This window comes from Chionomys nivalis, chromosome 8, assembly GCF_950005125.1.
Source record: "Chionomys nivalis chromosome 8, mChiNiv1.1, whole genome shotgun sequence".
NCBI lineage: Eukaryota > Metazoa > Chordata > Mammalia > Rodentia > Cricetidae > Chionomys > Chionomys nivalis.
Window position 1 is genome coordinate 53,737,437 of NC_080093.1, and position 108,834 is coordinate 53,846,270.

The 108,834-nt window shown below is 46.8% G+C and overlaps 3 protein-coding genes across 7 annotated transcripts in view; all 3 read left to right on the forward strand.

Moving 5' to 3' along the window:
• LOC130880381 (tumor necrosis factor receptor superfamily member 23-like) overlaps positions 1–6,833 on the forward strand; it is an 18,509-nt gene extending 11,676 nt beyond the window's left edge. Inside the window, exons 6-7 of one of the 2 annotated variants that reach the window (XM_057779378.1) lie at positions 1,409–1,530; positions 5,957–6,018. In XM_057779378.1, the coding sequence (XP_057635361.1) occupies positions 1,409–1,491 (83 nt within the window). In that variant the 3' untranslated portion in view covers positions 1,492–1,530; positions 5,957–6,018. Of the gene's footprint in view, positions 1–1,408; positions 1,531–5,956 lie in introns of both variants that reach the window. The other variant, XM_057779380.1, reaches the window with a different exon arrangement.
• A 16,936-nt stretch (positions 6,834–23,769) lies between these two features.
• On the forward strand, positions 23,770–36,548 carry LOC130879875 (tumor necrosis factor receptor superfamily member 26-like). Its single transcript, XM_057778705.1, has 6 exons — positions 23,770–23,967; positions 28,600–28,687; positions 29,946–30,074; positions 30,530–30,641; positions 33,276–33,352; positions 36,406–36,548. Exons 1-6 carry the CDS (start codon positions 23,770–23,772, stop codon positions 36,546–36,548), a joined length of 747 nt encoding a protein of 248 aa, XP_057634688.1.
• An 18,595-nt stretch (positions 36,549–55,143) lies between these two features.
• Cars1 (cysteinyl-tRNA synthetase 1) lies at positions 55,144–106,370 on the forward strand. Of its 4 annotated transcripts, XM_057779558.1 has the most exons (24): positions 55,152–55,238; positions 56,445–56,570; positions 64,329–64,577; positions 68,342–68,433; positions 69,733–69,821; positions 70,435–70,531; positions 71,116–71,214; positions 72,455–72,604; positions 85,368–85,508; positions 86,356–86,444; positions 87,844–87,965; positions 91,068–91,180; positions 91,753–91,881; positions 92,476–92,605; positions 92,689–92,792; positions 93,132–93,229; positions 93,471–93,660; positions 94,216–94,284; positions 97,382–97,463; positions 100,779–100,859; positions 102,087–102,154; positions 104,209–104,268; positions 104,694–104,777; positions 105,699–106,366. In XM_057779558.1, exons 2-24 carry the CDS (start codon positions 56,537–56,539, stop codon positions 105,831–105,833), a joined length of 2,505 nt encoding a protein of 834 aa, XP_057635541.1. In that variant the 5' UTR covers positions 55,152–55,238; positions 56,445–56,536; the 3' UTR covers positions 105,834–106,366. The 4 variants fall into 4 exon arrangements, with proteins under 4 accessions (XP_057635544.1, XP_057635541.1, XP_057635543.1 ...); XM_057779560.1 differs by lacking the exon at positions 64,329–64,577; XM_057779559.1 differs by lacking the exon at positions 56,445–56,570 and having other exon boundaries at positions 55,154–55,238; positions 105,699–106,370.
• Positions 106,371–108,834: the final 2,464 nt, after the last annotated feature.

A 108,834-nucleotide genomic window follows, 5' to 3' on the forward strand; every position in this document is an offset into this window, starting at 1 on the left:
GACCCTTGGGCCGAACATCCAGTAGGGAAAAGGCAGCCTCTTCCACAAATAATGCTGGCCAATACATGTGGGGAAGAATGAAGTTGGACCTTATTTAACAATATATGCAAAAATTAGGACTTGGCTGAAGCTCAGTAATAAAGCATTTTCCTAGCATGCATGAAGCCCTAAATTCGACCCCCAGAACTCAAAAAAAAAAAAAAAAAAAAAAAACCAGTAAAATTCAACTGGGATACACTGGCCCTGGCCTATAGTTCCAGCAGTGTATACCTGTGAGTGTCAACAGCCCAAGGGTGGGAAGGAACCCAGGGTCTGCGGGTAGACAAATGAACTAACAAATACAGTCTGTGTAGTCAGTGGAATAGCATGCAGTCTTGAAAAGCACAGACGCTCTGACACAGCCGTATAATAAGCCATGGAGACAGTGTGTTAAGTGAAATAAGCCTGGCTCTCGGGGCAAGTGTGGTTGTACTCCCAGGCAGTCCTGGAGCAACAAGCTGACAATGTGAAATAGAGAACACGGAGAACCACAGTCGGGGACAAGGCTGGACAGTTAGTGTCCACTGGGGACAGAGGTCAGTGAGGGAAGATGAGAAAGTTCTAGAGACTGGTGTGGAGATGGCCGCACAGTCACGTAAAGACACCTCGGATTGATCAGCTGTGTTCTGAAAGTTTCGTGTGATGTGTGTTTTACCAAACTGTAGAATAAGTCAACAAACCCTTGGGAATGAGAATGTCTCCTTCCTGTTAGAACACAAGGCCAGTCCCTTCTGCTCTTGGGAGTGCTAGGCAGCATGGTGGCCTCCCTTCCTCCCTCTGTGAGTCTGCTTTACAACACTGTGATAAAATGCTGACCTAAAGCAACTTAGTGAGGAAAGGACTCATTTTATTTGCTTACAACTTACAATTCACTATGAAAGGACGTGGGTGGGAACTGAAGCAGAGGCCGTGAAGAAATGCTTCATGGCTTGCTCCACGTGGCTTGCTCCACGTGGCTTGCTCCTCGAGGCTTGCTCCTTGAGGCTTGCTCCTCATGGCTTGCTCCCTGAGGCTTGCTCAGTTTGCTTTCTTAGACTGTGCAGAAGTGGTACTTACTACCCAGGGTGAGCCTCCTCTTTTGATTAGCAATCAAGAAAATGCCCCACAGACTTGCCTATAGGCAATATGATATAGGCATTTTCTCAACCAACGTTCCCTCTCCCTAAGTCACCCTAACTTATGTCAAGTTGACGAAAAGATGACCCAGTTCTGTCTATGTTTGTCCTGTTCATCAGGCCCCTCCCATCCAGGAAGAAGACTGTTGGCTTCTCCATTTGTTCTTTATCATAGACTGCCAAAAAAAAAAAAAAAAAAAAAAAAAAAGTCTGCTCTTGTCGAAAAAATTTCTTGTTTGTTTTTTCACTTTTAGATCAAAGAAATCGGCTATTCCTACTAACTGTTCTTCCAGCCTTAGCTGTTCTTGCTGTTTTCTGCTATTACCTGCGTAGGTGACATCTGTAAGCAGCAACCTGGTGGAGTCTCTTCTTAGGAGTAAGTGACGGGTTAACTGAAGGCAAATCCTGTGTGTCTGGGTCCATAAGAAGCTCAGGACAAATGGCTAACCATGGTGCCTCTGCGCATACCAAAGAGCATGCTGGCCTCCAGGCCCACTCAGTTCCTGTGGCTCTTCTCAGCCCGCTCCCTACTCTAAACTTCTCAGCTCATGGGCTCCCCCTTCCCAGCTTCTCATTTCTATAGAACCCTGTCATTCAGCCATGTGCCTTCTCAGTTAGCCCTCTGTTGGCATTCTCTTGCCCCCTCTTTCTTGGTCCTTTCTTCTCTTTCTCTCTTTCTCCTTCCTCCCCGCCCCTTCTTCTCATGGCCCGGTTCAGTCTGCTGGCCATGTTTAATCTTCTACTTTCTGTCTTTGCTCTGGACTCTTCCAGATGCCTCTAGCTGTACTCTCCCTCATGCCTACAAAAAACCAACCACCACTGTAATTGGAGTAGACATGTCCTCACTTTATACATCTGTGCCTGAAACTCAGGAGGAGCACATATGAGCCCTTCCAAGGGGCTTGGCCTTTCCTAACTGAACCGAGCTGCTAACTTGATTTCCCTAAGGTATGTAACTATGGTATTGTTTCTGCTGGCCTCTGCCAGCCCCCATGGTTGACCTCAATTTTATAGTTCACCTCTTCAGCTGTTTCTTTCTTACCCTTACTCTATTTGTCTCCCCTTGCCTACTCAGTAAGCTTCTTCTCAGTCTCTGGCTCCTGGGGCCTGCTGTGCCCTCTTGGGTACCCACCACATGGGCATCTCAGTGCTGAGAGAGTTGCCCCTCTTCCTCTGTTGAAACCCTGCCTTTTCCCAAAAGCCTCTCCAGTTTGCCTCTTCAGCTGTTTTCTTCCCTAACTGCCCCACCCGCTCATCTCTCTCCTCCTCTACTGGCTAAGCATCTCCTGGAGCTGCCTGCTTTTTCTACTATTACTGTAGAAGTCACACCTGTGTGCCAGGAAGCTTCCTCTCACCCTCCAGGGGGCCCCATCACATGGAAAGGGATGCCTTTCCTCCATGGTTTAGGACATATCTCTCTGACAGGTCTCTCAGTCCCCTTGAGGATGCCCTGGATTGAAATTCTTGTCACCAGGACACTTACCCTCCTCTCTTCTGCCCTGGTCCCTTCTATCTCTCAGCTCCCTCCTGCGAGTCCTGCAGCTTCCGTATGCCCCCTTGGCCTCAAGGATATTGGAATCCTCCTTCAGTTGGAGTTTCTGTTTATACCCTTTCCTGGCCTCCCCTTCAGAACTGCTTGCTCTGCCTCCTCTTTACATCCTCCTGGGCCTCCACAATAATGGAATCTTCCTTGCATGGAGTTCCTCCTCGTTTGGACCCTGTCTCTGTGTCTCAGCTCCCTCTTGGAACCTTCCCTCTGGTGGAGTTCATCTCCAACCCTTTCTCTTTTCCTCCTTGGACTCAGAAATTTCACTGAAGCCCCGGTGTCCTAGTGCAAATGTCCTGGCCTCCGTACAGGCCAATGGCCCAGACGGCACACCAGACTTCTAAATTCTCTCAGGTGCTAACCACGCCTGCCACAGCACAAATGATCCCCAGCTCTCTTAAATTAAACCTCAGCTTCTTCTGCTCCACACTTCTCAAACTCTTCTTTCTCAAAGCTTTTTCTACTTTTCACCTTTGAAAATCTTTTCTCTATGGTTTCTTTGCTCTCTGCTCTCAAAGAAAATCTCTTAAGACAATTGTGTGAATTCTATCTCAGGATTCGTAAATTCTTTAGGTATGGTTAAAAATTTGCAAAATCTGTATTAAAAAGTTAACAAAAGGCCGATAGTTTAAAAATCTATGTATAGGTAATCTTAATTTGCTACATATTAATCACATATAATATATGTGATTCAACTCTCCTTCAGAAAATAGATCTGCTGTAGTATACTGTATCTGAACATGTAACTTGAATTCAACTCTTGTTTAAGAAAATAGCAACTATGGCAGAGTGGTGGTGGCACACGCTTTTAACCCCAGCACTTGGGAGGTGGAGGCAGGCAGATCCCTGTGAGTTCGAGACCAGCCTGGTCTACATAGCCAGGGCTATACAGAGAAACCCTGTCTTGAAAAAAGAAATCAGCAATGTGGCTTGTCTCCACCTTTGGCTGATGACCTCTTCGGAATGGAAGCAATAATGGCTGGTAGCTATCTTTACTGAAGCTAAAGAGTACATGCAATGATTAAGGTAACCATGTGGTATAAACCAACTAAGGCAACAATCAAAGAACTTCTGAGTCCCACTGAGCCCTCTGCTTACCACGTATCTGCTTCTTAAACTAAGGAGATAACAGCAGGTCTCCAAGTTATTTTGGATTAGGATAGATTTTGCCTGATGATAAATTCCTTAGTCTATAGAGGTATATTCAGGTTAACAGAAACCGACTTAAAGATGTCTAACTACTTATGTCTTTGCTAACTGCTCAACACCAGGTTCCTCGAAAACTTTAGATAACGACGTATGCTTGATGAATAAGGAATATTTGATAAATAAGGTTTATAAATTTCTAACTTATAATGGTCTATTCAGATTAACAAAAGCTGACTTAGAGAGTTATATCTAATTACCTGTGTATTTTCTGACTGATTACACTCTAGACTTAGAGAAATAGAGAACAGCTTATGTTTGATTTAAAAAAAAAAGGAGGGTTTTAAATTCCTAAGATCTATTCAGGCTAACAGAAACTGACCTGAAGATATATATCTAGCCTCTTTGTCTTTGTGACTGTATTTATGGTTTAAACTTTTATTTGGATGCTAAAGGATCTTCAATTCAAATTTTTAAGGCCCAGACTTAACAGGGATAAAATTGTAAAATCCTAGTCTTGTATAAGATACTAACTTATAAATTGTTAAAAATTATTAAGACATGTAAATTAATGCTCAGTCACCAGCGATCAAATTACTTAATGTGCTCAGAACTATGCTCATAAGTACACGTGTAATTAATTCACGGGGACAAGCTTTATTTAGCCTCCTGTGTATGTTTTCCAGGCTAAGCCTAAAGCAAGTAACTAAAAACAAAGTTTGGTTAAAGATCTATTAGTATTGACCCTAAGGTCTCCAAAGAAGAAGATGGGGCACAGATGACTACACTTGGGTCTGGTGACACTAACCCCTGGGCAAAGAACTGGCCCACGCCTCACACACCATCAAGGCCCTGCCCAAACTGTGGCCACTGTTAGATTGACAGCCCTTCTGTGACTCCCCAAGATACATCAGTTTTCCCAAGTTCCTCCTCCACTGAAAAATCTCTCAGACATTCTAGGTTTAGCAGGTGAATTAATGCTGTCCTGTGTGCCACAGGGGAATGCTAACTCTCCAGGTAGTGGGTGAGTCTCTGTCATTTTAACTGCTACAGAAGCCTTTTGGGTTATACTTCATGCTGTAATGTATCCTCGGCTCTCTGATGATGTTGATGGCTAATTTTAGCTTTATCAGTTTGACAGCAGCAAGCACCCCCTCCTCCCACAAAGCTGCAATTGCCTGGTCAGTCTATTTCATATATAAAAAAACAAACTTACAGAGAATTTACCTTGCTGGCTGACTTCCCTATAAAAGAAATAAACTCACAAAACAGGTTTCAATGTAACTTTTTACTATTCCTTTATTTAAAGGAACTTGTTTTACAATGACTACTCTCACTAATCACTGGTGTCTCATGGTAAATTATGGATGGAAAGAGAAAATCTTTGATGTTTATGTAACTTAAGGTATGTAAACATAAATTGTAAAAGTCTGAGGATGTAAAAGCTCAAGTAAGTTATGAGGGTCTAAGAAAGTGATTTATGACATACAAATGCAAGATATAAAGGTCCGAGGGGGTGATTTAAGGTGTGTGAGGAATTAGAAATGTTTCAGATTTATTTTCTTCTTCCTATGCTATTGTTGTAAAAATAGACTTCAAAACTTCAGATATTCAACATTACTAAGTGAAGTTCTGATAAACTATTAATCTAGCGCTGGTAAAGCATTGACTGCTACAATCATGGTCACAAGATTTAAAGGCAGGGGTCTGTGAATTTTCCACAGTGTAAATTTCAGTATAATTTATAAACAGTGGTAATGATAATATATGTAAAACTTTTATCTCTTTTTGTAAACTTGAAAAATTCATGTCAGCTTCAGGGAGTCCTGACTTGACTCTGCCTGTCATTGGTCAAACAGGTTCCAGATAGATACTCATGTCAACCAGCAGGCTAAGCTTCCTACCTTCTTCTGCCTGTTCTGGAGAGTGGGTTCTCTCTCTCTCTCTCTCTCTCTCTCTCTCTCTCTCTCTCTCTCTCTCTCTCTCTCCTCCCCCTCGTCTTGTGACTAGGGTCACAGACCTGGATGTTTCAAGTGTACACCCAAGGTAAATATTTTCCCCTAGTTCCTTAACTTTAACTTCTGACACTAGCCTCTATCTATCCAAATAGATTTCCAAAGAAGACTGCAAAATGCTCCTAATCAAAACCGGCTAGCCCTGGACTGATGTAAACTAGATGCTTCTGACAGACCTTCCGACCAGCCTGAGCGCCTGACTTGAACCAGCACTTCCAGACTACTCCAAAGCAGACTACTTCCTAGCCCCAGGCAGTCGCACAGAACCTGGGCAGGAGTGAAACAGATGTTTGCCAGCCTGCACTCCTTTCCCTGGCCTTTGACCAGCATTCCAGCCTTCCTGAGCCCTGACAACAACACCCTAATTTCCACTAACACTCAGTTGCAGAGAGATTACATCACCCTTTATCATTAACAAAAAAGCTGGGATGTTGGATCTAAAAGGAACTCAGGACAAATAGCTAACCATGGTGCTTATGAACATACCAAAGAAGATGCTGGCCTTCAGGATCACTCAGTACCTCACTTCTCAACTCTTCTCACCCCATCCCCTACCCTAAACTTCTCCAACTCAGGGACTTTCCTTCCTCCAGCGTCTCATTCCTCCATAACTCTGCCATTTTGGCCATGTGCCTTCTTTTTTTATTATTTATTTTATTATTATGTATATAGTGTTCTGCCTGCATTGTGTCCACAGGCCAGAAGAGGGCACCAGATCTCATTACAGATGGTTGTGAGCCACCATGTGGTTGCTGGGAATTGAACTCAGGACCTCTGGAAGAACAGCCAGTGCTCTTAACCTCTGAGCCATCTCTTCAGCCCGGCCATGTGCCTTCTTGATCCTCTCTCTCTTGGTGCTATCTTAGCCCTCATTTTCTTGCTCCCTTTCTCGTTATGGTCTGGTTTGGTCCACTGGTCATTAGTCTACTTTCCCTCCCTGCTCTGGACTCTTCCCATGCCTGTCTGCACTGTCCCTCGTATCTATAATAAAGAACTTCCTCTCAACCATACCTTGGAGCAGTCATGTCTTTACTTTCTAGACTGGGAAACTTGGTGTCCTGTTAACCACCCAGGAAAATGCCTTATATTACATAGTGTTGGTCTCAGGACCTTGCCATCTACAGCAGCAGCAGGGCAAGATGCTGGCTTCCTCTGTGGTCCACCAATCCAGATTGTCCATGAGTTGGTTGGGATCTATTTCTTGAGGGGCTGCTAGGTTGATGAATAAAACATTTCTCCCTTTGTGTCTAAATAAAAAGAAAAATAACTCTATCATAGTAAAAATATGTACAATAAGAACAATTATCGAGTAAAGATTGCATTTACAATATCCAGTCATAATTGGCAGATTTAAAGAAAATATTCTATTATTTATCCTATCTTAATGAGTCCAAAGCTTTTTACCTAATTAACTTTCTATCATGACTAAGGAAAAATACAACTATAACTACTTGATCTTCCAACTCCATCAAAGAATCCAGAAAGATATAATATTACCTGAGTAAACAAGAAGTGCAGTGCAAACCACTATAGACAGAAGTTTCTGTCCTGCCCAGTCCCACAGCCATTCAAAACATAAAACATACAGAGGCTTATATTAATTATAAACTGGTTGGCCTATTAGCTCAGACTTATTACTAACTAGCTCTTACAACTTAAATAAATCCACAATTAATATCTGTGTTCAGCCATGTTGCTTGATGCCTTACTTAGTGAGGCATTCTCATCTTGCTTCCTCTGTATCTAACTGATGACTATAGACTGAGTCTTTCTTCATCCCAGAATTCTCCTAGACTGATCACACCTACCTATACTTCCACCTGGCTACTGGCCAATAAGCATTTTATTAAACCAATACAAGTGACAAGTCTTTACAGGGTACAGAAGCATTATCCCATAGAGCTTCCCCTTTTGAAGCATGGTTAATAAAATCTCAGAGTGAGAAATTGGGGTTCAACCTGAAGATCTGGAAAGGAAAGCAGCCAGCCACTGGCTCTTACCTCAACCTCAGTCTGAAAATGGTGATCCAGCCTCCAGGAATCTCAGAATGGGACTGTCAGAGAGCTGTTTCCTCCCATTTTATAATCCTCCCTAGGGCTGGAATTAAAGGTGTGCACCACTGGGATTAAAGGCCTGCACCACCTGGTTTCTATGGCAACTAGCATGGTTACTGGGATTAAAGGTGTGCGTTACCATAGCCTGGTCTGTAAGGCTGACCAATGGAACTGTTTTACTCTCTGATCTTCAGACAAGCTTTATTTACTAAATTAGAATTGAAATGCCACTACAGAATCTACTCTCCTTTGTTTAGCTTTTTTCTTGACCATTATCCTCAACAACTTGTAACCAACACTCTAAACAAAGACAAACATCCATAATTCATATTGTGGGAATGTGGGTGTAGTTTTCTAGGCTACTTCCTGCTGGTTGGGGGTGCTGATAATCTTATGGGGACCCAAAGAAAATTTAGGATTATGGTCAAGTCCTGACTAGAGTATTCTTTGAGTCTGAATCATCTCAGCCTGCAGTCTTGAGGTTGTTCTGGGTGTAGAACTCAGAGGAAACTACAACAGAGGTGCTCTGAAATGTTGAATCATCTGGACCATCTGCTCCTGTCAGAGATTTTTTTTTTCAGGAGAGTATCCCTTTATCAAACCTGATTTTTTTTCTAACTCAGAATGAATCCACAGCCTCTCATTTCCTGTGGAAACAAAAGCAAAACATTTTCTCTAAAGTAACATATCTTTTGACTTAAATTTTGAATTCAAGGCATTTTCAAAATATATAGGTTGGACAAATCCAGCAGCATTTATAGTCAAATGTCTTTTAGCAGATGTTGCTCCTTCCTCAGCAAACAATTCAAAGATAACACAATAACATTAATACAGTATCCAGATTGTGTATTTTCCACACAGGTTTTAAAAACCTGTTTCTTTTATTTTTATTTTTAGTTTTTGGGTTTTTTTGAGACAGGATGTCTCTGCGTTTGTTTGTGTTTTTTTTGTTGTTGTTGTTTGTTTCTTTTTGTTTTTGGTTGTTTTTTTTTTTGGCATCCTGGATCTCACTCATGCTGACCTTGAATTCAGAGAGATCCACCTGCCTCTGCCTTCTAAATGCTGGGATTAAAGGTGTGCACCACCATGCCTGACTATATTTCTTTTTTAAGGACTTTCTCTATCCTTTTTCTTTACTTTCCCAAATCTATGTATAGGAGACAACTGGTGTTCTCTTCTGACATGCAGGCAGAACACTGTATGCATAATAATAAAATAAATAAATAAATATTTAAAAGAAAAAAAGAAAACATACCGAACATGACTACAAGTTTAGTTGTTATAGATGACTAACTACTAACTTGCATTTCTTAGTTATCCTAAATGGTTTGTAGTAATGGTTTTTAAGGACTTGAACTTTACATTACATTTTAAAATGACCTATGTAAGTACAATCCCTTAAACAACAGTAGAAACTTATATATAGTATAACAAAAATATCCTTAAATTGATATCAATATACAAAATCCATACCAATGTAAAATGTCCGAGATTAGTATTTGTTCGAAAGTAGACTCAGCAATCTACCCTTTTATTTCACCATTTGTATACTTTATCCCTCATTTGCTCTTCAGAAAGAGATTCCTGAATTTAATCTCCTTTATTCAGCTTTTTTCCTGACCATTACCAATAACAGCTTGTAACCAATCCCCTTGAAGGATAACAACCATCTAAAACCCACTGAATGACTATGGTGGCTTGAAAGAAAATGGCGCCCAAAGGGCGTGACACTACTAGAAGATGAGGCCTTGTTGAAGCAGGTGTGGATGTTGTTGGAGGAAGTGTGTCACTGTGTGGGAGGACTTAAAGGTCTCCTTTCTCAAGCTTCAGTTAGTGTGACAGTCTAATACAGCATCTCTGGTCAGGTGGGTGGTACCCAACAGGTTGAGCAATCTGGACACAAGGAATTCTCATCCAAGGTTAATTGCAATCCTTTTAGGAACTCAAGAGTTTGGAGTGGGGGCAATCTAATGACAGTCCAGCATGTCATGGGAGGTGGCTGTCCATAGACTATTTTGTGTGAAGTGAACTTTTCTCAGTAGGGATTACATCAGACCCTGAAGAGGACGTAAAGCAAGAGGTCAACTCAGTTACCCCTGATTTCAAGAGTATATTTTCTTTAATCTATTTTAAGGTTCTATTTAGCTCTGAGGACGATACAAACAATGAAGTTCCCAATTTATTTTAAGAGCCTTAGAGAGCAATTGCGATTGCTTGGCAATGAAGGCAAGGCCAATTTCAGACCCCAGAGATATGGGGATGTTGGTCAGATCTGGGAATAATTTCTATTATTAATTTCTTAGCTACCACTTGGGCCATTTCTACTTGGGATGGAAAGGCCTCTAACCAGCCTGTGACTGTATCAACAAAGACGAGCAAATATTTGTAGCCATGCAGTCCTGACTTGACTTCAGTCAAGTCCAATCCCCAAAATCCAACAGGTACTGTACCTTGACTCTGCTGACCTAGGAGAAGCATGTCCTTCTTTGCATTTCCTTGGGCACAGATCAGGCAGTGGCTTGACATGCTCTAAAGTTTTTCTCGGTGTCCAGATAACCAGGCATGAGGAGAGCTGAGTTCTGAGATCTTCGGTGACAAGCACATGGCAGGATGCAGGGTAATTAGCCAGTTTTGGCCCAGTATCTTTGGCATGCAGATTCTTCCATGAGGCAAAATTCACCATCTGTTGTGGATCTTCTGAGTCCCCAAGTCAGAATATGACTTGATCTCTTCTGGATTTTACCTAGGAACATCTTCACCGGGGAAGAGGAGGGGCTCAGGGACAGCAGATATCTCCAGAACAGTCTGGAACTTGGATTCTCCAAGAGCAGCCTCTTGGATAACTTGATCTTTGATTGTTACCGTGAGTGTGGAAGTTTTTGTCTTTTTGGTGTCCTGGCTGGTGGATTATGACCAGCTCATCAGTAGGCAGATTGTCTCCAGCAACTGGCCAATTTCATCTTCATTTTTAATAGTCTATCCCTCTGAAGGGAAAAACCCATTTATCTATCTGTCTATGAACATGAGCCATGGCAAATGCATATTGGCTGTCTCTGTAGATGTTCTCCATTTTTCCTTCAGGGAGAATAGTGAGAAAACTCTGGACCAAAACAAGACCGAAAACCAGCCAGGCAAACTTTAAACTCTGCACCTCCATTTTTGATGTCAAAATGCTCTTCAGATCTCCAACTCCTACAAGCTTGGTTGACTGCTACACACTTCTTTCTCTTGGGCTGGTTCCACTCCCTGTTAGTAGCTCTCCCCAGCAGGTATCCCATGACTCTGGCATTTCTAACATCTCAAAACCTCAAGGTCTTCCAGGCAATCCAGGCTTCATCTTCATAGCTTCACACAATGGCCTCTTTAGGCCTCCATTCAGGGAAACCCCTGACTCACGCCTGGCCTCAGCAGCTTTTCTTAGTAACAAAGGAATATTCCATAAACCCTTTCTTCTGTTATTGATTCTAAAGTCAGAACAATGGGGCTGAAGCTGCCAAGTGCTGCTGCTCACTGGGGCTTGAACATGGTCCCCTCATTCAGTTACATCTTCAGCAGCTTTCTGTTTTCAATGGTTTCCTTCACTGCCTAGGCTTGGCTGTTCTGGAACTTGCTCTATAGACCAGGCTGGCCTCAAACTCAGTGATTCACCATCTTCTGCCTTCTGAGAATTAAAGCCATGCACCACCACACCCAGCTCTAAGCTTCCTTTAATTCATTTTCACAAGTCAGAAACTTAGCTGGTTGGAATCTTGACCCCATGAGGTCACAACTACCTTTATTCCATTATGTTATCTGTTTATTTCCTTGAACACAGGGCTCAGTTCCATTCAACTTCCTGGCTATTTTTCACCTCAAACTGCACATTTCATATTTTTCTTTGCTCCCTTTAATTATAAATCATTATAAGCATGAACACTAGTAACAACTTGGCAGAATCTTTACTAGGCCATTTTGAGATTTCCTCTGCCAATAGAATTAATCCAAATTTCTTCACTTTAGCTTCAAGCAGATTTTTCAGATAAAGGCAAAAGGTAGCCACATTCTTTACCAAAATATCACAAGAACAAACTCTGGGTCACATATTAAAATTCTTCTCCTCTGAAACCTCTTGATACCCACAGTTCATCAAATCACATTCAGTAACACAGTCTTCCATGTCTCTACTGCATGACCCATTAAACAGCATTTAAATCATTCAACAGCTTTTCTAATCCACAGTCCCAAGGTCCATTTTCCTTCAAACAAAAGTGTTAAATTGGGAGCATAGACCCCAGCCCCTTGCATCTCAGTGGGACCTCCAAGATGTTAGGAATATTTCCTAACGTGAGCTCTCCGCCAACGCAAAATCCCAATCAAGTCAAATCAAAACAAGCCAAATTAAGAAATATCCAGGTTTAATGGGAGTTCTGCACTCTATGGTGGCCCCAGGGGCCGCAAATGGGACCACCAGGAGGAAGGAAAAGAGACCACGTGTTTCTCTTTTGGGAGTTCATTTAAATACTCTGTGGGAGTGGTCCTGAGGCCCCCCCCAGGGAGGGGTCAAGACCTGGCATCCTGGGATTTGGAGTCCAGACCAATACAAACTCTCAGGCCTAGAGGCTGGGATAGATGCAAGGGGCTGCAGTCTACGCTCCCAACTTAACAAAAAGCATGATCAGGCCCATTATGGCAATATCCAAGTCCCTACTACAGACTTCTTAGAGTTTCTGCTGCTGTGAAGAGACACCACAACCATGGCAACTCTTATAAAGGAAAACATTTATATGAGGTGACTTACGGTTCAGAGGCTTAGTTCATTATCATCAAGGCAGGACGTGTTGGCATGCAGATAGTCATGGTGCTGGAGAAAGAGCTGAGAGTCCTACATCTTGTTCGGCAGACAACAGGAAGTGAACTGGACTAGACGTAGTTTGAACACAGGAAATTTCAATGCTTGCCTCCAGTGTGACACACTTCTTCCAACACCTACTTCAACAAGGCTATGCACCTGCTAATAGAGTCAGTCCCTGTGAGCTTATGGGAGACAATTACATTCAAACTACCCCAGATGAACACTAGACATCCACTGCCTGCTGGCGTCTCTCGGCAGGGCTCTCACAACATGTGGAGCTGTTGCAGTTAGTCTGTCCCAGTGTGAGCTTCTCAGCTTCTTTCACAAGAATTGTGGTGGCTGTAACAGCTCTTAAACAGAAGAGCCATCCAGAGGATACAGGATCCAGTCTCTTTGAGATGTAAGCTATGGGCCTTTTCCAGGGACCAAGAGTCTGAGACAGGACTTCCTTGGCAATGCCCTTTATTTCATGGATGTAAAGAGGAAAGGGCTTGGGCTGGAGAGATGGCTCAGTGGTTAAGAACTCTGCCTGCTCTTCCAGAGGTCCTGAGTTCAATTCCCAGCAACCACATGGTGGTTCACAACCATCTGTATTGAGGTCTGGTGCCCTCTTCTGGCCTACAGGCATACACGCAGGCAGAGCACTGTATACATAATAAAATAATTTTTTTAAAAAAAAGAGGAAAGGGCTTGGAGCTATTAGGAAGAGTGAAAGTAGGGCCTGTACCAGGGCCTCTTTTAAGTTCTAAAAGGCCTACTCGTGTTCCTCAGTCCATTCCAAAGGACTGTTGCCCCCAGCTGTGGCAGAGTACAAGAGTGTAGCAATTTCAGCAAACCCAGGTGTCCAAAGACAGCAATATCCAACAGCTCCCAGAAATTCCCTAACTTGTTTCTTGATGGTTGGAGTTGAATTTGCATTATGGCCACTGTGTGGGCTTGGCACCATAGTCTTTTCCTGTTCTCTTAGATCATATCCCAAGTAGATGATCCAAAGCTAGAAAATTTGGGCTTTCTTTTTAGAAATTCTATAACCTAACTCAGCTCTGGTGGCTCTCAAACAGTCCTCCTCATCTTTAGCAGCTAATAATAAATCATCTACATATTCAGACGTGAACATAGGCTGACGACAATTTGGATGTGGAGACGAGTGCATCTTTTAAGCTCAAAACAGTGTAAACTTTATGCTCGGGTGGTAATTAACTGAGCAAACTGTAGGGATTTGCAACAGTTGTGTAAGTGGATTCTATCCTCTTGTTTACTTTCCTCAAGTCTTGAGTTTTCTATAGTCTTGAGTTCCAGGCTTTTGGACAGGAAACAAGGAGGTATTCCAGGCTAACTGGCAAGGAATACTTGTGCCCCCTTCAAGGAGGCACCTGATGTGAATCTTAACCACTTCCTAGCTTCTGAACTAATGGTGTAGGGCTTGACTGGAATGGGCCTTACCCCAGATGTTAAACGCACTATGACAGGTGGCACATGTTTTGCCAAGCCAGGAGGATTGTTCTCTGCCCAAACTGTAGGAATTTCCTGAATTAACTCTTTCCATTTCCCTTCCAGGGATTGGGTTGGAATTTGGAGGAACAGGAATTCCTCACTTATTGGGCAGGTAAGGGTTAAAGTCTTAGCAGGGCTTCCCAGTTGCAACCTAGGAATGTACCCAAAGAACGATATTGTTGCCTGGAGCTTGTTCTGGATGTTTTGCCCCAGGAAAGAATAATGATGTTCAGAAATAGCAGTAATGAGTCGCATTTCCTTAATTAACACTCCAGTCAATGGTCCATTGTATTCTTTGATAACCCCTGTTGCACCTGTACTTTCCGAGGTCACAGGGTCTCCTGTTATACTGAATAAGCAGCCCCTGTGTGATGTAGGATTCCTCTCTGTATGCTGTGAATATGCTTTATTATCATTGGTTAATAAAGAAGCTGCTTTGGCCTATGGCAGGGCAGAATATAGCAAGGTGGAAAATCCAAGCAGAGATAGAGGAGGAAAGAAGGCAGAGTCAGGGAGATGCAGTGTAGCTGCCAACAGTAAAGGACACCAGAACCTTACCAGCAGGCCACAGCCTCGTGGAAATACACAGATTAATAGAAATGGGTTAATTTAAGATGTAAGAGCTAGCTAGGAATATGTCTGAGCCATTGACCAAACAGTGTTATAATTACTATAGTTTCTGTGTGATTATTTGTGTCTGGGTAGCCCGGAAATTAAAGCACAGTCTTTGTTTACACCTATGTTCACCAGAAAATTTACAGGTTGGTCCCTGTCTTAGTTAGGGTTTCTATTGCTACAAAGAGACCATGACCCACAACATCTCTTATAAGGGAAAGCATTTAACTGAGGTAGCAGTTTACAGTTTCAGAGATTTGGTCCATTTTCATCATGGTGGGGAGCATGGCAGCGTGCAGGCAGACATAGTGCTGGAAAAGGAACTGTTACATGTTGACTTACAGGCAACAGGAGTGGTCTCTCTCTCTGGGCATGACTTAAGCATATGAGACCTCAAAGCTTGCCTCTACAGTGAAGCAATAAGGAAATGCAAAAAAGTCTCAAAAAATTTCATGTGGTTACCATGCGACTAGGGAGGTTAAATTCTCAAAACTAAGTCAAGATCATGTGTTGGAGCATGCCAGTCTCCAGGAAACAGATGTAAAAACAGTCGCTCAGTTCTTAAAGGAAATGGAAACTTATTATTATTATTATTATTATTTTGGTTTTTTGAGACAGGGTTTCTTTGTGGTTTTGGAGCCTGTCCTGCAACTAGCTCTTGTAGACCAGGCTGGTCTCGAACTCACAGAGATCCGCCTGCCTCTGCCTCCCAAGTGCTGGGATTAAAGGCGTGCGCCACCACGCCCGGCTGGAAACTTATTTTTAACAATACAGTATGATGGCTCCTGTCATCAAAATTAAGTTAGGGAGCTGGGCGGTGGTGGCACACGCCTTTATCCCAGCACTTGGGAGGCAGAGGCAGGCGGATCTCTGTGAGTTCGAGAACAGCCTGGTCTACAAGAGCTAGTTCCAGGACAGGCTCCAAAACCACAGAGAAACCCTGTCTCGAAAAACCAAAAATAATAATAATAATAATAATAATAATAATAATAATAATAATAATAATAAGTTAGGCAGGTTACTCATTATCTGTCTTTGGGCAAGTGGGGCTTACAGGTTAGAGGCATTTTTGTCTTATATGCCTCTTAAGCACAGGAATTTCAAATTAAAACATAACTGTAGCCCTCACATTTGAACACCTGATAGGATTGTATTTTGACCAAAGTCATCTACGTTTGGGGATATGGAGACAGATTTGCTGGAGCTGGAGAGATGGTCCCTTGAGCTCTGTCCCGAGCTCTTTGACCAATCATCTGCTTGAAAAGCAGCTTGTCTGGGATGGCTGAGGACTAGCCATTTGGCTCCATACATGGCGTGCTCCTGTGAGGCTTTCTGGAAGTTGCTGATGACGCTGGTTGAGTTCAATTCCGGTAACTTCTTGTGACTTTGGACCACATTACTTCCTGACCTGTGTTAGTAGTCTCATGGGGCAGCCTGATCAGTTTACTGCGTTTCTGATAAACCGATCTTCTTCTTCTTCTTCTTCTTCTTCTTCTTCTTCTTCTTCTTCTTCTTCTTCTTCTTCTTCTTCTTCTTCTTCTTCTTCTTCTTCTTCTTCTGAGTCAGGGTCTATGTAGACCTTGCCGACCTTGAATTCTTTGCTATTTTCCTGCCTCTGAGGGCTGGGAGTAAAGGTGTGCACCACCAAACTCAGCTCCTTTTCTGTTCTCCTCACCCCCTCTCTCTGTGTGTCTCTCTCTGTCTCTCTGTCTCTGTCACACACACACACACACACACACTGGATCTTACCTTCTTACACTCTTTTTATCATCTTTTCCACAATGATCTGTCAGCCCTGGGAGGTGGGGTATGGAATATTCTGAAGCCTCTTATCAACTGCAGGTCTCTGTATTAATGAATCACCATCTATGTCTTAGGGTTTCTATTGCTGCAATGAAACAGCATGACCAAAAAGTAAGTTGGGGAGGAAAGGGTTTATTGGGCTCACACTTCAGCATTGCTGCTCATCAGGGAAGGAAGTCAGGACAGGAGCTCAAACGGAGCAGGATGCCAAAGGCAGGAGCTGTTGCAGAGGCCATGGAGGGCATTGCTTACTGACTTGCTTCCATTGTTTTTCTGGGCTTGATTTCTTCTATAACCTGGACACCTGCCCAAGACTGGTACTATCCACAATGGGCTGGGCCCTTTCCCCATTGATCACTAATTGAGAAAATGCCATACTGCTGGATCTCATAGAGGCATTTCTCAACCGAAGCTCCTTCTTCTCTGATGACTCTAGCTTGTGTCAAGTTGACACACAAAACCAGCAAGTATGCTCTCCTTCATAAAGAATTTTCTTTTGTGATGCTCTTGGTGTTTTGTTTTGTTTTGTTTTGAGACAGAATTTCTCTGTGTAGCTCTGGCTGTCCTGGAACTTGCTCTCTAGACCAGGCTGGCCTTGAACTCACAGAGATACACCTGACTCTGCTTCCCAAGTGCTGGGATTCAAAGCATGCACCACTAATGCCTGACTTCAGTTTCTTTATTTTAAAATCATTCTGACCATGTCTGAGCGTCCAGCTCCAAAGCACAAATTCCATCCATAACATCGTGCAATCAAGTCAGTCCTGCCACCATCCGCCTTCAGAACTCTCTATCTTCGTAAATTGAAACTGTATCCCCATGAGCCACTCGCTTAGTCACAGTTCCTTCCAGTCTTGGTACTCCATCCTGTTTCCTGCCCCAGTAGACCTGAGACTATTGGGTCCCCAGCCGGAGACTTAGGCAGTGTTTGTCTTTTGATATCAACCAGCTCTTTGCAGCCCGGGGCTCTGGAGGGGCATCCAACATATGGGAGGCTCTCCTTCCTCTTTACGGTGTCTGGGTAGACTGTCAGTCAGTGCATGCATCCCTTAGGCTGCCTCTGCTTCCAAACACCTTGGCTCTAAAGTGCCTTTTGCTGGTCGTTGGTACTGTGGAGTGGTGAGTGGAGGTTTTGAGGAACTTTTCTGTAAATTTCAAATCAACGACATCTCAAGGGAGCAAGGAAGTCGAGGAACCTGGGTGTGGCCCTCACCGGAAGAACTCAGGCAAGGAGTGGTTTTAAATGCCTTCTAACTGGCTAGGGCTGCGCCTGGGCTGCAACTGTTAAGCCTCACGTTCAGTATCCCAGCCTGCCCTGTCCTGCCTCTGTCTCTGATGGCCAGACTGGAACGTTTGCTGCTGCTGCAGGGGCTGCTTCTGTGGGTGAGTGGAGGCACAGCAGGGGGGTGGGGACCCCAGCTGGGTTCTGGCAGGCTGTCATTCCCAGAGCCGTATGTGTGACTGGGCCTAGAGGTAATAATGGGTCTCCTTTTCCAGCTCTTGGCCTGCATGGTGGAGGTAGAAGATTAGATGAGAGGATCCAACACCTAATGAGACAAAGTTAATTTATATCCTTAGCTTTCTTTGCTACCGTGTTTATTTTTTGCTATCTAACTTTTGTTTTTCTTTCTTTTTCTTCTACTTTGTTTTCTTTTTTCTTTTCTTTTCTTTCTTTCTTTCTTTTTTTTTTTTTAGACAGGGTCTCACTATATATCTTTGGCTATCCCAGGGCTCACTATGTAGACCAGACCAGCCTTGAGTTCATAGAGATCCGTACACCTCTGCTTCCTGAGTGCTGAGACTAAAATCATGAGTCAATATATCTAACTTTTTTTCACAAAACTGGTTTTATTATTTCCTGAGACTCCTTTGTCCTTTCTCACTTTATAAAGGCTTATTTTTTATTTTAGTTATGTGTGTATTGTGAGTCTGTGTACATGTGTAGGGGGCCAGGGCAGGCTATGTGCATGTTGTGAGTCTGTGTACATGTGTAGGAGCCAGTACAGGCTATGTGCATGTTGTGAGTCTATGTACATGTGTAGGAGCCAGTACAGGCTGGTGAGCATCGGATCCCCTAGACCTAGAGTTACTGATTATTGTGAGCCACTGTGTGGGTGTTGTCTTCTGCAAGAACAAGCACTCTTAGCTGCAGAAACAGGCTAAGAGCTGTTTTGATCTGCCAAGATTAGGTAGTCAAGATAACCTGAATGTCTGCATGAACAAGTCACAGAAGCAGAAGAGAGTTAGTCCTCACATAGCAAGAGGATGGTCACTGTACATTTCTAGGTGGGGGAACACCGAATCAGGGTTTGCTGGGACACGGTCCGAGAATGGAGTGCTGTGAGAATTCTGAGTGCTTATGAGAAAACTCCAAGAAAACAAGACAAGAGTCTTGTGACCTCAGTTTCTTCCAAAGCATGATATTGTTCTCGGAAGGTGTTTCCGTTGCCCTCCCAGGTGTAGAAGGTATCAGTGAGTCCACTTCGGATTACCCATTACAACTGGCTATTGTCATTTGTTTAGTTGCCTCCTCAGCAAAACGTGTTTTTGCCACATGCGTCTTGTCCTTGTGATGGTACACTTTACTCATGTGACTCCTCTTAACCAGCAGAATATAAATTATTTGATGCTCTAAATAAAGTTGGCGATTGTGTGAGACTTTAGTCTACCTGATTTATCAGCTCCATTCTCCCAGGTCCCACCAACTCTAGAGCACAGGGTTACCAAGAGATTCTCTTCCAGAAACTGGAGTCAGACAAATGACTAGTAGGTATCAAGATGGATGGAGTACCAAATGGAGGTTTTTGTGGTTTTCGGGTTTTTTTTTTTCAGCCATCATATCAGAATGTGAAGGATAACCCTCCCCTTCCTCTCCTGGTGGCTTCCTTTGCTTTCAGAACGGCAGCTGCAATGAGTCACTGTGGGAAGAGCAGCCTGAATTGTGTTGTTTACTAAACCTAGCGGAAAGGAAACCTAGCAGAAAGACGGTGCTGTTCTTTTTCAAGCTTTGATTTTCCCTTGTCAGGCTGTCCAGGAAGCTTCTACTGTTGGGTTTACAAGAAAGTGCCAGCATGTTCAGTATTTTTTTCTGGGTTCTAAGGGTCCAGGTCCTTACGCTTGTTAGACAAGTGTTTTACCAACTGAGCCATCTCCCGGTTTCATCATTTGGTGCTTTAAACTGGTCGTGACTGCCCAGCCTGTAATCTCAACATTTGGGGAAGTAGGGACAAGAGAGTCACTATTTCAAAGTCATCCTCAGTCGTATAGTGAGAGCCCAGCCTGGTTTGTGTGAGACCATGTCTAACAACAGCAGCAGCAGCAAATCAAAAGAGGAGAGCCATAAATCTCTTGCCATGCAGTCTTGAGGACTAAAGTTCTGCTCTCTATAAACAATGTAAATTGTAGGCCACCTGTAACCCCACTCCTCAGGAAGCCGAGAGAGGCAGGGCTTCCCTAGGGCAAGCTCTGGATTCAGTGAGCAACCTAGCCACAGTAAGCTGAGTGGAAAGAGATCGAGGGAGACACCCAATACCAAACCCTGGCCTCCCCATACACATGCATGCAAAGGCAAGGACCCACACGTGTGCCCACACCTGCATGCGTACCACACACATACACACACAAGATAAATAAAGGAGAACACTGAATGCAAATGAGGACATGACCACCCCTAGGTGTGGTTGAGGAGAAGGTTTTTATTGTAGATATGAGGGAGAGAACAGACAGAAGCATCTGGGAAAGTCCCAGACAGGGAGAGAGGATAGTAGATGGGACATGGCCAGTAGACTGTGCCAGGCATGAGAGGAGAGAAGGAGAGGGAGGGTGAGAGAGGAAGAGAAGTGAGAGAGGGCAAGAGGACTAAGAGAGGAGCCAAGGACCAAGAGTCCAAGAGAGCTCATGGCCGAAATGACAGATTCTTATTGTTATGATCTGCAGCGAGTTAGACCACAGCAGGTTGGTTCAAACCATAGCAGGTGATGGAATAGCCATGCAGACAGAGTTTGGATATTGAGTTTATTAAGAGGAGAGGAGGGGGACAGAGAGAGGGAGGGAGGGAAGGTGGGGGAGGGAGAAAAGGAAGAAGGAGAGGGGCAGAGACCTACCTCTTCAGAAGAATGATGAGGAAGAGAGAAGAGAGGAGAGAGAGAGAGAGAGAGAGAGAGAGAGAGAGAGAGAGCACGCGCATGCAAGTTCAGGAGTGGGCGGAGTTTGTCTCTTAAAGGAACCTTTGTACCTGCTTATAGTCAGGGAACTGCTTGCCATTTGCAGAGGGGTGCCAGGTCCCCAGTGTCAGGGCCAAGGTGTGCCTGGATACTAATACTTATAGAAAAGAGAAGCTGGGGAAAGGGAAGGGAAGCTGGGGGGTTGGAGAGGTTTAGGGTAGATGGTGGGGGTGGGGTGGGGAGAGAAATGCTGAGAGCAGCCAGGACTCTGTAACAGGTACCTGTGATACTGCAAGAGCCTGGCAGCCAGCAGCTAGAGGTGTACCTTGGTATATTTATGTTAAAAAGACACCATGGTTAGCCATTTGTCCTGAGTTTCCTTGGGGCCTCATTTGGTAGCCCTTGAACTAAGGCTCCTCCTGCCTCTACCCTCCAAGAGCTGGGAACGCAGGCATGAGCCACTGCATCAATGCTACACAGGCCTGAGGATGGAAACCGGGGCCTCATACATGTTAGGCAAGTGTTCTGCCAACTCAACTACATCTTCAGCCCCTCAATCTTATTTTATTTTGAGAAATTTGGCAGTGCTAGGAACCATGCGCAAAGCCTTGCCCACAGTAGGCAGGCAGTCTTAAACTCAGCTACGTGACCCCTCCCCCATTTCAATCTCCAAAGGCATCAATGCCCTTTGAACAACAAAATGAAGAAAGTCTGAGGTGGAAGAACACACCTGTAGCCCAGCTATTTAGGAGGCCAAGGCAAAAGACTTGGTCCAGGAGTTTGAGTCGAGCCTGGTGTGGGGGTATGAATAAAAATGCCACCCACAGTGTCATATGCTTGAATGCTAGTCATTAGGGTGGGACACTACTAGCGTGGGATTAGGACGTGTGACCTTTTTGGAGGAACTGTATCACTGGGGGTGGGCTTTGGGGTTTTAAAAGCTTGAGTCAGGTCAAGTAGCTCTGTCTTCCTGCTGCCTGCATCTGGACAGAACTCTCAAGCTACTTCCCCAGCATCATGTCTGCTTGCATACCACCATGCTTCCCGCCATGATGACAGTGGACTAAACCTCTGAAACTGTAAGCCAGCCCCAATTAAATGTTTTCCTTTTTTTAATTGACTTTTATTCTCTGCTCCCCTTCCTGCCTCTCCCCTCCCCCACTCAACCCTCCCCCAAGTTCTCCATGCTCCCAATTTACTCAGGAGATCTTGTTTTTTTCTACCTCCCATGTAGATTAGATCTATGTAAGTCTTAGTGTCCTCATTGTTGTCTAAATTCTCTGGGATTGTGGTTTGTAGGCTGGTTTTCTTTTTCTTTATCTTTTTTTTTTTTTTTTTCGAGACAGGGTTTCTCTGTAGCTTTGGAGCCTGTCCTGGAACTCACTCTGTAGAACAGGCTGGCCTCAAACTCACAGAGATCTGCCCGCCTCTGCCTCCCGAGTGCTGAGATTAAAGACGTGTGCCACCGCTGCCCGACTGTAGGCTGGTTTTCTTTGCTTTATGTTTAAAAACCACCTATGAGTGAGTACATGTGATAATTGTCTTTCTGTGTCTGGGTTACCTCACTCAAATAATGTTTTCTAGCTCCATCCATTTTCCTGCAAAATTCAAGATGTCATTATTTTTTCTGCTGTGTAGTACTCCATTGAGTAAATGTACCACATTTTCCTTATCCATTCTTCAGTCGAGGGCCATTTAGGTTGTTTCCAAGTTCTGGCTATGACAAACAAAGCTGCTATGAACATAGTTGAGCACATGTCCTTGTGGCATGATTGAGCATTCTTTGGATATATATCTAAAAGTGGTATTACTGGATCTTAAGGAAGGTTGTTTTCCAATTTTCTGAGAAATCACCATACTGACATCCAAAGGAGTTGTACCAGCTTGCATTCCCACCAGCAAGGCAGAAGTGTTCCCTTTTCCCCACAACCTCATAAGTTGTCATCAGTGTTTTTGATCTTGGTCGTTCTTTCAGGTATAAGATGAAATCTCAGAGTTGTTTTGATTTGCATTTCTCTGATGACTAAGAATGTTGAACATTTCCTTAAGTGTCTTTCAGCCATTTTAGATTCCTCTGTTGAGAGTTCTCTGTTTAGGTCTGTACTCCATTTTTTTATTGGATTATGTGATCTTTTGGTGACCAATTTCTTGAGTTCTTTGTATATTTTGGAGATCAGACCTCTGTCTGATGTGGGGTTAGTGAAGATCTTTTCCCCTTCTGTAGGCTGTCGTTTTGTCTTGTTGACCATGTCCTTTGCTTTACAGAAGCTTTTCAGTTTCAGAAGGTCCCATTTATTAATTGTTTCTCTCAGTGTCTGTGCTGCTGGGGTTATGTTTAGGAAGTGGTCTCCTGTGCCAATGCGTTCAAGTGTATTTCCCACTTTCTCTTCTATAAGGTTCAGTGTGACTGGCTTTATGTTGAGGTCTTTGATCCATTTGGACTTGAGTTTTGTGCATGGAGATAGATATGGGTCTATTTTCATTCTTCTACATATTGATATCCAGTTATGCCAGCACCACTTGTTAAATATGCTTTCTTTTTCCATTTGATATTTTTTTGCTTCCTTGTCAAAAATCAGGTGTTCAAAGATGTGTGGATTGATATCTGGGTCTTCTATTCTGTTCCATTGGTCCTCCTGTCTGTTCTTGTGCCAGTACCTGATGTAGAAGCATCTTCTATCTATCTGTTGCTTTCATTGGTTAATTAATAAAGAAAACTGCTTGACCTGATAGGTCAGAATATAGGTAGGTGGGGAAGACAGAACAGAATTCTGGGAGGAAGAAAGTAGAGCCAGGCAGTCACCATGAAGCTCCAGCCCAAGATGGACATAGGTTAGATTCTTCCCAGTAAGCCACCACCTCTTGGTGCTACACACATTAATAGAAATGGGTTAATCAAGATGTGAAAGTTAGCCAGTGCTTTCTGTGCCGATATCACACCCGCCAACATGGTAAACGTTCCTAAGACCCGCCGGACATTCTGCAAGAAATGTGGCAAGCACCAACCCCACAAAGTGACACAGTACAAGAAGGACCAAGATTCTTTGTATGCCCAGGGAAAGCGGTGTTATGACAGGAAACAGAGTGGCTATGGTGGGCAGACTAAGCCTATTTTCCGCAAAAAGGCGAAAACTACAAAGAGGATTGTGCTGAGACTGGAATGTGTGGAGCCCAACTGCAGATCTAAGAGGATGCTGGCTATTAAGAGATGCAAGCATTTTGAACTGGGAGGTGATAAGAGCTAATGGGCCAGGCAGTGTTTAAATGAATACAATTTGTGTGTTGTTATTTCAGGTGTAAAGCTAGCTGTGTGAAAGCCGGTGGGACGAAAAGCAGGCCTGCTCTCCACATCACTACTAATACCAGGTTGTTTTCAATACTGTAGCTCTGTAGTCGATTGAAGTCAGGGATTGTGATGCCTCCAGAAGTTCTTTTATTGTACAGGATTGTTTTGGCTATCCTGGGTTTTTTGCTTTTCCATATGAAGTTGAGTACCATTGTTTCAAGGTCTGTGAAAAATTTTGCTGGCCATTGCGTTGAATCTGTAGATTGCTTTTGGTAAGATTGCCAAATGTTTTCCTTTTTAAGAGTTGCTTATGGTGTCTCTCCACAGCAATAGAACATTGATTAAGCCACTTGGGCAACTTACCAAGATCCTGTCTCAAAAGCAAAAACAACTAAATACATGTCTGATGTACAGGCTTGTAACCATAGCTACTCAGGAGAAGGCAGGAGGTCTGCAAGTTCAAGTCTTGCCTGGGTTACAGAATGAGTTCAAGGCCAGTCTGGACATTTAATGAGATTCTATCTCTAAATAAAAAATACAAAAATAACCAGGCATGTAACTCAGTGGTAGACTGTTTACCTAGCATATATGAGGTCCTGGGTTTAATTTCAAGTACTGATGAAAAAAAGCTGGGACTATGGCTCTGCTGGTAGAGTGCCTGTTCAGTAAGCATACATTCCCCATAAACAAGGGATGGTAGCTTGTTGTAAGGAGGCCACTTGTTGGTTCCTGGCTGCCCATACTCCTGAAATAACCACACAGAAACTATTATTTAAATCACTGCTTGGCCCATTAGCTCTAGCTTCTTATTTGCTAACCCTTATATCTTAATTTAACCCATCGCCATTAATCTGTACATCACCACGAGGTCTGGCCTACCAGCAAAGTTTCAGCGTGTCTATCCTGGCAGTGGCTCCATGACTTCTCTTCGACTCTGCCTCCTTCTCCCAGCATTCAGTTTAGTTTTCCCCACCTAACTAGGTTCTGCCTTGCTATAGGTCCAAAGCAGTCCTTTATTAACCAATGGTATTCACAGCATACAGAAGGGAATCCCATATCAGTATCTCACAGATGCAAGCTTAGAACCCTGGCAGTGGAGACAGGAGGATCAGAAGCTCAAAATTATCTTTAACATGTGCTGGAGTGATGACTCAGCAGTTAAGAGCAATTTCTGCTCTTACAGAGTACCTGAGTTTAATGCTTAGCACCCATGTCAGGTAGCTCATAATCACCTGTGCCTCTGGTTTCAGAGGATCTAATGGCCTCTTTTGGCCTCCTTGGGCACTGCATTCACATCACACACTCACACATGCACGTGCACACACACACACATACACACAACCATTTTAACTAACTTAAAGATAAAAGAGTTTGTTTTGCCTCACAGTTTAAAATCACGGTCCAGGGGGGAGGGGGCAATATTTGGGAGGAGGGGAGGGAAATGGGAAACGGGGAGCATGTGGAAATTTTAATTAAAAAAGAATAAAAATTAAAATTAAAAAAAATTTAAAAAAAATAAAATCACGGTCCATGGCAGGGAAGGCTTGGTGGCAGGAACGTGAGGCAGCTGATCACACTGATTCCACCATCAGGAAGCAGAGAGGGATGAACGCTGGTGTTCAGCCAGATTCCATCGTTTTTTTCCGTCTGGGACCCCAGGCTATGGGATGATGCCCCCCACATTCTGGGCCTTCTTCCCTCAACCATCTAATCTACAAACTCCCTCACAGCCATGCCCGGAGGTTTGTCTCCATGGTGAGTCTAGATTCTATCAGGTTGACATCAGTATTAACCAGCACAGATAGAAATGTGTAAAATAAGATGATAGGAATGGAACTGAGCCTCGTATCATCTACTGTAGACAAATAGGTTGTAAGTGTTTGTTGATTATCAGGTTAAATTAGAAAGAAAAAAATCTCAGGCATTGAGGAGATTGCTCAGTGGTTAGATCTCTTGTCATGCAAACATGGCAACCAGAGTTCAGATCCCCCCAAGCCCTGGTAAACGCCAGATGCCTTAGCAGTCTTACAGGGAGATGGCGGGCAGAGGAGACTCCTAGAGCTCATGGGCCAACAAGTCTGTTGTTTTCAGCAGTGAAGTGTAGGAGTGATCCTGTCTCAAACAAGGTAGAAGGCCATGACTGATGTGTGAGATTGTCCTCTGACTGTCACATGTACACTGTGGCGTGTGTGTACACACACTCATACTCAAGGGAAAGAGATCTAGCAGCGTGGTATTTTTAAGAAAAGGAAGCTGCTTGTGGTGGTTCTTGACTGTAATTATGGCACTTGCGAAGCTGAGAATGGAGAATGGCAGGTTTGGGATATCCTGGGGCCTGGAGAGATAGCACAATGGCTGATAGTATTCGCTGTTCTTTTTAAAGCTTATTAGATGACACGTACAGCAAAGTCGTAATTAGACACATCTGCACTGACTGTTCTTGCAGAGAACCCAGGCTCAGTTCCCAGCACCCAAATGGAAGCTCAAAACAGTCCTTAAGTACAATTTCAAAGGATCTTCTGGCCTCGGCAGGCACTGCTTACACATAGCACACATACATGTATGTAGGCAGATGCTCATATAGAAAGTGAAAAAATTTTAAATGTTGTTTTTGACATAAAGTCTTACTATGTAGTTCTGGGTACCCAAAACTCCCAAAAGTCTGCCTGCCTTCTGATTAAAGGCATGCATCACCAAGCCCTCATCATTTTTTAAAAAACAAACAAACAAATAAACAAATAAGTAAATAGGTGTGGTGGTTCATACCTTTAACCCCACTACTCAGGAGACAAAAGCAGGGGCATCTCTGAGAGTTTGAGGCCAGCCTGGTCTACAGAGCACATTCCAGGACAGCCAGGGCTTACAAAAAGAAACCCTGTCTTGGAAAAACCCCCCAATTTTTTTTTTTGAGGTCTGGAGACCTTCACAGGTACCAGGCATACATGTGGCACACACATTCAGTCAAAATATTCATATGCATAAAATAAACTTTAAGATTAAAAATATTTTATTTTTATGTGTGTGAGAGTGAGTTTATATGCATCGTATGTGTTCTTGGTGCCCACAGAGGTCAGAAGAGGGTGTTGGATCTCCTGTAACTCGAATATGGATGGTTGTGAGCCACCATGTAGGTGCTGGGAATGGAACCACAGTCCTCTGGAAGAGCAACCAGTGCTCTTAACTGCTGAGCCATCACTACGGCCAGAGAGACAGGTCTTTCAGTGAACCTAGAGCTAATCTATGCTTGGCTTCCAATGGGCTTCAGGGATCTGTCTGTCTCCATCCTCAGTACTGGAGTTAGACATGCTCTAAGAGCCCAGGTGAATGCTAGGGATCCGAACTCAGGTCCTCATGCTTTGATGCAGGTACTGACTGAGTCATCTCCTAGCCCCAGAGGCTTGTTCTTGCATGCCTCTGACCACACTTTCATAAACTGATCAGTAGATTATTTTATGTGTTTACTTAAAGGCATCTATGTAATCTATGTTGGCTAATAAAAATTCAAGCTGGGGCTGGAGAGATGGCTCAGTGGTTAAGAGCATTGCCTGCTCTTCCAAAGGTCCTGAGTTCAATTCCCAGCAACCACATGGTGGCTCACAACCATCTGTAAAGAGGTCTGGCGCCCTCTTCTGGACTTCAGGCATACACACAGACAGAATATTGTATAATAAATAAACAAATAAATAAATAAATATTTTTTAAAAAAATTCAAGCTCTTCAGATTGTAATTCACACCTGTAGCAGTTTCTCCAATGTGGGTGTTATCTGTCAAGTTATTCTGACATTCTAGTATTCTGGACAGGAAACAACTTCTCACTGCTATGCTTGGGGCCATTTTAAACAGCAAGTTAAGCAATGTGAATACTACAAGAGATAAAGAAACAAACGTGGGTGATGCAAGGCCTGAAAGATAGACACACCCGTGCAGGGAGAGGGGAAGCAAGAACGGAAAGAAGTTCCTTGCTTGCCCTCAGCTGGGAGTACTGGTCAGGTGACTTAACAGCCTCGTGTAGTGACACACTTTTTTATTTTTTTATTTTATTTTATTTTATTTTATTTTGATTTTTCGAAACAGGGTTTCTCTGTGTAACAGTCCTAGCTGTCCTGGAACTTACTTTGTAGACAAGGCTGGCCTTGATATTCATGTATACACACAGGCAAAGCACTCATACTCATAAGTGAATAAGAGAACCTTTAAAGTGTAGGTGTGGCCACTGAAAACAACACATGCTAGAATAAGCAATTCACTGACACCAAAGGTCACAGCCATACAGGCCACATACCAATGGCAGAGATACAAAGCCACCTGAATTTGGAAACTGAAGAACATATCTGGATCCCTGACTACTACCAACCAGACTTAGGGAGACTTGAGCAAAATTATAGTGTTTGCTCTGCAAAAGAGTCCATATGGGAGCCAAAGTCTCTACCTCTTCTGTGCTGAGAGTCACCAATGGATGGGTCTCTTTGTGTTTCCCCTTTCTGATTCTAGGCAACAGTTTGCAGTGTAAGCAGTCCAAGCCAGTGTGGGGAAGATGAATTCCAATCTGATACCTTCTGCTGCCAATTATGTCCCGCTGGTGAGTTCCAGGATGCTTTCTAGAATGGTCCACAAGGCTGGCCTTCTGATGGGAAAAGGTACTATAGGCCTTTAGCTAGGGCTGAACTGGAGACTGCCAGAGAGAGGTGGAATCTGACAGAAAACGGGAAGTGGGTGTCACCTTAGCAACCGGCTAACCTTGTCCTCCTATCCACCCCTCTCCTACCCAAGCAACTGCCCCTGACTTTGGAGGACAGAAACCAGAGACTGTGCCTATCCAGAGGTGGGCATGGCATGCTCTACAGAAGAGCAAGGAGATGCTGTGTCTGCCCCTGGACCCCACCCTCCTCCCACACAACTACCAGCATGCATCTGTCTTTCTCTGTCCTGCCAGCCGGCTCCCAAATAAACTGCAGAAAGACTTTTCATATTTGTTAATCGACATTCTATCATGTGGCTTTTACCTCTATCCCACTCTGTGTGTCCAACTCGTTCTGCCTCTGGCTGCCTTGTCCCACATCTCTGCCCTTCTACTTCCCAGCACCCTCTCTGTCCCAAAAATCCTGCCTAGCTATTGGCCGTTCAGCTTTTTATTAAACCAATCCAAGTGACAAATCTTCACGGTGTACAAAAAAATGATTCCACAGCATACATACCTACTCGCAAACACACCTACGCATGCACTTATATCCACACAGGTCTGTGGACACCCATTTGGGTCTGTATACACACCTGTACACACTTGCGGGTACATAACCATTGGGGGGGGGCATCCCTACAAGCATATTGCAGAAATAGTGAGATGGGACTGATCTAACGGACTGCTATGGGAGCCGGCGCATGCCCAGAGCTCACACTGCTAAGTGTGTAGATGTCTTTCCTGTGCTTCTGCCATAGGCTGAGAAGACAGTCACAGTGTAACTAATGTGGTGGGAACCTTGGCCAAGGAGCCCATCTTTAGACTTTGGAGTTCTGTGCAACCATCATGGCAGCAACCTGGCATGAGAGGGGGAGATGGATGCATAGGCCTCTTTGTAAGCCAGCTCTCTAGGACCGTGGAGTGGAGCAGAAGAACCTGCTTTCTCGGACACCCAGCAGGACATCAGTCTCAGTCAAGGACTAACGCAGGGCCTCCACACATTAAGTTTAGTATGAAGACTGTGGTTGGATATCCAACTAGAAAGTTCCAAGGAGGTTGGGGGCCCAGGAGTGGGTAGTATGAGGAGGTCTGGTCACCAAGGACTTCAGGGACCAGGGCTTTGCTAGGCCCCCAAACACCTCTTTCTCCTCTCACATAGGCACCTACATCCTTAAGCCATGCCAGAGGGACCATGGTAAGAGCGAATGCATCCCATGTGAAGCTGGATCCTTCATGAAGCACAATAACAGTGAGAGTAACTGCTTTCAATGCTCTCAGTGCCGGGATGGTAAGTGTGCAGCTGTGGCCGTGAGGGCAGCCTCTCCACTGATAGTCAAAGCAGGCAGACTGATAGGGAGAGGAGCCACAGGCCAGTAACGAAGAAGGAAAACTCTGGCTTCTTCACACTCTTTACCTGACATAAAGGCCCAATGGGCTTTTTTCTCCCTCCTCCCCTTCTTAGGGCTGGGAGCACTGTTCCATGGTAGAACCTTTTCTTGAAGGGAAGCTTTGGGGCTGGGTACTCCTCCCATTCCTCTGCTGTCCAGTTTGAAACTCTGTGGAAGGAAGAAAAGGGAGGCAGGTTGTTGTGTCTGTGCAGTCCTTGTGTTACTCGACAAGGTGAAGGCATTTATGTGCCTAGGATGAAGAGCCTGGGAGGACGACCTAACTGCGTGGTAGAGCGTTGTACACCGGGACAGACTCCCACCTGATGACTGACCTACAGCCACCCTGTTTCCACAGACCAAGAGGAGGTAGCCGAATGTTCCCAGACGGCTGATCGCGAGTGCCAGTGTAAGCAGGGAACCTACTGTAACTCTGAAAATTGTGTGGAGAAGTGCCTTCCGTGCAGCAGGTACCAGCTGGGGGAGGGACAATGAGGATCGATCCCCACTCCTGGCCTCTAGTCCCCTAGCCTCTGAGCCTTACTGTAGAGGGGCTCCTTAAGGTAGTGCCTGCCACACAGATGAACTCAAACAAAAGATGCTTCCTCCTGGAAGCTGCCTGGAGTCAGTGCTCATTCATTCATTTACTCACTCATTAACTCACTCAGCAAACAACCTTTGAGTCCCAACAGTGAGAGACACACAATGGAGATACATACATACCGTAAGACACACAATGGAGATACATACACACAATGGAGATACATACATACCGTAAGACACACAATGGAGATACATACATACCGTAAGACACACAATGGAGATACATACATACAATGGAGATACATACATACCGTAAGACCACTAATATGGACTGGAGATGAAGTTGTGTTGGTAGAGGGTTTGCCTACCATTTACAAGGCCCTGAGTTCCACCCCCAGAACTGCATAAACCAGGTGTGGTGGTGTAGCCTGTGATCCTGGCACTGGGAAAATAGAGGCAGGAGGATCAAGGTTAACTACATAGCAAGTTTAAGGTCAGTTTGGGATAGAGATATTGTCTGAAAAAACACTACTGGTGATGAGTGAGTTCATGACCCTGGGGACCACTGCACACTCAGTTGGAAAAATCAAAAGATTACTTTTGGGTAGAGGCTCAATCAGGGAGAGATGAAATCACAGAAAGTTCAGGGGGAAAGAACTCTAGGCAGAGAAAATGACAAAAGTGACTTACTGTTAATTTAGAATGGGGAAGGAGAGCTAGAGAGATGGCTCAGGGGTATGATGATCTGCTTTCCTAAGGAACTGAGTTCAGTTCACTGCACCCACCTCAGGGGTCCCATAATAGCCAGTAACTCCAGCTCTAGGGAATTGGATGCCCTCTGCTGGTCTCGTGGGCATCTGCTCTCACATACACATGCATGTACATCTAAACATAAAGTAAACTTTAGAAATGAATTCAGTGGAACCAAGAATGTAGCTCAGTGGGTAGAGTGCTTTTATAGCACACACAAAACCTTGGACTCAATCTCTAGCACCACATATACCAGGTATGATGTCTATAATCCCAGTGCTTGTGGAGGCAGGATGACCAGAAGTTTGAGGTCATCTTTGGTTACATAATGAGTTTGAGGCTAGCCTGGACTATGTGAAATTCTGCCTTTAAAAAAAATAGAAAAGAAAAAAGAAAAAAAGAAAAAAAATTTAAACAAAAAAGTAAAAAAAAAAAAATCTGGTGGCCACCTACCAATGACCATAAGCAGGGAATGAAAACAGAAAGCAATTCTTGTTTGGTTCTGGAGTCAAGAAGTCCAACATCAAAGGTGCTCACAGGTTCTCACTCCCTCTGAAGACTCTAGATCAATGCTTCTCAAACTTCCTAATTCTGTGACCCTTTAATAAAGTTCCTCATGTTGCAGTGATCCCTAACCATTAAATTATTTTGCTGCTACTTCATAACTGTAATTTTGCTACTGTTATGAATCAAAATGTAAATATCTGATAAGCAAGATGTCTAATATATAACTCATGTGAAAGGGATTGAGACCCCCAGGTTGAGAACCACTGCTCTGGGAGCCTTCTCTCTGGCCTCTTGTAGCTTCTGGTGGTGGCAGCGATTGCTGATGGACACGTCACTCTAGTTGCCACCTCCCTCTCCATGTAGACTTTGCATTTGTCTCTGTTTCCCTCTTGCAATCAAATGACCCTAATCACGTGGTTAAGACCCATCCTAACCCAGTGTGACTCCGATTTCACTTAGCATCATTTGCAAAGACCCTGTTCCAAGCAAGGTGAAGTTCCAAGGCTTCAGGCACACGTGAGCTTGGGAGAACATTTTTGGGAGGTATCTGTAGCAATAAGGCCTCTGGTATAATAGCTTAAATCTGTTATTTGTTTGTTTATTATGTGCGTAATGTTTGCCTGCATGTCTGATGCCCATGGAGGTCCATAGAGGATAGTGGATTCCCTGGAACTATAGTTGTAGGTGGTTGTGAGTCACTGTGTGGATGCTGGGACTAGAACCTACTTTCTCTAGAAGAGCAGCAAATGCTCTTAACCACCGAGCCATCTCTCCACACACACGCACACACCCCTTTGAAACTGGGTCTCTCTGGCTAGCCTGGAACTCACTATGTAGACCAGAACTCACAAGAACCTACCCTACATCTGCTTCCTACCACACCAGGCAACAACTGGCATCTGTGAGGCAGGTTACGTACCTGTAAACATAACTCAGAAAACACTGAACTATGTGAGTAAAGACTGCCTTCAACTCCAGTTTGATGCAGGCTCTTGATGGTCTGTACATGTTTGCCTCTTCCCTGCTCACACTGTCTTTGTCTCTAGGCAAACTTCTCTCTGTTTGGAGGGACAAGCAGGTCAGGTCTTCATAGCTGGACATTCTATCCAGGAGGGCAGAGGGCCCTTCCCTAAATATAACAGACACCCCTAAACTCTAATCTCTTCAGAGTGCTTTTGCCAGAATGACAAGACGTAGCAGGCCTTGATTGGATGGGGCTGGTCCTTCTTAGCCCTGTGGGTAGTGAGGAGAGTGTTCTGGGCTGCCTGGGTGGGAACTAACACACTCCTCCACTTTCCTTCCAGATGTCCGAATGGCAGAGTCATCAGGCAATGCAACGCCACAATGAACACACTGTGTGACACGTTGGATTCAGAGTCAGGTAAGGAGCTGTCTCCTAAACTCTCATTAAAAATGTTCACGGAGGGCTAGAGAGATGGCTCAGTGGTTAAGAGCATTGCCTGTTCTTCCAAAGGTCCTGAGTTCAGTTCCCAGCAACCACATAGTGGCTCACAACCATCTGTAATGAGGTCTGGCGCCCTCTTCTGTCCTGCAGGCATACAAGCAGACAGAATACTGTATACATAATAAATAAATAAATTAAAAAAAATGTTCACGGACTGGGTGGTGGTGGTGCACACCTTTAATCCCAGAACTCGGGAGACAGAGGCAGGCAGATCTCTGAGTTCAAGACCAGCCTGGTCTACAGAGCCAGTTCCAGGACAGCCAAGGCTACACAGAGAACCCCTGAATCAAATACCTCCTCCAAAAAAATGTTCACTGGTGTACAGGCTAGTTTTTTTATGTCAACTTAACACAGACTAGAGTCATAGGAAAAGAGAATCTTGATTGAGAAAATGATCTCCCACCAGATTGGTATAGAGCATTTTCTTAATTAGTGATTGATGTGGGAGGGCTCAGCCCACAGAGGATGATGCCCACACATTGCTTTTGGTTATGGTGTTTTACCAAAGCAATAGAAACCTAAGCTAAAACAGCTGAGAAGGTGACATTGGTATTTATAGTTACTATTAAACTCTACCACAGTAGGGAAAATAGCCAGAGATTAAGAACAAATGGCTGTGTTTGGCCATGTGCCAATAAAACTTTACAAAAACAAGCCATGGGCAGAATTTTGCTTGGGGGCTGCAGGTCAAGAATCCTGTCTTTGGGCTGGAGTGTGGGTCAACCATTTCAGGTTAGGCTCACAACCCAAAATGTAAGGATCTTGGCTTAGTCAGTGAACAGAATCCCAGAGTCAAGCTGCAGCGACCCCTCCTGGTGCTTCAGTCTCAAACCAAGGCCCTTGTGAGTCCGGGCCTTCTGTTTGTGTATCTGTCACCTGCTGTTTTCACGGCAGGTCCTGATGTCTGAGGGCTCAAACCCTCTTTTTCTTCCTTCTATAATGTAGTCTGAACACCTCTGAGAGCTGTGATGTGTTGCTTTACCTTTCAAACTCAGCTTGTCCACTTCCACAGAAAGTTTTTTGTGTATTTATGCATATGTGTAGTGTGTTTATGTATGTGTAAATGTGTTCGCATGTGTGCATCTGTGTGTGAAGGTCAGAAGCCGACATTGTCTTCTTCTATTGCTCTCCCTTTTATAAGATTTATATTTAACATATGTATGTACACACAATGTAATGTGCAGGTATATAGATTAATGCTGTGTGAGCAGGTGCCCGCTGAAGCTGAAAGAGGATGTTGGGTCCTCTGGAGCTGGAATTAGAAAGGGTTGTGTTGGGTTCTCGGGAAGAGTAGCTTGTGCCGTCAGCCACTGAGCCAACTCTCCAGCCCCTCCACTTTATGTCTCTCACTGAACTTGGAGCTTACCAATTTGGCCAGATTGGCTTAGACAATGAGCTCCAAGGATCCGCCTGTCTCTGCCCTCCCACTCCAGTGCTGAGGTGTGGATGTGCACTGTGTGTGTACCGCAGACACAAACCCAGATGCTCACGTGTGTCCTGAACCTTACCAACCAAGCCACCTCCCCAACTCCTAAAGAAACTACAAGCAGAAGGGGGTTGGAGATATGGGTCTGGGATTCAGAGCACTTGCTCTTGCAGGGAACCTGGGTTCAATCCCAGCACCTACGTGGTGGCTCACAACCATTAGATGCCCTCTTGCGACTTCTTTGTGCACTAGGCACACACATGGTGCACGTATATACATAAAGGCAACACACACACATAAAAAAATCCTGCAAGGAGGAGCTGACATGAAGTCTCAGAAGATAAAAGCACTTGCCATTGGGTCTGGCAACCTGGGTCCAATCCCTAGAATCCGAATGGAGAGAACAAACCGAAAAAAGTTATCCTCTGACCTCCACACACATGACATTAAACTGTTTATTTGTTTTAAAAATGGGGCTAGGGAGCTCAGTGGGTAAAAGCTTCCATCTCTGGGGCTCACTGGTTGTCAGTCTAGCTGCAGGTTGAGTCAGAGAGACCCTGTCTCAAGGTGTAAGGAAGGCAGAGAGTAACAGAGCAGGACATGTGATGTCCTCCTCTGACCTCTGCATGTATGTGTGTGTATGCACATGAGTGCAACATGCACACACACACACATGTAGACACACACACACAAGCATATAAACATAAATAATAATAAAATGCAACTTAATAATAATAAAATAAAAAATCTAAGTGTTACAGCACAGGTATGTAACTTCATCACATATGCTATTGAGGCAAGAGGATCGCTGTGAATTGAAGGCGAGTCTGGGCTACATGGCAAGATCCTGTATCAAAAAATGAATAAGTAGGAGCTGGAGAGACGACTCATTGGCTAAGAGTACTTGCTGCTGCTGCAGAAGACCAAGGTTCCATTCCCAGCCTCGACATGGGAGCCCACAACCATCTGTAACTCCATTCTAAGGGATCTGGTGCCCTCTTCTGGCCTCCACAGGCACTGCATGCACACAGTGCACAGACCTACCTGTAGACAAATACCTATATATAAAAATAGTTAAACATTTAAAATAAGGTAAATAAATAATGAGTAACAATTTTAGAAGAATGCTTAATAAAAAAAACAATAAATAAGTAATAAATAGAGAGATTTTATCTGAGACTAAGAAAGCCTTTAGATTGAGATATGTGAGAGAGACTGGCTTCCTTAACCTTCAGTCATTCATGAAGTTGCTGACAGAGCCTGGGGTCCACAGTTCCCTCTAGCCTGTTCCTTCCCCCATGTTTCTGCATCCTGGATCTCCCTGGGCTGTGATTTCACAAAGTACAAGGCCAAGACTCCTGAATGGTCTGAGTAGTCTATGGGGAGTAGAGCTGTTCTGGTGAGGTCACCCTTTGCTCCTTCCAAGGAGCTTAGCAAGATCCATGGCCTCTGAGCCTGGACAGAAAGCAGCTTCTGTGGTTTGTCACTCTACTAAAGATGGTTGTGCTCAGCTCTGCCTCAGCAGCCTTCCGTCTCATTCCAGGAATGCCAAGCTGTCATTGTCTCTGCCTGTCTGGAGCTGAGAAAGCTGTGATTATCACAGCTGCTGTCATGGTGATCATAGGTGCTGTCATCAAGATCATAGATCTTTTCATCACCGCCAGATTTTATAAAAGAGGTGAGTGAATGCCAGGCAGTGGTGGCGCACGCCTTTAATCTCAGCATTTAGGAAGCAGAGGCAGGTGAATCTGTGAGTCTGAGGCCAGCCTGGGCTACAGAGCAAGTGCCAGGACAGGCTCCAAAAGGTACAGAGAAACCCTGTCTCAAAAAAGCAAAAACAAAAACAAAAAAAGAAGAGAAAGAAGCCAGGCGGTGGTGGCGCACGCCTTTAATCCCAGCACTTGGGAGGCAGAGGCAGGCGGATCTCTGTGAGTTCAAGACCAGCCTGGTCTACAAGAGCTAGTTCCAAGACAGGCTCCAAAACCACAGAGAAACCCTGTCTCAGAAAAAAAAAAAGAGAGAGAGAAAGAAAAAGAAAAAAGAAAGAAAAAGAGGTAGTGAAAGCAGTCTGTATATCCATGAGAAATAGTCATGTGCAGCTGTGTTTGTGTGTGTGTGCATGCATGCGTGAATTCACACACCACATATGTATAGGTAGGTGTCCAGAAACCAAAGCATGAGATGCCCTGGAGCTGGAATTACAGGTGGTTATGAGCTGCCTGACATAGGTATTAGAAACCAAACTGGGGCCGGGCGATGGTGGCACACGCCTTTAATCCCAGCACTCGGGAGGCAGAGGCAGGCGGATCTCTGTGAGTTCGAGACCAGCCTGGTCTACAGAGCTAGTTCCAGGACAGGCTCCGAAGCCACAGAGAAGCACTGTCTCGAAAAAAAAGAAACCAAACTGGGGTCTTCTGCGAGAGCGGTATTCATTCTTAACCTCTGAGTCATCTGTTCAGTCTCAGAAGAGGCAGTGTGCTTGACAAGGGTCTAATTTTCTCACTGCAGATAGCCCCAAATAGTGTCAAAAGTAGCATCTCAGGTTAAGGGGTCATGTTGACAGGGAGCACCTTCCAGGGTGTCCCAGCCTGGAACAGGAGACAGAGGGATAGGCTAAAGGGGCTTCTGAAATCCCCTCCCAAGCCAGAGGTTCAGAGGTGTTGCCAGGTTCTGGAAACACCAGTATAAATTTGATATGCATTCAAAACATTTCTTCTTCCATTCCCTTCTTCTTCCACTGCACCAGGGTGTCTACCTTTACCACATGCTTCAGAAGAGGTGATTCAGCTCTGTAAGTAGTGTGATGGGAATTCTTTGGGGTTTTTTTGAGGGGGTGTCAGAATCTCTTATAGCCCAGGCTGCCCTCTTCTGGCCTGCAGGTATGCATGCAGACAGAACACTGTATATGTAATAAATAGATCATTTTTTTTTTTTTTTTTTTTTTTTTTTTGGTTTTTTCGAGACAGGGTTTCTCTGTGGTTTTGGAGCCTGTCCTGGAACTAGCTCTTGTAGACCAGGCTGGTCTCGAACTCACATAGATCCGCCTGCCTCTGCCTCCCGAGTGCTGGGATTAAAGGCGTGCGCCACCACCGCCCGGCAAATAGATCATTTTTTAAAAAAAGTATGTGCATGAGTTTTTCTCCCTGCACATATATATATATTAACACACACTAACACACACACACATATATATATGCATTACATACATGCACGCATACAAATACATATATATGCAGTGTCTGTGGAGGCCAGAAGAGGGTGCTAGATCCCTTGGAACTGGAGTTACTGAGGCTCCCTGGAAGACCAGCCAGTGAGTGTTTCTTTCTTTTTTTTTTTAAGATTTATTTATTTATTATGTACACAGTGTTCAGCCTCCATGCCTGCAGGCCAGAAGAGGGCACCAGATCTCATTACAGATGGTTGTGAGCCACCATGTGGTTGCTGGGAATTGAACTCAGGACCTCTGGAAGAACAGCCAGTGCTCTTAACCTCTGAGCCATCTCTCCAGCCCCCCCCCCCCCCCAGTGAGTGTTTCTTAACACTGAGCCTGACCAAGAGTTCCTGACCCTCTTTCCTCCACCTTCAACACCAGTTTCCCAGACTCTGTGGGTGCTATGCCTGCATTCCCTTACTAAAAATTCATGACGGTGACCCATTGCTGAGTGCTTAGCTCTTGTTAGAGTAGCAAAGCAGAAAGTCAGGGAGGTGTGGGCATCCTGCATCCTGGGGTTTAGATGGTGTTTGTGTCCTCTTTATCTAAGCTGAAGTCTGAGCTGGAAAGAAACTGAAGTTCTTGTGGTTTTGACACTAAGTAGAAACTGAGGCACAGAAAATCAAAGGGAGCCGGGCGGTGGTGGCGCACGCCTTTAATCCCAGCACTTGGGAGGCAGAGGCAGGCGGATCTCTGTGAGTTCGAGACCAGCCTGGTCTACAAGAGCTAGTTCCAGGACAGGCTCCAAAACCACAGAGAAACCCTGTCTCGAAAAACCAAAAAAAAAAAAAAAAAAAAAAAGAAAATCAAAGGGAGATGTCTTGTTTTTATAAAAGACTGCCTGAATCCTAAGAGGGACACATAGATTGGCCTGGGAAGGGGAAATAGATGAGATCTCCTGGGTAAACTGGGGGTGGGGTAGAGAGGAGGAGAATGGGGGGATGGGAACATGAGGGAAGCAAATGGTCTGTCCAGTTGGGGCAGGGATGGAGAGGGAGAGCAATGAAAGACATATCTTGACAGAGGGGGCCATTGTGGAATTAGGGGGACCTGGTACTGGGAGAACTCCCAAGAATCCACAAGGATGACCCCATCTAAGACTCCTAGCAATAGTGGAGAGGGGACCTGAACTGGTCTTCTGTAATCAGATTGATGACTACCCTAATTGTAATCATAGAACCTTCATCCAGTAACTGATGGAAGCAGATACAGCGGTCCACAGCCAAGCACTGGGCCAAGCTCCAGAAGTCCAGCTGAAGAGAGGGAGGAGGGGACTTTATGAGCAAGCGGGGAGGGGTCAAGATCATGCCAGGGAAACCCTCAGAGACAGCTGACCTGAGCTCATGGGAGCTCATGGACTCTGGACCGACAGCTAGGGAGCCTGATGGAACCGTGCTAGGCCCTCTGCATGTGGGTGACAGTTGTGTAGCTTGGTCTGTTTGTGGGGACCCTAGCAGTGGGACCAGTATCTGTCCCTGACACATGAGGTGGCTTTTTGGAACCTATTCCCTACGGTGGGATGCTTCGCTCAGCCTCGATGCAGGGAGGAGGAGGAGCTTGTCCTGCCTTAGCTTGATATGCCAGGCTTTGTTGACTCCCATGAGAGGCCTTACCCTTTTTGAGAAGTGGAGGGGGGTGGGTAGAAAGGAGGTGAGGTATGAATGGGAAGAAAGGAGGGAAGAGAAGTTATGGTTGGTTTGTAAAATAAATTTTTAAAACACAACCAACTAATAACCAAAACCTCCAAACAAAACCTAGATCATATATAAACTTTCCCTTAGAACCTTTCAGTTTTCAAATGTCAAAAATGCTAAATTTTGACACACATGGTGGTGGCACACATCTTTGGTCCCTGCACCGGGAAGGCAGATCTCTGTGGCCTGGTACAGATCAAGTTCCAGGATGTCTAAGGCTGGCTACACAGAGAAATCCTGCCTCAAAAAACCAAAAAAAAAAAAAAAAAAAAAAAAAAAAAAAAAAAAAAAAAACAAGCAAACAAATGAAAGAATCTTAAGTTCCCTCCTCCCTTCAGAAGCAAGCAGGAAATGTTCAGAGCAGCCCTGGAACTTTACTGTTGCCCACCACTGGACTTCAAGCCTAAACCTCACCTGGTACTTGACACTCACAGGAAGAAAGCGAAAAAAGAAAAGAAAAAGAAAGGAAGGAAGGAAAATAAAAGGAACCGAGACACTGGGCTAAAGTCATTTATTTAAAATAAATTATACTAGCCAAGAATGATTTTGAACAATGTCACTCTGAACTGGAAAATAGAAAAAACTACAAGCTTTAAACCATGATTACATCCCTATAAGGAAAGCCTATGTAATCAGGGACATGCAGGCTGGAATTCAGATTACAGAGTGAAGTTACATCTCAAAACACATTCTTTCTCTTCAGCCAGCATGCTGAGGATTTTTTTTTTATACTGAAAGAACAAATATATTTATAATACCAGTTAGATATTGTATTTCTGATTTTAAAAGGACTTTAAAATTATGCCTATACTATTCTCTACAAGTATGCCCTGTCTAAAAGTCTCTTTAGTATTTAAGACAATGCATGCTCTTTTATTCAGAAAGAAAAAAAATCAAGAATTTCCAAACGTAAAGACTACTACAGGGGAAAAAAAAATGTAGTAATAGTCAAATGTCTGGGACAGGCCCAGCAAGCCTCTAGTTTAATTGTTTGTTTGTTTGTTTGTTTGATAGAAAGGAGGTCTATGCATGGTATTTACTCTGGGGAGTTGGAGGGGGGTTTGACTTGTGGGAAAGTCTGACAGGCCTTTTTTATTTATTCTCAGATAATGTCAAATCTACTCATCAGTAAGAATGACATGGAAACAGATTTTCTTTTATTACTTTTTTCACTTATGATTCAGGTATAAAATATTTTTTTAATTTTTATCTTACCACTTTCAGTACTTTTTTAACATTTTTTAATTGATATTTATTGAGCTCTACATTTTTCTCTGCTCCCCTCCCCTCTTCAACCTTCTCCCAAGGTCCCCATGCTACCAATTTACTCAGGAGATCTTGTCTTTTTCTACTTTCTACTTCCCATGTAGATTAGATCTATGTAAGTCTCTCTTAGTGTCCTCATTGTTGTCAAAGTTCTTCCTCTGGGATTGTGGTTTATAGGCTGGCTTTCTTTGTTTTATGTTTAAAAACCTCCTATGAGTGAGTACATGTGATAATTGTCTTTCTGTGCCTGGGTTACCGCACTCAAAATAATGTTTTTTAGCTCCATCCATTTTCCTGCAAAATTCAAGATGTCGTTATTTTTTCTGCATTGAGTAAATGTACCACATTTTCCTTATCCATTCTTCAGTCGAGGGCCATTTAGGTTGTTTCCAGGTTCTGGCTATGACAAAGCTGCTATGAACATAGTTGAGCACATGTCCTTGTGGCATGATTGAGCATCCTTTGAATATATACCCAAAAGTGGTATTACTGGGTCTTGAGGAAGGTTGTTTCCAAATTTTCTGAGTAATCGCCATACTGACATCCAAAGGAGTTGTACCAGCTTGCATTCCCACCAGCAATGCAGAAGTGTTCCCTTTTCCCCACAACCTCATAAGTTGTCATCAGTGTTTTTGATCTTGGTCGTTCTTTCAGGTATAAGATGGAATCTCGGAGTTGTTTTGATTTGCATTTCTCTGATGACTAAGGATGTTGAACATTTCTTTAGGTGTCTTTCAGTCATTTTAGATTCCTCTGTTGAGAGTTCTCTGTTTAGGTCTGTACTCCATTTTTTTTAATTGGATTATGTGATCTTTTGATGTCCAATTTCTTGAGTTTTTTGTATATTTTGGAGATCAGACCTCTGTCTGATGTGGGGTTAGTGAAGATCTTTTCCCATTCTGTAGGCTGTCGTTTTGTCTTGTTGATCATGTCCTTTGCTTTACAGAAGCTTTTCAGTTTCAGGAGGTCCCATTGATTAATTGTTTCTCTCAGTGTCTGTGCTGCTAGGGTTATATTTAGGAAGTGGTCTCCTGTGCCAATGTGTTCAAGTGTACTTCCCACTTTCTCTTCTACGACGTTCAGTGTGGCTGACTTTATGCTGAGGTGTTTGATCCATTTGAACTTGAGTTTTGTGCATGGAGATAGATATGGGTCTATTTTCATTCTTCTACATGTTGATATCCAGTTATGCCAGCACCACTTGTTAAATATGCTTTCTTTTTTCCATTTGATATTTTTTGCTTCCTTGTCAAAAATCAGGTGTTTGAAGATGTGTGGATTGATATCCAGGTCGTCTATTCGGTTCCATTGGTCCTCCTGTCTGTTCTTATGCCAATACCAGGCTGTTTTCAGTACTGTAGCTCTGTAGTAGAGTTTGAAGTCAGGGATTGTGATGCCTCCAGAAGTTCTTTTATTGTACAGGATAAAATTTTACTCAGTTTATCAAATACATATATGTTATTATACTGGCTGCAAATATATGCATTTAGTATACTAGACAATATATAATTCAATCAATAAACTTAAGTCCCCAAATGTAACAAATTCACCCGTTTTCTATCTATATCACATAGCTACTTCATTTCTGTATTATGCATACCACATTCCATTTTAATTATAACATTCATCTACAAAAAATTAAAAAAATTCAAAACTAAAAATAAATAAATTTTTAAAACTTAATAAGAAAAAGAGTGCCTGGGCTGTTGTAACAGACGACTACAAAGTGGGGGTCAACCCACCAGGAAGGTACTGCCTTGCCATTCTAGCGGTGAGAAGTCCAAGCCTAGGTGTGTCGCAAGCTAGGTCTCTCAGTGGCTCAGAGAGTCCCTCCTTTCTTTCCAGCTTCTAGGAATCGCCAGTCCTTGGCTTAAGCTAGTCTGTCACCATCTTCAGATGGCCTGCTCCCTGCCTGACCAGTCCTTCAAGTCTGTTCTCACCCATACGAACTTATTCAACTGAGGGAATAGTTGGAGGCAAGAGGTCATGGGCTTATCTTTTAGAAGCCATTAGTCACCCCATAGCAGGCTTGTCCTAGGAACTGGTCAGGCCCTGAATTCACATGGTATAGGTCTCCCTGGATGGCCTCCCAGATGTGTGGTATCCCTTCTTCTCAGCCTGCCTTAGGTGGGACTTGCAAGGTATTGCCTTGAATGCTGGAGACCTCAGCAGGGTAAGGAAGGATGGGGCCAGTCTACACAAACTATTCATCCTGAGCCTCTGGCCTCCCTAGATGATACTAGAAGATCCTTCAAGAAAGAAGACTGGAGCCACGGTGGTCTTGGCTGCTCTCCATCCTGAGTAATAGATGGATAGTAGGTTAGTGACAGTCTTGATTGGCCCTGCCCAACCTGAGTCTCCTGACCACTGGGGATTACTTGGGGACATAAGAAGCCTCTTATATCCTGAAATGCAGAATCCCAGAAATGCAGCAGCTTTCCTCCAGAATATTCCAGAAATATAAATAGAATCTCTGTGAGTTTGAGGCCAGCCTGGTCTATAAGAGCTAGTTCCAGGACAGGCTCCAAAACTACAGAGAAACCCTGTCTCGAAAAACCAAAAAATAAAAAAGAAAGAAAACCTAACTAACATCACTACAAGTTTGACTATTATAAATGACTACCTATTAATCTATATTTCTTAATTATACATTAATTAAATGAGGTACACAAATACAATACCTTAAACAAGAAAAGATACATACACACAGTGTAACAAAATCGACCTGAAATTTGTAGCAATAGACTAAGATCCATACTAATGCAAAGTATTCATCTCTAAATCATATTCCCCTTTAAATGAAAACAAACATAAACAACCATGGAGACTTCTTGGAGGTCTTGTTCCATAAAACCACATTAGCTTGGAAGGAATTGACAGGTTCTTGTCTTCTGTGGAAACAAAAGCAGAACCTCTTTTTTTAAAGTAACGTATCCTCAGACTCAAATTTTGAAGTCAAGATAGCTTTAAAATACATGTGTTGGTTTAACTTAGCAACCCCCAGAATCAAATGTCTCTCTGCAGTCAAAAAAATTTAAAGAAAACACAATAATATGCTTAATTCAGATTCTCTATGTATATTCCATCTTTACATGGTTTATTTTTCTTCACTCCTTTAATCTATGGCTGTACTCTTTTATATTACTTTTATTGTCTCTTTAAAGACTTTGTTTTATTTTTAAAACTATTTTTATAGCTGTCTATACTCTTTTTCTTCTCTCTCCCAAGCCTACACACATTTATCGAACACTGTGACCCATTCAGAGGTCTTTGTCATCTGAATCTGTCTTTATTGCATATCTGTAATCATTTTCTCACCAGGAGAGCTTTTTTTTTTTCTTAAAAGCTAAGCAGACATGACTAGGACCAACTTCGTAGCCCTGCCTGTTTGTTCCACCCAGTCCAACATGGCAGAGGCATATTTACTGCCTCTGTGAGTCATGCATACCATCCCAGCTCCAGGGATGCAGCAGGACTATGTCTCCATTAAGCAATTTGTAACATGCTGCTCACAGACCCCATTTAAGTACAGGACCTCCCAAAAGAGAGAGTTCTTTCTCCCAGCACAAATCAGGAAGCCGGATCTTAAAGCTGTTCAATGTTGTGCTGCTAACACTGAGTCAGGAAGACTTCTCTTAAAGGACCTGTGCCTCTGCTTGCTGCCAACAAACAGAGTCTACCTGAAAAAATGCAGCTACCAAGAAACTGTGCTTAACTCTGTTCTTTTGTGTCTAGAATTCCTTCCCAAGCTCTCTCAGCTTTTATGTGGATGCAGTTGCCTCTCATTGGCACATACTTGTAAGCAGAGGCTGCTCATTCATTTCCTGGCCACCCAGACCCGAGTAATCACACAGAAACTATATTAATTACACCTTCATGATATAAGAGCTAGCTAGAAATATTTCTGAGTCATTGGCCATTTCTGTTCATCTGTGTATTACCACAAGACAGTGGCTTACTGGGAATGTTCCAGGTCCTTTTCCTTCAGCAGCTACACGGCATCTTCCTGATTCCACCTGTTTTCTCTCCATATATCTGTTCAAATTACCCACCTGGCTTTACTCTGCTAAGCCATTGGCCAAAAGAGCTTTATTCATTAACCAATAAAAGCAACACATAGACAGAAGGACAGCCCACATTATTAATTTATTTTATGTTTTTTTTCCAGCCTCCAATACACTACAAAGTTCTAATGAGTAAACAAATGGCATTTCTGAAGCTCACTGGATTTAAGGTCATTGATGTTCCTGAGCATGGACATAGAGGAAACAATGAACATGACAAGCTTGGAAGTATTTTGTGAAATATTCTTTTACACTGTGTGAATATATGTCACTGTGATTTGTTTACTAAAGAAGCTGACTGGCCAATAGCTGGACAGGTAGAGGTTAGGCAGGAGAGTCAAACTAAGAATGCTGGGAAGAAGGGTGGAGTTGTGAGTTGTGAGGAGACACAGAGAGAAACAAGAATGGGCATGCAGTACTGAGAGAAGGTACTAAGCCACATGGCAAAGCATAGATAAGAAATATGAGTTAATTTATAATGTAAGAGTTAGTTGGTAATAACCCGGAACTATTAGCCAAACATTTATAATTAATATGTTTCTGTGTGGTTGCTTGGGAGCAGCTGGAAGGGCAGAAATTTCTGCCTATTAAGTGCTGTTTCTAAACTTGAGTCTGGCCTCCCAAAGACTAATAATTATATATGTGTTTGCAAGCTGTGACAATTTAGCTGTTAAAAATGTGTATTTGCTAGGCCCTCAAGCTAAAGTCAAGTGTCTTTTGGTGCAGGACTGAGACATTCCATATAGCACAGCTGAATTTGGAGCCTGCACCCATCCCACTGTGAACTCTAAATATGTGATATGCCCTTCTCTTGTGTGAAGTTTAGCAGTTTGTGTTGCCAGAGGGCTTCCCTCCTTGAAGACCACTGTGGCCTTAAAGACATGAATGTTTGTGTTCTGAACTTATCAATTAGACCCAGTTTGGGATCATGGTACTCAGAATGTCTTCCTAGGAGCCAAGGTTAGGAGGATCCAAATGTCCTTTGAGCCACCACACCCCTGCATTCTACATCAGGCTGTGACCAGATAAGGTGCTTTGTTACCCATAGAGGCTCACAACAAAGACCCCTTGCAGGCCTGCCTGAGCAACCAAGGACTTTGCCACACTGGGGACAGTGTCTGTGCTTTTAGGCTATCCAACCCCCAGGCATTTACCTAAGAACTAGCCTTAGACTTGATTCCTCTCAAGCTACAGGGAGCTCGTGTGAATGAGAATTCCTCAAGAAAAGCTATGTCTATATAGGTTAATTAACTGTTTAAAATTTTAGCCAGGTGGTAGTTATAATGATTGTTGTGTCTCTTTAAGAGACAAGCCACACCTACTCCCTCCCCCATCCACTGAGGCAGGCTGATCTTCAGCTTCCAGCCTGAGCTCGCTCCCTGAATCCTGACTGGTGGGAAAACGTAACTTGGCACCGATGTTTGTGGCTTTTCTGCTTAAATACTTGATGAAATGAACATTTGGGGGTGCAATCAGTTTCCGAGTTTGTACTGTTGTTCCTGGCTGGTCAGCGTTTGCTGCCCAATTCAATAAAGATCTTGCTTTGTGTGGACTCTTGTGCCTGCCTGAGTTGATCCGAAAGCCTTGGATCCCACAAGGCTGCTAAGTCCTGTCCAACTGGATTTCCTCCTTGCCTCATGCCGATCATTATTCTGCCAGTCCTGATGTTTGCAGACCCCCACAACATCCTGACAACACACAAAGCCTTTGCAACCATTCACTTGCTAGAACTCTCTGCTCCACCAATCCGAGGCCTAGGAGCCACTGTGCTGGGACAGACACAACATCTCCACTAAGGTGTCTAATGAATGGCTTGATTTTTAGCTTTTTGTTCTATTCTACAAAGCTCCATGAAACCAGGAAATTGGGGTACCTAAAACTATGCTTTTGGGGTCACAGACAGTCAGATTTGGCACCAGAATAAACTATTTTTCATTCCCTTTGACAGCTGTGTTTTTGCATCCACCTCAGGACTAGGGATGGTGACAGTCACCAAGACCTCCTTATGTGCTTTGGGCTTTTTGAAATATTAATGCTAACAACATGGTACTTCTGCCCATAGTTGTACAATGTGACAGTATATGCTTTGATCATTTCACTTCTCTTAATATAATGGTTAATTCTTTTTTGCTGTTGTTTTTTATTTTTTATTTTATTTTTTTCAAGACAGGGTTTCTCTATAGCTTTGGAGCCTATCCTGGAACTAGATCTTGTAGACCAGGCTGGCCTCGAATTCACAGAGATCCTCCTGCCTCTGCCTCTGCCTCCTGAGTGCTGGGATTAAAGGCGTGTGCCACCACCACCCGACGTGATGATTAATTCTTTAAATGAAACATATTTTTCTTGACATGTGTGGAAGTGTTTTAGTTAGGTTTCCATTGCTGTGTTGAACACCAAGACCAAGGCAGCTTGCGGGGGGGGGGGGGGGGGGTCGGTGTTTGTCTTACACCTTGTAATCCACCATGAAATAAAATCAAGTCAGGAGCTCAAACAGGAAACTGGAGGCAGGAACTGAAGCAGAGGCCATGGAGGAAGGCTGCTTACTGACTTGCTTCTCATGACTTGTTCAGCTGGTTTTCTTACATATCCCAGAATCACCTGCCTAGGGTGACACCGGCCACAGTGGGCTGGGCCTTCCCATATCAGTCATTTTTCAACAAAATGCAGCCAGACATGGTGGCACACACCATTAATTTCTACATGGGGATGTAGAAAGCAGAGGCAGGCAGATCTCCATGAATTCCTGGCCATTCTGGTTTAAGCGTAAGCTCCAGGACAGCCTAAACAGAGAGAGCCTGTCTCAAAAAGAAATGCCCCCAGGCTTGCCCTACAGGCCAGTCTTACGGAGGCGGGGTTTTTTTTTCCTCAGTTGTGGTTTGTGCGTGTTCTGTTTTATGCGTGCTAGGGAAGAATTAGGTCACACCAGGAGACTTTGGCTTAGCAGAGCAGCTGGGGAGCTGAGCTAACTGCCCGTTGTGCTGCGAACGCAAAAGGCTTTTTTTTTTATTGTTATACCTTAGCATGTCAATTTCTGAATACCAAAACCTCTTATCTGGAGGAACCAAATTTCCTCGAAGGAACCAAATGCCTGAGCAATTCTTAGTCATGAGACCTCTTGGTTTCCCAAGTCCTCTCATAATCAAGTTTTGTAAATGCCTTCAACTTTTCAGTTGTTACACTGCGAGCACCTGAGCAGAACCATAAGAACTTCACTGGGGCCGGGCGGTGGTGGCGCACGCCTTTAATCCCAGCACTTGGGAGGCAGAGGCAGGTGAATCTCTGTGAGTTCGAGACCAGCCTGCTCTACAAGAGCTAGTTCCAGGACAGGCTCCAAAGTCACAGAGAAACCCTGTCTCGAAAAACCAAAAAAAAAAAAAAAAAAAAAGAAGAAGAACTTCACTGGGAAAGCCCTCTCCTGCCGGAGCGGAGCTGTTACATTGGGGAAGACTTTCCTGAGTGCAGGGCTATGTTTACAGAGACCTATGCAATTCCCTGGATCCTGACTGGCAGAATGCTCTTCCACCGAGCTGTAGTACTCAGTATTCCCTAGCTCCCACCTGCCAGAATACTTTTCCATCGGAGCTGTAGCGTGTCATTCGTATTCCTTGGCTCCTGACTGCCGGGATCCCACACTATCCGAGCTGCAATGCTTATAGTCTTGGCAAGACAAATTTTACTTCTGTTCATAATGGCACACAGAGGCAGAAAATCAATGCTGGAGTCCAGCTCCGGATGAGGGCAGGGTCTGAAGTGGGTAGATGCAAGAGCAGCGACTGAGAAACGAGACACGAGACACTTCTGAGTGTCATTTTGAGAGAGATGGTCAGAGAGGAAGCACATCTCGGGATGGCTTGTCCTACTCTGACAGCCTGCGTCACTCACAAGATTTATTTATAAACAAGATCATTTCCTCATATACTTTAATCATTGATTACAAAGTCTTTTCACGGTATATACTTTTTTTCACATTTCTAAAGTGATTACATAAACATATCAAAGTAAAAGAAACAAAAGAGCACACAGCCAATTTCATGAGACTTAAAATCTAGCATTATGATAAAATCAGTTCTTTTAACTCAGTATCTTTTTCCTTAAAATTGGTGTCATAAAGTCTTGTGTTACAAAAATGTAGACAGGATATAAGTTAATGGATTAAGTTAATGGATCAGAAGTTAGTTCCTAGTACTTGCTATATCAAGCTTTTCCTGAATTATTCTATTGATCTACTATAACAAATATCTGATCTATGGAAATCTAATTCCTCAGTTCCTTGTTTGCATTCCTTCTTTTATATCTAACATAAGACCACCATTCTTTCCCTTGACCTCTGAAATCCATGCTCTTCTCTTGATTCTTTCTACAGTCAGAGAAGTTCTGGTCTGACAAGTCTGCTCAGGGAGCCAGGCAGTTCGCTGAGCCAGAGTGTTTCTCTTTGTATCTCTGTTATAAACCCTGTTTCAGTATGGTTCCTATCTTTATCACAATCCTGCAAAGAGGGCTGGAGAGATGGCTCAGTGGTTAAGAGCATTGCCTGCTTTTACAAAGGTCCTGAGTTCAATTCCCAGCAACCACATGGTGGCTCACAACCATTTGTAATGAGGTCTGGTGCCCCTTTTGGCCTGCAGTCATACACGCCGACAGAATATTATATATACATAATAAATAATTTAAAAAAATCCTGCCGGGCGATGGTGGCGCACGCCTTTAATCCCAGCACTCGGGAGGCAGAGGCAGGCGGATCTCTGTGAGTCCGAGACTAGCCTGGCCTATAGAGCTAGTTCCAGGACAGGCTCCAAAGCCACAGAGAAACCCCGTCTCGAAAAAAAAAAAAAACAAAACAACAAAAAAAAATTCTGCAAAGAGTAAAAGAACATCAAGATTCCTAAAGCTGTTTAATTTGCTTGTCATTAATTTTTAATCAAGAATCTTTTCCTTGTTCATGCTAGTTCCGTATTTCTAAGGCAAAACATAATAATATAATGATTCAGTTACAGTTTGTCAGCTTCTAAAATTTCCCTAAGGTTTTCTTCTTTAATGATTTTTTTCCAAATCCTATGTTTCATGCTTCCTAATACCATATAAGATCTATAGAAGAATACTATAACTTCTATAGAAGACTCAATTTCTTGCATAGCTAATTGTGGGGGCCCAAAGAAGGGGATCAGTTTCACCTTGACTAAAGGTCAGAAAGTTTAAGCCTATTCTTGTTTCTTGAAGGTTATGGACAGCAGATTTGACTTAAGGTATAGCTACTAACAAAGATATCTTTTTTTTTAAAATTATTTATTTATTATGTATACAACATTCTGCCTCCATGTATGCCCACACGCCAGAGGAGGGCACCAGATCTCATTACAGATGGTTGTGAGCCACCATGTGGTTGCTGGGAATTGAACTCAGGACCTCTGGAAGAGCAGCCAGTGCTCTTAACCATTGAGCCATCTCTCCAGCCCCTAACAAAGATATCTTGACCTAGGGAAATGGCTATTGACCTTGGTATTTTGGGTATTAAAATGGTAATCACTTTGTTTGTTCCTTGTATCATGATAAAAAGTCTTTTGCTTTCTTCCCCTTTTTGGATTGAGGTGTTTAAAGATCATAAGAAATAAACACAGGTGCATTCAGTATTCAATGGATTGTCCTCCCAATACTTTTCTATATCTCTGTATTTCTTTTGTATCTCGGTTTATTCTGTCTAGCATTTCTATTCCATATACCTCTACCCTGGAATGTCAAAACCTTTGAGGCTGGACCCCAACAGATGGCTTCCCAATATGGGACACAACAGATGTCACTCCAATGTGTGGCGACAACAGCTAATTCTCCCAGGGAATCACCATGTGTTCTATTCTTAAAATCGGCTTCAATAAGAATTGTTACATGGTCCCAGTTCTAGCCTTCAGTGAGGAGCCCTTCACATCGAGGAATTCAAACACTAAACTTGTCAACCACATAAGCAAGAGTTGTGCAGAAGCCCATCCAGGGCAGTGAAAGGTCAGTCCAAGTCATCAGAGCCCTGTGATCTTTGTCAAGCAGCACCTTTGAGATGCTTGGCATTGCCACAGCAAGCACACAGGGGACAGGGAGTTTACTCAGTTTTTATCCTAACACAGGTTGTGACTGTGTGTTTTTTCCCATTGTCTGGGTTTTTTAAAGGTATAAAGTTGGGGCGATAGAGTTGGCTCAGTGGTCGAGAGGTTAAGAGCACTTGTTGCTCTTGTAGAGGACCTGGGTTCAGTTCCCAGCACCTCCATGGTGTTTCATAAACATCCCCTCCAGGGTATCTGATGCCCTTTTCTGACCTCTGTAGTACCAGGTGTTCATCTGGAAACTACCTCAGGTCCACTCCTCCCTCTCCAGACCCCACCCCCTCAGAAAGACCACCAAAAGTCTAGGCTCCTCTCCTGAACTTCAAGACCACACCTATAGGGTATTTAAGTCTCTGCCTCTGGACCTACCATGTGATTTCTCCTCCTCTCTGCCTTCTCCTTCTCTCCAGAAGCATTGCTTCTGGGGGGTGCTAGAAAGTCACCCAAGAGTGCCTGGCCTAATAAACCTGATAAATAAAGCTTGATCTGGCTTACTGTGTTGACAGAGAAACCTATTATCAGGGAAAAAAAAAAAAAAAAAAAAACCTATCACCAGGCATACATATGGCATATATACATTCAGGCAAAACACTCATACACAAAATAAATCTAAAAAGTTATTATTAAAAAGGTGCTAAAGGGCTGGAGAGATGGCTCAGAGGTTAAGAGCATTGCCTGCTCTTCCAAAGGTCCTGAGTTCAATTCCCAGCAACCACATGGTGGCTCACAACCATCTGTAATGAGATCTGGTGCCCTCTTCTGGCCTGCAGGCATACATGCAGACAGAATACTGTATGCATAATAAATAAATGTCTTTAAAGATTAAAAGAAGGTGCTAAGGAAATGAAGAAAATTGGTAAGAAATCACTACTCGATTCACTTACATCCCAAAAATGCAACTGGAACTGTGTGTGTGAGTGTGTAGAGGGCTGAGGACATTCGCATAAAGGTTTGTTAAAGGGCCAGGCGGTGGTGGCACACGCCTTTAATCCCAGCACTTGGAAGGCAGAGGCAGGCGGATCTCTGTGAATTCGAGACCAGCCTGGTCTACAAGAGCTACTTCCAGGACAGGCTCCAAAACCACAGAGAAACCCTATCTCGAAAAACAAAAAAAATAAAATAAAATAAAATAAAGGTTTGTTAAAGGTAGAGGAGATAAAAAGATTGGATTCCTTGTCCTAAACAAAAATTTTAGTTTTACACTTTTTCACAGAAAAGACTACTATTTAATGTTTTTTGCAGTGTTATTCACATGATATTCTTTGATCCAAAGTTGTATGGTTTAGTAATGTGTGCCTTGATAATTTTAGTAATTTTTTTCTGAGACAGGGTCTCATGTGGTCCCAAGTGGCATCGAATTCAGTTGAAACTGAGGAATTCCTAAGCTTCCTGCCTCTGTCTCTGGGATTACAGGTGTTCACCACCATTTTCCCTGACAAAAGTTGACCTCTTTTTGTTGTTGTTGGTAGTTGGGTTTTTTAAAATTCTTTTTTTAATAGTTTATTTTTATGTTATGAGTATACACTGATGTTTTTGCCTGAATGTATGTCTGTGTGAGGGTGTCATATCCCCTGGAAATGGAGGGGGTTTTTTTTGTAAGCTGCCATGTGGGAGCTGGGAATTGAACCCAAGATCTTTGGAAGAGCAGCCAATGTTCTTAACTGCTGAACCATTTCTCCAGTCCTCCTCCCCTTTTTAATTCTTAAAACAGGGTCCCACTCTTAGCTTATGCTAGCCTCAAACTATGTAGCCCAGGCTGCCCTCAAATTTGCGTCAATTCTCCTTCCTCGTTTTCCCAAGTGCTAGGATGTCAAGCACATGCCTGCTCTGGGCCTTACTTTTGAAAGTACTGGTGCCACAGGGCTGAAAACAAAGCCCAGCAGTTAAGAGCCTGGCTGTTCTTCCAGTTGACCTGGGTTTGGTTCCCAGTATTCTTGTGGCAGTTTATAACCCACTGATTCCCCCATTTCCAGTTATGAAGGGTCTGTTGCCCTCTTCTGGCCTCTTTGGGCACTGCACAGAAATGTATGCCAGAAAGACATCTATACACATAAAATAAAAATAAAGTCTCAAAAAAAATTAAACAGCTGGGCGGTGGTGGCGCACGCCTTTAATCCCAGCACTCGGGAGGTAGAGGCAGGCGGATCTCTGTGAGTTCGAGGCCAGCCTGGTCTACAAGAGCTAGTTCCAGGACAGGAACCAAAAGCTACGGAGAAACCCTGTCTCGAAAATCAAAAAAAAAAAAAAAAAAAAAAAAAAAAATCAGAAAATAAAGTACTGTTACTAAAGATATGATGCTTTTTCAAGAAAGTTGTAGACGTAGCAATATGTTTTGATCAGTTTAATACATATATACAGTTTATTTATTTATGTATCTATTTATTTATGTTGATACCTGTATTATATTTATACAGGTTGTTGCTATGTAGTCATGGCTGTCCCGAAATCCCTGAACTTCCTGCTCTCCCTCCTGAGTTGCTAGGATTAAGGGCATGGTTGCTAGACACATATGGGTTTTTCTTTTAGATTTATTTGTATATTTTTGTTTTGTTGGGCTTGCATATATGCTTTTTTGACCACATGCATGCAAAGTCACCCACGGAGGCCAGAAGAGGGTGTAGGATCCCCCGGATCTGGAGTTACAACCGGTTGTGAGCAGTCATGTGACTACTAGAACTCAAACTCGGGTCCTCCAGGAGAGCAGCCGTGCTCTTAACCACTGAACCGTCTCTCCAACCTCAAAACAGAGTTTTTTTTTTCTTTTTTAAATATTTTATTTTAGCTGGGTTGTGGTGGGGCACGCTTTTAATCCCAGCACTAGGGAGACAGAGGCAGGAAGATCTGTGAGTTCGAGGCCAGCCTGGTCTACAGAGCGAGTTCCAGGCAGCCAGACCATCCCACAGGGAAACCCTATCTTAAAAACAAAATCAAACAAACAAACAAACTAACAAACAACAACAACAAAAAGCCCAGAAATTTTATTTTTTAAATTTTGATATGCGGTCTCACTATGTAGCTGGCTACATTTTTTGGTTTTGTTGTTTGTATTTTAATTGACATATTCATTGTACAAAGTACTGGGGTTTAAATATACATAATTTATTTTTATTTTTTATGCATTGGTGTTTTGCTGCATATATGTCCGTGTAAGGGTGTTGGCGCTCCTTGAACGGGAGCTGCCATGTGGGTGGGTGCTGGGATTTGAACCACGGTCCTCTGGAAGAGCAGTCCTTACCGCTGAGCCATCTCTCCAGTCCATCTGGCTATGTTACTTTTTTTTTTCTGGCTATGTTTTTTTTTAAATTTTTTTTTAAATATTTTTTTTTTTATTTATTATGTATACAACATTCTGTCTATGCGTATGTCTGCAGGCCAGAAGAGGGCACCAGACCCCATTACAGATGGTTGTGAGCCTCCATGTGGTTGCCGGGAAATGAACTCAGGACCTTTGGAAGAGCAGGCAATGTTCTTAACCACTGAGCCATCTCTCCAGCCCTCTGGCTATGTTTTTAAAATAAGGGAGGCGACATCATATATACAGGAAAGGTTTTGGGAGAGTGTGTATCCGGGAAGGGCCTGTTTCCAGGCTTGTGGCCTTTTGGGGCGTCTCCTTCGGAGAGAATGACATCTTCCTCGCCCCGCCCCTCACTCGCTGGGTTCCTTGCCCCGCCCTTTCCCTTGCGCCTCCTTCCCCTCTACTCGCTTCACCCCGCCCCTCTTCTTATCTCCTCGCCCCTCCCAATCCGTCGCTTCGTCCAGTTCCTCGTTCGGCCACTCTCAGTCCTCTTCCTGCAATGGCCAGGGTCTGCGCTTTATTGCCCGCTTAGCCATTCGGTGTCCCCGAGAATCAAGCAGCTTGAGCCAAAGTATTCTCCCATCTTGCCTCACGCCAAGCGTAGCCGCGGTTGCCTAGCTACGGGACGTTCCCGGAAGACGACTGGTAGGGCAGGACTTCCGGCGCCGCTGTTGCATCAGATTCTGGAAATTGTCTGTGGCCGGCCGCAGACGCGGGTTGGAATTCCCAGAGATGGCAGGTTCCTCCGCGGAGCAGGGTGAGTGGCGCGGAATGACTGTGGGGTTAGCATGACCCGAGTAGGCAATGCCAAGCTGGGGCTTTCGGGACAGCAATGGCCCAAGGTAGCAGTGTCCTGACTAAGGATCTGAGGATAGCGTTGACCCAAATGGATTGTGGCAGGCCAGGGCTCTGGGAACAGTGATGGCCCAAGTGAGCGGTGGCAGGCTAGGAATCTGGATTTGGCATGAACTGGAGTGAGCAGTGGTAAGCCAGGGATCTGGGGCTGACTTGCGACTCAAGTGGGTAGTGGCCAATCCCGGACTCCGGGCTGACAAGTCCTTGGGTAAGACTCTGGGAGCAGTCATGACCCAAGTGGACAGTGCCAGACCAACGCTCTGGGTAGGGCCAAGCTCTCAATGGGCAGTGGCAGGCCACAGGACCTGGAGGGTGACTGCCATGACTCCATGAAGCTAGAGTATCTGCTTAGTGGGGACCTGGCTTCTGTTCTATAAGTCTATCCCTTCCTCAGCCTCAGTTTCTTGATTGGGTTAAAGTTAAGGTGTCCTTGAATACTTAGATGATTCTGTATCAAATAGCCTGTCTCCAGCCGGTGTCTGGCTGAGACCTCACCTCGCATCCTCCTGCCCTGGCTGGACTTTGGGGGTGAGGCAGAGTCCCAAAGATTGTTTTGGTCTTCTGCCTGAGCAGGTGGGCGGAAGGGCACCCGAGGTTAGGGAAGTAGGGCAGAGGAAGCAAGGGCTCCGTGTACACATACATGAAAGAGTTTGGGGCTTTATGAAGGCTTTAATCGCCAGTGTGGCCAGCAATCACCACAGGGACATACCTGTCCAGTCAGAGCATCACTGTCTGCTTTATTGCCTACTGGGAGGCTCCCTCAAGAGGCAGTCACTCTGTCACCCAAGGGGAGACCTGAACCTTAGCATATCTCTGAAGTGTCTTTTCTCATTGTCTTTTCAGAAAGAAAGTTCTAGAAAGAACAGAGGCTGTAGCTCAGATCCTGAAAGGTCAGAAGCGAGCCTTCCAAGGCAGAAATTAGATGTGGGCTCTGACCTCTCAGCTGCCTGCCACCAGGGTGTACCAAGATCTCTTTGGTGCTCTGTGGTGATCTTTTGTCCTGGGTTTTAGATGGGTGCTTCTGACCGCTTGAGTGGTGTGAGGCACCCAGGTGACATGGCTGCTTAGCCTGTGCCTAGTGACAGTGGTACCTTCCTTCGTATTCCAGCCTTCCACTCAACTGGCGTGTCTGGATTCCAGCAGTTTCCACCACCCAGAGCAGATCTTAGAAGTCCACCTAGACTCCTGTAACACAGCAGCATGGCCAGCAGCTCCACCCTGAGCTGCCCAACAGGTCTGAGATGACAACTATGCCCATCCATACTCACAACAATACAGGAAGTGGTTCCTGCCTCAGAGGGTGGTGTAGGCGTTGAATGAGTTCGTAGGAATGATTTGGAACGGTACCTGGTGTGTAAGAATCAGGCCTGTCAAAAATGAGGTTTTGTGACATTTGTTTGTTTGTTTGAGACAGGGTTTTATATAGCCAGGGTTGGCCTTGATTTTTGTTTGTTTGTTTGGTTGGTTTTTTTTTGGTTATTTTTGAGACAGGGTTTCTCTGTAGCTTTGGAGCCTATCCTGGAGCTAGCTCTTGTAGACCAGGCTGGCCTCAAACTTACAGAGATTCACCTGCCTCTGCATCCCAAGTGCTGGGATTAAAGGTGTGCGCCACCACCGTCTGTCCTGGCCTTGATTTTGATAAATGATCCTCCTGCCTCCATCTCTTGTGTAGGGATGACAGATATTGTGACACCACATCCAGCTTCCTCTTCGGCTTTTAAATAAAAATGTCTGTTTGCTGTGATCTGAGTGAGAATGGCCCCCATGGGCTCATGTATTTGAATGCTGGGGCAGATTTAAGAAGAAGTGTGTCCGTAGGGGTGGGTTTTGCAGTTTCAAAAAGCCTCTGCCATTCCCAGTTAGGCATCACTGCCTCTTGCTTGCGTCTCAAGATGTGGACTTTCAGCTACTGCTCTAGGGCCATGCCTGCCTGCTGCCATGCTCCCCATCATGATGGTTATGGAATCTAGCCCTCTGGAACCAAGAGCCCCAAATTAGAAACAAGAGACTAGAAATAAGATCTCCACATAGATCACACACAAGGGAGACTTGGCAGTGGTGGTGCACGCCTTTGATCCCAGCACTCGGGAGGCAGAGGCAGGCGGATCTCTGGAGTTCAAAACCAGCCTGGTCTACAGAGTGAGTTCCAAGACAGCTAGGACTGTTATGCAGAGAATCCATGTCTTGAAAAACCAGAGAGAGAGAGAGAGAGAGAGAGAGAGAGAGAGAGAGAGAGAGAAACACAAGAAAGATGCACACATCCTTAGGGAAGATGATCCAAAAGTCAGCCTCCTTGAAAGTCTAGGAATAGGAGGTGGTGGGTGTGATGGCATGTGCCTGTCATTCATAATTCTAATTTTCTGGAGGCAGAAGTAAGAGGATCTCTGCAAATTTAAGACCAGCATGGTCTACATAGTAAGTTCTAGGATAGTCAGGGATACATAGTGAAACCTTGTCTTAAACAAACAAAACAGGAAAAAGAAACTCAGAGAAGATGACCTCTTGGGACAAATCCAACAAAGCTGTGTGTGGGTGTACACCAGTAATTCTCACGCTCTGGGAGATGAGGCAGGGGGATAGCCAGTTTGAGACCAGCCTGGATTACATGAGATCCTGTCTCCAGACAACATAATACCACTCAGGAACTGGAAACAGGCACTCCAGAGATGGTCTTCAGTTGCGACTTGGGAGCATTTGAGCAACTGCTTTTTCCTTCATGTTTCCTCAGAGATGGCCCAAGCTCTAGGTAACACGGGGTACAGTGGGCAGGCTGATTTCAGGACCTCTGGTAGTTGGAGCTCATCTTGGAAACCTGATTTTTCCCCTAGTTTAACCAGATAGTCTTCATAATCACACCATAACATGTAGCCTGTCTCAGCATAAGTCCTGGCGCAGCTGTAATGGTGCCTGTGTTCCTTGGAATCCTTCCTGTGCAGATGAGCATCCTGATGACCAGAGCAGTGAAGCCATTGAATCTGCTGTTACCACAACCAGAGACAGGGCCAGGTATCCCTTGGTGCAGGGACTTCAGCTACTGCTGTAGCGACTCTTCTGGAGGTTCTCTTAGAGGGGTCAGGCTGGCTCCCATCGCCAAGTATGGGAAGGTAGGAGAGCAGAACAAAATGGACCCATTTGAAGGCTACAAATACTTGCTCAGCTGTGCCCTCATGTTCCCAGGCTGTCATTTATGGCAGTAACTTCTCATGACTGTTGAGCGTTTCCCAATGTCTTGATGTGTAGCTCCTGGCAGCCGAGGTGGATGGGAACCACAGAGGAAACATGTGAGATAGGAGAAACAAGAGCAGCTAGAGGAAGCTGAGGGGTGCTATTGCTGGGAGGGAGCAATCTGCAGCTATGGGTATTGTTGGAACATCTGTAAGGTGAGAGCTTTGAGGGGCCCTTAGCAATAGCGGCAGTAACAGGCAGAGAGGGTCAAGGGCAAGTGACAAAGTAGCCCCCTCCAGTTGAGGCTTACCCTCTGGGAGCTTAGGGAGCTGCTCCAAGCATGCTTTCTTCCACTGTACCTGGGAGAGCTCCCAGGGAGGAAAGGGGACAGAGACAGTGGAAATGCTGGAGGAGCCAGCCAGATGCTGCCACTGTCCTTCCACATGTTAGGACTGTGGATCCTTTGAAGTGATGTGGCTTCTTCACTATGCTGAGTACACAGACTTTTGCAATCTAGTGACTGTTTGGCAAAGACTCCATACTCTGTGTTAGTTATTGTCCACCTTTGGGACAGTCCCGCCATCAGAGAGGCTCTGCTCTTTGTGTGTTCAGGGAATAAGCTGCAGATCTGCCTGCCCTTCTGTAGAGGCAGAGTAATTTGGCATGGTGTGTGATGGGTGAAGTCCTGGTGAGGCCGAGTTTGCAGAGTGGGCCTGGGAGGAATTCTCTTGTCCAGCAATGAACAACTGGAGGATGATTTAACCAGCTCCCCCGAGAAAGTTGACCTGTTCCTCCAGGAGTATCTGCACAGCTCCCTTTCCCAGAAGGACCTCCTCACACTTCTCAGTTACCCTGCTCTCCTGACTGGGTTTTGTTCCCTCACAGTGGTCTGGGCTGCTCCGCACAGAGCCTTTGGGATCCTGTGGTCTGGCACATTCCTCCAGGGGGCCTCTGGAGTTCTTCAGTGATTACAATCATCATAATGCAGGAGTAATTACAGTAATGACAGCAAGCAGGGCAGCTGGCTTTTTGCCAAAGGTTTATAAAGCGTTCTGTAAGTGTAATTGCACTTAGCCTCCTAGGCTTTACAAGGTGGGTGGTGTTAAGTGTGGTTCAGTCTGAAGAGGGCAGGTGCTCAGCCTGCGGGTGAGGCCCATCTCCCTGAGCATACTGCGGCCTGTGCCTTCCACGGGCTGTTTCCCTACACTCTAAAGCATTGCAGTTGTCAGGGTGCTCTTCTCATTAGGGAGCTTGGTGGGGCCTAGAGTAGAAAAGAGAAGCCAAGACCACAAGGAGGGAGTAAATGTTTGGGGGTATTCCTGGGCCTGTCTTGGTGGTGCTCAGGGACTGCCAAGGCAGGGGCTACCTTCCTCCCTGTGTAGCCTCTTCATCTGGGAAGGGATGTCCTGTTAATTTCACACAAGTGGCATGGTGGCAGAGTCACAAGTGTGCAGTTGGAGGGCCCTCCTTGGAGAGCAACAGGCACACCTTGCTGCTTCACCTGTGGCTGAGGGCCTAGGACAAGGAGCTGTTCTTCAAAGCTCATAGCAGTGTCCTGAGAGCCACATGCTTGAAGAAGGGAGGGAAGCTGAAACTGGGCATGGGGGCTGGAAGAACTGGCCCTTGGGAGTCCCCAGCTCGCCCTAACACCTTTGCAGGGACAGGGTCTGTCTGTTGCTTGGCATTATGTGGTAGTTGGCAGGTCTGAGTGAAAAGTGCCTTTCTTTTTCTTGGATCCCTGTGTCTTTGGGTAGCAGTCTCCAGTGAAGCCATCCATGGAGGAGAAGGCTAGCCATCCCCAATGCTGGCTCTGTATTGGGGTCCTTCCTGAGAAAGGCACAGTGAGCCCCAAAGATACAACTAGAGTGCCAGCCCTCTGACAATCCTGCCCTCACAGCTTTGCCAAATGTCTGAAAAAGTCCAGCCTGAGTTCTGGATGCTGAAGAGACCGAAGGGAGCCAAGCAGCTGGAGAGCTGCAGGCAGTGAGGGGAGGAGGCGGTGCACAGGGAGAAAGGGTGAGAGGCTCTGACAGCAGACACTGACACAGTGAAGGAAGTGGGGGCTTGGCCATGCCTGAAAGTGCGTATACCTCCCAAAAGAACCTCAGGTACAATCCCTGGGGCCTGTGTGAGGCAAGATTTATGGGAGACAGAGATAGACTTTGTCCTTCTCTGCAGGGAAGGCCGTGCTGGGCTGCAGGCCTGGTTTGTAAGGAGACCTGCAAGGGGGGAGGGGGGCTGGGCCCACACTGTTGTGCAGGGAACTGTGGTGAGGGATCTAGGTCCAGGTGCTGGTTGGGTGGAATGCTCTTGTCTAAAGGGGACTGTGAAGCTTTGGGCTCCTGTGGCTGCATAGCGCCTTGGCTATTTTTGAGTCCCCTGGAAAGGTGGCTCTGTGCGTTTAAGAGGAAGCAAGGTCGGTGGGGACCCATCGGTGCTAATCAAGTCACTATTAGGGATGTCTGGAGAGCCAGTGTTTAGCAGTGTCCACCTTGAGAGTTGGAGGAGGCTTCTGTCCTGGGCCTGGCACAGCCACTCCTGCTGTAACTTCATGTTTCATTCTCTGGGCCTCTCCGTCCCATGAAGCTCCAGTCACTTGGGAAGAAACACATGCCCCTGCTTGCACTCGGCTGTCTGGTCCAGGAGCCGTGGGCTTGGTCTGGGCCAGTCATTGTGCACCAGGCATAGCAGGGGAAGAAGGAACTAGAGGAGGGAGGCGCAGGCTCTGCAAGGGTGTAGGATTGTTTGAGTTGTCATCTCCTGGCAGTAATGGCCCGGGTGGCTTTCTGGGGTTTGGCGGAGTGGGAGGTCATCAGCACGTGCTTGCCCACTCTAGTCTGTGAGAGTAGGAAGGTGTCTGTGGGGGATGAGCCTAGGCCTTTCCTGTAGTCCCTCAGCAAATGAAATCCTTGGGACAATCAGGCTTGGGTGCTGCCCGTTCTTGTGCTGGGGCCAGGCTCCATCTGGTGCTGCCTGTTGGCTCTGCCCCAGCATAGGAGGCTGAGTCTTGGGGGCAGTGCCTGATTCTAACCTCCATTCAGAGACATACATCTGGTAAGTGGTGAGTTGTCTTCCATGCTGACTTCTATCACAGGGACAGGACCTGTCAGCAGGGGGGGTTTGTTATTTAGAGGGAACAGGAGGGCTAATGGCTCAGGTGAAAAAAGATGAAGGGCTTGCAGTGTCTTAGGGTTCCTGTTCTGATGAACACCATGACCAACACCACCTAAAGGAAGAAAGGGTTTATGTCAGCTCACACTCTATCACTGAGGGCCTACAGGGCAGGAACTCAAAACAGGGTGGGGGCAGGAACTCAAAACAGGGTGGGAACCTGGAGGCAGTTGCTGTGTGGAGGCCGTGGAGGGGCTGCTTACTGACTTGCTTCGCTTGCTTTTTTTTCTCTTTTTATTAATTAAATTTTTTTCATTTATGTTACATCCTGATCACAGTTTTCCCTCCCTCCTCTCCCCCTGTTCCCCCCCACTCTGCCTCTGCATCCACTCCTCTGATCCTGTTCTGAAAGGGGCAAGCCTCCCAGGGTGTCAACAAAGCATGGCATATTAAGTTGAGGTAGGACTAAGCTCCTTGCTTCGTATTAAAGGCTGAACGAAGCAACCCAGAATGAGGAATAGGCTCCCCAAAGCCAGTCAAAGCTTTAGGGAAAGGCCCTGATCTCACTGCATGGAGTCCCACAGATAGACCAAGCTATACAATTTGTCACACATATGTAGAGAACCTCGGTCGGTCCCATGTGGACTTTTTAGCTGTCAGTACATGTTAGGCATTTTCTTTAGACGAGCCTCTCCCCTCTCTGCTGATGCAAATAATCCCAGTCAAACCAAATTAGATCGAATTAAAGATGCCCATGTTTAGTGGGGTGCTCCCTGGTAGCCCTGAGGAAGCATGGAGAGGGGAAGAGAGAGAGAAGGGGAGACCATGCGAAACCTGGAGACCACGTGTTCATTCTCTGGGGGGGGGGGCGGTTTAAATAGCCTGTGGGAGTGGTCCCGACCTTCCCTGGGGAGGGTTACTGTTTGGTGGACTTTCTTGAACCTCTCTGGGGAGGGGTCACTGTTTGGCTGGCTTTTTAGACTGAGGCAACTCCCAGGGGAGGGAGCTTATTCCAGGAGCTGGGGTGAAGCTCCCAGCCAAACAATCTGGACTTTTTGTATAAAGGGGCGTTAGGGAGCTGAGGTGATGCTTTCAACCAAACAGTACGGAGTCTGTGAGTTCCTGAGTCCAGGTTAGTTGTTTCTGTGGGTTGCCTTGTGGTGGCCCTGACCCCCCTGGCTCGTACAATCCTTTTCTCTCTTCAACAGGATTCCCAGAGCTTGGTCTGGTACTTGGCTGTGGATCTCTGCATCTGTTTCCATGAGTTACTGGATGAAGGCTCTCTGATTGCAATTAGGGTAGTTACCAAACTAATTACAGGAGATGGCCAGTTCAGGCACCCTCTCCATTACTCCTAGGGGTCTTAGCTGGGGTCATCCTTGTGGATTCCCTTGAGTTTCCCTGGCACCAGGTTTCTCCCTGATCCCAAAATGCCCATCCCCCACCAAGACGTCTCATTATTCTCCCTCCATCCTGCCAACCCACCCCACCCGATCCCTCATGTTCATCACCTCCTCCCATCCCCCCCCCCAGTTTACCCAGGAGATCCCTTGTATTTCCCCTTCCTAGGGAAATCCATGCATCCCTTCTTGGGACCTCCTGTTAGCCTCTCTGAGGCTGTGCTTATGTTGTTTTCTTACACACCCCAGGACTCCCTGCCCAGGAGTGGCACCACCACAGCGGGCTGGCTCTCAATCACTAAACAGAAAATGAACTACAAGCTTGTTCATAGGCTGGTCCAGTGGCAGATGTTCCCAACTGAGGTTCCCTTTCCCCAAATGACTAGCTTACACCAAGATGACATAAAACTAGCCAGGGTATGGGGTAAATGTTCAACCATGATAAGAGCTTAGATTTCTGTCCTCTGGTAACCCATGCAGAACCTTACCCTGGAGTCCTCCACACTCTGAATTGTGGGTGGCGGGAATCATGACTTGTACCCTTTGTAATGGGTGCCTCAGTGAAGGGGTCAGGTGTTTTCAGAGCAGCTCCTTCTAGCAGCCCTGAGCACTCTCGAGAGGGGTTGGACAACCTGGGGATGTGACATCTTGCCTCTAGAAGCCATGTTTGTTCCCGCATCTGCAGGCTTCTGCATGGTGATGTCATGTGCTGAGGGCTCTGCAGCTCCTACCCTCTCCATAGCAGAAAAGTAACCATTTCATTAATGAGTTTGTTTATTCTGTGCTGCTGGCAATCAAACCAAGAGCTTTATACTTGCTAAGAGATTCACCTGCCTCTGCTGGGATTAAAGGTGTACATCACCGTGTCCTACCCAAAGTTAGTCGTTTTAAAGTACGCAATCCCTGGCAGTTAGAGCACTCAGGACACTGCAGACCACCTCTGTATGCGTCTGAAACCTTCCCATGAGTTCCAGGAGGACATCTGACCTGCTCCACTGTCATCCTGCCTTCCTCCTGCCAGCCACGGGTCTGCATGGCCACCCTGTGGTCCTTCCTCTTCTGGATGTCTGACATTCAGGAAAGGGCTTTGACACACACTCTCTCTAGCTCCTCTTCTTGGGCGGCCTTCTATGCACATCCCTGGTGTTCCTTGACCTTTTCCTTTTTCTGTCCCATCTCCCCTGCTTGCTTGCCTGATGTTGCACCTTTCCTACCCACTTGCATGACATCATGTGCCCTTCTGCCTACTCCTGCCTGCCTGATGTCATGTATTGCCTGCCCTCTGGCCTGACGTCCTATGCCCTCTGTCTTTGCAGCTGCCGACTACAGGTCCATTCTGAGCATTAGTGACGAGGCAGCCAGGGTGCAGGCCCTGGACCAGCACCTCAGCACGCGTAGCTATGTCCAGGGGTACTCCCTGTCCCAGGCAGATGTGGACGTGTTCAGGCAGCTCTCAGCCCCTACTGATGACTCGAGGTTCTTCCACGTGGCTCGGTGGTTCAGACACATAGAAGCGCTCCTGGGTGGCCCCCAAGGCAGAGGCGAGCCCTGCAGGCTCCAAGCAAGTGAGTAACAGCAGTGAACCTCTGCTCCAAGGTCAAGGGCATGCGGTGCTACAGGACAGTGGGTATCCTGCTGGAGACTCACCTCCATATTTCAGTCAAAAGTGTTCCCGTGGGGCAGAAGCCTAGTAGGGTTATATTGCGTACCCGGAATGACAGGGCTCAGAGCCATCATCACTTCACCGGGGACCACTTCAGGGCCATACTGCATGCTGCTACAGGCCTGTCTGGGGTTCAGTTAATGCTTTGCTGGTAGTGTCTCTTGGTTCCTGTCTTTAGTCCCATAGGTTACATTTGTTTCTCTTCACGTGTGACATCACTACATATTAGAGCTGTATTCATTGACGATGAACTTTAAAAAGCAGACATGAGTCTCCTGTCTGTGGTTTAAGATGAAGTCAGCCATGCTTGTGGGTGCTGCTGGTGTCCCTGGGCACAGTTGTTAGGATGGGGAGGCTCTACTGGAGAGGCTCTCACTTGGGACCCAAATAGTTGGTCACCTTCATCTGGCCATTTGGCAATCCTCCTGTCCGTGGGTGCTCAGTTCTGAATTGCCTAAGGCTGTTGAGTCCCAGTTTCTTATGGCTATAATACATTTCTCCTCCTTTATGTGGAGAGGGCTGAGTGCTGACTTAATGGTAGTCCCTGCTGGTGGCCTCCTTGAGGCTTTGCAGACTTGGGGTGGGGACCTTGGAACATGTGGAGGGATCTCCTGGGGTCTTGACTTTTATGGATTATCCCAAGTAAACCCCCTGCTCCAGCCTAGGTGGGAGATGTGGCAGCACAGGCGGTCTTCCCTGGACATCTGTTGTCCTTATGTCCAACACTGTGTCCCAGGTGTCTTCTCCAAAAGGCCTATGGAGTCAGATTGTCTGAACACTATGCCCCAACTTCAGTGAGATCAAGGACCTGGTCCTGGTTTCAGCAACCACCCATGAAGGCTTCCTATATGGGCCTGGGGAGAACTGAACAGACACACCCCTGTCTGTGCCAGTGAACACAGCGGAACATTACTTCTCAGGGACCTCATGACCATGAGGGTCTCCCACTCCAGTCAACCACTATCTACTGAGGCTTCTCTAAGGGATGCTTTCGTATGGAGGATGGACCAAGGACAGCACTAACAGGATTACCCTGCTTCCTCCAGTACACAGCTGCCTATGAGGCCATCAGGACCATGGAAGCCTGTGAAAAATGTGTTAGGTCAGATGTCCCTTCAGAAGCTTAGCTGGGGGGGAAGGCAGGTTAGAGCTGGACTACCTGACTTTAGCAGGCCCAGGCTCCAGAGTCCAGTGTCCACACCATGCCTCTGGATCAATAGTAGCTCTGCTTCAGTGTGGCTCTGAGGACTGGAGCTCTCCCTGTCCTGATGTCTCTAACTTGCCTTCACCAGCCTCCCCTCCTCAAGACTGTGTCTTTAGCAGCAAAGGGTCCTCTCAGACATGAAAAATTCCTGTGTTCTTCTCAGCCTTCATGGTCCCCTTACGGAGGATCCAGCCCTCTTCGCACCAGCCTCCCGTCCTCCTTTCTCCCGTCACCTTGTCACCCTCTGTGGTTCAGCATGGTGATCCACTCCATCCCGGGGCTTTGAGCTTGCTTGGGAGCTTTTACCTGGAACTGGGGCTCAGCCTGTTTGGCCCCTTGCTTCCCCCAGCTCCTCTGGAGGCAGCAGGCATACTGTCACTGCAGAAAGGGCCTGCCGGAAACCAGGACAAAGTATTTAGGGAGGTTCAGGTTCTGAGTTCTCCCTCCCAGGCAGGTGGCCACAACTGGGGCCCAAGCCACCTGCGTTACCTCATGCTCCTGGGCCAGTCTGTTGCTTCCCAGCAGCTTCTCCATCTCTGGACCTCCAGCCTCTTGCATCCCAGTTTCAAAGTGTAGCTGTCTGTGCTGCAGAGCTACCTGTTGGTTCAGGGGCACTCTGAACATACTGAACATGCCACCACAGTGCCCAGCCTGGAGTGGTACTGTTCCAGGCTGACAGCACCTAGGAGGCTTTGGGGACACTGACATTGCTATGGTCGTTGGGTTGGGAGGTTTCAGGAAGAGCCTGAGAACTTCACTTGTGTGTGCCCTCTTGACCCAGGGAGCCTGTGTGCGGCAAGCTGTTGTGTATCTTGCTCTGTTGTGCCCCTTTTCAAACTGCAGTGTGTCCCTGCCAGGTGGCCTTGAAGCCTGTCGCTGGCTGTGAGACTGTGGTAGCCGTCAGGAGAGCTGAATGCTGAATGTGGCCCAACCTTACAGGTCTCACCTTCAGCCCTCAGAGTAGTAGCCCTTGGCAATGTCTTTTTCCCGTGAGACTGCAGCAGCACCTTCATTTTTGGTGTCATCTGTGGGTTTTATGAGGAAGGACAGTGACGCAGACCATCACATCACAGAGTGGGACTTTCCCATAAGGATGGGAAACTCTGAGGTGTGCTCAGAGTGAGCTGAGACTGCATTTGGTGTCTGACGAAGGTTTGGGTTTTCCTCCATCCCAGTCTGTGGCCACCTGTGACTGGATCCTGAACTCACCGGGAGGAAGGAGCTCCTGCTTGCAGCTGGCTGTGTCGCCTCCCTCATCTGCCCCCACATAGTGGACAATGTCTCCACCCCCTCCTCCTTAGCCTGTTTGTTACCAGTGTCCTCTGTTCTATCTAGTGTGATCTGGGCAAGGATTGGAGCCTAGAAATGGACTGTGCCCAGAACAAATTTCTCTGTGACTCTCGAAGTAGAATCAACAGGTTAGCAGACACAGGTATTGGCAGTTGCTCATAGGAGTCAGAGGTGACTGAAGGCAAGAGAAGTGTCCATGGTGAGGAAAGACTAGGACCAACCAGGCCAGCTCAAGACCTCCCTGTGCTCAGCAGAGGTGAGGGGGACTGATGGACTGGGCATTAAAAAGTGCTTTAGGGTCTGCCACAGGTGGCCCTGTGTGATCCATACACACAGACCCACAGAGGGGAGCAGCACAGGGCCTGGCTCTTGGCAGGGCTAAGGAGGAGGACGGGTGTGCCCCCACTGAGCGCAGGAGCAGGCTGTGGATGATCACATGGTTTCCCGGTGGGCTTCAGTCAGCTTTACTGGACTGAGATTGTAAGACTTGAAGCATTACCCTTGTGACACCTTAGAGTTCCCAGGCATGCAGATCAAGGCAGCCTTTCTCGGGACTAGAGGCAGCTGTCTTTGGGAAAGGGCCTACAGGTCTCAGACACATGCCAAGGAGGGACTGTGCCATATGGTGTCCAGAGGTGTTGTCTGAGAGAAAGGGGCGGCCGTGGAGCCTGTCAAGCCAGTGTGGACCAGCCTGGGTGGGGGTGGAGGTGCAACAGACTTGTTTCCAGAGGTTAGGGTCAGTCTGGCTATCAGCCAAGCCAGATTTGGTGATGCCAAGGACAGAGATAAGGAAGGGCTGGAGACCATTCTCACCCTGACCTTCGTTGCACCTGGTGACTTGGAGGTGGCCTGTGTGTCACAAATTGTCCAGACTCTTACCTTGCCCAGGCAAGTATCCCGAGGGCTGGCGGCAGCCACGTCTTGTTTGCTGGGATGCAGCGCTGTGCAGAAGGTGAACTGAAAATCACAAACCACGCCTTCAATCCCAGCATTAGGGAGGCTAAGGCCGGAGGATCCTAAGTTTAAGGACAGCCTGAACTACAAAGAAAGTTCCAGAAAGACCTGGGCTACAAAGTGAGAACTTGTCTCAAAAGTACAGTTCTGTTGTTCAACCCAGGTGTTGAGAGCTAGATGTGACCTGCTATGTGACCTGTCTGCTCTTCTGCCTCCAGGTAAAGGCCGGCGAGTGCAGCCTCAGTGGTCCCCTCCAGCAGGTACTGAGCCCTGCAAGCTTCGCCTGTACAATAGCCTCACCCGGAACAAGGTAAGAAGAATGAGATGCCCTTGCAGAGCAAACTATAGCCTGTTAACCACATGGCATGTTCCCTCATCTTGGTTTAGGGTCCTTCTGTTACTCCTGTGCTGTGGTATGCTCTGCACCTTCTGTTACTGCTGTGCCGTGACCTTTGCAGACCAGACAGAGCTATGCTCTGAAACTGGGGCACAAATACTTTGTATACAGTGCTTTGGGAAAGCCTGCCTGCTGGCCTCCTGGCATTGCCTAGTCGTGAGTGCTCAAGGTCACCATCACAGCCAAGCCAAGTGCTGGCAGCTTTCAGGAGGACTCCTGGCTATCAACATTTCCCCAAGCCAAGCAGAGTAGGCAACATGGCCAACCTGCCAGGTGGTGTTGGAGCTTGGAGCCCAACATGTGCCAGGATGCCAGTTCTAGCTCTTGACCTGATAGGCTCATCATGGTTTGCTCTGCTTAGCTCATGGCCGTGGTAGCACAGATTTCAAAGAGCTTTCCAGTTGTGGGCTTGGTTTTTGTTGTTGTTTGTTTGTTTTTAATTACATGTACATGGGAGGGTGGGGGGTGGGCATATGAATACAGTGTTCACAGAAGCTTTAGACCCTTGGAGCTGAAATTACAGCTGGTTGTGAGCCCCCCCTCCCTCCAGCATGGGTTCTGGGACTGAATTCGGGTCCTTTGAAGCAGTATGCACTCATCTCTCCAGTCCTCTGGCTGGGTTTTTGGTCAGTATACATGCTTAGCAAGCAGGAGATAGGTCTGGGACAGGTCCCATCTCCTTATGTAACTCACTGATGATGACACTCCCAGAGAAGTCTGAGAATATCGAGGTGCTCTGGCCTCTAAGCCAGATTCCTATGGGAGAGGAAGCTCACGGCCTTGTACACTGTCTGGAGAAGACAGCATCAGTGCCAAGCTCCTGAGGTGACTGGAACAGGTTGTCGTCAGGCTGGTACTTGTTGGCTGCAGCTCCTGTACCTTGCATCTCACGTCAGCAACTTTGCCCCTTCCCCACTCTGAGGAGGAGGAAGGTTCCAGGGAGGAGGGGGCGAGGATGCCTTCACCAGGCTCCCACCACACAGCTTACTAACTGTGCCATGACTTTATCAGTAAAACAGGAGACAGGAGGGTCTTGGTGGTTTAGCTCAGGCCTATCATCTAAGTATGTGGGAGGTGGAGGCAGGAGGATAGTGAATTCAGAGCCAGAGCCTGGTTCCCTAGGCAATCAGTTAGCAGGCTGTTTGTGGCTCCTTTCACTGTGTGTGGAGTTTCTTGAGTTTCTGGTGATGGCATTCCTTGTTTTTTAACAAGGATGTATTTATACCTCAAGATGGGAAGAAGGTGACGTGGTACTGCTGCGGGCCGACTGTGTATGATGCATCTCACATGGGACATGCCAGGTAGGTCTGGTGCCTGGGGATCTACACTGCTGGAGGATTAAAGACAGCAGAAGGGACATACATGGAGCTTGTGGTTGCCCTCCTGGAGTCCACCCACACTATCCCTACCCCAGTAGGCATGTGATGTGACCATGACATACAGACTTTAGGTGTAGTGAGTTGTGACCTCTTCTCTGCCACACACACACAAACACACGCACACACGCACACACGCACACACACACATACATTTGTGGGTGTGACATTTCAGAGTTGATGGCTGATGGGTAAAGGTCATGGGTCCTGCCCCAACAAGCTGAGTTTCCTTAGCCCAGGAGCCTGGGCTGGAAGTGCTGAGGATTGCAGTGTTTTCCGATTTTGGTCTGTTGGCATATGAACAAAAGGCCTAGGGGACGGAGCCCACCCTGAAACACGGCATCTTAACAATTTTGTTCATGAAACATTATTTCATAGCATGGAAGTTTCTTTTTGTGGTATCATGTGGGTGCTCAGAAAACTTGGGATTTGGGGATGTTTCTGGTTTTAGGGTGCTCAGCCTGTGCATGTTCTTCTGGAGTGTCCAGTTCATGGGCAGCGTGTGCCAACTGAGGAACTGTGCTTTCCTCTGCTGTAGGTCTTACATCTCCTTCGACATCCTGAGGAGAGTGCTGAGGGATTACTTCCAGTACGATGTCTTTTATTGCATGAACATCACAGACATTGATGATAAGGTAAAGAGGTGCCTAAGTTAGCACTCAGGTCTGAATAGGTGACTTGAGAGGAAGCAGGACTTTCAGATAAGAAAAATAGCTGCAGAACATCACGTAGGAGGCAGATTGTGAGTGTGGGGCCAATCTGGGTGGCTTTGGGAGTTGCAGGACTGCGTGGGCTACATGGATGGACAGATGGGCTGGAGGACAGACAGGCTCGGGTCCCTGCTGTGAGCTGATACCACAGGTGATGCAGATGGAGGATCTTGCACACAGGCATGCAGATGCTGCTAGACATTGCACATTCTGATCATTGGCTAGGAGTCCATCATCCCTGGCTTTTCACGGAGTAGGCCCACTCTGTATCTCACTAGCTGAGGAAGCTGGGGCCTCAGTGACCTGTCCTTAGACACTCAGAAGTTGACAGACCTCAGCCCCACTTTGCAGGTACAGGTGGAGGGTAGTAACGGTGTCCCACAGTGCCACACTGTTGGGACCTGTGTCTGTCCCCGTGGCCCTTCACCATACTCAGAGTTGCAGTGTGAGCCATGTTCTGCACATGGGAGGGAGTGGACTCTGTCATAATCAGTCTCTCACCTTGGCAGATCATCAAGCGGGCACGGCAGAACTACCTGTTTGAACAGTATCGTGAACAGAAACCCTCAGCTGCCCAACTCCTGAAGGATGTCCATGCTGCCCTGAAGGTAGGCCCTGGATTCCACCCTGCCTCCTTCTTGTGCCTCTCAGGCCCTGGGCAGGCCTCTATCTGGGATGGTGTTTAACATGGCAGTCATTTCCAAGACAGTACTCAGATCAGCTACATTAGGGTATCAAAGCTGGTGTCGCCCCTGCCAGGCCCATGAGACAGTCTCCAAGGCAGAGTCCTGCAGGATATGATGTGGAGTAGGTGATGCTCCTGACGCTTAGGGGAAATACCTGCTCTATCTCCATCCCTCTTGGTAGTACCTGACAGAACTGCTCTCTATCCTCAGTGTTTGGGGTCACAAGCGATCTGATGCCCACTTTTGACCACAAGGCAGACACTTGATCTGTAAGTTCTTGTCGCATCCACGGTGCTGTAACCCCCACTGAGGAAGTGTGTTCTCTCCAATTTCGCACCTTTATTCTGAGTGAGCCTCCTTTTAATGTGAAAATTCTCGTGTTACAGTGTCTTAGCTATTTCCATATTGCTGTGCTAAAACACCATGATGAGCAACTTGAGAAGCTGATTTTGGCTTACGGTTCCAGAGGGATGAGCCCATCATGACAGGGAGGCTTGGCAACAGTTAGCAGGCCTGTTAGCAGAAGCAGGAAACTGAGAGTTCACATCCTCAAACCCAAGAACAAAACAGAGAGCAAACTGGAATAGGAGAGTGTGGCTTCAAGCTCTCAGAGCCTTACACACACACACAGACACACAGACACACACACACCCGTGACATACTTTCTCCTGCAAGCATGCACCATCACCTTGGGTCCAAGTATTCAAATCCCAGAGCCTATGGGAAACAGTTCTCTTTTAAGCAATCATACTTATGGTAAGAATGGATCGTTCTGATTCCTGTCACACACCAACCTTAGCAACTACAATGACAAATGCTGGAATGCTCAGAGCATTGTCCCTGGGAAGGATTAGGCCCGAAGTTAGAGCATAGCTGTCTTTGAACTGTCAGAACTGAGAGCTGGGGGAGCTGGGGCACCTTTGACATGGGAGATAGCTAGCCACCAGCTGTTGGGGCTTGATGGATGTACATTTTGTACCCGTTTTGCATGGGGGACAACTTGCTCAATGTGTAGCCACATGTGAAGAAGAGTAGCAGATCTCCTGGGTTGGGAGCTAAAGTCTGGGCAATGGGGAACATAGTGCTCTGATGCATTGAGTCAGCTTTAGGAAGCAGTGTTCTGCGCCGTGCCTGACATATTTGGTGTATTCTATGGTTGTAGCCATTTTCAGTCAAGTTAAGCGAGACAACAGACCTCGACAAGAGGCACATGCTGGAGCGGATCCAGAACTCTGTGAAGCTTGCCACAGAACCACTGGAGCAGGCTATGCACTCCAGCCCCTCTGGAGAGGAAGTAGACAGCCATGTGCAGGTGAGCCCTTCTGGGTTTGTATAAAACGTCATATTCTGCACATGATTGATCCACATTCAGAGTCAATGTGACCCAGACCCATGGCTCCATTCTTATGTGCTCAGTCATTGTCCCATCCTACCTGGGAACCCCAGCCTCTGTAGTCCCATTCCCAGGCATGGAGCTCAGCACCAGGGAGACAAACCTGGCTCCCTTTACCCCATGCTTGCTCCTACCACTTCTACTTAGAATGCAGGGGAGCAGCCGTCTGTTTTCCCTTTCCATAATTATCCACTGGATCTTCCCTCGCATTTCTTGGTAGCAGAAAGCAGAGCCAGCAATTGAAGGTGAAGTGAGCAGAAGCTTGTAGTTGGCAGTGGAGCTGGGGCTTTCACACTTGCCAGCTGTCCTACCATAGCAGCTCTCTGGACACAGGGCCCTTCCCCTTTCTGCTAGCACCCCCTGCTGGCCACTCTGTAACTCAAGGAAACCAGATAGGAGGAACGTGGCTGCAGGTCGTCAAGCAGCACAAAGGTGTGTGCAGCAGAGACCTGGGCTTCTGTGTTACTGACTTGGGGCCCCCGCCTGAGCTGACCATCCTACCTCTTGCTCACTCTTTCTGTTCGGGTTTCTCTCTTCTGTGTTCCTACATGACAGAGTCTGGTGTTGATGATGAGTCCATGTTGATAACCTTGGGGGCCATGTGCTTTGCCTCAGGTTGTATTTTTGAGGTGGGCCCACATTGCCATTCCTCTGGGGCAAGTTTGTAGTGGCATTTCTTTTTTTTTTTTTTTTCATAAATAAAGCTTGCCTGAAGTTCAGAGAGTAAAACAGCCATACTGGCCAGCCTTATAGACCAGGCCCCAGTAACACACACCTTTAATCCCAGTAGCCACACTAGTTTGCCATAGAAACCAGGTGGTGCATGCCTTTAATCCCAGCCCTAGAAAGGATTATAACATGGGAAGAAGTGTTTCTCAGACACAGTCTCATTCTGAGATTCCTGGAGGCAGGATCGCCATTTTCAGACTGAGGCCGAGGTAAGAGCCAGTGACTGGCTGTTTGTTTTTCAGAACTTCAGGTTGAACCCCAGTATCAGTTTCTGAGATTTTCTTAATTGTGCTTCACAAGTTTCTCTCTCATGCTTTTGCGGCCTGCAGCCAGGTGACCAACAGTCCCACTAAAGTCCTTCCCCAGTTCTCCCACCAGTTCCCATCTTAAAAAGTCACATTCCAGCCCCCAGGAGGCCAAGGCAGGGGGATTGTAGCCAGTTCCAGGTCAGCCTGTGCTGTGTATGGAAACGTGTGTACGTACAAAGTTCCGATGATATATGTAACATAAAAACTGCCATCTTAGCCAGACAGTGGTAGTGGGTGCCTTTATTCCCAGCACTCAGGAGGCAGAGGCAAGTAGATCTCTGTGAGTTTTAGGCCAGTCTAGTCTACAAAGCAAGTTCCAGGACAGCCAGAACTGTTATACAGAGAAACTCTCTCTTTAAAAACAAACAGACGGGGGCTGGAGAGATGGCTCAGTGGTTAAGAGCATTGCCTGCTCTTCCAAAGATCCTGAGTTCAATTCCCAGCAACCACATTGTGGCTCACAACCATCTGTAATGAGGTCTGGTGCCCTCTTCTGGCCTGCAGACATACACACAGACAGAATATTGTATACATAATAAATAAATAAATATTTAAAAAATAAAAACCAGACAAGACCAAAAAAAAAAAAAAGCTGTCATCTTAACCCTGCAAGCACATGTATCTCAGTACCAGGATCAGCCATACTTGCGTGCCACCGTACCCACACCTTCTCAAACTAAAGCTACCTATGAAGGACTGGTTGCCCAGCCCCTTTCCTAGACCCTGGCACTGCATCCTGCCTTCTTTGTCTGATTGTTTAAGGATCTTGAGTAAGTGGAGTCATAATTCTTATTATTGCTGGCTTCTCTCAGCACAGTGTCTTCTGGCTTTGTCCATGTTACAGTGTAGGAGCTTCTGTTGTGCCATGGACCCTGGCTATGCACTCTCGTGTCTGTGCACATTTATGTTGCCCTGCTGTTTGCTGTTGTATTACTGAAAACATAGTGTGCAAGTGCCTATTCAAGACCCTGCTTTTAGAAGCAGTTTGCCTATGCCAGAAGTGGAATTTCAGGATCCTACTTTGATTCTTTGTTCAGCCTTCTGAGGAATGCCATCCTGATTACACAGCACATTTGTGCGTTCTCAGCAGTGCTTGTTGCCCTGTGCCTTTGGTAAAGCCATCCTCGTGGATGGGAGGCAATCCCTTTTGTGGCCTATGATTGCCTTTCCCGGCCGCCAGTGGTGTTGCCTGTCTGTGTGGGAGCTGTAATATGTTATCTCCGCAAGTGCCTCAGAGTTTCTTTAGGACATAGTCCAGCATAGGGAAGGGAATTGCTGAATATTAGACCATATATTTGGGTGACTCATGGGAGTCCCCAGCACTGACCATAACCATACACATCGCCAGGCTCTCTGAAGGGTCTGGGGACTCAGTGTGCAGTTGTATTGTTTCTGCGATTGGTCACAGTGATATAGTTAGGACATCATCATGCTGAGAATAGGCAGATGCTGCAGGATTCCACACACAGCTCTGAATCAGCCTGCACCTAGGCAGAGCATGTGCTGCCCTGGACAGATCAGCCGTGTAGGAACTGCATCTCCCAGGGAAGCTCACAGGAACCTCAGTGGTTAGGGCTGCGGCTTCTCCACTCAGCACACTCAACAGCTGAGACTCCAGGATAAAGCAAGGGCTCCATCCTCATGGTCTCCAGTGTTAGAGCAGAGCCCATGGGGGCTGCTGCAGCAGGGCTGGGTACCAGATGCTCAGCAGAGGGAACCTGGCCTTCCTCAGGGTGGCAGCCTTGTTCTTCTGCAGATGCTTGTGAGTTTGCCCGCGACCACACCCAGCATGTGCACCTTCACCTGTCTTACTGGTGTCCCCTTCTTTCCTTTGTCAAGTGAGTGTTTAGAGGTGACACCTGTGACTTGAACATCTCTCCCAGAGTCTCCTGAGACAGTTCTGCTGCCTTCTTGGATGAGGTGATTTGGGCTTCTATCATGTCCCTTCCCCTGCGGTTGGTGACTTTTTTCTGAATGGTTGGTTCATAAGCATTCTACTTCCTCCTCTGCCCACTAAAGCTTTTCACTTTTTTTTTTTTTTTTTTTTTTTTTTTTTTTGGTTTTTCGAGACAGGGTTTCTCTGTGGTTTTGGAGCCTATCCTGGAACTAGCTCTTGTAGACCAGGCTGGTCTCAAACTCACAGAGATCCGCCTGCCTCTGCCTCCCAAGTGCTGGGATTAAAGGCGTGCGCCACCACCACCCGGCTAAAGCTTTTCACTTAACTGCATTGCTGACACTCCTGTCTAACAGTCTTCCTGCCACTGCCTTTCAGTGAGCAGAGAGCCTTAGTTTTCATCCAGGTTTATCCCTGTTTGTTGTTTGAGTCTGTGGTCTCAATGTATATCCCAAGCTAGGCTAGAACTCTGTGGCCTGGACCTCACACTCTCCGTGCCTCAATTCCCGAGTGCTAGGATTGCAAGCCTGCTGTACTGTTGGCAGCCCTTTCTTATAGTTACATTTGATTTGTATTTTAATAATTAAAGCTTGTCTGAAGATCAGAGTACAAAACTAAGCCACTAGAGGCCAGGGAGTGGTGGCACACACCCTTAATCCTAGGACTCAGGAGACCTGGCAGACAGATCTCTGAAGTTCAAGGCTACCCTGGGCTAAACAAAACCAATCCAGAAACAGATCCAGATTGTGGTGACTCACATGTTTAGTCCCAGTGTTTGGGAGTTACACGGCTTTAATCCCAGCACTAGGGAGGTGGAGATAGGAATGATATGGCTGGACGGAGAGAGAAACATAAAGGGGAAGAGACAGGAACTCGCTCTAGTGTGGAGTCTGAGGTTTGGTGGAGACACAGTGCAGTCTAGGCAGTCTGAGGATCGCCCCTTTGGTCTGAGCATTGGTAGAGGCAAAAGGTCTCTCTAGTGGCTTACTGCTCTCTCTGCTTCTCTGATCTTCAGCTGTAACCCCTGTATCTGCCTCTGGGTTTTATTATTCATGATACACTTTCCATTTTGGGTAGTGACATTATTTTGTATGAAGAAATCTGCCCCACCATTCCTGTGTTTTCTTTCAAAGGTTGTAAAGTTTCAGAATTTCCCTGGAGGTCGTGCACATTGCTTTATGAGTGGCCAAGGGAGGATTCTGCCTTCCCCTAGGTAGGGGATAGGTAGGTGATGCTCTCCTGTCCTGGAGGCTATAGCACCAGGACATTTCTGCATGTCCTATGTGAACTCCGTCAGTTGTGCTGTCCAGCCCAGCTGAGGCACCTACTGCCAGTCTGAGAGGATGCAAATTTTGATGGTGTCCTATGGCATGTGAAACGGTCCAGACCAGCCTGTACTTGGTCTGGTGCTTCACTGGATCTGTCCGCGTCATTGACCCATGTCCATTCTTTGTTACCTCTTTCCTTCTTTTTTTTTTTTTTTTTTTAGAGTTTTTGTATTTGTATGTTTATGTGCATGTGCCTGGGTGAATTTATAAGCACCACGTGCCCATAGGAGTCTGTGAAGTCTGACGAGGGCCTTGGATTTCCTAGAACTGGAATTGCAGGGTGTTTAAGCTGCCATGTGAGTGCCGGGAATTGAACTCGGGTCCTCTGGAAGAGCAAGCCATCTTTCCATCCCAGCCTTCGTTCTCTACTCCGTTTTGTCTTATTCCTTAATAGGCGGAGCTCATTTTTTGTTTTAAGTGGAGTTTTTTGTTGCTTTGTTTTTTGTTTGTTTTGTTTTGGAGACAGAGTCTCACTATGTATCTCACACTTTCATGAAACACAGTGTGTAGACTAGGCTGGCCTCAAACTCAGATCTGCCTGTCTCTGCTTTCCAAGTGCTGTGATTAAAGGCACGCGCCACCACCACCCGGCCTGGACTGCACTTTTTACATTAGTTTAGTTGCTATTTGGGTGAGACTCATCACCCAGCCAAGTGTGTCTGTCCTGTGTCAGGTTGGGGACACTGTCTTATGCCAGAGAGGATTCTGTAGTCTGTGCTGTGCCTCCTGTTCCTCAGCTGTGTTGTTGGGAGTCTGTGTGTCTTTGCTAGTTCTCTTGACAGCCCATCCTAGTGATACAATGGTTTAGAGTCTCCTGGGAAGAAGGTCCTCCCATGCTGGATTGTTTACCTCTCCTTTTCTAACTAGACCCCTTGCCTTCCCTCTCTTCCTTCCGTGCTGGAGCTGAAACCACAGGTGCCTGCTGGGCACTTGGCTACCGAGCACCCACCTTTTCTCCTCCCTCTTTAGAAGTGGGGGATGAGTCTCCTTGTGTTACCCAGATTAGCCTTGAATGCTGTTTTGATGCCTGAGCCTTCAGTTTGGCTAGATTGTAGGTCTGTGCTACCAGACCTGTCTATTTGGTTCTTAAAAGTCTTCTTTTTACCATGCCTTTAGACCTACCAGGCAGAGGTCTGAGAGTTCAAGGCATGCCTGGTCTACAACCTGAGACTTTGTCTCAAACAAATCAACAAACAAAAAGTGTTTCTTAGAATAGACTCTGAGTCACATAGAAAGTGAGAAGTAAGACGGGTGGTGGTGGTGCACGCCTTTAATCCCAGCACTCGGGAGGCAGAGGCAGGCGGATCTCTGTGAGTTCGAGACCAGCCTAGTCTACAAGAGCTAGTTCCAGGACAGGCTCCAAAGCTACAGAGAAACCCTGTCTCGAAAAACCAAAAAAAAAAAAAAGTGAGTGGTATTAGGTATTTCCTGCTCCCTGCACAGCTGTCCCCATCAGCTGCACATCACCAGAGTCCTGTCTTTGCTACCATCTGGCAGCCTGCTGTAATAAGTGGTTGTTTGGCTTTGTGGTCAGCTTCCTGAACGTTGGGATTACAGATGTGACCACATGTGCTGTCTGTCCTCTGGGTTTGGACCGTCATCACAGACCTAAAGCTATGTGTACTCCACCTGCTCCTCTCTCCTCTGAGCTCCTGGTCACTGCTGCACTTTATGTGTCTCTGTAGACAAGCCTTCCTCAGGTGTGACTGAGTTGCAGTTGCATAGAATGTGCCTTTCCAGCCTGGCTTCACATTGAGAGTTCTCCCTCCTCTCCCCATACACACCACTTCAAATGCACACCACCTGCAATACACACCACCCCAATGCACACCACCTCCAGTACATACCACCTCCAGAGACACCTGCTGGACACCCTACAGTTCCCTCAGTTCTGACACTCAATGAAGAAGGCCGCAGCCTGTGAGGCTAAGGCCTCACAACTTCAGCTGCCAACTACAAGTCATAAGCTGTCACCGACCTTGTGACCAGTCAGCTGTGAATCTAGTGTCCCCACAGTCCTCCTCAGCTTCAGTCAGTTTGCCAGGACCAGTTTCAGATCTCCCAGAATCAACTGAGATACATTTACTGGCTTATTAGTACAGCATGCAGGGACAAGGGCCAGCCAAGGCCATCACTCCTGTGTGCACCAGCTTCAGCTACCCACATCTTCTCAACTTTGTCCTTTGACTTTTTTGTGGGTTTTGTTGTTGTTTGTTTGTTTGTTGTTTTTGTTTATTGAGATAGGGTCTTTTCACAGTCTAGTCTGGCTTTAGCCTCAGCTTCCTAAATTCTGGGATTCCACATGTGACCACCACAGCCCACTTTCTTCAGTTTCTTGTGAGCCTTCATGATGCAGGTATGCTTTAGTCTGTGGAAGGCCACTGATGATCATGCAGCCTCCTTCCAGTCCCTTTGTAACTTTGGCAGCTGGAATTCTCTCACAAGCAGACCCCATTTCCAGTCTGTCCCCTCAATGGAACAAAAGATGCTTCTTCACCCAGGGCATTCCAAACTATTTAGAGGCTTTGTGTAAGAAACCAGGGACGGGACTGGATGATTGCTCAGAGGTTGAAAACATTGACTGTTCTTCCAGAGTTCCTGAATTTAATTTCCAGCAACCACATGGTGGCTCACAACTGTCTAGGATGGGATTTGATGCCCTCTTCTGGCCTGCAAGCAAGCATGCAGACAGAACACTGTATACATAGTAAATAAAATAAATATTAAAAATATTTTTAAAAATTATATTTAAATAAAAAAGAAACCAGAGACAGGTGTTGTAATTAGTTCACAGTACCACTGCTTCTCTTAGAAACGTGTTCTAAGTCTCTTCCATGTCTTTGTGGCCCGAGAGCTCATGTCTTTTTAGTCCTGACTAATATTCCATATCCTGCTGTCTAGAGGCATCCATTTGTTTATCTAAAGGATGTTTTGCTTCCAGGTCCGGCAATTATGAATGAAGCTACTATAGACAGCTGTGTGGGGGCTTTGTGAGGACCTAGCTTTCCAGCTCTTTTGGGTAAATAACAATAAGTGCGCTTGCCAGATCATACAGCAAATGAATTCTTATTTTTTTTAAATATTTATTTATTTATTATGTATACATTATTCTGTCTGTGTGTATGCCTGCAGGCCAGAAGAGGGCACCAGACGTCATTACAGATGGTTGTGAGCCACCATGTGGTTGCTGGGAATTGAACTCAGGACCTTTGGAAGAGCAGGCAATGCTCTTAACCTCTGAGCCATCTCTCCAGCCCTGAATTCTTATTCTTAAGAAGTCTTCTAAACTGTTGGCACCATTCTGAACTGCTCTGGCCTTGAGCGAGTCCCCACGGCTGTGTCATTGGCAGAGTCCAGAAGACTCTACCACCATCATAGGTGGGGGGCTTTTGGTAACTGGGTTAGGTTTGTTTGTTTATTTATTGGTTTGTGTGCATGTTTGTGCAGAAGTCAGAAGAGGGAGTCAAATCCCTGGCTCTGCAGTGACAGGATCTGCAGGGACTGTTGTGAGCTGCCCATCATGAGTGCTGAGATTCAAATTTAGGTCACCATGGCTGAGCAAGTGATCTTAACCACTGAGCCAGCTTCCAGCCCCTGTGCTGTGTTTTATTTTATTTTGAAACAGGACCTTTCTGTTTGCCCTAGCTGTCCTGAACTTACTGTGTAGAGCAGACTGGCCTAGAACTCGCAGAGATACACCTGGCTCAACTGTGTTTTAAAAAATTTGTAGTTAATTGATGGCATGTTTTCTCAAGCACCTTTTCGTGACTGTTCTAGATGGAGCTCCTTTAAAGAATACCTTTCAAAATGTTCATCTCTCAGAACTGGACAGTTGTTAAAAGCCCTGGCTGCTCTTCTGGGTTCAGTTCCCCACACCACATGACAGCTCACAACTGTCTGTAATTCCAGTTCCAGGGCGTCAAACACCCTTACACGTACATACATGCAGGCAAAACACCAGGGCACTTTAAAAGAAAGATGTTGATCTCCAGTTGTTCATTGTTACTTGTAGCAGTTACGTTTCTGTTCCTGTGATAAAACATCATGAACAAAGGCAACTTCCGGAAGTAGTTTGGTGATAGTGGTGCAGGGTGATGACTTATGGTTCCAGAAGGAAAGTCCATAATGATGGGGAGGCATGGCATCGGGCAGCCAGAGCAGGAAGCTGAGAGAGCAAACTGGAAGTGGAATGAAGCTAATCTCATGCGCTCTCAGAGGGGTTTCTTTCTTTAAGACGTGAGGTTGGCTGTTTTATGTTAGTTTTGTGTTGCTGTCGCAGATTCCTGAGGGAACTGACTTATGAGGAGAGAAGTCCTATTGGTTCAGCTTCAGGAGTTTGGGTCCTTGAATGGCCCTGATGCTTTGGGTCTGGGGCAGGACCACAGAGCATGGCAGAAGGTGGAGGATGCTGCTAATTTTGTGGCTGTTGAACTTTTGTTGTTTTTGTTTTTGTTTGTTTGTTTGTTTGTTTTGAGACATGGTTTCTCTCTGTAGCCCTGGCTGTCCTGGAACTCACTCTTATAGACCAGGCTGGCCTCAAACTCAGAGATCTCCCTGCCTCTGCCTCCCAAGTGCTGAAATAAAAGTGAGCACCACCACCTAGCGTTTTGTGGCTATTGGAAAGCAGAGATGGGAAGGGACCACCCTAGTGATCTGACTTCCTTCTAAGCTCCATCTCCTCTACTTCATAGCCTATCAGTGCTGAGAGACAACCCTACCGTCTTTGATACACACTCCTCTCCTGAAGTAAGTGTCATAGGTTATTGTGTGTGACTGTACCAGAACACTTGAGTCTTGGTAAGCTGTAAAGTATAGAAATCTATTCCGTATAATTCCTGAGCCTGAAAAGTTCAGGGTCAAGGTATCATCCACTGTTGGGGACAGAATAGAAAGAGAGGGCATGTGTCAGGGAGGTCGCCTCTGGCACTTCCACAGTGAACATTAATGTGTTTATCAAAGGCCGATGACCTAAACACCTGTTGGCCTCACCTTCTCACACTATCAGCGCTGGCTGTGTCTGCAGCATGGCTTCTGGGGGACATGAAGCCCAGGGCAGTCAGCTAGGCAGGCCTTCTTTCTACTTGAAAAAGGTCCCTCCCACTTCCGTCATCCCACAGGCAACACAAGCTCATCTCTCTTCATATCAACTTTGAGAACTTGGTGGGACTCCCGGAAGTAAGCATGGTGACCGGCCCTCTGGAAGCTGTCCCTGCTGAACCACCCAGTCTCTTTAGTTATTTGTCACATTGCTGGCTTTGCTTTTCACACTGGCTCCATGGCTGTCAACTCATGTGTCCTATTGGCTGAACTCTGCTCTCCTGGCTGCTGTCACCACCTCCCATGCCCTCTAGAGTCTAGAGCTAAGAGGAGCCTGTGCTTTCCTCTCTGCTTCATACCTGCTGTGTGGTGGCGTAGCACTCTCTGTAATTCACGCGGGTCCTCACCGCTGGTACTGGAACTGAAATCCAGTCTTTATCACTTTCATAGTTATACATTTGGAGGTCATCTGATTATGGTTGGTTTTTGCTATGTGGTATTTTATCTGCTGTCATGGTGACTTAGTTTCTAGAAGTACCCAGGCCACTGGTACTGGATGCTGGATGGCCAACATGGGCTTGAAAGCCCACCTCTACTTTCTCTCAGCTTCATGCCCCCTTCCCAGGAGGCCAAATTCCTGAGCCTACCTCTGTCCCTCACTTAGTGGCCTGTTTCTGGGACAGCTGTTAAAATCTAGCCGCCTGCTTTCTGTCCGATCTCAGGCAGTCTACCCTAAAAATCAGTGTAGCCCAGGCTAACCTCTGTTTTCCTTCCCGAGTCTCCCAGGTGCTAGGATTACAGGTTGGGAGGTCTAGTGTCTCAGTTTCTTTTGGCCTCTATGTGGTTGCTGCATTGTGGGTTTCCAGGTAGTACAGGTCAGAACACAGAGCTCCCTCACAGCTCCCGGCCATACACTGTGGTCTCTTGTTAAAGCTTGTTAGGTGTCTCAGCCGTCCACCCTCTTGCACCTCAGTCTCTTGTCACTGAGGTCAGATTTGCTTTCATGACTTCCATCCTTTGCCCAGCACTTCCTGAACATCCATTGGTTCCATCACCCGTAGCTGTTAAATGCAGATTCCTGGGCTAGAGAGGGCTTAGCGGTTAAGAATAAGTTTGGTTCCCAGCAACCACGCGGTGGCTCATAACGACCTTTGATATGACTACAGCTTCTGGGGATATGATGTCCTCTTCTGGTCCCTGTTTATCCCTACACTCACATGGCAGACGCATATATGTTACTAAAAATAAATCTTTTTGTTAAAGCACAGGTTTCCTGCATCCCCTAGACCTCTGCTGGTGGGTGCTGACTGGGCTCTGTGGCCTGCCTTCCCACAGTTTCCAAGAATGCTCTCAGTGTAGGCTTCAGACCACATACTAGCTTTGGTACCACGACCTTTGAACAGACTAGATTTTGATGGCACCCACTTTCCTGGAGATGGGATGCACATGGAGCCAGCTTAACCCTGGACAAGACTGTTCGCATTAGTCACACCTAGATGGGGTGTGACTAGCCTCTGAGTTGTCTCTGCTTTGGCAGCTTTGAGAAGCACGGTTTGGGAGGTCTAGTGGGAGGCCCAGCTGTTGACTGTTTGGAATGGTGTCCTTTTCAGTGTGGTCTTAGAGGTGGTTTGCAGCATATGCTACTTGGGTACACTTTTCCTTGAGCCCCTGGGGCTGCCCTGCTGGCTGCCGACTCCCTACATCAGTGGGAACTGAGGACGGGATGCTGTCCTATAAATTATTTTCCTGTTTCTTCTGTCTAGCTCCTTCTTAAGACACTCTTGTGGCTTTCTGCTGTTTCATAAGATGACCAGGTGTGATGCACTGCCAGCCTGTAGCTGTCCCCTGAGTTCTGAGAAGTCCTTGGGTGTTTCCCCAGGTTCCTACTGTTTCCATTCCTCCCTCTAGGATTCCTGTCAGAGTCCCAGCTCTGTTCCGCCCTTCTGTTTCACCCCATTTTGGGTGACTTCAAGTTGTAGTTGAACTTTCTTTTGGGCCCCCAGCTCAGAAATAACAACATGGAAACTTATTATTAATTATAAAAGCTTAAATTAACCTGTTGTTATTAATCTGCATTCCACCACGTGGCTCGGTTGCCTCTCCTCTGTGCCATGTGTCTGACCTATGCAGTACCGCACTGGTGTCTCCACCTCTCTTCTCAGAGTCCTCTCTCTCCCCAAAAGTCTCGCCTAACCTCATTGTGCTTAACTATTGGCCATTCTGCTCTTTATTAAATCAATCAGAGGGCACCTTGGCAAAGACGCATCTTCACAGTGTAAATAAATATTCTGCAACATCAAGTCCTCCTCACCTCTGGTCTCCAGCCCTGTCCTGTCCTCTGGAATGTTCAGTGGTCAGTAGATTTCGTCTCAAAGTTCCTCTGTTCACACCTGCCTGGACTGTTTCCATGTTATCTTGTAGCTTGCTGTTGCTTGTTATCTGAGGGTTATAGTTTTCTAGATATGACATTTGTAGATGCTCGCTGCTTATCTAGAAACTCTCCTCCCTCCCTCTTTCTCTACCTTCCTTCCTCCTTCTCCCTCTTTCTTTCCTTCCTTCCTTCCTTCCTTCCTTCCTTCCTTCCTTCCTTCCTTCCTTCCTTTCTTTCTTTCTTTCTTTCTTTCTTTCTGTGTTGTTGTTGTTGAGACAGGGTCTCTATACGGTCCTGGCTATCCTAAAACTCACTATATAGACTAGGCTGGCCTCAACTTTACAGAGCTCCTCCTGCCTCTGCCTCCCGGGTGCTAGGGTTAAAGGTGTGCCACCACATCTGGCTTCCTCATTTGTTTGTTTATGAGGCAAGATCTTGCTGTCTAGTTCAGGCTGGCCTTAAATTCATAAAGTGCTCCTGCCTCAGCCTCCCTAGTGCTTTAAGTAAAGGCATGAGCCACTGAACCCAGCTTCTTTTTGCCTTTTCTGTACCCCCTGCCCCTTCATGTGTGGAAGAGTGTGAGCACCCTGAAGAGATCTGCCTTGCTACTTCCAGGAGTGCTGACAGCAGGGCCAACCTGTGTGGCTCCTTGAATCCTTTCCTGCCAGTGTCCTCTGTCCTCCCTGGTGCCCTTGCTCTGTCTGGTCATCTGCTCTTTGTTCGCTGCCCTGTGCCCTTTGCCTCTTGCTTCTGTGATAGAGTGCAGACTGCCAGTGGCCTCACAACCCTACACTGCTGAACGTTCAAGACATCCATCCTAGGAGGATCAGGACAGTCATTTTCTCGGCCAGCACGAGTACAGTTGGAACATCTTTCACACCAACAGTGGGAGATGGCAACTCATGGATCCTGCTCTGCAAGGCTGGCTTTGACCTCAGGGCGCTGATCGGTCCTGCCATATTGCCATGTGTGCTTGCATGAAACCTAGCCCATGTGTGGATATCCTTTCTCTTAGGTATTGCTGGAGGAAGCAAAGGACTTGCTTTCTGACTGGCTGGATTCTACAGGTGGCAGTGAGGTGACTGACAATTCTATTTTCTCCAAACTGCCCAAGTTCTGGGAAGAAGAGTTCCACAAAGACATGGAAGCCCTGAATGTGAGTGTCTTGGATTGCCTGGTCCTTGCTTTCTCAGGCCAAGCCCTGCTTTCCAAGTTCTGATTTTGGTAAAGCCACAAAGCCTGTGATCCACAGTGTCTTCATTTTGCAAGCTCGGTGAGTGGCTAAGTAAACATTGAACTTGAATGAGGGGTGAGGAGATGCTTCTCCTTGTTGAGTGGTCTCGTGTGTATTCCCATGCCTGGCACTTAGGGCTTCCTAGAAAAGAAGTCAGAAACCTGGAGTGGAAGCCAGCTGTGGTAACACACTCCTGTGTTCCCAGCACTCAGGAGGCAGATGCAGGAAGATCTCAAGTTCATGGCTAGTCTGAACTATGTTGTGTGATCCTGCCTCAAAAAATAAAAAGCCTTTAATCCCAGCACTTGGAAGGCAGAGGCAGATAGATTTCTGTGAAAGACCTGGTCTCCAAAAAGAAAAAAAGATAAGCAAGCAAATGGGGGATCAAGTGGGATGAAGGACTCTGAGAAGGCAGGACAAGTCCATGTCACAGTTTTCATGACTACCCAGAGGCCAATGCTTAGGTATCCTAAGCCTCCTCCGCCTGCTGGTCCAGACAGGGAAGGACAGGTCTTTCTGTCTTCCCTGTGTTTCCTTTCCTGCTGAAACATTTTTCTAGCCCTTACCTTTTATTTTGAAACAGAGTTTCGATGAGCTTTCCTTGTGGGTCTTGAACTTGTGATCCTCCTGCCATGGTCCCTCCAAGTAGTCGGAATGCTGTGTCTGTGCTGTTGATTCTGGCAGTCATGTGGTTTCCAGGGAGTGTACTCAGTGGAGGCTGAGGTCTTCAGACTGGTTGGGAGAAAGCGCTGAGACTCTGTCCCCACAGGTTCTCCCTCCTGATGTCCTGACCCGGGTCAGCGAGTATGTGCCAGAAATAGTGAACTTCGTCCAAAAGATTGTGGACAATGGTTATGGGTAAGCATGAGAAACCTCCCCTGCCAGGCCAGTCAGCTCCACGGGGAGAGAGAGTCTAGATGCGGGGCCACACCTCCCTCCTCAGCACAGCACCTGGCTAACTGCATTTCACTCCAGCTCTGCTGCAAGAACTTGGATTTCTATAAGGATGGTTCATGACATACACGGTACATGCCATTGTCACAAGCGTTTAACTGGGAAAATTGAGTCAGGAAGCTAGCTCCCAACAGCCTTTCTTTGAATGTTGGGAGGCCTGTGCTCAGGTGTCCTAAGGCTCCTCCCCCTGCAGGCCCCAGACTGGAAAGAAAGGTCTTTCTGTCTACCACATATCTCTTTTCCTGCTAAGTCAGTTAGGGTGGGGAACATCATGCTACTGAGCAATGAGAATCCTTAGTGGCCCAGTGGCCTCTCCTGGGTGTTACCAGGAAGACCTGGCCCTGTTTCTGCTTGAAAGCTTTTAGAGTTAGGGTTAAGTCATTGGGGCCAGAGTGGCGTGATAGTAAGCTTGGACACTGCAGGGCCCCTGGAAACATCGGTACTATTCAAACCCTTTGTGTGTGTCCTGTTACCTGGAAACATCGGTACTATTCAAACCCTTTGTGTGTGTCCTATTACCTGGCTGTGACTTTAGTGTAGACATTACCCAGCTCAGGGTTACTGCTACAGCATGCCCGACATGCTAGAAATGCTGACTGACATGTGTGGGAACTTGCCCACATTGCCAACATTAGGAGTTATAGACAAGACCCTGGTGCTGCAGGCAGTGCTAGGCACCCACTGCTGCACTACTGGACCTGGCCTCAGGTCACTTCTCTACTCGTTGGCTGCACGGGCTAGAGAAGAGAGGACTATTGACGGTGTGTGCTACAGAGCTACCTCCGAAGTGACAGTGCCACCTCACCCCATGTGACACATGGTTGCAGGGCAGCAGGAGACACTGGTCCAGCCAAGTGGCAAGCCTGGGTCAGAGAGGACACTCCTGTGCTAGAATATGCTAGAGACACATGGAGAGCCATGACAGGATCCCAAAGTAGAATACACACACACACACACACACACACAGAGAGAGAGAGAGAGAGAGAGAGAGAGAGAGAGAGAGAGAGAGAGAGAGAGAGAGAGAGAGAGAGAGAGAGGAGAAGGTAAGGTGTGTCATATCGGGTTGCGAGCTACAGTACACCAAGCAGAGGGTCTGTGTGGACATCCTGCCTGACACTGAGGCTGGCCATCTCTGCCTCAGGTGGCATCCCTGTTATTCCTACTCAGCCCTTGCAACTCTGGCTTCTGACCTTCTTGCAGAGGGCAGAGACTTAGTGGCCTTGGTCCTTGGCCCTTCCCTACCCTCCAGGCTTTCCCATCAGTGCTGTGGTGTGTCTGAGAGCACCTTTCCTCTTATTTCCAGCTATGCTTCGAATGGGTCAGTCTACTTTGACACAGCCAAGTTTGCTGCTAGTGAAAAGCACTCCTATGGGAAGCTGGTGCCTGAGGCCGTTGGGGACCAGAAAGCTCTTCAGGAAGGGGAAGGTAAGAGCTCCTGGAGCATGTGTGGAAGCAAAGCTAGGCTGCTCTTCCTCACTCACAGCCTACACCAGGTCTCTACCTCTGGGTCCTGGTGGGTGCCCATGTACACTTCACAGACACATGGAGAACAGGCTGCTTCCCCTAAAGGAGTCTAGGGGTTTTCTGCTCAAGATGGCGTCGCTTAAGAAACAGAAGTTAGCACTGCACTGAGAGTCCTGGCCCTTCAGCTGCTGTGGCAGGCACTTGTCAGAAAGGCCCTGGCCCTGGCCCTAAGTTATTCTGATGGGGCACCTGACACGGAGGCCTCAGGGCCTGCCCTACTGTGACAGAGTATATGACTTAGATGTGTGTGCAGTGATGTGTGTTAGGCGATCTTTTTTTTTTTAAGATTTATTTATTTTTACTTATTTATTATGTATACATACAGTGTTCTGCCTGCATGTATGCTTGCGTACCAGAAGAGGGCACCAGATCTTATTACAGATGGTTGTGTGCTGGGAATTGAACTCAGGACCTCTGGAAGAGCAGTCAGTGCTCCCAACCTCTGAGCCATGTTTAGCACCGTGTTTAGCGATCTTGTTTCAAGTGTTTTAAACATGGGTGTCAGCGTTTTCCTGGATCAGGCAGGATCACGTGACAACATTGTTCAGAAGTCTTTACCCACAGTGAAGCTAAGGACTGTCTCACAAAACCCAAGGCTGGGAAAGCACACCATTAAGATGAGGAGAAACTTTGATGCCAGATATATCTCCCACTGACCCCTTATTTCTAGAGGTTGAATTAGCCATAAAAATGTAGGCTTTGTATAGAAATATCAGCTGTGGGGCTCTATTCTAAAGAAATATCAGAATTTGAAAAAACAGAAAGTAAAAAAGTTAGAAAAAATCTGGGTGGTGGTGACGCATGCCTTAAATCCCAGCACACAGGAGGCAGATCTGTGAGTTTGCGGGCAGCCTGGCCTACAGAGTGAGTTCCAGGATAGCCAGAGCTGTTAGACAGAGAAACCCTGTCTCAAACCCTACCCCCCAAAAAAAATCAGAATTGAAAAGTTCAACAAACAAAACACAGAAACCTTGACAAGGGAGAAGCTAAGCCAGTTCAGCATTGATACTGGGCCTGGTGGTGAATAGGTATCGTGTTCGGTATTAAAGAGGTGGCTTTACAGTGATAAAGCTGAGAGGGCTCCAGGGCCGGACACCAACACAGCCTAGAGCAGCCTTACATCCTTTGCAGAAACACAGAGGCTGGGAGGCAATGGTTAACAGCGGAGCAAAATTTCAAATGTACTAACAGGCATGGCTGAAGGAATCAAATTGCATCTTTCCCTGTTTAAATTTTGTTTTTAATGTATTTAGTATTTGCTTACATGTATGTCTGAGCACCATGTGCTCCTGGTGCCTAAGAAGGTCAGAACACAGGGGTGTCAGACCCCCTGAAATTGAAATTACAGGTGGTTTTGGACTGCCATGTAGGTGCTGGGAACCAAACCCAGGTCCTCTCAGAGAGCAGCCAGTGCTCATAAACACTGAGCCGTCTCTCCAGCCTCTGGGATTTTTCCTTTTAAGCCCCCAGACCACAGGCCAGGTACAGAAGAAAGTTTGAGAGTAGTCCCAAACAATCCTTTTATTGTCCGACCAAGGTGCAAGTGTGCAGGCCTTCATGGTACAGGGATGGGAGACTGGCAAGCTACCTGAGGTTTCTACTCCTGAGTCCCTCAGAGGCACAGGAGGCAGGTGTAATGTTGGCCACCGAGCCTGTGTGGCTGTGAATAAGCCAAGAGAAAGGAATGAACCAGACAGTCAGGCAGAAAACTAGCAGAGAAGGGCAGTGCATGGAGAGCCAGCAGAGGAGCAAAGGTAAAGGCAGGTTAGTGGAGGACTTTGTAAGCTAGAAGCTGGCTCTCCACAGACAGAAACATGAAAGCCTGGCTGCCACCTAAAGTGCGAAAGAGGCCAGCTGAAAGAGCTGATGTGCAGCCTCAAGAACTGTGGTTCTGGCTGCTTCTTGCTGATAGGAATGGCAGGAAGAACTGGAGCCAGGCTGAGGTCTGTCCTGGGTGCCTCATGTATCAGCATTTCTCTTGAAAAGATTATTTTCATTCTGCAGATGAGCACACCAGATTGTCTCTGGGCCAGGAGGTGATGGCAAAGTCCTACCAAGTGTTCTGCGTTCAGTACATGTCCCACATCTGGAGCTGGTATTATAGGATGCCCTAGCAGTGCCTCCCTCTGCAACAGCTCAGGGGCATCAAGCCTGGGCACTCAGTTCCTGAAAGATGGAACTGCATTCAGATCCCAAGTTAGCAAGTGTCCTTCCTATTCCAGGGCTTCCAAAGGACTCCCTGGATACAAGGATCAGGAAGATGCTTGCAGTTCAGGGCCTAAATCTGGGGTGGAAAAAGGCATTCACTCTATCCATTCACCTAACATAGGCTTGTTCATCCGTGTTGGGGACTAAGTTCCCCTCTCCACAGCAGCTCTATCTACAGGTCCTTCATGTACTTGGTGACAGTGCTATCCTCTTGGCTCTCCAGCCATCTTTTACTTGTGTGTTGCTGTCCAAGTGCCTCTGGCTAATGGTTCCCTCCCACTACCCCATGGGGGTCTCAGAGGATCTGACTGGAAATGCACCCAGCAGGCACCGTGTTCACATGACTGAGGCGTTCACCTGGTGCTTTGAGAATGCAAGAGGGAGTGTCACCACTGACCTCTGCTTCCACAAAGTGGTGCACAGCAACTCAACCATGCCTTCGCGCTTCTGGAAACCAGCGTACTGGCAGCTATGTGTGTTGTTGACCCTGGGTGCACCAGTGAGCCGCACACCTTAGCTGCAGCCCAGAGTGCAATAACCTCTCCTATAGATATGGAGTTCAGAGCTGAAGAGGCAGGTGTATCTCTAGGACTGCCAAAGTAGCTGAGACCCTGGCCCAGAATCAGACTTAAGAGCTGATAAGTAGTGATTGCTGTTCATGTCTGTCATAAGTTAATTGGTTAACGAGAAAGATTGGCCATAGACACACAGAGTGACTATGAGGTAAGGTGCTGACACTCCTATAGGCACCTGTAAATGACCCTGCCCGCTTCTCTTAACCATTCACATTCACAGGTGACCTGAGCATCTCCGCTGACCGCCTCAGTGAGAAACGTTCTCCTAATGACTTTGCCCTGTGGAAGGCCTCCAAGCCAGGAGAGCCATCCTGGCCTTGCCCCTGGGGAAAGGTGAGTGAGCCACTGTTGGGATCAGGGACAGTGAGAAGTGGTGGTGTCACAGGCTGCTCTCATAGCTTTCTTAGTCCTCTAATAGGTAGCTCTGGCGATTGGGTGGGTACTGGGGCCAGACCAGCTGTCAGGGCAGCGAAGAGCTGCAGGCGCACAGATGCTGGGCCTCTGAGTTAGCGGCTTATCTTCTCAGGACTCGGTTTCCTGATCTCTAAGTGGGTGCAATCCAATTAGTTGCCTCAGGCTTCTGCTCTGGGTGTCTATGCATGTTAAGTTGATGTTGTTGGCATTGGAAATCCAGATGACTATGTGACAACCTTGTGACAAGTATTGTGTGTGTGACTATTTGCCACTTGTTGAGTGCTTGGGGATCTAGAAATAATTCCCAGGATTTAGCTAAGCCACAGCCACAGAGACTGACTTTGAACTGTATAAATAGATTCTCCTTTAGTTTGTCCTGTGAAGATCTGAAACCACTGCAGTGAGATTCAGAGGCTTAAAGGTCATTTCCTTGAGGAGTAAAGTCCTGGGCAGGTTTGGAGTGGTCAGCAAGGCCCTTTGTGTCTCTCTAGGGTCGTCCGGGATGGCACATAGAGTGCTCCGCTATGGCAGGCACACTCCTAGGAGCCTCAATGGACATTCATGGCGGAGGGTTTGACCTCCGCTTCCCCCACCATGACAATGAGCTGGCGCAGTCAGAGGTAGGTAAAAACAGGTTGCTGTGCTAAAAAGGGAGCCTGATATCCTTCCTGCTCTGCTGTTGAGACAGGAGCAGCACCCGAAGGAAGAGCCTCCTGATGAACTTGACTTCCATCTTGGGAACTGAGGGAGAGTTGTGTCCTAATCTTTTTTTTTTTTTTTTTTTTTTTTTGGTTTTTCCAGACAGGGTTTCTCTGTGGTTTTGGAGCCTGTCCTGGAACTAGCTCTTGTAGACCAGGCTGGTCTCAAACTCACAGAGATCCGCCTGCCTCTGCCTCCCGAGTGCTGGGATTAAAGGCGTGCGCCACCACTGCCCGGCTGTGTCCTAATCATTTTGTCTGAATCCCAGTGGTAACAGCTTGGCCTTCAGTAACAGTCAGGCTTAGAGTCAAACCGGTTGTATCCTGCTGTGTCCTGCTGGCATTGTCACCAGAGCGTTCCCTTCAAGCCCCTGGTGCCCCCCCACTTAGGAGAGGTGGCATCTACCTCATTCATGGTGCACACAGCAAAACACCATGCATTCATTGTCCAGAACCTTCTGACAGGTGAGGCCTCACTACAGCAGCTAAGCCTTCCTCCTGTCTCTTTGTACTCAGGCTTACTTTGAAAATGACTGCTGGGTCAGGTACTTTCTACACACGGGCCACCTGACGATAGCAGGCTGCAAGATGTCCAAGTCACTGAAAAACTTCATCACCATTAAAGATGCCTTAAAGAAACACTCAGGTAAGCAGAACTCCTGCAGAAACCCATGGTGCGGGCACCGGTAACTGCTCAGGAATAATGGCGGCCATATATCTGCTCCCCAGCTCGGCAGCTGCGGCTGGCGTTCCTCATGCACTCTTGGAAAGACACACTAGACTATTCCAGCAACACTATGGAGTCTGCACTTCAGTATGAAAAGTTCATGAACGTGAGTACTCGGTTCTTGCTGGAGGTGGAGGGCATTGTGAGTGGTGTGGGTCTTCTAATATAAGCCAGGGCACAGTGATGCCATTTGGTGCCCCTTCCTGGAACTGATAGCTGCAGAGTGAAGGCCATGTTCACATGTGGGACCTTTCATTCTGACTCAGGCTTCCTGCCCCGGGAGTTGTCATGTTTCTGTCCCAAGGAAGAAGTGTTCTATGTCTTTTGGACCTGTGTGCATTGTGCTGACAGATCCCCCCTCAAGTGACAACATGTCAGTAGAATGTCAAGTCTCGCTAGGTAGAAGGTTCTTCAAATGCCATTAACCTGACTTCTATAACTTTAGGAGTTTTTCTTAAATGTGAAAGACATCCTCCGAGCTCCTGTAGACATCACTGGCCAGTTTGAAAAATGGGAAGCTGAAGAAGTGGAGCTCAATAAGAAGTAAGTTGGAGCCTTTTTGTTGGGTGAGGGGAGTAGTGTGTGTGTATGTGTGTGTGTGTTCTGGGCCACCATTGAGGGTCTCTCTGCCATGGCTCGTCCTGTAGCTGGTGATGAGGCCAGCCCTGTTATGTGTCAGAAGTGCAGTGCCTGCTGATGGCAGTGATTCTGATTGTTGGGCTCGAGAACTGCTGCGGTGGAGTGTCAGGTTTGACCATTGCTTTCATTTTTCTTCCTTACTCAGCTTCTATGACAAGAAGACAGCAGTTCATGAAGCCCTGTGTGATAACATTGACACGCGCACTGCCATGGAAGAGATGCGGGCTTTGGTCAGTCAGTGCAACCTCTACATAGCAGCCAGGAAGGCTGAAAGGAGGAGGCCCAACCGGGCTCTGCTGGAGAACATTGCCATGTACCTCACCTGCATGCTGAAGGTGAGCCTGGCGACGGGCCCATGGGGGGACCTTAGCTACTGAGTGATGCTGGAAGCTGCCCAAGCTGCCTGACACCATCCTGGTCTGGGGCCTCTCTGAACTGTGGTTAAAGCCTCAGAGCCTTCTGTAGTCACAGCTGTTGGTTCCTGCTAAGCGAAGGCCAGTGATAGACTCTGAGCAAGTCTTATGCAGAGCAATTCTGGCTCCAGGCCACCATACCCTGAGACAGCACTCCCTCCCAGGCCAGAGGGAACTTCCCTGCCTTGCCCTTTTGTCCTTGTCATTAGTCTCTGGTGACTTTTAGCTGGAAGAGGGTCGGATCTGTAGCTCTGAGCCAGAGCACATTGTGAATGGATGCAGGTACCTTGGGATGCAGTTATAGGGCTTGATGCTGCTCTTTCCTGTTTCTCCTGCAAACAGTCGTGGGGACCCACCTGACTGCCTGTCCCCAGAGATGTCAGGACAGTTCTTGAGCTATTGGCCATAGGTGACACCTCACCTCTACATGTATCTTCTTTACCCTACAGTTTAAGTCCTATCTGTTTCTTCCCTCAGATCTTTGGGGCCATAGAGGAGGAGAGCCCCCTGGGTTTCCCAGTTGGTGGACCTGGAACCAACCTGAATGTAAGTAGAGTGTCCAAAAGAGTCCCCAAGTGGCCCACTGCTGCCCCCCTCTGACTCTCCCCTGTCTGAATACCTCGAGGCCACCTATCCTTTTTCACAGTAGTTCTCTGTATACATGTCTGCCTGTGTGTCTTTGTGTGAGAGAGGTCAGAGGTCAGCCGCAGAAGCCACCTGCCTTAGTTTTGGAGACCAGGTCTGTCATTGACCTGGAACTATTAGGCTAGACTGTTTTGCCATCAAGCTCCAGGTATTCACCTGTCTGCATCCTCGGCACTGGGATCATAAGCATGTCCCATCACCCTGGCTTTTTCATGTAGGTTGTGGGAATCAAGCTCAGGTCCTTATGCTTTCCCAGGAGCACTTTCCCAACAACTGTCTCCTCAGCCCTGCTCTGTTGAAGGAGCTGCGGGCTGTGTTCCTGCCGCCCCAGCTCCTGGTCGCCTGGCTAGCTTATGCCCCGAAATAACAACACACAAACTGTATTCTTTTAAACACTGCTTGGCCCATTAGCTCTAGCCCTTACTGGCTAATTCTCATATCCCAATCAACCCATCTCTAATAATTTGTGTAGCACCAGTCTTACCGGGAAAGATTCAGCATGTCTGACCTGGCGGCTTGCTTCATTGCGTCTGCCCCAAAGAGGAGAGGAAATGGCATCTGAGCTCACTTCCTCTTCCTCCCAGCATTCTGTTCTGTTTACTCCACCCACCTATGTTCTAATCTATGAGGGCCAAGCAGTTTCTTTATTTTTTAACCAATGACCTTCCTCCATCACTGCTCTAGAAATTCTAGGTCACCTTGAGGTTGTTTATAATCCTGTGTTATAGATGCTGTGCAGATGGTTACATTGTGTAGTTTGGGGAATGATGGTACATGTTCAGTACAAACACACAACTGTTTTTCCTCCGAGTATTCAACCTGAGAATGTGGAGTGTGGATGCTGTAATCAGTGGGCATATTCTGAAAGGTCATGTGATCGCATACCACAATGGTGTCTTGGGGGAATTCCCACTCTCCCTCTGCCACTCAGAACTGGGCAGAACCCCGTCCCAGGCTAGGTCCAGTTCTCATACCAGCCCAGAGCCCACCACATAGCCCAGGCCTCTGTTCCAGCAGCCAGTGCCAAGAAAATGGAAAGCCATGGTCCCATAGAGCGTCCATGTACCATTCTTAAGCATACAAGGAAGCCCCTGTTAGAGCAGACCCATGCCCACAGCTGGCTTCAGCATTTGCAGGTCTAATGGGCTGACAGACACACGTGTCAGGAATGGTCCTCTGCAAGCTGAGGACGGCTCATTTAAGATTCCCCTCCGCCTTCCTTCTGTGGAGTGTGCTCTTTAATTACAGAATTAAGACAGCGGATATAAATATTTAGATGGAGCATCTGCTGTGCTAATGCCAACAGTAGCTCAGTACACATGGCAAGACGAAGCTGTCTCAGTGCTGCTTCCTCCCGAAGAGCAGCCAAGTGGTCTCTCCTCCTCACAGGGCTGTCAACGCCGAGTCCCATGAAGGAAGAGGTCTATTAGTCTCAGAGTTAAGCTGTTTTTGGGGTGGTGGCTTCTGGACTTTGCTGATAGGAATCACTGCTGGAGGCTGGAGCTTTTTAGAAATTCATGCAAAGCTCCTCTGTCCTCTTAACAAATATGCTGCCAGCTTTCTTTTTTAATTGTGTATATCTGGGGGCGGGGTGTATGCATGATTACAGTGTCCTCAGAAGAGGTCATCAGAGTCCCTGGAGCTGGAGTTACAGGTGATAGTGATATAGGTGCTGGGAACTGGATCCTCTGCAAGGCCCTCACGTGTTGAGCCATCTCTCCAGCCTCACTCTTTTCCCTGAAAGCAGAAAACAAGACATAGCTCCCATGGAAATCATTCTGCCTCTGAACTTAGAAGTAGCTTTTAGTCTCCAGCAGTGCTGTGGTCCCTGGGAGGCATCTTAGGGTATGTCACATTATACATCCCAGATGGTCTCATTAGCCCCTGAAGTTGACTTATAGGAAACAGTAGCCACTAATGAATGTGGTAAGCCTGTGAGGCCATGCATCCTGTCCCATGGCTCCCATTGTGAAGATCAGGGGTGACTTCCAGGTTAAAAGTGCTGTGTGAGCCAGAGAGGCTGACTTGGGCCTAAACCTCTCCTACCCAGGTAGAAGCCAGGCAGCAGGATATCAGTCCCAGAACTATTGGAGACTCTCCTCTGCCAAGAGGCCCCTTTGGGTACAGGGAGCCAAGTTGGTGGTGTAGTGATTGGCCTATTTAAGCTGTTCAAGGCGGTTGGAGATAAGGTCTAATTCCACTCTAGAAGTCCAGAGCCGCTGCTGTAGTGAGACAGTTTCCCTCAGTCTGTTTGGTGGAAGGTCAGGCCTACTTAGGTCAGACTTCAGGTCTCTCCTTCCAGCCACTGTTTCTACCACTTTTGGTTCTTGAGCTGTTATGTAATTGAGACACAGGAAGACCCTGCTTAGAAGTCCCAGACCTTTTTGGTCCTAGAGATAGAGAAATACACTGAAAGATGGTTCTAGATTCAGATTCCTGATTGGGTCTTTCCAGGTGTGGCTCTAGGTCCCCTGGTTTTACCCTCAGTGTCATTGGAGGTAGTGGCCCTTTGTACGGCAATTAGTGTGTGTGTAAGTTAATAAGATGACTAGCCCTCAGCAGGCCCACAGGTGACCACAAATGGTCAGTGCATCCCAACAACCCATTGGAGATGGATAGGATAGGTCTGGCAACTGTGTCTGTCCTGAGAAAAACACACGTGTCAGCAATGGACAGAGTAGTGTCTGCTCAATGTATCCAGCTTGAAGCCCAAAGGTGCTTTTCTTTTTCTCCCTGGCTCACATCACCTTTATTAAGTACTAGGAACTGAGGTCAGTATTATGGTGGCTAGCTTCTTCAAGCTGTCCAAAAGGGCTATAGATAGGGTCTAACTCCGCTCTAGCACATATAACTCTCTTACCCCGACGTGACAAGGACTTGTGGGCTTCAGGACACAGGATACAGCGGCATGTAACCTGTGGCATATCCACTGAACTGCTAGGTATTCTTTTACAAATACAGCAACGGCTCTTGTGACTCAAAGTCATTCTTTCCACAGCTCGAGTCCACCATCATGCCCTACCTGCAGGTACTGTCGGAATTCAGAGAAGGCGTGCGGAAGATTGCCCGAGAGAAAAAAGGTGAGGCCCCATGCTGGGTACCTCGGCCTTGCTGCTCACCCTCTGCTGGGTTCCCTGGGATAACTGCCTTGTTCTTTAAGTGTGTATAGCTCCATGCCTAGCTGAACCTGTTTTATTGCACTGGCCCTTCAGGGCAGCATTGTACTAGGTCAGAGTTTCCTTTGACTTAGAACATCTCAGGCAGAACCGTTCCTTGGTCCTGAGGTCCAAGCGTCTGCATAGCTCTTGTTCTAAACAGAGGCAGGATAGAGGACTGTTCACAGCTAGCATGCACTTACCCTTTGGCTTACCTTGGGTCTCCTTTCTGTTCCCGGTGACCCATGAGTGACTTATTCTGCTGCAGTCTCAGGTTGCTTGGAAAAGCTCGTGCTGGGGGCAGAGCTAGAGTCTTTTCTCTACCCAGCCTGGTGCATGGTGGTGCCAGGCTGTCTGTGCACACCCATCCCTTCATCGCCAAAGTGAGGAGGTGTATGGTTTGAGAGACATAGGATTACTCAGGGTGCCAAGAGCCACACCATCATTTGTGCCAGGGATCTCCTGCTGCTGGCACCAGTATCCCTGGGAGGTACCCTGACTTGGAACCTTGTTCAACAAGGCAAGGGCGGTCTCTAACTCAAAAGAGCCTCTCCTGTGCAGTCCTCTAGTCGACTTCCATCCTGGCCCCAAACTCAGCAGCCAGATTCAAACCTAAACTTGCATGGCATTGGGGACCCCAGAAGCCTCGCTGTGTCCTCTGTGTCATGTAGGTGGCAGTACCAGGCTTCTCCCAGTAAGGGACTAGACTCAGGCAGGCTTATAATTTATCAAGGTGGATAGTGTGTAACAAAAGCAATCTTCAGATCAGCTCTCTGCATTCAGTGCAGCTCTCTTGTGCAGCTCCACCGCCCATCATCCTGTGTGTGCCCCTCACTGTCACACAGTGCTGCTGTGGCTGCGCAGACTGCCCCATTGCAGCCTGTCATGGAGCATGGCATCTTTGAGGTCTGTCTGTCCATGCCACAGCTGGCATCTGTTCTGTTCACTCTCAAGGCTCAGTGGATTGCTGGCTCCTGTCCATAGCTCTCACTTTCTCATTGTTCCTTGTTTGATAGTCGTTGTGAATGGTGCTGCCAAGGTCAGCACGCCAGGCACTCAATGGAAGTGGATTTCAGTTTTCTAGGCTTGCCCATGGAAGTGGGAGTATAGGGCACCTGGGTCCCTTATGGCAAGTATTAAGGAGATGCCAGCTTCTTTGTGGGGCCTGGGCTAAGTCATGCTCCTGACCAGCAGCACAGGTTCTGGCTTCCTACCTCCTACTTTCTGGATCAGTCTCTATCTCTACCTTTCTAGTTCTACCTTTCTCTCTTCCCCTTCCACTTAAAAAAACTTGCGCGTGCCTTTTCACATGTGTGTGGTGGCCAGAGGTCAAGTTTAGGAGCCATCCATAAACTTGTGATGTTGCATAAACATAAACTTAGATTTGAATATGAATCTCTGTGCTTATGTAGCAAGTACCTTCTACCCACTGAGCTGTTACTCCCCAGCCTCTCTGTCATTTTTAAAGCCAACTTGGAAGGGAGCACACAGACTGCAGATGTCCACATTTCTAAACAGTTCGCCTCTTAAGGAGATCCTGCAACAGGACTGGCAGCCTGATTGACCCATGCCCTGCACAGCTGTGAGGTTGTGACCTTGGGTGCATTTCCTTCAGGGAAAAGCAGATCTGTTGAGGCCAGAAGACCGTCTAGGATTAAAGCCTTAGGATTCTTGGTTCCTAAGTGCAAGGGTGATGTGGGAGTGATTTCTTTCTAATCTGTTGCTTTCATTGGTTAATTAATAAAGAAACTGCCTAGGCCCATTTGATAGGCCAACCCTTAGGTGAGTGGAGTAGACAGAACCGAATGCTGGGAGAAAAAAGCCGAGTCAGGCAGTTGCCATGATTCTCCCACTCCAGACAGACGCAGGTTAAGATCTTTCCTGGTAAGCCAGCTTGTGGTGCTACACAGAATATTAGAAATGGGTTAGATCAATATGTAAGAGCTAGCAAATAAGAGGCTGGACCTAATGGGCCAGGCAGTGTTTAAAAGAATACAATTTGTGTGTAATTATTTCGGGGCATAAGCTAGCCATGCAGGTGGCCGGGTGCCAGAAACGCAGCCTGCCGCTCCTTCAACACAAGGGGAATTGGAGTTTCAGCCTGAGCAGATTGGGAATCTGTGTGGTGTCTGCTGTGGACCATGGGGCTGACCTTACAAAGTCCAGTCCCTTCCTTGAGCTCTTGACCTTCCAGTATCTACCCTTTAACCCACCACAGAGAGGGTAATGCATCTGGTCACTGAAAGTCCTAGCCCAGCAGAGAAACTGACTCAGAGGCCAGGAATGTTTAAAGCCTTCAGTGGCCACACCCACAGTCCTCTGATTCCCACCTGCTCCCCTGCTCAGCTTCTCTGTCTCCTGCTCTTGGCTTTCAGTCTTTCCTGTTTGTTGTCGTTCAGCCTTGGGGCCATGTCTTGTGACTGAGCCAGGTCTGACCAGGCTCACCAAGCTCCCTGCTGAGCCAGATCCAGTGTCATCCATGTGCTTGTATGCGGGTTCCTTTTCCTGTCCATATCTGTGGTGGTCAGACTAGGCTGACATCTCTAAATGAGTCAGGCAGCAGCTAGAGAGACCCCAGCCTGGACAATGGACACCTGTCACTCCACTACAGTCTGATTTGGCAGGGCATTCAGAGCTGTAGGGGGGCTGGGTCTTCTCAAGTACCCAAGGAGCTCTCAGTCCTCAGACACATGCACAAAACTGCTGGGGTAGGCCCGGTGAGGTGACAATATTAGGGGAAGGAAGAGTCCTTCAGGACATCAGGATGACTCAAGGCAGAGACCTTGGATATGTGAAGCATTGGCCTGGAGTCCTGCATGAGGGGACATGGCCTCAGTACTGAGCCGGGCTAGTGATGACCAAAGTTATGGGGCTTTGTCATTGTGGGGCATCTCCCTGCTCAGCATCTATGGGAACAGTCCACAGAGTGTTTCAGACAGGTCCTGGCTCCCAGCACTGGGCTGCAATGTTAGAACAGCTCACTGTCCTTTTTGGACCCTGTGGGCTCACCATGAGAGTGGCTGTGGGACCTTGGACTTTGGTGGTGGTGGTGGTGGTGGTGGTGGTAGTGGTGGTGGTGGTGGTGGTGGTGGCGGCGGCGGCGGCATGGGTAGCCTCCTGTCTTCCCTATCCTCTCTCCAAATCTGGCAGCCAGTACTCACTTGCCAGCACTGGAGGAAGCATGGGTTTGGGGGCCTAGGCCTTCTGTAGTCTAAGGGAGTTGCTCTTTCTTGCCTACAGTCCTCGAGGTTCTTCAGCTCAGTGATGCTCTCCGGGATGACATCCTGCCTGAGCTTGGGGTGCGGTTTGAAGACCATGAAGGTGGGTGATTCCTTGAGCTGCTCCCTGTGGACAGGGCAAGCAGCTAGGTATTAGGTAGGTGGTCAGAAGGATGCTGGGAGGCATGTGGCACAGCAGTAGTCTAGAGGTACCAGGGCGTTGGAACTTTCATGTGTGGCCGAAGAAGAATCCTAGGCAGAGCAGGTGTCTTCGCAGATGTGTCCCTACCCCCTTACCTCCATCTCTTCCAGGAGGCCTAGCTCACTACTCATTATGGTGACATGTTCATTTCCACCAAGGACCGGGGCAGCCATTGCTCATTTTCTACTTGTAGCCTTCTCTCACACTTTTAGGGAGACAAGCTGTATTGTATGTACCCCAGTCTCACTGTGTACTTTCTGACTTTGTGGGCCTTTTACTACACAGGAATGTTGTTTTTTTTTTTTTCCTTCTAACCTTTTTTTTAGTGTTTTTTTTTTTTTTAAGTTTTTTTTTTTTTTTTTTTTTAGTTTTTCGAGACAGGGTTTCTCTGTAGCTTTGAAGCCTGTCCTGGAACTAGCTCTTGTAGACCAGGCTGACCTCAAACTCACAGAGATCCACCTGCCTCTGCTTCCCGAGTGCTGGGATCAATTTTTTAATATTCAACGAGTTGAACAGAGTAGGAACAAAGAGTTTTCCAGGCCCCTGTGCTTGTCTGAAGGTGCCTAACAGCAATGGCTGACTTGAACTCTCGGCACGTTTCCTTCCAAGGGTTTGCTCAGCACACCTAAGTGTCTCTTTTCCTGATAAGATGGGAAAAGATGGCAGAAGTGCACTGTTCTTACTACCATTTTCAGGCAGCATCTTACTGTGTAGCCCAGGTTAGGCTTGAATTCATGGCAGTCCCTTACTTCAGCCTCCCAAGTGCTGGAATTGCAGGGGTGAGCCACCACACCTGCTAAAATGTTGGGTTGAGTTTGATGACTCCAGACAGGCAAGGCCTTCCCATTTTATCCTGATTCTATGATTTTGCAACACTGGTATGGAATTACTGGGCCGTGGACAGTGCTAGACAGGCAGTCTACCCCTGATCTGATGCCCGGCCCTGTTTTGTTTTCTTTTTACCAATTCTCTTCACCTGGCATTGACTTTGCCTGTGTGAACCAGAAGGAAGGGTCCCAGGTCCCCATGCAGGAGTGGTATTGGGGCCTTGGCTAACAGGCTCTGGGGTAGAGCCTGGCAGGCGAGCAGGTCACAGTCCCTGGGTCTCAACTGACTTTCTGCTTTCAGGACTGCCAACAGTGGTGAAGTTGGTAGACAGAGACACGTTACTGAAAGAGAAGGAAGAGAAGAAAAGGGTTAGTAAAGCAAGTGATGGCGCTTGAGTTTGCTGAAAATGAAAACGCTAATGCTGTTTGGTTTTTATGTTGCTTTGAGAGTGGATGTTTGTGCTTTGGTTAAAATTCCTGGGGCATGGTGGCACACTCCTTTAATCCCAGCACTGAGGAGTCAGAGGCAGCAAATCTTCAAGGCCAGCCTAGTCTACAGAATGAGTTCCAGGATAGCCAGGGCCACACAGAGAAACCTTGTCTCGAAAAACAAAACAAACAAAAATATTCTGATCCTTATAAATATCATGAAGAAAAGTTAACTGGGTAGGCAGCTACTTCAGAAAGGGGGTCCTTTGGATGGGTGTGCCGGTCCATTTCTTTAATGCCAGCACCACTCAGGAGGCAGAGGCAGAGACGGGCATATCTCTGTGAATTTGAGACCAGTCGAGTTTACATAGTCTGTTCTAGACTACGTAGCATGACCTTGTCTCAACAAAATATAAAGGGTGGCAGTGGTCGAGTTAGCCTTTTATTTTATTGAATTTTATTGAAACGTGGTTTCACATTGCACAAGCTCAGGATTTAGCCAAGGCTGTCCTTGAACTTCTGATCCTCCTGCCATCCCAAGTGCTAGGATTACAGGGCTGCACCACAATTCCCATTACAAGTTACCTCTTGTTTTCGCTTGTTTGTGCTTAAATTTTCATTTGTTTATTTCTAGTGCGGTGTGAATATTTATGGGGGGAGGCAGTAGGCAGGGTGGCTCAGCCCTTGGTGCAGCTTTTCTCATGGCTGCTAGTATTGCCCAGCTCCTTCTGGTTTCTCTGGGTTATACATCCCAACCCTTGAGAAACAAAAGCATATTTCTTCCTATCTGTGTGTGCATATGTGTGAGTGTCTGCCACAGGTGCGCAGGTACCCACAGAGGCCAGAAATAGGCACTGGGTTCTAACATGGGTTCTAGGAATCATGCAAGAGCAGCGAGTGCTGTTCACTGCTGAGTCATCTTCCATTCCTTTTTTTTTTTTTAAAGTTCGATGTTATTCTCATTTATGTGCAAGTCTGTGTAAGTGTATGCCACATATTTATGAGTACCCGTGGAAGCCAGAACAAAGTGTCAGATCCCCATGAAGCTGCAGTTACAGGTAGTTGTGGCCTACCTAAAAGGGTGCTAGGAGCAAAGCTCTGGTCATTGGCAAGTGAGTTGACACTACAGGCCCCCATCCTCTTCTTGATGAACTTGATGCCCACTTGGCCTTGGAGGCTTTGATCACCATCAGGGCATGAAGTCACACCTGGATTATGGTCTGCATGAACTTGCTGTGTTCGGTGAGATGCCAGCTATGCCTCGACTTGCTGAAGTTCTTTGTCACATTGAGGAAGTCCACTCTGGGGCAGCTCAGAGTCATGGCTGCTGCCCTGCAGTGGCTGCCATGACAGGAAGGACAGTACTGCATGGAACAAGTGACGTTCTTAAAAGGGATTGCTCAGCTAAAATGAAGCTCATCGCTTAGGAAGTGTGTGTGTGCTACCTGGCTCTCACCTGGTGCCACGTGTCCTAGGTGCTGCCGTTTGCCCTACTCATTCTGTCTGCTTGTCCTCCAAGTGTCCCTCTTTCTGTCCCCACTCTCAGTGATGGGTGGGACCCTTGCATGTAAGGACTTGGGTGCCAAATGGGAGAAAGATCAGAAACATATCATGGTAAGTGTAGTGATGCACATCTGTAACCTCAGTAACCAGGAGACCGAGCCAGGGGGATTACCGTGAGTTGCAGGCTGCCTGAGCTATACAGCATGACACTGTTTCAAAAAAAAAAGACTCACTATCATTCATAATTCTGGATGCAATGAATGGGCACCTTGGGGTCATTGTGCTCCATGGACCAGGCACAGGCACCATCGCGTGGACACCAGCTTGGAGACAGGCTCAGGGCAGCTCTCCCTGCGACCTTTGAAAAAGGATCATAGCTGATAGTTGGGTGGCTGAGGGCTGACATACAAGGTTAAGGACAAGCACCATAGGTTAGGGCCTGGCAGGACAGCAGGGTGGGCTCATGTCTCAGTCGTGTGCTGCTTTCCTAGGCTGAAGAAGAGAAGAGGAGGAAGAAAGAAGAGGCGGCCAGGAAGAAACAGGAGCAAGAAGTAACTATTTCACTTGTTTGTTTGGGGTGCAGGATCTCCTGGGCAAAAATCACACCTTTACCCCTGCGGCTCAGTGCTCTGTGCCTTCTTTGGGCACAGACATCCCGAGGAGCCTCCCAGAGGGAGCTGGCCTCTGCCTCCACCTCTCAGTTGGTGCCCTGGCATCAGCAAAGGAAAGGTTACCCTTGGTGGGTTCCCAGTGCCAGTCCTGCCATCTGAGGATTGCTGTAGGCCCACAGGCCTCTGGATGCTTAGGTGGTCTTTTTGCTCCCTGCTATTGGTTGCCCCTCCCAGTCTTTCTGCTGGGCATATGTTGAGTTTAAGAGCTTGGAAGCCATGTGGTGGAAGTGGTACAGTAGGCAGCATGATGGTAGGCAAGCTTGTGTGACATGTATGTTTACATGTGTGTGTGTTGTGTGTTCTAGGCAGCTAAGCTGGCCAAGATGAAGATTCCACCCAGTGAAATGTTCCTGTCAGAAATCAACAAGTATTCCAAATTCGATGAAAATGTAAGACAACACCTCACTCTTCAAACTTTGGTCTCCCACGTCCTCCAAGATGGAGTCTAGGGACTTTCAGCCTTGGGCCAGTGGGCCTCCCGTTTGAGGGGAAGGCTGTGAGGGCAGCTAGGACCATGCAGCTCCTGTCAGGGCAAAGGCTAAGTGAGGCTCTCTCTGCTAGTTGTATGATGAGCTCTGGCACTGGAATATGACCCCAGGTCCAGTTTAAGGTGACAGAAAGGAATCTGTAGGTTCTGTGGGGACCCCCCAACTGCCCCAAGTGCAAGGTCATAACCCTACCTGCTCCCTGGAGGGTCTTAGTGTCCCTTCGGTGTCTCCCTGAAGACTCTTGGACTCATCATTACATAACTCTCCCTCGCCACCCCTCAGCTGAGACCTAGTGGGACTTTGCTCCTCACCCTAAGAAGAGTGCTCCAGACTTCCGCCGCTTTTCTGTAGTCTCATCTTCTAGAATCCTACTGCCAGATCAGGACTGAGGGTGACGACCAGACAGCCATACAGAGGAGTAGTGACACACACTGGTGATCCCAGCACTTTGGAGATGGAGGGAGGAGGATCTCAAGTTTGAAGGCAGTCCCTATCTTTTTGTTTTGTTTTGTTTGAGACCAGGTTTCTCTGTAGCCCTGGCTGGCTGTCCTGGCACTCACTCTATAATCTAGGCTGGCCTTGAATTCAGAGATCTGTCTGCCTCTGCCTCCTGAGTGCCCTGGTTAAAGGGATAAGCCACTGCTACACAGCCAGTTCCAATCTTGAGATATGTTCCACCTCAGAAGCACGTTAGATAAACAAGGGCCTGGATGCTGACCCTGAGTCTAAATACAGCCAAGTCAGAGAGAGAGGTGTTTTCTCTCAGCAGGGATGAGGCATGAATGGAAAAGGGAACTGATGGCATCTGTGTGGTCCTTGCAGGGTCTGCCTACCCACGACATTGAAGGCAAAGAGCTGAGCAAGGGGCAGGTCAAGAAGCTGAAGAAGGTCTTTGAAGCCCAGGAGAAACTGTACAAGGAGTATCTGCAGATGTTGCAGAATGGCAGCCTACAGTGATGCTACAGCAGCCCAGAATGGGTATACCTGCCAGCCTGGCCACCATGGACCGAGAGACACACCTACTCAGGCCCTGTGCCTTGGTCATGTTTACAGCTGTTCTCACACCTGAATCAGACAGAGTGGCAGCAGCTCTGGGACATTGATAATAAATTCTTCTGAACACTGAAGCCTGCTCTGCCCTCTCAACACTTAGAGATCTGGCCTGTGGGTGCCTGGTCAGCAGCTTACAACATAGGCCTCCTAGTCAATTGAGCCCCTTCAGCCAGCCTGCCCGAGGAATTTCCCTCACACTGGCGAGCTGGGCTAATCTCCACTGCGTTGGCACATTTGGTGATATTGGAGTAGGAAAAAGACTGAATCAGCCCAACAGATCCCCCTGAGCCTCAGACAAAGGCTGCTCAGTTGGCTTTCTGGCTCCAATGAACACACACTGCATGTTTCCCAGAGCAACTGACGGTGGCAGCAGGACAGATACCCTGTGGGATAGGGCTCTGGCAAGCTGCCTGGGACTGCTGTTATGACAGCAAGCCCAGATCAGCACCACTGGCTTGTGCGATAAGGGGTCTGTAGGTCCAGCCTCAAGTGTGTTTCCTCCCCACCTTTTCCCATCTGGTTGCTCACCCCTGCTAAGAATTAGCACCCATGCTGAATGTGTCTGGCCTTCTCTGATAAAAAAAAAAAAAAAAAAAAGAGTATGGACAGGCCGGGCGGTGGTGGCGCACGCCTTTAATCCCAGCACTCGGGAGGCAGAGGCAGGCAGATCTCCATGAGTTCGAGACCAGCCTGGTCTACAGAGCAAGTTCCAGGACAGGCTCCAAAGCCACAGAGAAACCCTGTCTCGAAAAACCAAAAAAAAAAAAAAAAAAAAAAAAAAGAGTATGGATAGCAGCCAGAACCTGAGTGGTACCTCTGGAGCTGTCCAGAGACACTGGGGGCAGATGTGGATTCCAGATGCCACAGAGCCCATGTGGCAAGTGTACTGATGAATTTATAAGTCTGCTGCCTCTTTGTCCTTGTGACAGACTTTTTTGAGAACTATCCTGGAGACACCTGTACCAGCCTGGGTACCATAGGCATGTGTTGTAGAGTATAGTGGGGTGAGTCTGCAGGAGGCCATACAGTCTGTCAGATAGTCATAATCAGATGGGGTACTCTGAGGTGTGCACCTTGTGTCTCTGTGGTCTCTCATGTATCTCAACTGGTGGCTGTCCTGAGAGAAAGGCACTGGGTGGCTTTTAGGATGGAGCCTCACAGGTCAGCACAGTCCCTCCTTTTGCTCTGTTTAGAAGCATCTCAGATTTACCCTTGTCACCATGAGGAGATAAGACAAGTTCCCAGAAAGGGTGGGGGCTGGAGAGACCACAGTGGCACAAGTCAGGCAGTTTCTAAGAAGAGGTTCACCGTGTCTCAGCTGCAGTAGTACAGAGGGGTGAATGAGCTGCAGCTTGGCTGTTGGCATCCATAGGTATTGCACACACAGGCAAGACCACTGAGCTACACCCCAGCTATGATCTAAGGCAAAGAAAGGAACAGCAGTGCATTATGACTGGACAGAGCAGGATGGAGGTACCAACACTGGGTCCCTCCAGGTGTTACAGATGGGGAAACTGGCAGAATGCAGCAGCAGGGCAGCCTAGACCTTAAGTGTTCTCCTCCAGCAGTGGGCACAGTCATGAAAAGTGGTCTGCCCACAAAGGAACAAGGGACAACCTAGTGACACATAGCTGGGTCTTAAGTACATTATGCTAAGGGAAAAAGTAGCAGATCTTCAAAAATCCCACATGGCTGATTCCCAAGTGGTTTTCTTTTCTTTTTTGGTTTTTTGAGACAGTTTCTCTGTAGCTCTTGTAGAGCAGGCCCTGCTGTGTGACATGCTATAGACCCAAGCACTCTTACCGCCAGTGTCTGTCACTGGCATTGATCTCGTGCGCTGCTCATGGAAGATGGAACATTTGGAAAGTGTGTGTGGGAAGGGTAAGTCTAATAGAACTGGTGTTGCTGGAAGATGAAACCCAGATACCCAGACATGTAGAGAAAGGGACACAGGAACACAGAGGCAGAGGCTTCCAGGGGGTGCCAGGCCGTGCCCCAACCCCAGTTCTACACAGCCAGTGAGAATGTGTTTTTGGTGCACAAGCTCCTGGTTTGTGATACTTCCTCACAGTGGCCACAAGAAACAGACGCCATTCTCCCCTGCTCTCTGTAGCAGAGAAAAAGAGGTATGAACTAATGTTTGATTTAACAAGCAGATCTCAGAAGTAATACGAAGAGCCAGCTAGTGTGTGGGAAAACATCCTGTAGTGTAACTGAGGCTGGGAAAACTCAGTATTTCAAAGTACCTAGTAGGGGGGGCTGGAGAGATGGCTCAGTGGTTAAGAGCATTGTCTGTTCTTCCAAAGGTCCTGAGTTCAATTCCCGGCAACCACATGGTGGCTCACAACCATCTGTAATGAGGTCTGGTGCTCTCTTCTGGCCTACAGGCATACACACAAACAGAATATTGTATACATAATAAATAAATAAATTTTAAAAAAAAGTACCTAGTAGGACTGGAGAGATGGTTCAGCAGGTAAGAGCATAGTTTGCTCCTCTAGAGGCCCTGGGTTAGTACCCAGCACCCACTTTGGGTGACTCACAGCCTCCTGTAACTCCAGTTCCAGGGACTCCAATGCCCTTGCCCTCCATGGGCACCTGTACACAGATGTACAAGCTCACACACAGGCACACACATAGATAAAGTCTTCAAAATAGCTGGGGGACAGGATTGTCTGTGTTCCCAACACAAATGTCTGCAGTGACAGATGTGTTAATCCAATTGCTGTGTGGTGAACATGCATAGAAGCATCACTTTCAGCTGGGCGGTGGTGGCGCACGCCTTTAATCCCAGCACTTGGGAGGCAGAGGCAGGCGGATCTCTGTGAGTTCGAGACCAGCCTGGTCTACAAGAGCTAGTTCCAGGACAGGCCCCAAAACCACAGAGAAACCCTGTCTCGAAAAA

What these genes read in the sequence shown, in the direction of transcription:
- LOC130879875 (XM_057778705.1), top strand. Translation starts at nt 23,770, where the DNA reads ATGGTAAACGTTCCTAAGACCCGCCGGACATTCTGCAAGAAATGTGGC. An exon ending in CGAAAACTACAAAGAGGATT is followed by an intron (nt 23,968 to 28,599) that starts GTGCTGAGACTG and finishes TTCTGATTCTAG; the next exon opens with GCAACAGTTTGCAGTGTAAG. An exon ending in CACGTTGGATTCAGAGTCAG is followed by an intron (nt 33,353 to 36,405) that starts GTAAGGAGCTGT and finishes GTCTCATTCCAG; the next exon opens with GAATGCCAAGCTGTCATTGT.
- Cars1 (XM_057779558.1), top strand. Translation starts at nt 56,537, where the DNA reads ATGGCCAGCAGCTCCACCCTGAGCTGCCCAACAG. An exon ending in TCACAGACATTGATGATAAG is followed by an intron (nt 70,532 to 71,115) that starts GTAAAGAGGTGC and finishes TCACCTTGGCAG; the next exon opens with ATCATCAAGCGGGCACGGCA. An exon ending in ATTCCAAATTCGATGAAAAT is followed by an intron (nt 104,778 to 105,698) that starts GTAAGACAACAC and finishes TGGTCCTTGCAG; the next exon opens with GGTCTGCCTACCCACGACAT.